We start from the raw sequence: 119,717 nt of genomic DNA, 5'->3' as shown, positions 1-119,717 counted from the left end.
ATTCTTTCCCGCCATGAAGCATACATTTTACTACAGTTGTTACTTGTTTCATTCACTTGGAAGATGGAATTGTGCAACTGAAAGACTCAAATGAGTCATTAGTAAAGAAAATGGCAGATGTAAGTCTCATTTGAAGAGTTCAAATCTGCTTTCCATAACGTCCCACAGCACATCCCTGCCATGTATTGAGACCATCTCCCGATGATAGATCAGAATCGATGATGTCATCATCGGGGGATATTCTCAATACATGGCGGGAATGTGCTGTGAAACGTTGTGGGGCATCCCACAAGGGGGCACAGATCTTAACTCTCATTTGAATGCTTATTGATTTGTTTATATTTTTATACTTGTAGGGGATCTCTCTTTCTCTCCTCTCTCCTCTGTTGAATGTTGATTTAACTTTTACTTGGGGCCCTTAATTAAAATGTAATTGAGGTGTGTTCTTTAGCTGCCATACGCCATACGCCCTAGTCCCTACTAGCATGGAACTAAAGAGAGTCCCACCATATACATAAGAAATAACCGAATGTTTATATCAGCATAATCAAATCATCATCATCTAAGCCCTATCTCAACTACACGGGGCCGGTGCCCACTTCTTTCCGTTCAGTGTTCACACCATGTCCTTTGTTAGTTATGGGCCCTTAAATGAGCAATAACCATAACCAAAACAACCAAATCATATATTTGATAAAAAATGATTAAGACTAGAATTAATTGTGAAAAAGTTACATCCTCTAGAAATTGTATTTCTAGACAAATGATGGTTTGACAAGACCTATTTGAATGATTTGGTTGGTTCAGAACTTCAGATCATCTCTCTAATATAAGACGGGGTATACTGATATTTCCCAAGGTGTGATGCAAGAAGCCAAGAACAAACATGTTGGATCAGCCAAATCATGTGATTTCCATATATATGCCCTCATCATAGTTGCAGGTGAGGGTGCTCACCATGTGTAGATGATCTGGATCCAACATTAAATAGGTGATGGGTCTCACCTAAACAAGTACATGTCTAAAAATTTCAACCATCTGATGCGGGTAGCGGTGGCGAGATCACATTTCTGCTCCACAAGGGGCCGCCCCACAGTACATTCTCGTCATGTATTGGGAACATCTTCCAATGATAGTACTAGTCTCGCTGGTGTCATCATCAAGAGATGTTCTCAATACATGGTGGTATGTGCTGTGGGTCGTTGTGGGGCGACCCCTTGTGGGGTGGAGATGTGAACTCAACAGTGACAATTGGGAAGGTCGGGTTCAACCTAAATTCGGTTTGAACCAATTTAACCCGTTTAAATCCATTAATTTTAGGTTTATATACTCAAAAAATAAAAATTAATTTATTTTTAACAAATAAGTTGGTCATGAAAGCTATTTTTTTCACAAGTGGTGAATGTTTAAATTACATTGCATGCATATTATTTTTACAATGAGAATAAAATGCAATTAATCACTTGAAACCAATTGACTATGTTTGGGTTTCAAGTTTGACTAAACCACTTAGGTTAAAATCAGTCAGACCAACTTTAACAATTGGATTTATTTCTGAGCTAATCACATTAAGAGTGAATGAACTGTTTGGATTTGGATCGGTCTGGTTGGTACAAATCGGACCAATTCAGCATATGACGAGTTGACTTGGACTGGTCCACATTGGGTTGTGTAAAGGTTCAGGACTAAGATGGTCGATTCACACCAGATCAAGGTGGGCAGTCCAGATTGGTCCAATTTATATTGGGTTGCACAGGGTCCTGGATGGAGTCAATCGGTCCAAATTGGGTCAAGGAAACCAGCCCAGGTTGGTCCAGGTTTGGGGATTGGGTCAAACCGTTCTGAATTCAGGTCAGGTTGGACCAGCCTACATGGGGTGATGCAGGACTCGGGCTAGCTGGCCAGCCTGAATTGGGACAACGAGGTCCGGGTCATGTATTCGGTTTAGCTCAGATCAGATCGACCCGTATTGGACTGGGTTCGGGCTGGACTTAATGATTCGAACGGATCAAACTGAGGTGATCAGGTCTATTTAAATTCAAATCATGCTGAATTGAGTCATACCGGTTCGGACTCGAGTTGGGTTGATTTGGATTTATGTCAATTTGAATGAAATATGTTTATTCGAGAAAAAACTAATTTTAGTTAATAATCAATAAAAAAATTAATGCATTAATTATAAATTATTTCACTCAAGTAAAAAAATTAAAGAAAATGACTAAAAAATTCACAACTATACAATTAATGATGACCCAATGATTATCCATAACCCAACTCATTTAAATTGACCCAATCAATCAATTGCCAACCCACCAACTTAATGGGCGGGTTCAACGGGTTGAGTGAGAAATTTCCACCCCTACATGCCACAATTATTTTTGAAATTTTATAGTGGATATCTCATCATTGGCATAGGTTAGAAAATTTCACTTTGTAAATTAATGGAATGATTTCGCTTTTTTTTTTATTTTACATTTTAGGTCTAACAAAACATAAAACCGATTTAATTGTGGAACCCCATTTGTTAATTTAGACACGTGTTAGGAGAAGAGGATGATACCTCACTGTTGGTATGATGAAGGCGCTTTCAATGGAATTCACAATGGCACCCCACGTGCACATCTCAGTGTGTAATTGTCAATGGGAGATGTTCCCAATATATGGGCATGGTTTTCAAAAACGACCCAAAGACCGAACCAATCAGGGGTTCGATTATTGGGTAGAATGGTCTGACCGTTTTGAACTAAACAGTTAGCCTGTTTTAACAATATATATATATATATATATATATATATATATATATATATATATATATATAAAATTAAAAAAATGATCATATTCGAACGATTAACCGCCCGAGTCAACAGTTTGCTAACCAAAATCAATGGTTTTGGACAAATTTCCTGTTTTGAGGAAAACCAAAAACAATAACCTGACCAATTCCCGATTTTTGTAGGGTGCAGATGCTATCTCCCTTCAGTGTAGTATTCCTTGGGCCCTTGGCAACCAACAAACCAACCAACCATTTCGGTGTAGTAAGCCTTGTTAAACCTAGTTAGGACGTGGGTTATTGGGAACATATGGTCTTGGTTTTGAAGAAAAAAAAATCAAATGATAAGCCGATTTATTAAACTTTACCATACCACCCATAGTCCAAAAGAAGAGTAAAAAGAGAAAGCGACTGTGGGTTCTAAAAAGTAAAAACCAATGTTTTCAATCCGTTATTGATTTGGACGGTTGAATCGTTCAAATTGCATGATCAGAAATTTGGGTTCAATTTAGTCAAGACCTATCAGACCGTCAAAATTGTTGACTTAGTCAAGAGCTGTTTGACCTTACCGATTAAGTGCATATATATACATACACGATAATGTGGCATGATCTGAACTGTTCGACTTAAACAGTTAAACCAATGACCTACGACCTGAAGACAAAAATGGTTCAACCTCCAAATAAATTTTTAAAACACTGGTAAAAACACATCATCGCCACCAAATGATGGTGGTTCAGTTGGTAGGATATCTGTTTCGTCTGGGATCAAATCCCGTTGCCACCAGGATTTGTGGGTTAAGGGAGGGGATGGTTGTAGTCCAATGAAGCATAAAAAAAAAAAAAAATCGCCAACCAACCATGCACTAGACACTCAAGAATCCACTTAAAAGAATCCTCTAATATTATCAAGGATCCTCTTATCCTCTAAATATAGAGGGTAGCCCTAACTGTCCCAAGATAAAGAGATTCAAGATTCGGTTGAAGTACCAAACTAATCTAGCAATTAAGGCTCTGTTTGGAAATACAAATACGTACAGTATGAATGTATATAAAATAATATAAAATATAAAGTTTTATAATTTATATATTTACATTTATACTTCTTGAGCCTAGGGCTCAGTTTGGAAAGAATATAGATATATACAATGCAAAACCTTATATTTTGAACTATTTTCTATATGTATTTATTTTATATATATTCGTATTTATACTCCTTCCAAACTTATATTTTGAACTATTTTCTATACTCAGTACATTTAATGGATTGTTCCGGTGAAAGATGCGGCTTCGAATCCCGCTTTCAAAGAAAATAGAGTAATGTATAAATGCTGATTAATAATATGATGTTATTCTATTCTTGAAAAAGATTTCAGGCGTTGATTAATACTACAAAAAAAAAATGAAACTTGCAAAAAAAAAAAAAAAAAGAAAAATCCGTCTAAACGTTTTAATTTGAGCATAAAAAATGCTAAATTGATATTTAAATAGATAAAAATAAAGCACAAAAAGCGAAAAGAAGGAGAAACTATAAAAAAATATTATATATATGAGGGAAGCAGCATTTAATTTAATTAAGTTGGTTGAGTACAGATTAGAGAGCATTCTCAAAGTCAACCAATGCACGGGCAAGCCGCAAATATGAGGATAATTGAGTGCCCTACTTATTGTAGCTAAAACCTACTTTTGATCAGATAAATCCAAGCCTAAGAAACCAAAAGTACGGCTGATGACGGATCAGTTTGGCAGGTTTTGCACACACGTGGCACATGATTGGTGGTAGATTATTGGAGGCAATACAGTGATCATGAATCCACTTGAAAGCAACGTGTCCTGATTTCTTAGGGGACTATGCCGACATGGTGAAAATAGCTTTCATTGAATATAGTGTGTGAACCAGAACTATTGATTAGAGGAGGAGAAGATGAGAGAGAATGACGTTCTATTATCAACTCGTAAAATAAATAGTATGTTGATATCGGTGCCCTACAAAAAAAATGAATGGGGAATATATAACTTCTTGGTTGGCTTGAACCCTTCTTATTATACTGGGGCAATCAAATTATATAGGTAGACGTGGAGTTCGCTATGTGACTGACGTGGTGTTCTATGATTGGATGAATGTCGTATGATATTTCTTGGTGGAGACCCACGTAGTCCTTCTGGTGTCGCCTGTATGCAAATGTAACATTGATTAGTGGCTCGCTTATGTCAACTTCTACTCTATGGGCGAGCCCATAAAGTTGTGGGGTGAGTGGGTCTTGGAAACCTCCGCCAGAAATTGGGTTCCAGTCCATGGGCTGCCTCATATCACCGTCCATTGTGTTATGCCCGCAACAATAGATGAATTCAATAAGGGAAGGAGTTAGGGTTTCCTCGTTTTTATTGTTCTGTTTGGAGAGCCAAACCGCCCAAACACAGTCTATGTAAAATATTTGGCGGAGTAGAGGAAAGAAGGAATAGATAGATGGATAAAAAAGAGAGAGGAGTGAGTTTTAATTGGGGGGGAGAGACAAATGGGTCAGGAGACCCCTGTGGCCACTGTTAGTTACCAGAGGGACAAATATTGACAGAAAAGGTGCAATTGCTTTTCACACTTGGAATTTGAACCATTCTTATCACTCCTGGACTATTTATTAATATAAAGTTAATAATTAATTAGCAGTTAATGATTATTAGTAGTAAAACTACAACTAGGAAGAAAAAGGAAATGTTTAGAAAAAGAGGGAGCTCCCCTGAGGGGCCGACTAGTGACTGCTGAGTGCTGGCTGAGGGTGGAGGGTGGAGGGTGGAAGGTGGGAGTAGGGTGAGCGAGAGATGTGGAGATAGTGATAGAATAGGCCTGGTGCTAATCTCCCCCTCCACCTCCAGGCTCCAGTCAGCAGTCACATACCATTATCCATATATACTCTTGTCGTCGTCTCAGCGCTATTAATGCTGCGTTGCATGGACACAGAGCCTCGTGCAGTTTTGTCCCCCCGTGCATGCCCGTCATGACAACTCCCTAACATGCTCTGGGATGTATGTACGCATACCACTCGTCTTGACTATTGAATATTGGGAATTTGGGATATTGATATTTGATACACGCACCTCACCCCTCCAACCATCCTCTCTTCTTCCTTCACTCTTTTCATACACACGGAAGGGAGACAGTTTTAGCAGCTGCTCTCACCTGGTTTTCATTCTAAAAACAGCAACCGAAACAAAAGAAACGTGGTAACTAGAATACGGATAGCAATTCTCAGTTCGGATTTCCTATTCAGAATCCTATCCATACCTAACCACAGGACATTACAATTCAAAATTACACTTGGAGAACATTTCCTTTACTTATATATTATCATGCATGGAGAGATGTTCCCAATGCATGGTTGTAGTGTCATGGTTAGGAGATCCTGATTATGACATTTTTCCCCTGCTCGTTGGGGGTACTTGGGCTCCTTGACCGGATGGAGTAGGAGATGAGATAAATAGGGATCCCGATCCAAGCCCAATTATTTATAACATTATTTATTTTTAAAATTTCTCTTTTATTTTAAGTAATTTATTTTTCAGAAAATACTATAGTTGTGGAGATTCAGGTCCCCATAGAGAATCCATTTCTGTTAGGGATCAGAAATTGAGGGTAAGTTTTAACCCGCCGAGAATTGGGGCAAGGGATGGGAATTTGTTTCAAAGTTGGGATAAAAATATGATCCTCTCCTTAAACCAACCTGTTGTCATCCTTAAACAAGAAGATGAAAACCCTTTCTTCTATATACTGAAGTTTGAACTATGAAAGGGGGGAGGTTTTAATAATCTCCCACAACAGCGACTGGGATCATTTTTTCGTTTTTTTTTTGGTTCGCTTATACTACATTAGCCTCAAAACTCAGTGGTTGGGGTTTTTCAGCTAATGAGATTTAAAATATATTTTTCGTCAAAAACCATGGATTTAAAATTATTTATTCTTTAAGATCTAGAACAAACTTATATCCATACAAGATACAATATATTCACTTATTATTTTAAAGGCTAATTCTTCTTATAATTATGGTTGATTTAAATTGGATTAATAGTGCATCATTGACTCCTATATTTCATCTCTCTCTCTCTCTTGATAAAAAGAGAAAATTCTGTTCTTCGACCTTCCACACAATTTACATGATGAATTCCACCCGTTTTAAGTCTCAAAAAAGATATAATTGCATATCTTTGTTGCTGTGTTTATAGCAGAATTACAATGAGGTCGGAATACGGCTGTGTAGTGGTTGTAAAACTGTATGCACATGGGTCACAGCAACAATTCAATCTCTCCTTGGGAATTGGCATTCATGGTTAACATGGGGCGCAATGGCTGTTGGGATCCTCTGTGTTTGGGACCAAAAGAGGATTAGGGTTTTTGGCTTTGCATGGGTAAACGTCGAACACGTCAGAAGAACTTGTTTGTAGAGTTGGGGATATGGAGACTTGGAGAGGAGAGGAGAGGAGGTCTAATCTGAAAAAGGTGAGACAGAATATGATGGTTTGATATTAGTCCCATCCAAAGATCTTTATATATTTAGGTTCGTAGTCGTAGTCGTAGGGGGGGGGGTGTGATCGGCAAAAAGAAAAGGAGAGAGGATCATGCAATTGCATGGTTGCACGGTGACACGGCGGTTTGACTTAAGGCAGCAGTACGTAAAAGTGTCAGCTTTACCGAAACTGTCCATCACACAAACCCTTGACAGCGGCATCAATTCATTTACCACACATGCTTCCCTTCCCTTCCCTTCCCTTTCCTTTCCGTAAGAAGATTACAAGAAGAAGAATAAAAAGGGTGAAGGGGATTTCGCAAAGTTATATGTTGCGTTTTTCCAAGCTGGGGTCATAAAAACGGAATAGGTGTCCTACGGCTTCTAGGGCTGTCTGTGCGTTTTCGGATGCTGTCTTCGCCTACGACCAACGATATCATTAGCTCTCTCTCTCTCCCGCCGGCCGCAGCTGCGAACAACTGCGGTTCTCCTTCTTTTCTCTTTCCATCTCTACGTGTGTACCGAATGGCACCACATACTTTTTTTTAATGTTTTCTTTTTATCTACTTTTCTCCTTTGTTTTTTTTCCTATTTCAAGAAAAACATCGACTTAAAACGGGTCGGGTTCAATTGTATCCAAATTCCAAGCCAGAATCCCTGTTAAATGTTAATCTGTTATATGCACCTTAATTAATAATTTCCACGTTTTGTCGGTCCCAGGATTTCATAATTCCACCCATCATGCAATCGACCCAATTTTTTTTAAAAGGAAAATTTAAGCTTAAAATTGCATATAGCCTCTTATTGAACATATCCAATATCTGACTTCTTTTCTGTGTGTGTATATATTTTTAAAGTTGTATATTATCACGTAAACTTAACAGACCATCTCATGCTGATGTTGTAGCAGCTATATCGAATCGTATTGATATGATGTCGGAAATACATGATACCGGAAAGCTTTTACCAATTACAACCCCCTGTATTTTGGTGAAAACTCACCTCATTGATTGGTTAATACTTTTATGATGCCGTGGTTTGATTGTAAGTTTATTCTGTTTCAATTCTTTCTTGCATTAATTATAGTCGAACCCCTTCTTCAAAATGTCTTCATATGGTGAGGTGTTTGAAGAATTTTCTAAATCAATCTCAATCGTAAAACAAAATAAAAAATAAAATTTTCAAAGTTCCATTGAGTGTCAATCAATTTTTCACAAGCTTACCTACAATGGCAGGCAGATCCAAGATCTTTGATTAGTGGGGGCAAATATTATCATAACATCAATTTAATCATAATGTTTGAGTACTTGAAACAAAAGTTTGAGATTAAAATAATTTCATTCTAAACATTAAAAAAATAAATAAATACATCTCATCCCTTTGAAAAAAAATACCACAAAAGTAACAAACCCATTAGTCTCAGTTTGGAAAGAATACAAATATAAATTTGTACAGTGTAAAACCTTGTACTTTGTATTATTTTATATGTATTTGTACTTTATATATTTGAATTTGTACTCTCTCCAAACTGAACCTTAACAACATCAATTTTCTAAAAGAAACAATCATTAAAAAATATATTAGAAAAGTAAAAATATTTTTAGATATCTCATTAATACAAAGAGAAAAAATAATATATTTATAAATAAAAAAATAGATAAAACATTAAACAAATGCAATAGAATACAACCACAATTGTATAAAAACGTAACAAATAAAAACTTATAAGAATAATATTATTCCCAACAAGTTTCAATGAAGGGAAAGAAATAAAGGTGATTAACAAAATAAGAATAACAAATTGAAAATATAAATGATTTCATTTAGGAAAAAAATCCAATAATAAAACAAACAATCTAAATATGCACATAAAATTTTCATTTGCCAAATATATATGAAAATTTCAATTGAAATTTATCACAAACATATTTTGGTTTTTGCTTGATAAAAGCAAAAAAAAAAAAATCTTATAATTTGTAAATGATTTCATAACAAATAGCTTCTAACGTATCAAAGCTAATGCCTATGCCTTGAAACGCTAAAACCCAAATGTAAAACTACAAAAGGGATTACAAAACGAAAAACAAAATGGAATTAAAAAAATCAAATCCAAGATAACCTAGTGTAACTTTTTAGTTTGAATTCTTACCAACAAACAAAGTTGGGATTAAAAAAACATGCAAATCCAATATAATAGAATAAAACTTTTTATTTTGAAGGCTTGTAGCAAACAAAGTCAGGATTGAAAAATGATGAAAAGGAGAAGAACCAAATGGATTGTCTTTTTTCCTAGATTTTTATGACACTTTTAAAGCATATAGTGATCTAAAAACTTTAAAAAAAGAAAGAAAGAAAGAAAGAAAGAAAACAATGTTCCCAACATAGCAATGGTTAGGACAATTTTACTTAAAAAAAAAAAAAAACTAGTATTTGTAACTTGCAAAACATCAAAAGAGAGATCTCTTTAAGTGGGTTTTATACTTCAAGAATGTTAGAATGAATAGACGTATAAGGAAAGGAATCTACTAGGTTTGTTTCCCCGATTTACTCTTCCATAGTCTAGCAATCTACTCTAAGCCTCAACCCTAAATTTAAAAAGAGAATAGATGGTTCCAATAACCCCTTTAGTTTTTAGGCCCCATTCATTTCTCAGTAAGTTACTTACCCGGGTAAATGCAGTTACCTGGGGATAAGTTTTTCTTGGGAAATAGTTACCTGGGTAAGTGCATTTACCCATGTTCTTTTATTTCTCATGTAAATAAGGCAATGACCATTTTAGCCATACAAATCCATAATTAAAAAGGACATTTTTGTACCATTCAAGTGTTGGCAACTTTCCCTAGGTGGGAAAGTAATTTACCCACATAGGAGACCGATATCACTTACCCGCTAAGTGATACCCAGGAAAATAAACTTTCCATAGTCTCCACATAAATCTGAAAAAAGAACGAGAGATTCTTGGTAAATGGGAATCAAAATCCCATTGGCCAACTTTCCCCCTTTCAAAATCCAAAAAAAAAATGTCCCCTTAGGGGTAATGCTTGTCTCGTCATATTGGGAAAAAATAAGGTATAAGAGTCACTTTTATTTCTAATTATTTCAATTTTAGATTTTAATTAAGTCTTGGGACATGGGTGTCATTGTTCAACCCCTTATTCATTACAAAGAGAAAGACCTCCTATTATTTTATTTGAGTGGGAGCAAGTGTGAAAGTTTTTAAAATTTTTCATTACCATATTAAAAAAATTTCAAATCTCAATAGTGGCAATTGCCCACACTATACACATAGGTCAGCCTATACTTACTTGGATTATGTTATCAAACTTCCATATGGATTGATCCCCAAGAGCCAAAGTTGGAGCTATTATAAAGATCTATATTGACAAACCAGAGAAACCAAACAAAGAATGTAAATTGAGATTACCAACCACCTGTTAAAATATTGCCAAAAACCTATGGGAATGTTGTCGGAGCATGCATGGAGAAGCTTTTGTTATCAAGAAGAAGCTTGATTTGTTCTTGTTGTATTTGTCATGGAAGGATCCTTGGTAGTATTTAGAGGGCGTTCTTTTTTTGGATTTTGAGAGGGGGAAGTTGGTCAATGGGGTTTTGATTCCTATTGACCAAGAATCCCATTTTCTTTTTTCAGATTTATGTCGAGACCAATGAAAGTTTATTTTCCTGGGTATCACTTACCTCATAGGTGGATAAATAACTTTTCCACCTAAGGAGAAAGTTGTATACACTTGAATAGGACAAAAAATGCCCCTTTTAATAATGGATTTTTATGGGTAAAATGGTCATTGCATTATTTACATGGGAAATAAAAGAACATGGGTAAATGCACTAACTTGGATAAGTCTTTCCTGGGAAACACTTACTCGGGTAAGTAACTTACCGAAAAGCGAATAGGGCCTTAAGGGTATTTTGGTGAATTCCTATTCTCAGTTTTTGGAACTCTAATGGAAGAGGGGCATTTTCAACTCTTTTTTTAAAGCTACTAGGGAGGATTTTGTTAAGATTCTTAACATAATGGAGGAGGTTATAAGATTGGCAAAAAAACCAGGGAGATGTTTTTTATATTTTACCCTTTCCAATAAGGTGGCTCGGATTTAACCTTTCCAAATAGGAGCATAATGTACTTTTGATTTATTATATTTTCCCTAACTAAAAACTAAAAGAGCTGGGTATCCAATTGGACCCAAATTTAATGGGTTTTAACTCTATGAAACATCAAAATAAACTTTATGCACATCATTGTTGAATTGGATCATTCAGTTCCACAAGTTAAACTCTCATTTTGCCTCAGTCTTTTGTATTAGAGTTCGACTATGATACCAAAAAGGCATGACACCAAACAAACTTGTGAGTTGCAGCCAATCAACTAGTATCATAAAAGTGATAATTAACTAATCAAATGGTTATTTATCAAATTTATGGGAGGGTTTTGATTCATCAAATCCCTCTCTACAAAATAGTTTATTTCCTTTGTAATAACATTGAATTCAATATATTAAGTAGGACCTTAAGTTTGTGAGAATTTCACTTACAATATCTATGGATTTAAGTAACCTTAAGAGAGAGAAACCCAACTTATGTTTTGTGGTCTCTTAATCTCTATTGCATAGCCCAACGTAAGTTTAATGTATCAATACACCCAAATGTATGATAGGGGTGTATCGATGCATTTTATTTTTTAGTTGTTTTTCAAAATTCTATTTTTATACATGTTTTACATTATTTAATAAATAAAAAATGATTTTCTAAAAATGCATTTTAAATAAGTATATTGGAAAACAAAAATTAAAATATGATACGATATGATATGCCAGAGGGGATGGATCTCGATCTCGTTGATTAGAAACTACCCAGGTGAATTTTGATGAATTTTCATTGATTAGTGTTAACTTAGCACATTACCTGATATAGAATCACAAACCATGTAGTTTATTCACACCAAAACTGTCCCAAAAAACTATTTTAATTTTATATAGGATACCTAGTCTCCTAGCACTTGATTATCGGGTTATGTGCTTATATAGTCTAGTTGAGGGGTTATGGGCATGGGGGAGGGGCTCCCAAAAAATTGCCCTATACCATTTGGTTCGTGGGATCGGAAGGCAAAATATGGAATATTCTGGAATATTGCTCCCTTCCCATGTTTGGTTTGTGGGATGTCATTAGATGGGATGGGGAAAAGGTGGGATTATAAATCCCAATCCTTGGGATGTGGAGTCCCACGGTTTTGATGGGAGAAGTAGGGGGATCCATGACCCATAAATAAATTTTTAATTATTTAGTAACATATTAACAACACAATTTAATTTAAATAATTAATAAGTAACTTATAATAAATAATTAATAAAGAAATAATTTAATAATTAATTATTTTTTCATAATAGAATATTAAAATAATTAATTAAGTCATAAGTATTAATATAATAAAAGATAAAAATTAAAAATTAATGTTAATAATTAATTATCTAATTAATATTTAACAATAAAATAATAAATCATAAAAATATTATTAATGAATTTTTAACTAAAAGTTCAATCTTTAATAATTAATGAAGTCACTAATTAATTAATAACTATTTTATAATTAACAAATTAATTAAAATAAATTAAAAGAAATAGTTTGTGAATAATTAATATTAGAATGCTAAAGTTATTAATTAAGTCATGGGTATTAATAGTATTAATAAAATATAGTAATAATAATAATAACTTATAAACTAATAAATTGTGAAATATTAATTAATTAAAATAATTAAATAAATAACTATGTATTTTAAATAATTAATAATAAAATACAAAATGATAAAAAATATTATTAACTAATTAATAATTAATTAAATAGGTAATTAATGAATAAATAAGTAATAATTTTGTTTGTAATCTAATTAATTATTCAATACAATTAGTTAAATAATTAAATATAATTAATAATGAAAATAAAATTATTAAATAATTCATAGTAAATATTAATAAAAAGTTTTAAAATATTAATTCTTAAATAATAATTTCTTAGATAATTATCAAGAATATTTAATTATAAAATCATTTCATTAAATATTAATAATTAATAAAATATAATTAATTAATTAATAAATGTTACTAGGGTTGATGTTCCCACTGTTTTCCCTCTTGCAACGAAATAATAATACATAAAATTTGTTCACCGATCTTCTCTTTCCCATCCCATCCCATCCATCCTTCTCCATAATACCAATATATTTCTAGAAAATACAAACTAAACGCGGCTTAAAGGATAAACGACCCGAATAGACTAACTGCTCCACATAGAAGCAATCGAAATCCGCCCCTACCTTCCGCTTCCGGGCTCCCACGGGCCTTCCCTTCACCGATCCCGTCTCCCTTAAAACCGGGCATTAAATTAGCAACACGGTGGCAAGGTCTGGCTACCATACGGCCTCTCTTGGGGGTGTTTTGAAAAAAAAAAGAAAAGGCGTCATATCAAATCTGTTTGATTGACCCTCGAAACCCAAAACGAGATTGTCATATTTAAGATAGCCTATCATCATTTTCGATGGGGAGGCCTTGTATTTATATTATGTACCTGACACTCAGCGAGAGAGAGAGAGAAAAAGAGAGTCTTAATAACTTACATTCTTTATATTTTCTCCTTTATTATCATTTTATTTAATTGTAGTCGTACTATTTCTGAATACTGACGGTAAGACAAGAAAGGCATTTTCAGAGTCAGACATTCCATTTTCTCATATAAATTTTTGTAAAATAAATCTAATACAAGAAACATTACAATAAAATATTACTTTATTATTAATTTTAGTTTTTTTCCCCCTTTCTCTGTCTGCTCGCCAACACAAGTGTGAAAAGCTGGTTCCTCTTTGATTCTATTTACTCTGAGAGGATCTTCTCCTGTCTTCTCCTGTCTAACAGCTTAACTTTAAGAGAAGTGATGAGGGCACAACTTCTTATTTCCTATTTTCTCATAAAGTGGGCACGCTCTTAATGCCTATGGAAGGTCTGATTATGGCCTTATCGTAGTGAAAATGACCAAAAAAAAAAAAAAAGAGCCATTAATAATCGTCAAATAACTCAAAATATGTGGGCGATTTTGTCTATTAATGCATATATTTGAATATCAGGGATGCGCCACTCTTGTAAACAAATAATTGCTAAAATCATTCAAAAGATTACTTAAAATCAAGCCTCTATTTGTGGACTAGAATGTAATGTCTGTAGTGCAACTATTTAACTTCACACAAGTATAAATACATGGGAGTGCAAATGAGAAAAAAATAGCTTTTACTTTACTTCTAGGCTTAAAATAAAACAAAAAACTGAAATAAAAATAAATTATATGCACTTAATTTATTTGTACCCTCATACTTTTGCACTGATGCAAAATAATAAAATTGCATGACAAACAAGTTAACGAGGCCTTTACTATTATTTTTCATGAGAAGCATTACGACTACTCCAACGAAATGATAATAAATTAATGATATCTATTACATCGATCACAAGGATTTTTCTTTCTTAATCAAGATGATAAAGTTGGTTATGGATGAGTAAAGATACTTAATATGGATTTTGTGATACTTTATTATTCTAATTCTTGGGGGAAGAGGAGAGAAGTGAAATTTTGCTGATACTTTATTTAAAAAAAAAAATACAATGAAAGAACATAGAGAAGACAGGAGGGAAGCATGAAGGCAGTTTTGGAAAGAGGAGAGGAGAGGAGAGAGGTTGTTTGTTGTTACAGAGGAACAGAACAGGATCTATCTGTTAGAGGAATAGTAGACTTTTTCTGGTATCCCTTCCATCTGATCTGATCTGCCTATGAACCCTAACACCTCTTAAAGAGCCTATATGAACCTAGAACAGACAAGTCCATGTGAAGAAAAACCTTGGTTTTCAAACCCATAACCAAAAACTCACACATACAGAAGAATGAAGAATGTAAATACAGGTGTATATATTGCAGGTAAGAATGCTTATTTAATAAATGAAAAACCCCAGAGAAAGAGGGAAAGAAAAGAAGAAATTTAAGAATATAAAAAGAAAGAGCAAGGAACAACTTCTGAGCGCCGCCAGTGTAATCATTCAGAATGATAATCACGCAGGGCAGGCCAGTTCTTCAACTCCCCAAAATACAGTAAGAACTCTTCTCTCCCTCAACTCTGCTCCAAAAATCCTTTTTCTTTATTACAACATGTTGGACGGACCGACGGAGAAGGAAAAATAATTCAATTTTCAAGTGTAAACAAACAGCAAGAAAATCCGGAATTGAAACTAGTAGCTCAAATTTCAATCCACATCAAACAAACTCGCCCACCCGTAAACAGCAAACAACAAATTAACCCTCTTTCCTTCCTTCCCTTTCCCCAGCTTATCTGGGGAATAGTTGAGTGCAATTACTGACCCATATTGCTCTTAGCTGTCACACGCATATTTACATCAAAACAAGGTTGAAATAAGAGTGTTTTAATGTAAAAGAGACTCACCTCGAGAGCAGTGTGGGACGGGGACGATAACAAAGTTAAATCATAACATTGTTTCATGCATGCAATTTCCGGGGATTATTAAAAATAGGGGATTCGAGAGAAATTTAATAAAGGGGAAGTAACTGATAGAAGAAAGAAAGATCATGATCCTCCATATAAACAACGGTTCCTCCACAAGACATCTCACTCGTTAGAAAATACTATTCCTTTTTGAATTTTGTCTAGTAAATATCAGAGTCAGTCACTTCGTATTCCTCAATTTCTCAAAGCCTCTATAAATACACCCCATCACACTTCTTCTCCAGGTGCCAAGTCCTGAGTCCTGACTCAAACCCGCTTCTCTCTCTCTCTCTCTCTCTGACCTTTTCTTTCTGCCCCTCATCTTTTATCTATATCATAACAACAAAAGTCATGGAAGAAGCAATGAGGCAACTTAACGGTCTGACCTACTCGCCGGAACCTGACTCCAAGGACCTCAGCAGCACCGAACAACAAAAGAAATGCAACAACAAAAGGTCCTTGAAGGATGGTGGTGGCGGAGGTGGAACCATGCGATACCGAGGTGTTCGCAGGCGTCCATGGGGTCGATATGCTGCTGAGATAAGAGACCCACAGTCCAAAGAAAGACGTTGGTTGGGTACATTCGACACGGCCGAGGAGGCTGCCTGCGCCTACGACTGCGCTGCTCGTGCCATGCGCGGTCTCAAGGCTCGAACTAACTTTGTCTACCCTAATTCACCCCCTCACTCTTCCACTGGCCATCTGCTCTCTCCGTTTGATTTCTCAAGACCTTCGGCCCCGTCGACGAGGGACTTACCCACCAACAGAAACGTGGTGTGCTCTGATTGGTCGTACTGGTCTAATACTCGAGGAGTCGACGCTTCTGGGTTATCTCAAAGAAACTCTTCTCCTAATATGCACTTCCTTCGTGACTTCCTTACATCGTCTTCCGGTTCTTCTTGCTCGTCCGCTTCACAGTTGCATGATCCCTCAATACCCTACTACGGCTGTCCTCCTTCTGCTCCTTGTTCTTTCTTTTCTGCGACTAATCCTCCCTTTTCTAGTGGTGTTGGCAGTGATTTAATCGAGTTGTCTTTGAAAGGTTCGTCTCCCGGTCTCCTCGCTGTTGAAGATCGTCAGGATTACACTCGGCCTGCGGCTGACACGAAAAACCCAACCGACGACATGGAGTTCTTTCCCTCTGAGTCACCCGATTCTGGGTTATTACAGGAAATTATCAGCGGGTTTTTCCCTAAGCCCAACTCTACCGAATCCCTCTCCTCGTCAAAGATGTCGAATTACAGTCGAGAGTCCTTAGTTGCTCCTGTGTCTGAAATGAGCTTGGATTCATCCTTGGTTGAAAGGGAGATTGAAAATCAACATTTAATGCTATATTTAGATTATCAAAGACAAACCCAGCAGGTTGAGGTTCCTCAGGTTGGTCAGCATTCGCAGCCGACGCCATTCTACAATGAAGCATCAACAAACTTTCCTTTAATGACTGAAGGGACGTTGGAAGACATTATGCAATATCCAGAGTTTTTAGATAATTTTGCTGCTAAGTTGCAACAGAATGCTTGATGTTGGAAGCGTTGGACTGTTTTCTTTTTTCTCTCTCAAGGGTCAACTTGTAACAGCCTTGTTTCATCGTATCCAAGTCAACGGAACGGATGATAGAAAGCTAGAAACGATGCCCTATTTCTAATTTGCATGAAGTTGAGTCGTTTTCTTTTATGTTTTCCGATTGTATCCTTGGGTGCAATTCCTCTCTTTCCCCTTGTGTAGTTTTTGTTTCAAGTAAGGCCATCTCTCATTATGTAGTCACGTCCTGGTCCTGTAAGCTTGTTACTACTAGTCTACTACTATCATCAGTCAAGGCTTTAACTCTCTCTCTATGATAGGTGCTTATCTTTCTCACTCAGAAAATAATGTGACGAATGGAATTTCGCTTCTTTTGAACAGGAAGGAATGCTCATTTGAACGGTGAATAATGAAGCCACGTAGTGCATTTCTATAAACGCTTTTTAACTTGTGATACCCGAAAAACTTGCAGCCAATCAAACTGGTATCATATCATAACAGAGGTGACAAATCAGGAGGTACTCATCAAAATGGATGGAGATGTTTTGATTGATCAAAGCTCTTCCGGTATCTGTGATTTGAATATCACCATCCTTTATTACGTACTGTTCCTTTCAGAGTTTCACATATTAGCTAGTATTCGTCTGTATTTCGCATTCTTAGATAGTTAAAGTACTGTTCATATATATCTATATATTTCTATAGACGTTTCTATTATTTGATGAGTGTAATACATGCATCAGTCACTGGGAGATTCATGTGCGATTGTGAAAGTGAGTAGTTGTGATTTATTATAAACGTATTATTAATAAGTCAAGTTGACCTTGGGCCTCTTGATTTTCTTTTCTTTTATTAATCAAGAGATTCGGAGATGCTGTCTCTTTCCGAGTCTCTCGCAGCAGCATGAACCATGAAGAACGGGTTGCGATATCTTTTTGTTTTTGGGTTCACCATGCAAGGGGTTTCAGCCGACTTGGGAGCCCGAAAAGGTTGTGCATAATTGTCTTCTTTTTACTTGTATCCTCTCTTGGACCATTTTTTTTAATATTATTTTTTTCTATATTAATGACTGCTTCTAATCGTCACCAACAATTAACTTTTATTAGGTTAGAGAGATTGGAGAATAAATTTCATCTACTTTGGCCTTTGGGTGCTGATAATTACTGCTTGATTATTGTCTAATTAACAATTCAGGGACTGTGATAGACATTCTTTGTTGATTATATTATTCATTATACTATAAATGACTGCATGCGGGTACGTAATAGTCGAGGTACGGATGTTTTTACAGAGCCCCTTTTTTACTTTACGTGTGTGGATATATAAAACATTAAATGTTGGAAAAGCAAAGTTAAAGCTTTATTTATTAATGACTATATAATAACACGACCTCAAGTTTATTTATTAAAAAAAATGGTTCTAGCTGGAAGGTTTGGAATTTGATTTTGAGCACTAATGTTTGTACCCTGGGAAAGGGCCGGTGACCCCCAGATTTGTGATTCTTGTAGCTACTCATATATATATATAAAGGAAAAATAAATAATATCGAGCCTTAACCTACTTCGGCATCTAAAAGATTAACTACAAAATTCAATCAACGTATAAATGTGTAATCTAATTACGTATCGCACTGTATCGTGGAACCAATTAAACTATATATACTGCTTTTTCATTTATGTTATAAATCTTTCCTACATTTTAGTTGTTAATGGTCTATGGTTTATTGAAGTTTGCCTCGGCCAAGGTTCAAAGTATTCTTATGTATCATTTTGGGATTCTTTTAATATGTCCCTAGAGTGGGTGTGGGTGTATCGGGGGTTTGATCGATTCAGGGGATGAAGGGATCCAGACCAACTCCTCTAAATCAGTTTTGAAAAAAAAAAAAAAAAACAACCATTTATATTCTGATACACCATATCAATATTTTGAACCTCACCTCCGCCTAACTATAATTTTATTTAGGCTATACTTGTTTCGATAAAAAGTAGTTGCGGTTCTTGACAAATTTTTTGAAATTGTTTAGGCTCAATTTGAAAAGAGATAAATACAAAATGACAGATTTTGCATTTATTCAATTCTTTGTTTCTTTCATTTATTTCCAATAAGCACAGTGAGTTTCGGCAACTCGAATACATGATGGGAGTCATGAAAAAACATACTTGAATGGAAGAATAAAGTTATAAGGGGCCGAACCCAAGTACATTGTTGTTGCTTCATTTTGCAGTTGCATTTGAATCTGCTGTAGATTATTTACAGTTAAAATGATTGATTGCCACCTGTTCTTTGCATAGGTGGTGGTTTTTCATTTAACGCAGTCCACCCTATTAGTTTTTTTTTTGTTATTTATCTTTTAATTTATATAGCTCAAAATTCTAGTTTTGTACATTTTTACTTTCCATCCTATTTTCACTCTTCATCTCTCTTCCCCTAAAACCTGTATTTTTCTGTACGAACTCATCTAAAACAACCGGAATACTTTAATTAAAAGATCCAATCCATCAATTTTGAAGGAAGTCAAAGATCCATATTGATGAACATCCAAGATGCTTATACTTCTAATTGGGCTAATTTGTCTAATTGGATTTTTGATAATCTTGTTTGGAACGTAACCTGAAGATAAACAGCTGTTATACATTAATTTATTGTATGAACACTTTAAATGTAGATATCTACCTTGGGTAAATATTCATTGGATTTTTAGGTTGTTATATACATTTCTTCAACCAAAACAATCTGAAACATTGGTGTGCACATTTATGACAGGTTGCCCAGCCTGGTGGTGTGTGCATGAATTTGTCGACTTCACATCTCCGGTCCATGCAGTGGTTTCTGGTTAATGCAAGTCTACCTCCACACAAATTCTAGAGATAGCTATCATATACAAATAAAAGATCAAAAATTACGGGGGCTGCCTATATATCTTAATTCCAAATAAATCTGTCCTCTCTACCGATTTATTAAGGATGACAGAGAGAACATCAGAGCATATTAAAAAAAGATATGGGGATAAGGGATCTCCTTGCTTCAGATCCCTTTTTTGGCCAAATTTTCTTTTGTGGAACTCCATTTATTAGCACTTGATATGAGATAGTTTGGTCACAAGTCATGACCTAGCTAACCCATTCCTCATTAAATCCCAGTTTCTGCATTGCTTTTTTAAGAAACTCCCATTCAACTCTATCATATGCTTTATTCATATCCAGCTTTATGGCCATTGAGCCATGTTTAGCCTTTGTTTTATTCATGTGGTAATTAAGATATTATCCACAATAGACCTCTGAGGATGATGGCACTTTGATTTCGGGAAATGACTCTGTTAAGTATGGATTTTAGCCTTTTAACCAGAATTTTGAAATTATTTTATAGACCCTATTATGGAGACTGATGGGTTTGAACTGGGCAGATTTTTATTTCTATTTATTTTTTACTTTGGGGATCAGGGTAGTAATATAAGTGGCATTTAGATTCCTAATGAGAACTCCTTTGTTAAAGAAGTTTTTTATTTCCTTGATTACCCCATCCTTCACAATCTCCTAGTAATTCTGAAAGAACAGATTTGGGAAACCATGAGGGCTCAGAGCTTTCTTTGGGGCCATCTGGAACAGAACCTCCTTGATTTCCTCATCAATAATTTCTTTCTAAAGACCTTCATGATCCTCCTCATTGAGTTTCCTTTCCTGGTACTCTATAACTATCTCAATCTCAACAGGGTTGTTTGAAGTGAATATCTGTTGAAAATGGTTAATAATAACCCTACCTACTTTGTCCTGTCCTTCTACCCAGTCTCCATCATTGTTCTTGATTTTCAAAATTCTGTTCCTTACCCTCCTTATGATTGCATTGTGGAAAAAAAATGGTGCTTCTGTTTCCATGATTCAGCTAGTCTAATTATCCTAGATGTCTGAACCCAGTAAATTTCCTCTTTCTTTAGGCCTCGGTTCAGCTCCCATTCTAATTGTTTTACTTTGGGGTAACTAAAGTTAGAACCATATTTTGTTTTCTCCTCAACCAACTGAATGTTGAGACTCTAATTTTTCATGAACTTTGCCAAAATCCTTCCTTGCTCACTTCCTTGGATGTTTCCTCGGATTCATACATCGTCTAGATAAGCACCGCTGATGTGAGCTCTCTAATTACCTCTTCACATCTGTCATGCATCATCCACATCTCTTCAAAAAACATCGCATGTTCCTTTCTTAACTTATTTCTATCTACTATGCATGCCAGCTAAGCTAAGGGCGCATTTTTGACATAAACCAGCCTGAGCCCACCCAAGTTGCATCCCAATTTGTCGGTCAGAAATTTTAGGGCCTGTTTGGTTTGCAGTAGGGATTTGGAAATGGAATCTGAGTATATTATTCTAATTCCGATTCAAATTGTTTGGTTAAACAGAATCAGAATCTTATTTTCATTCCTGATGGAATGGTATTCTTCCATTTGAAGTAATGATCATTCCCTTTTCTCCCCTTAGGTTCGTATTTTCATTCCTGTCTGAACCAAATGGTCTATGGTAATAAACCATTCCAATTCTATTTCCAAGGGATTTTGATTCATATATCGTCTGTGAACCAAAGAAACCCTTAAATTGTGTAAAATTTCTTATTGTTGTGCAAACAGGCCAACTTAGAGTCTTCATAGATGTCTATGTCAGAACCCGATCCATCTATAAATGTACTTTAATAACTTCCGGTTAATTAGGATAGATAGGACTTTAAACCTATATTAACCTTGTGCAATTAATTTGAATGGTAAGAGAAATCATCCATATCCATGTAGTAGTTAATAGGTGGTAGAGGAGGATGCCAAGTCTAACACAGAGGAGAAGTCCTCACCATCTAATCATGCAATTAATGTGAGTAATCAAAATGCGCTACAAATATGTCCCAATAAACTTGAAAGTATTGGCTTATAGGGGAAAAAAATAAAATAAACATGTTTCCATACCGTCCGGATGGCTCCAAGTTCTTTTGGATTTCGCACTAGAATTTGCAACGCCTGGTTAATTGATATCCGACCTTTGGAGGATTGATGGAAATTCTACTCCGATAGTTGTGGGCCTTGTGGAAAGAGGCGATGACAATGAGAAGAGTTATTTACATAGGCCTCTTCGACACCCCTAATCTATCAAAGAATGTATAGTCTTCTTCCAGATAAACCGCATCTCTTTATTGCTAATCTTCTAATTCAAAACCAAAAACTCTAAGGGCCTGTTTAAGAATTAGGGTTTGAATTTGGATTTGGAATGGCCCATTTCAATTCCAATTATTTGATTGAGTGGAATCGGAATCTCATTTCAATTCCTGCTGAATGGCATTTCTCTCATTTGAGGGAGTGGCTATTCCCTTCCCCTCCTTTAAGAATAAAATCTCATTTGATCTGATTCTAATTCCTAACCAAACAAACTATGGGGATAGAGCATGTCCATTTCAATTTTCGAAGAATTTTGATTCAGATTCTGATTCCGATTCTACTGGGCCTAATCCATCACGTGTAATAAATTCATACTGAACCGGGTCGGATTGGATCGATATCCAGTCCATTGACGAACCTATCCTGAATATGGCATGTTATGGGCATCAGGCGTCAACTTTTGCTCAACATTAAGGATCTGTTTGGTTCACAGTTGGAATCAGAATTGAAGTCCTCCAGAATCGGAATTGGAATGCCCATTCTCATTGTTTGTTTGGTTCAGACAAGAATGGAAATGATAATTGAAATCAGTAGAAATGGGATTTCATTCCCAAAGGAGGGGCAGAGAATGGCCGTTCCCTCAAATGAAGAAATGTCATTCCAATAAGAATGGAAATGAGATTCTAATTCCATCAAACCAAACAATTAGAATTAGAATAGTCCATTCTAATTCCGATTGCAAACCCCTATTCCCACGAACCAAACGGGGCCTAAAATTTAAAAGAAGTGGATACGTTGGATTTTCTGAATTGGTCAGGTAATTCAACAAACAATATGCATCTAGAGTTTGCTGTGCAGAAAAGCCATACCGGAGACAATGGGAGTTAGGCCGTATTTTGGTAATGTTCCCTGAGGTAGGTGGACCTTTTGTTGTTTGATGATCTAGCCTTGAAAGTGGCCTCCGTGTCCTGCCAAGTGGGCCTTGAGCGTGGTGGTTGGGGGCCCGCAGAAGGGAGGATGTGGGCTCAACAACCAAGGACCAGGGAGGGGATTAGTGCGCCACGTTGTGACAGATGGCACTGACTGTACGTGAGGTAGGACTTAGGAGGCATATTAATTTCTGTCAAGTAATGAAGGTAGCCAAGCCAATTCATCTCTCAAGCATCAAGCAGGAATAGCATGACTGGATTTTAGATAATAGATTTGCGGAAGCAAGTTGGAAGGAATCCACACCTCACGAGAAACTAAACTCTCTTTAACAAAGTTGATGAAAAAAGCCTCTTTTGATTTCTCTCGTGATTCAGAGAGAAAAAAAAAAGGTACGAAAGATGTGATCGAGTTGGGAGTGGTTGAACTATTACCAAAAGCAACCGACATTGGTGGGTTGTTAATGTTGTTTATTGTCACTCTCGTGAGCGATCGATTGAGAGAGGGGGGGGGGGGGGGGGTGTGGGTGGGGGGGGAGGTGGAGCTGCGGATGTTTAAAAGAGAATTAGTACTGGAATAATGAAGACTCTTGAAGGTAAGGTTGTGACTGCTCTTTCATCTTCATTAACGACGAGCTTCTTTGGGTAAAGCTGTTGCAGGCGATTCAAGGTTCAACTTGAATAAATAGAAACTGCGAGGTATGGAGCTGATTCCATTGAAAAAAGAAAAAGAGTCTTGTTATTAGGAAAACGTTTTTCTAATTATAATTGGACCAATATACATAAAAGAGTTAGTGTTTTTGGTTCTTTACTTCTTTTCCGGGCCTTAGCTAAAGCCTTCTGCAAGTAATTTTACGATGGAAAGGGCTGGACTGGACCAGACCTTGAGGCTTGATGGTTAGTCCTGACTCGGTTAGGATCGCCCATTCTCCTGGCTAAGGCTAAGGTTTTGATCTGGTAAATGGAAACGAAGCTTTTGTTCTTAGATTTCCATATATATATATATATATATAGGGCGGCCTAGATTTGAGCCTAGCCAGATGAAAGGCCCACTGCAGTGCAGCGTTGGTAAACCATCGATCAGGATTTTCCCTTCCGTTCGGATTGTCATTAAAAATAGAATCTTATAGGTTTGTGGATCCTCGTAGGGAGAAAAAAAAAAGGTGGCAATGGAGACGACAAAGGAGGCAGCAGAAGCTAATACGTACACCAGGGGTAGGGGGATGCTGGTTGAGATTCCGTCGGAGACCAGCACGGGGGAGTCGGTAGCAGCAGCACCAACACCCACGGCCGGATTGATGAGACAGTCAAGTGGTGTAAAGATGAACAATTGTCTTTGCTCTCCAACGACACATAACGGTTCATTCCGTTGTCGGCTTCATCGTCAACCCAGTCTCCAACGTACCAAAAGTATAGACTCAGCAACTCTTCAAGAGTTGCCTCACGCTCAGAAGGATACAGTCATACAACCACCAGCACCGAGAGCTCCGTAGAGGCCAGTAATTCGCTATATTAGCAATTTCGCTACTGTTGAGTGTTGACAAACTATTTCTCTTTCCCACTCTCGTGTTTGTGTAATTTGCCTTATCTGGGTGACTTTATCTGTGTAATTTTACCTTATCTTTTGGACATGAACAGTTCTGTTGTGCACCAGAGACACACCTGTCATTACACCACCAGCTTTAGTTAATTTATTAGTCAACAGACATTGTTACCAAGCTTACAAATTTGTGTTGTTCTACTTCTACGCCTTATAAATACACCCCACAGTACAACAGAGAGATCTGGAACGTTATGTCTCACTCTTTAACTATAACAACATCTGGATCTGGAGTCCACACATCACAGATGTCTAGCTAAGGATCAGAAACATTGTGAATATCTGCTCGTAAAACTTGTTATATTGAATACCTTTCGAGTAGGGATGATCATTTCTAACCCAGTCTGGTCCGGCCCATAAATTTTCGGGCTTACTGAGTTACTTTAAAAGCCTTTTTTTTTTTACATAACCAAAGCCTTGTCTTGTGTGGTCCCCGGTCCATTCCATTGTCACCCCTATTTTGCACAGTGAGAAAAAAAAAAAAAAGGATTTTAATTTTGTCGAAGGAGACCATTTATTGTCAGATCAGATTGCACATTTGACATCTATAACTGAACTTGTACTGTTTAAGTCCCATTTGTCACTAATTGATTGGTTAGAAACGGTCACTCACGCTAGCACTTAGTATCCCTTCTTTATGAAACTTACAAGTCCATCGTAGACCACACATCTGGAGTAGATGAGTGCCATAGAAAATATTCCAGATTTGTGGTGTACACTGTACAGTGCCTTTGTAACATTGCTCACATCGTCAGTGATGTGTCGCATTCGCCACTATGATACATTGCACTATTCCCAACTGAGCCAAAGTTGTATGGCACAGCTTACAAAGTACCACTTGTTCCAGTATAGCCATCATGCCTTTTCTGTATCATAGTGGGACTCATTATCCAGAGAAACAAAAAAGAAGAATGCAAACATGGAGACGTTATGACCCTGGCGAACAAGCTAATATTTATAGAGATCACTGAATTCCTGTATGGTCAGTGAACTGGTGAAGGCAGCAAGCTGCAAAACCACCACGGCTCATATCCAGATTGCAGTGTCATTAATGGATGTCCCAAGCATTCAGATTTCAGACAGATATCCATCAGTCATCACAAAAAAGCTAGAGCTAGGTAGATAAAGCATTTATTTATACAGCTTCTGCCTTCAATTAAGCAGAAAACAAGTATTTGTCTCGCAGGGTATTTATTCATAATCAATCTAATAGGTTCCAGCTGTGCAGATAGCATGGCGGACATTTTCCTTTACACATTTGTTATAGAAAAGACTTTTCATGCTTGGGTCCTTAGATTTCTCAGAACCATGGGACCATGGCAATGTCTGATTACAATAAAATAAATAAATAAAGCTTATACAAATCCTGATTTTTCAAACAAATTTGCCAATCCAGTTTATCAGTATGGTTGTTGATTCTTAATATTTTTGCTCTTTCAAAGAAATAATACATCAATCTCACCTTATTTATCACTTATCAGTATGATAATAATTGATTCTTCTAGCAGGCTTGGGGTAATCACTATTGTCCACAAATCAAATGCAAGAACAAGGCCATGATTGAATTTGATATAACAAATGGGATCTTAGTAAGCAATAACCAATGATTAGAGAGAATTGAGGAATTGAATGCAGCTTATAGACATTACGATTTTACATTCAAAATTAACAATTTATGTCCCACATTTGATCATTTACAAATCTGGGGTCCCAGGCAGCTTCACAATTTGAGATACTAGAAGAAATTTTCCTCCCATCTCCTAAACATCTAGCTTCTTATTAGAATAGAATACATCATAGATGCAAAATGATTTGCTTCCTATAATTTTCTTGTGTTGGGCAAGAAAAGAGAAAGGAACAGGAGACATGTGCTCACCTTTCTGCATTACCATTCCCTAACCTTAGAAATAAACAAAATATAATCAATGTCTTTCACCTGCAGCTCTCTTCATTTTGGCCACAACTTACTGAACATTCTCTTGGGTCTAGTTGGAAGGGAGCAGAAAGCCTTAAGCCTAGAGGTCTTGACGATTCCTTCCTGGTGATTGACATTGTCATCCATTTCATTGTCATCTTCATCCAGCTTCATTCTTAGAGTTGACAGCTTTGACTTTGGTAACTTGAGGCCAGAGACACTCCACTCATCATCCACAGGGCTGGTTTCAGTGGTGTGCAATGATCGTAGATGCCTTTGGTCTGGATCATTTTCATGCAGGGTAAGAAGTGCCTTGATGTTTTTAGGGAGTTCAGTCACTTTCCCACCGGCCAAGGTGGTTCTTGCTTGTTCAAAGAATAGAACTTGCACGACAACCCTCAGTGGAAGTAGCTCATTTTGTGCTGCATGCATGCATGCTTCCATGGATAGCTTTTTGCAGTCAAGGATTCGGCACAGGCGTTTACGGTCACTCTTTGTAAGGTCTGGGTGTGCCTGAATGATATGATACAGGAAGCCCAATACAAATGAGTGCATTGCTCCCAACTGTTGTGTTACTAAGTAAATTGTAAATTCAGTACAATATGTAGCAATTATTCTAAGAAAGTAATATATTAGCAAACATGGCACACACAAGCACATCTAGTTACAGGACCACATTATACCTGATTGGATGATTGCAAAGGTGTAGGATGTAACTTTTTCTTTATTTCTCCCCTTTTAGTTCTCCTCATACTCACCAAAAGGACTGGAGATTTACAATCATCCAGTAGGCACATTTTTCTCAGTATTCAGTTTATCAACAGAATTACCACCAGCAAGACTCAGTAACTGTGTGGTTTCATTGAAACAGAGGACTTCTAGCAAATAATAGTTGGGACTTGATACTGAACCCATGACCATGAACCGGGTGGCCTCCAGTTACATGCCTATAGACCTTGGTAATGCTAAACTGGTAGGTCTGCTTAATTGAATTTCTAAAACCCTCCGAAGGCCAAGAGATATATTTTTATCTACTCAGCTAGTCATAGAAAATGAAAATTAATAAAGAATTCTTAGATGCAGATTACCTTGAGGAAAATATCAATAGCTCTGTATAGATCATCATGATCAGGCCTTGCAAAATCTGGTATGGCCTCAGCAAGTTCAATCATCTTGGACAGAGACAGATTCACATCCCGGGCAACCTCCTGAAGATACCTGTCAATGAGTTTCGCCACCTTTAGTTTTGAGCTATGTGATGCTGAAGAAGACCTCCTACTCTCCTGAAACCCAAAATCAATGTTCTCCGCAGATCGTGATCTTCTCCTCTCAAAAACTGCCTTGTCTCTTGGAGGGCTTGTTGGGGGACTCTGTCCTTGCAACATGAACTGCTCCAGTATGGCTATGACTATATCGACATCGTATAATGTGTCACTTGTGTATGACAGAGATGGTATCAGCAGATCACAGACTGTCGCTTCCTCCAACTGGATTCCCACTCTTCTGGCCAGTTCCATTTTTGAAGAAGAGGAAGCACGGAGTATGCTTGCAGCCTTCAAGAGCTTAAGCAAGAAATTGCAAGAAACAGCATCTCTCTCCAATGGAAGTAAGCTTACGATCGATTCCAAAAGCAACCGGTACTTTGTTGTTACCTCTCCCACCGAATCAGGAAAAGAATCAGGAATATCATGCTTACTGGAAGCAATCCCATCTTTAGACATGCTGGGTAGCCATCGAGAAGCATAAATCTGCAATGCCTCGCCTATGAGATTAGACGGTAACTTTCCACCGGATTTAATTGCGGCCATGGTTCTCCAATAGAGGTCTATACCCAATTCTGCAATATCCTCGGCCCACCACCCCTTCGATGCAGGTTTATGTCGCTGGATCTCTGTTCCGTTGCATGAAACATCATCTCTGCATCTCCTGGAGTAGCTGTGCGACAGATTTGCCTTGGAGGGATGGCTTAGGATTTTTAAGGCAATGGCATCTATGGTTCGGTTCGTGATGCCAAGGTCTTCTGACCATAAAGGAAAGGACTTTGTACTCTGTAGTGTTACTAACGAGTCCTTCCACCGACGGAGGATGCAGGAATTGAAGAAAACTTCAAGCTTGTAGATGAGGTTTCCCTTCTCCACATCCTCTGTCATCTGTAGGTATTCAGCAGCACATCTAACAGCTACAATGTTATAGGCACTAAGGGTGATGATAATGCCATAGCAGAACTTGGCACAGATCTCAAAGGCCTCTGCTCCACCCGGGAAGTCTGGCAGTTGGATTATTTGGTTTTGGGAGGATTCAGGAGATTCAGCGCATAGCCGCTGTAGACGCAAGCATTTGGAGAGCAGAGGAAACTGCAATGACTTAAAAAACAACCAAATTACAGGACGAACCACAAAGAATTCAATTCAATTAACCACTGAGTCGAAAGGGGTCATGAATTTTTTACCCTGTGAAGCAAATATCTCGTTTCCTTGACTTGAAGTATGAGATCACTAGAGACTTCTGTTGAGACAGTCCTGCACTTAGGGAAGAAAGGCCTGAAACTCTTGTATCTCTGGAAATTGCTTTCGCTTTTGAAGAAAAAAGAATGTGATGATGTTAATCTGTTCCACTCTTACCTTACGTCCTCAGCGGTAAAGAAGGTATCGGGGCGAGACCCAAGCTTCATGAACTTCATTGCTGGTCTTATTTTCCCTCGTCAGGAACTCCTTAACATGGCCGTTAAATTAGCAATCACAAACTTCACCGAGGCTTCCCTTTCAGTGCTCCTAGTTACTACTTCATACAACTTCCTTGAGGACCAGTTCCTGTATTGAAACCATCCAAATTGATAACAACTCAAGCAGTCCTGCGCTTGCCTTCAGAAAGAAGAAGAAATCAACAATTCCTAGAGGAGATGAATTGAAAAGAAAGGAATGTTGGTAGCTTTCTCATTGTGGGTCTAAGGAGAAGGGAATTCCCACGTTTAAGCATATCAGAGCAGAATTACTCTAAAGATCCAAAACAGAAGTCATGCCATTTCAATCAAACACAGAAGAAAAAAAATTGATAAATTGAAGAATCAGCTACACCTCATCAAAATCAAAATTTTGAAACCAACTCGATCAAGCAACAACAACAACAACAAAAAAAGAGCTTTCAAAAAGCAAAACGAACATGAGTACAATTTTCTACTTGTTTTGGAATCAATTTGTTTTTTTTTTTTTTTAAATAAAAGATTAAAGTATAAAGGAGAAGGGTGAAGTTTATGATTTCGATTCTCACCCTAAAAAAGAAACATCAAGCACTTTGCCGGAATACCAAAGCAGAAAGATGGAAACGTCGCCTATCGTCTCTGCAGCGCGTTTAAAGTTGGAATGAAGTGATGTTTAGAACTACCAGGAAGTGGGAACTGGGAAGTCTCATTCCATACGCGTGCAAAGGAGGTGGGCCGGCGAGTGGGGTGGGGGATTGGGGAATCTCACTCTCACGGACAACGCCTACGTGCTAAACCGGTTCCCACCTCTACTCTTCCTACTGCTTTCTAGTCTTGTTCTCATTTCCCATCAATCCATCATTGATCTTGAAATTTCTTATTTATTCACCCTCAGTTTATTTTAGTCAAACACTAGTTTATTACTTAATCTTTTCTCTTATATAAAAGAGAGAATAGGATATGTGTGTATCACCACACCAAGGAGACTCGGGGTGGATTTCCAAATTCCAAAGTGTCGATCCAGCTGATTCTCATATAAATTGGCCATTCATCAGAATAACTAGTTGTTGGCTGCTTGTTTCATAAACAATTTCTCCCATGTAATTTGTAAAAAGTCATGTTTAGTTTGGGAAAGCAGACGACACATTAATAAATAAGTTTGCCGGGTTCGGGTGTAATTTATATATTTTTTTCACCAAAAAAGTATGGATTATGTATATTTAAGTTTGCATTGGATTCTTCAGTAAATTCCAGCAATGGATTGACATGCCAATCAAATTGATGACAGAGCTATCGAGCTCTAAAGTCCGCCATGTAATCACCAAACCAAACGGTGATGAATCCTTTCTTTTTTTTGCCCGGGTGGGGGGGTATTTATTAGTGAAATATTTTTGGCGTTCAACAATAATAAGCTTATAAATTTATTTAAGGCTCGTTTGTTTTTTGATAAGTTATTTATCTGGATATATAAAGACTTATTCGGATAATGCATTTATCCATATTTTTTAACTTAAACCCCCAATAAAAAGTGAGGGGTTCTAGATTCTAACTTAAACCTAGACCTAGACCTAGTGCCGGGTGCAAATTAGACGTTTACAATTCCTCTGGGCCAAGAAATTGTATGGACAAAGACAAACCGAAACCCACTCTAGACCTAGATCAAAATTATTCAAACTCTCTACAAATGAATTGGATCATGAACCAAAGATGAAGAAGACAATTCCTCTAGGTTAGGCTCCATCAATGTTCCCTGCCGACCAAGGTTTGATGATGTCTCGGCATGATCAATGCCAAGCTTTGCAACTTGCGAGGGCACAGGCGTCAGGTGGTGGCGTTCTTGATATTAAGGAACCAAAGCATATATAGCTATATTATATAAAATTTGTCAGTCTGATGAGTAAAGGCTGAAGGTTGAAGCTCAAGGCCAAATGGGGCGGTTGGACGTATAAAGGGGAAGGGAAGAGGTATGAGGAGTCTGTTGAAGGACTGACCCGTGAAAGTGAGCAATCAACGCCCTGCAGGTGCGGCTACCACTTTTCCATGCCTCGCGACGGGGTGCCACCCGACAACAGACGCTTGAGTGGGACCATCAGGACCGTCCCCCCTTCTCTACATTGATAAGGTGGGACACTTGTTTGAACCTCTCTTTCTCTCTCAACGATAACAGGGCCCCTACAATACCTTGTGGTGTCAGTATCGAATTTCAAAAGCGCCACTCACCAGTGTTACACCTAAAAAGCAATAGTTCACCTGTCTCTCAAGTTTATCCATTTCTCCTCCTGCCCTACGATAAAGTTTGTATATATTACTAATCAAACTCTTTAATCCCACCTACCTCTCTCTCTCTTTCCAGCTATTCCCATATTTTTTACACGTAAAAACCAGTTACCATAATCTACCGCTTCTTTTGTCTAATGTTCATTGACATTATAATTATAAAACTGGAATTACTACAGCTCCTACGCTTTCCTTATAGTTTTCATTCATTTCCAATCTTAATTACATTACAACCATAATAATACTGAAGAACACTGATATTGAATTCACTGAGACTTATTTGCTTTACTTAATTTAGCTAGCTAGAATATGGTTCTTTGTATTTTCATGAACCCGGACATGTCTTACACAGTGTCTGGTTGCAAGGAAAATGGAACAAAAGAAAGGAAAACTTACAAGAAAAATGATGACCTTCCTTGGCTTAGATGACAAGGGAATCCAAAAGAGAAAAGAAACTCAAGACAGCATGAAAAGGCAAAATTTCTTTTTGACCTATTTTTTTTTTTCCTTCCAAAAAGGTAAAAAAAAAAAAATCGAGGAAGCAAAATTGGCCCCGCTATCTGCTATAAGAATTTCTTTATTATAATATTCTTTTATCTCATTTTAATTTGTAACCCAATTAATGTAGCGTTCGATTCACATTCAAATACCACATCAGATGAAATCCAAGAATAATTTCAGTTTTGCTGAACTGTTAGTTTGTTACCTATATGTTGTCTGTCACCAGAAATGTTTTGGATTCATTTTCAAGAAAAACCTGAACTTACCAAACTTGAATCATCTTGTTGGTAACCGTACGTATAAGAACCCATTTAAGTTTCTGTAAAATAGAATCACAGTGAAACCATTTATGTCATGTATATGGCACTCATACTCAAATAGGGCTAGGGCTTTGCTTTATATTTAGCACAATAAAAGTAAAATAAGACTTGAGAGTTAAGTAGTAAACTGAAAACTAAGGTATTAAGCTAAGAATCAGTTTTGACAATGAGGCCAGACCATTGAAGTTGATATCGAAAATGAGAGATCGTCTCACCCACGTGCCGCCTTCGTCATGGGGCTGTCCCTCAGTTTGTTCAAATCCATTACTGATGGGTTTGGAGGCACTCACGTCAAGGTATTAGGTGTACAACATTAATTAGATTTTGAGAGTATTGCAAATGTAGACACAACACCATGGGTTGGGTAAGGTAAGAGGGCTTCAACTACCTACCTTGATATTTCGAAACTGAAAGGGAGATATGTTTGCATTTCCACAAACACCTTGTAAACAAATGTGGGTAAGCTCTATTGCTGCTGCTCGGTGGGTGCGGGGTCGATGTGACCACACATTACATCCTTCAATTTGCTCACAGCCTGTACTGTGTACTTGTGATGCCATTTTGTATATGCACTGTGGGAGTTGGAATTGATTATCTTCCACATCAGCCTGGTATGTATTCCCTATACGTAGTGGATTCTTAGTGAAACCGTTGGTGGTGCAATAATATTATATTATGGATTATCTCAATTCAATTGTTAATCAATTTAGTATTGATTTGCAGATTGCAGAATATCCTCCATAGATGAGTATGGTGGGAAACATCCTACCCTTTCCTCTCCTTTACAGAAAAAAGACGCACTTTTGTCTCTCTGTGTGTGAGAGAGATTCCTTGTTTTCTTTTTCATCCCTTTAATTGATGGGTAAGGATAGTCGGGTGCCTGCTGTCTCAACTCTCAACTACGTACTCAGCATTGGTTTTGCAAACACATAGGATTCAACATTGTATAGCACATGGTGCTACATTTACAGCTCAAGGTGCACATGCATTTTGCGGTACTGATGCTGAGGAAGAGAGAAGGTGCTGGGGGAAATTCCGCCATTTAAATACCCATAGGAAGGGTTACTTTCCAAATATAGTGCATGTTGGACGTTTCCTCCCGGCCAGAACAAAATTGAGGGTTCGTCACTTCGTTGGTAAAGCAATTTGCCTCGGTCTCACCAAACAAACAAAAATAAAGACATTTGCATTGCTAATTTATTATTCTACTTGGCAAAAAAAAATTTACGAGGGTGTGACAATCGGGATTGCAACAAAAGTTTCCAACCACTATTGAGCTGGGGCACTTCCTCGCATTATACAAAATTTTGTTTTTAATGCATTTTTGGCTGTGGCAGTAATGCAGTATCCTTACATTCTTTTTTATTTGGCTTTTAATACATTTTTTTTTTTTGTCTCTCCGATTTGTATTTTTGTATTCGATTTTGCGCCATGCACAAACTCAGCATTTCCATTGTCTTGTTGGTAAACTACAATGGAACTGGACTGGCGGTGAGAAATGAGAGGGCGTCGTTTTCAGCTTTTTCCCCAAATGGACCCACCACCACATAACATAAATATAATGCTAGTTTTATTTATTTATTTATTTTTATCTTGAAGAAAATGAATAAAAAGGCTGTAGGGTACTTGCAAGTTCTTACACCAAGTTGAAGTTGCAGGCACCATCCAACCCCCCATCTGCATTCAAAGAAATTAAAACTAATAAGCTTTCAGTTGCAGTACAAGTCGGCATTTGTTGCTAGTTGCTGATTGAGTCTATGGCTTTACAGCTTACCCTCTGCCCCAGGGGAGTTGCTTTCGATCGCTAGACTGTTGTCAACTGGTGTCGGGGAGTTCTATTGATCCGTGATGTAGACAGACTGCTAACTCCAATTTGGGTGTCTCCATGCTTTTTTAATTTCCTCTTGTTTCTTTTTGTTCTTTTTTTCAAATGCCCATTACATAGCAAGTTAAATGGTGGGGTGGCTTTCTCTTTCCCTTTCCACTTTTGAACAAATAGTTTAAGAAATCAGAGCCTTAAGCTAATCAAGAGAGAGAGAGTGTGTACTGGTTTGATTAGGGAATTATGAATAAGAAAATCATAATAAAAAAATTCCAATTAATATGCTTAAGAGACGATCTCTAAAGAAAATCGGAGTCAAAGAATTCCAATCAAGGAACCCTCAGGGCTTGTTGATGTAAAACATCATCAACATATACAAGTGAAACAGTAGCTACAAAGGATTAGATCCCATCATCCCAATTGTAATGCATCTTAGTCGAAATCTTGAACATGTATAAATGGCATTTTTGAATCTTAATTCGATAGTTAAATGGAAATTAATCAGGCTTAAGGTGTGTGGACAGGTCAATATTTATGTCCACCCTAGGACACCATTAAAAGCATTGATAGGGGTCATGTCCGGTTCAGATACATGGATGACAAAAGTGGTTTCAGACCGGTACACATCTATGACCATAACCACTCACATGTAGAATTTTAACAAAAATCCAATTGAATAACACCAAAACTTAAATTTTATTAAACATGCCTATAAGCTACAATTAATAATGAAAGGGAAGGAAGTGAATTTGCATCTTTTACCGATTGTTCATTGATTCGGACTAGGGCTGGGACCTCATTCATAATGGGTGGGTGAACATGAGCTTAGTATTTCACGAGCTATTTGAGTTTGGTTTGTCAAAAGTTAAGCTCGATTCGGTTTAAATCAAATTTCAAGTCTGATATATAGGCTCATTTGCTAATTAAGCCGAGGTCAAGCTTTTCGAGCACAGTGAAGCTCGATTCGTGAGGCTCATGAGTCTACTATTAAATAAATAATTTTTATTATATATATAATAATATTTTTATTTTTATATATAATAGTAGATAATTTTTATAATTCTTAATTTTTGTCTAAAATATAAAAAATAATTTTATACATATAATTTTTATTTTTCAAAAAAAAACTTGGCTTATAGTCGAGCTCGAACTTGCAAACTATGAACCAAGCCAAGCTCGAGCCTGAGGCTATTCCTGCGAGCTGAGCTCAAATAGCCAAGTATTCGGCTCTGACTCAAATCCACCCCTAGACCCAACTATGTTCAGATCCAAATTTTGTGGAGCCAAACCTACCAATGGAGGTTGAATATTTTACACTTGTATTGCGTCAATGTATTCTTTCTAGGGCAAATTTCTTAAACTGCCCTTACGGTTTAATTAATTGACTAACTCTACTCTTACTGTTTACAAATTGTCTTAAAGTACCCCTATTGTATCTAACAATTGTCATCATCGTTAAGTGCTAGCGAAAAGATATAAAATGTTGAATTTACCCTCCACTATTCCTCAAATTCTCAAAATAAAACCCAACCAATGAAAATTTTGCCTTCCCCTCTTCCCTTCCAAAGACGATTCAATTTCAGGAACTTAAAGAATGTCAGCTAAGGTAGGGAGATTGATTTCTCCCTTACGAGAGAGAGGCATCATAAAGTTTTAGATGATCGGCAAGTCAATGGTGAAATCCAAATCTAAAGCATAACCAATGTCCCAGTCTGAACTCATGTCCCTTGCCAAGCTTATCAATATTATATTAGGCACCTGAACCAATGCTTATGGCATTGTTGTTTGGTTCGCCGACCCCTAGATCAGACATCATCCCCGATGCTCTCGAGACCGGATTTTCTCCTCACACCTGGCGCCTCACACGCACATCCTATCATGCATGGGGAACATCTCTCGTACTTATTAGTTATTATTCACAATAGATGTTCCCAATGCATGATGGATGTGCTTGTGAGGAGCAGATCCTATCACGATGCTATCACTCTAAACAACCCCACCACTTGCCACCACAAATCAGATAAAATCAGTTGTATCATTAAGCATTGATCTTGATGTAGGCGCACATGATAGGCCCTATGGCATGTGTACACATGGCATCCTCAGATGGCGACGCACGGCATAGGGAAGATCACATCCTGGCCGTTTGCTTATAACTAACTCCAAGCAGGTTCAAGTATAAATAAGTGGTGTCACTCCCTAGGTAAGGTATCTTGGCATTTATTGCTCTCAGCTCTCTCACTTTCGGGTGACCTCGTCTGAGCTATCCTACTCAGGCCTCATCCATCCTCTTTTCCACACCCTTGCTAACTTGATCGTCGAAGTCCCTGCCCCTGGGATAACACCTGGGGCCTCTGATATGTTTCTTCCTTCACAGGTCAAACTTATAGGCCCTCGGCTTTACCAGCCCTCGAACTCTTCAACCAACCCTTGTCTCATAAGTAAATTTACATTGTTGCCCTCGTCCCATTCCAAGTAGCAACGGATCTCATATTCAATTTTAACACACACACAAAAAAAAGGGAGAGAGGATTAATACTAGAACATATCGACCACTTGGATCTTTCTAAATCAACATCGGCAAGCTCCATTTTGTGCATATTGACAATGAATGAAACAACTACCAAAAGGATGAAATTCCCAACTTTTACAGTAGTTGTTGGACCCTCGTTGGGATTTGATGTGATTGGTCTGAAAATGCCTCAGATGCAGTAGAATAAGAATCGAATGTCAATGCCAAGCAAACCGACATTCATTTGCAACTATGGTATTGGATGAACCCAACTCCATAGGTAACGCATAAGAATTCTTCCATCCTCAGACAAAACCTAGAACCCGAATATCATGAACCATCTTTTCTTTTATTTCAATTTCCCTTACCTTCCATGAATGTAAATCAAAGAGACAACATGTAAGATGGAAGATGGAAGGAATTGTGACACCAGAAATTTCTCGCCTCGTCCATGAGTGTAAATCATGTTCAAAGGTTTCTCCACAACCCTAATTGTGTTCATGAACTTAAACCTAACATCCTGAACGAAAAAGGAAGAAAAATGGTAAAATGGCTCTAGCAACCCTAGTTTTCTTGGAGATTTGAGACTAATTATTAGGAATTGAAGAATTGCATTACCTGTGTGGGTACGTTATAGTCAACAATGAAAAATCCAGGCTTCTTAACGGCGAGAGGTGGACCATTTAACTTTGAGCCATTAACAAAGGTAGCATCCATCATAAAAGCGTAAAGTTTTACATCTTCGACATTAACAGCTAGAGTTGTTGAGACTGTGCTTTGGATCATATATCCCTTCAAAGAAGCGTTACCATCTTGTGCAGAGAGAGAGAGAGAGAGAGAGAGAGAGAGATGAATGGAATGTGATATAAAGGATATTTTAGGAATTAATTACTAGTCACTTGTGAATGGAGTGTGATAGAAGGTTAATGGTAAGGGAGGTTTTAGGCAATTATCAAAGTAGTAGGAGTAATTTAGGATAATATGTAAATAGTGAGGGTAGAGTTAGCCAATTAGCTAAACCATAAGGATAGTTTAAGAAATTTGCCATCTTTCTATTCATGAGATTGACATGGTCTATTGTGTTTATGAGTGATCATGGGAGTGCAGATCTTCTGCTCACAAGAACTTTGCCCACGTCTACCCACATAACATCGCAGCCACAAATGGAGAATATCTCATCCTCTATATAGCATTATGTATAGGAAGATGTTCCCAATGCACGAAGGTAGTGTGTTGTGAGTAGACGTGGGCAAAGTTCTTGTGGGCAAGAGATCTGGAGTCTGATCATGGGTTGGGTCGGGTTGCGTTTAGCACCTACTTAACATAAAGGGAAAATTCTTGATTAGTACTTTGTACTTTGTGCCTAGTGCCACTTTGGTCTCCAAACTTTAAAATGCAACAATTCAGCACCCGAACTTTCAAAACATGACAATCCAGTACTTGTCATTAATTAGCAGTTAACCTACCATTAAATGACACTTGAAAAGGATACAAATACCCTTCAAGTGTCATTTAATTTTCTTTGTTAACCATCTAAACATTGGCAAAAAAATTAATAGTCCCAAATCCTTGTTTCTTCCATTCAAGAAAGTTGGGGTTAAGTTTGAGTGGGCATTCAAATGACCCCAACTTTGTTGAATAGAAGAAGCAAGGATTTGGGACTATAAATTTTTTTGTCAATATTTGGATAGTTGATAAAGAAAATTAAATAACACTCAAAGGACATTTATATCATTTTAAAATATCACTTAACGGTTGATTAACAACCGGTATTAAATTATCAGGTTTTAAAAGTTCAAATACTAAATGAACGCATTTTAAAGTTTGAGGACCAAAATAACACTAGACCCAAAATATCGGGTAGGAATCGAAAATTTTCCCTAACATAAACTCAGGCTCAGCTGTACAAGGGCTTACATGAAGAGCAAGGAGCCGGGTGTCACGGGGCTAATCGACGGGGCCCCATGCAGCACTCGATGGGATCGAGAAAGCCTACAAATGCAAGCAACAACGCACAAAAAAAAACAAGAATGCACACAAATTAGACAACAGACAACTTGTATTGCATTAATCAGTGGTAAGCACAAGCACATAGTACAGTGTCGAGGGGATCTCGTGCTTAACCTTTACACGCTTATGAGCTCACTTGACTAGTTACCTCCCCTCAAAGAGTACATTAAGCTTTTGGGGGAGTGACAGATTGATACATCAAAATATTGAATATTCATGCTACTGTTTACATAATTGCCATTGGCATACCCCCCTTTACAAAAATAGTACAAGGACCCAACCCAAGACACTTAGATGGCGTGCTGATGGCGCTAATGGTGACTGATCCATCACAATCTCCCCCATTCAATTCAATATTCGTCATCGAAGATTCTTCCTCAGGTACTCGTCCAGCTTCACTGCGAACGGAATGAGGTCTTCTGCATGCTCCCAGTTGTCTTTTTCTGCAGGTCCCTTCCACTTCACCAGGTACTCCCATTCAAATGCTTGGGAGGATTGGGACAACCTATGGTTGAGGATGGAGTCAAGGGACAGTTCTTGGGTGGTTGGTAGGATGGATGTGGGCGTTGGCTTTGATTTCGGGAGGTATCTTGGTTGTTGGCATGGTAGGGTTTGAGTTGGCTTACATGAAAGACAGGGTGTACTTTTAGCCAATGAGGTAGTTTGAGTTTATAGGCTAATGCTCCTACTTTGGCTAGGATTTCACAGGGTTCCTTATATTTTCTTACAAGCCCGGGGTGTATTCTTCGAAAGAACCTAAGGCAATGAGTATGGAGTTTTACTAAGGCCAGGTCACCTACTTGAAAGTTGTTGGGTCGTCTACCCAAATCGGCCCATTTCTTCATTCTTTTGGAGGCTTTCTCTAGTGAGGCTCGTGTGATGTCAAGGCATTCTTTCCATTCCCTGGTGAAAGTGAAGGCTCGAGGGCTTCTCCCTTAATGATCGTTGACGATGCTGTGTGGACATCTTGGTAGTTGGTCAGTGATGACTTCAAAAGGACTCTGATTGGTGGAGGAGGTCTTCTATGTGTTGGCGGAGAACTGTGCAATGTCCAACAATCAAACCCAATTCTTCTTTGTAGCTGATACAAAATGGCAGAAGTACTCTTCAAGGAGGGAGTTCATTCTCTCTATCTGCCCATCTGACTCTGGATGGCTATTGCTGGAGAAGTTCAAGTTCAAACCAAGAAGCTTGAATAACTCTGTCCAGAAAGCACTAGTGAATCTGGGATCCCGATCACTAATAATGTTCTGTGGGATTGCCTAATATTTCACCACGTGCTTGAAGAAAATGTATGATGTGTCTTCAGCTTAAAGGTGCTTTGGTGCTAGGATGAAAGTGGCATACTTGGAAAATTTATCAACAACAACAATAATGGATGCATAGTTTCCCACCTTAGGAAGACCGCTGATGAAGTCCATGAAAATACTCTCCCAAGGTTGTGAGGGCATTGGAAGAGGTTGTAGGAGTCCAAGAGGCTTAGCACGCTCAGGCTTGTCTTACTGGCAAATCAGGCATGTCCTTGTCTATTCTTGAACATCTTGCTCCATATGAGGCCAATAGTAGGCATGTTGCAGAAGTGCCAAGGTACGTTGCCACCCAGGGTGTCCTGCCCATAAGCTGTCGTGACATTCACGTAGGAGAGTCTTCCTTAAGTCTTCAACTCTTGGTACAAATATCCGCCTTCCCTTTGTCAAAAGAAGGCCTTCTTCAACCCAAAATCGCCTAGTCTTGCCCTCACGAGTAGTTGTCAATAAGCTCTGAGCAATGGGGTCCTTTTGAAGTCCTTCCTTAATGCGCTCAATGAGGTCCAGTCTGATCTGGCTTTTAGAGAGACCTTCGCCTGTGGATAATGCTGCAAGCTCGGCCTTCCTGCTAAGTGCATCAGCAACCCTGTTCATCGACCCTGGCTTGTATTCTAGAGTCATGTCAAACTCCACTAAGAAATCTTGCCGTCGAGCTTGCTTAGGGCTCAGCTTCTTCTGTCATTGAAAGTAACTAGTAGCTATGTTGTCAGTCTTGACCATGAACTTTGCCAAGCAGGTAGTGTCGCCATGTGCGGAGGCAGTGGACAATGGTTGTCATCTCCTTCTCTTGCACAGTGTACCTCCTCTCTGTATCATTCAATTTGTGGGTCTCATAGGTGATGGGATGTCCTTCTTTCATCAAGACCCCACCAATGGCAAAGTCAAAGGCATCTGTGTGTAGCTCATACGGCTTGCTTGGGTCAGGCAAGTCGATGAAAGGTTCTGCTGAGACAGCTCTCTTCAAATCATCAAAAGTTGTTTGGCAATATTACTCCAGGTCCACATGCTAGTCTTCTTCAATAAGTTGGTGAGGGCAATGGCTCGTGCTGAGAATCCAGAGATGAATCCTTGATAGTAGTTCACGAGGCCAAGGAAGGAGCGAAGTTCGGTGACCCTGGTGGGAGGTGCCCAATCTTGAATGGCCCTGACTTTAGTTGGATCAATGTTGATTGTGCCTGCTCGAATTATGTGGCCGAGGAAGGCCACCTCTTCCATGGCGAAAGAGAATTTTCTCCTTCTTAACAAATAGGTCGTTGTCTAGCAAGACCTGGAAACAATACGGAGGTGGTCAACATGTTCCTCTAAGGTTCTATTGTAAATTACAATATCATCAATATACACAATAACAAATTGGTGGTAGGGATGAAATATTCTATTCATCAATGTACAAAAGGTGGTTGGAGCATTAGTGAGCCCAAAGGGCGTGACAAGAAACTCAAATGACCCATATTGGGTAACACAAGCTGTTTTGTGTTCATCCCCTTTGGCTATATGCACTTGATAGTACCCCGACCTCAGGTCTAGCTTGGTGAAGTACTTGGCCCTGCTGAGCTGGTCAAAAGGGTCGGCCATCAAAGGTATGGGATATTTGTTTTTGATGGTGAGCTTGTTGAGAGCTCGGTAGTCAATACAGAGCCGAAGAGATCCATCATGCTTCTTCTGAAACAGGGCTGGTGCTCCAAAAGGGGCCTTAGAAGGCTAAATCAACCCAACATCCAACAACTCATTCAACTGCTTTCGTAGCTTGGCCAGCTCGGGAGGAGGCATTCTGTATGGCGGGCGTGCTGGTGGTTTGGTTCCATGCTCCAACTTAATCTTGTGATCAACTTTTCTCATTGGGGGAAGCTTCTTCAGCAATGTGGGAGGCATGACATTCTGGAATTCTTCTAGTGCCATTGTAATTGCTGGCAGGATATGCCCGGTTGGTGGGTCAGGTAGGTCGGAGTCCATCAATGTAGCTAGGTAAGTGGTATCTCCTTTCCGCACTCCATCATTGAGTTGCAATGTTGAAAGCATCTTGGGGATGGACTTGGTCTCTGGCACAACTAGATCCATGCAAGGAGCCTGATCCTCGAATATGCACACTAAGTTGAGGAAGGGCAGGGCACCACCTTTACTTGAGTTAAGAAGTCCATGCCGAGAACAACCTGAAAATCATCCATAGGCACGACTGAGAGGTCTATCATCCCTTCCCAGTCACCAAGTTGCAATACCACCCCATGAGCTACACCATGTATGGGTTTGGCATTAGAGTTCACAGCTTTCAACCATCCAACTTTCTTGGTAGGTGCAAGTTATATTCGGGATGCCTCCTCCATAGAGATAAAGTTGTGTGTAGCACCTGTATCCACCATGGCTCTTGTGGGCTTACCATTCAAGCGAATGTCTACATACATCAGTCCCTTCGGCTTGAACTTCGGTGTTTCATGCGGGCTCGCCTTCTTCTTCATTGCATTGAGTCTTCGTAGAGCCCCCATTCTTGTCTCCTCTGGTTCCTTCTCCTCTTCGCTGTTCTCATCATCACTGAGCTTTGCAAGCAAGGCATTGAGCTTCCCCCGACTAGGACAATCCTTGGTTCAATGTTTTCTCTCACAAATGAAGCATGGTGTTGAAGGTGTTCTCTTCACAAACTGACCGCCTCTATATCCAAAGTCCCCTTCAGGTCTCCTGTAGAACTTAAAAGTTTTGGGTTTATTTGGCCCGGAGTCTCCCTTGGGCCCATAAAAAGGTTTCCTATCACCTCCTATCTTCCCTAGGCCCTGATATGAGTTGGGTTTGGGGCCGTCTTTGATTGGTCACCTGTTGTCTACCAATTGTTCAGCAACGGCCATGGCTGTGGCAAGGTCCTTCACACCTCGTCTCTAGAGTTCAAGCTCGGCCCATTGTTGTAGGCCGTCCATAAAGTTGAAGAGCAAGCCCTTATCTGACATGTCTGTGATCTCGAGTGATAGTGCGAAGAACTCCTTCACATACTCATGCAATGAGCCCGTGTACTTTAGGTTCTTGAGCTTCCGACGGGCTTGGTACTCCACGTTCTCTAGATAGAACTACCGTTTTATCTCGCTCTTGAACACGGACCATGTATCAATGGAGCATAATCCTCGCTCTGCATTGGCACATCTATTATGCCACCATAACATAGCAACATCAGTAAGATACATAACAACAGTACGCACCTTGGCCGCCTCCTCAACGAGTTTGGCGGCGGTGAAATATTGTTCCATTTGCCACAGGAAGTTGTCGAGATCCCGGGCATCGCGGGTCCCTACATATGAGGTAGGCTCGCGGACTTTGATCTTTGGAGGGGCTGGAGCGGTAGGTGCACTGGCTGTACTGGCCATCAGCCTCTTCAGAAGGGTCACCTCACCCTTCAAGTCGTCGAGCTGAATCTGTAGGCCCTTCACCAGGTCTTCTAGTAGGTTGTTTGGCCTTTTGGAGCTGTCACCGGACTGATCCTCCAATCTTTCCACAACCGTTGCTACGGTCTCAAGGTTGAGTTGAAGCTCATCCACACGATCACGAGTTTCACCAACCACTGCTTCACAGCGCATGATGCGCTTGTCCATGGTCGCAAGCTTGTCAACTCACTTGTCATGCTTGCTAGGCTTTGAGTTGATGCCTTTGTCTTTGGGAGAGCTACCTCTAGGCTTGTCCTCATCATAGACCCGTGAGATCCCTTTCTGGATCTCCTCTCGCATATCACACTTCTTCATCGGGCTGGTGTTGTTGCGGGGCACAACCGGGACTCATTGGGCTTGACAGTCGCTAGTGTCAACGAGGCTCTGATACCAACTGTCACGGGGCTAATCGACGGGGCCCCATGCGGCACTCGATGGGATCGAGAAAGCCTACAAATACAAGTAACAACACACAAAAGGAAACAAGAATATACACAAATTAGACAAAAGACAATTTGTATTGCATTAATCAGTGGTAAGCACAAGCACACGGTATAATATCAAGGGGATCTCGTGCTTAACCTTTACACGCTTATGAGCTCACTCGACTACCTACCTCCCTCAAAGAGTACGTTAAACTTTTTGGGGATTGACGGATTGATACATCAAAATACTGAATATTTATACTAATATTTATATGATTGACATTGACATACCCTACTTTACGAAAAAAATAGTATATGAACCCGACCTAAAACACTTGGATGGCGTGATGATGACGTGCTGATGGCGCTAGGGTGGTTGATTCGTCAAACGGGGGCAAAAAGTGATCCGTCTTAATCGTAATTTGCCATTATTACGAGGAGAACAGTAGATAATTTCAATTCCCGGATTTATTAGTTTCGTTTTCTTGTCCTGGTGCGTAATTAGATTCCTGGACAAAAACCCACCAGCCACCACAGCACACTACCAATCATCAAATGCCACGTCATACTTATTTTTCAGATCCACGTGATCCAACTGATGTGGTGTACGGTATTTTATCTAGTATTACGAGTACAACTTCAGAGGACGCGCATAGTACTGTAATTTTGACGAGTGAAAACCGTATAAGGATTGGACGTCAAGCAAAGAAAAGATGAAAGAGAGAAAGGCTGGGGGTGGAGGGACCACCAAAACTACATATTATCAATCAACATATCCCACCGTCAGATGGACCACGTTCTTTATTGGACAGTCAAGGCAGAATTATGTGGCGGAGTCCGGATGTTGGATGTACTGCCCCCGAGACCAAATCAGCCCCTAAGATTGTCCCCACAACATCCCACAGTATATTTCGGCTGTGTATTAGAAACATTTTCTCATGATAATTCTAGAAATACTGATATCACCATCGAAAGATTTGAACTCGCTACCCTCTCTCACATATGACTATTTTTTCGGGAAATTTATAGTTCACTCCACCTCACGGAATTTTGTTATTTTTTTTGAGTTTTATCTACCAACACCTCCCTTTGTTAATGTTCCAATTGAATTTTGATTCATTCTCCTGTTTGTTAATGTTCCAATTGTATAAATTATACTAAAATTTATCGGGGTGGATTGCCTTCTTTCTTTGATATATATTACTAATACAACTATATTCATGAACCGGGTAATCCTGTGGGTTTGTTCAGCCCAGCCCCATCTTTATCAGGTTTCAACAAAGTTTGACGCCCACGGGCTCAGGATCAGATGCACACTTCTTGTAAATAAGCCCGCGCTTGGCCAATACTATAATAGATAGTGGAAATATATTAGTAAAGAGTAATATATATAATAATAATATATATTATTATTTACTAATATTATATTTTTATATATTATTATGAATACTATTTTAGAAACACGTGTTATGCACGTGCGCAAGAAAATATTAACCGTACATGATCTATACTCAAGGCAAGTATTTTCTTTGTATAGTAGTCATATAACAATATATATATATTGTTACCAACACTTGGATGGACAAAATTGTCCATTATTAAAAGGGACAATTTTGTCCCATCCAAGTGCTGGTAACTTCCTTGCAGGTGGAAATGTTATTTACCAATTTGGAGATGGGTAAGTGATTCTCAGAGAAATTAAATTTCATTAACCTCACAAATTTGAAAAAAAAATATCATGAGTTTCTTGGTCAATGGAAACCAAATTTCATTGACCAACTTCCCCCTTCTCAAAATCTAAAAAATGGATGAACCCTTAGAGAAAAAATTCAAGAAATACAAGTCAGGGTATTTTTGTAGGGTGACAAACTTTTAAAACAGTTTTAAATGTTAGGCAACCACTTTTTGCTGAATTCAAATTTGGTCAGTGCAAGCCTGTACTAACACCATTCAAACAACCTCTTGCAACATTTTATTGAGAATATCTCTCCCCATGAAATAAAACACATAAGTATGGAAATATTTTCAATATAAAACTGTAAAAACTGTTTGAATGGGCTTTGCACTGACAGAAGCTGAACTTTTTTTTTTATTGGGTTGGGCAACATTCGGCATAGCCCTTCTATTCCGGCCTACCTTGCCTCTTCTAAGGTCCAAAATGTATGCACTCTAATTTCTGAGTGAGTGAATTCATTCCTTTGTTACCTTCATATATACAGGGCTTTCCCATAATGATTTATTCTAGGAAGTCTGCTTGTCTTTAAAAAAAATATATCTAGGAAGTCCTCCACCAAATGCTTTTAGGCTGTGTTTGGTTGCAATGCAAATTTATTTGCAATAGTACAAATGCATGAGAGTGTAAATGTAAAAAATGCAAATTCTTGTTTAATTTTGTTTTGGATTTCACTTTATTCATCTTCATGTCTTAATTTATTTTCATTTGCACTGCAATCAAATAAAAATAAGCTACAAATTGAAACAAAAATAGATTAGAATTTACACTCAAATGATTTGCACTGTCATGGTTTTGCGTCAGTTTAAATTTATTTGCATTACAACCAAGCACAGCCTTAAGGTTAAGGTTAGAAAGTCCACTTCTTCTTCTTCTTTTGTCAAAATAGTTCACTTTATTAATCAAACGGAAAAGTTACATTGGTGGAATTTTATGAAAGGGCAATTTTGGAGAAAATGGGTTTCTCCACCCCCATTAAGAAAGCTAGTTCATAAGTGCCTCTCAACAGTATATTTTTTTTCTGTTAATTAATGACTTATTTTCATGATAACATCCACCCACTGACACAGGCCACAGGGGTCTTCGGCCAAGAGACCCGATTTCGGCTCTTCTGTTTATCTTGGCAATGCAGGCCCTATCAAGCATGTGGCTCCCTTCTTACAGAGAGATTGAGGTTCGCACATAATGGCCCGAGGCTGTCCAACTTACTCATGGCAGATGAAAGGCAGATATCCAGAATTGTGTCAAAATGAAGCAATTACTGGGTGAGTTCTGTGAGCAATCAGGCCTACGCATTAACTATCAGAAATTTGGAGTGCACATCAATGCTAACACCCACCGGAAACTCCACAAGATCATGGTAAGAATTCTGAGATTCCCTGTAGCAGAAGGAAATTCCAAGTAACTCTGTAGTTTGGGAAGCAACAAGAAGACCTTCACGCTGGCATTCTGGACAGCTCCTTGGATCAGTTGAAAGGCACCAAGTAGTGATCAGTTTTGAGCAAGGCAGGTTCAGAAGTTCTTGTGCAAGAACGGAGGCCGGATCTCTTGAGTTCAACTTCAGGCCTTCCTGGGCCTTGTCATGGGCGAGTTTGGCTTCAGTCAGGGCAAAGCCCATTCGGGCAGTTTTTACTGCTTTACATTGAGAATATCTCCCTACTTGTGTGCTTTATTTCATGGAGAGATATTCCTTATACAAGGTTACAAAAGGCTGTCAGAATGGTGTGGGCATAGATTTGCTCTGATAGAAGCCTATCTCATCATGGACCGGGCCGAGCTAGAGCATGATTCTACCCAGCTGCATTAGTTGTATATTCGTCTGCATGGAATGGATCGTGTGTATTATATATATAACAAGACGGTCCATGTCAACATGCCTCTCCTTAAAAACCTCAAAATAGGTTGCTTTAGTTTTTTTACAATAAAAAAACAAAGATTTCTAAAATCTCATAAACAAAGGAGCACTTGCACGTTTAAAACCAAAGACATTTTTCTACAATCAACCCATATGTTTAAAACCAAATGGATTGGTTTTGCTATAAATAATTGCTTCTGGCATCAAATGGGTCGTTTTGTTTTGTTTTTTTTTTTGCCCTGCATTCAAAAACCAACCAAGATCTATTCCTGTCTCTCTCTACTGTGGTCTCCCAGTTGAACGACCACTGTAGCACAAAATGGGTCAAGATGATGATTGTTTTGGACCGGATTATTAGTATTCCGACCCAGATCTGTTTCCGCATCAACATAATTTTTTACATTATCATTATTGTAATAATAATTATTCTCGCTAATAATAATTATGCTATTATGAGTATTCTTGAAATAACTATAATTCCAGTAATAGTTATGAGTATTATTTAATAATGTTTGGAATATTAATAATTGTTCAACAATTTGTTTTTAAAAATTAGTGTCATTTATTTTTATTTAATATTTGATTTTTTAATGTGATGTATAATTAATTTCTTATTTTAATCATTAATTGTTGAAAATTATAAAAAATTAGTGCAAATTTATCCAAAATTAGTGTAACTTATTGTTATTTTAATATTTAATTTTTATTGTAATTTACTTTTACTTTCTTATTTTTAATCATTATTTGTTGTAATCTAGTATTTAATTTTTATTATAATTTACTGATCTTTTTTATGTTTAATCATTAATTATTGAAAGGTATAATAAATTAGCATAAAATTAACGAAATTTACTGTCATTTATTGTAAATGTCATCAAACTCTTACTTAGGGTTGATCATTTATTACTTAATCCAAACTCAGTTAGACATATAAAATTTTGATCTCAAGCAATTATTTTCTTCTAAGCTAGGTCTAGAGCAAATTTACACCAACCAAACACATAATACAAACAATATGACCATAAATGGATTAAATCTAGATCAGATCCATCTACATCTACATCTGCATTTGATTATGAAATCTATATATTTGCATTCACATCCTATTATTATGTCAGATTTTGGATTAGATTCATATTTAATTCACAACCATCTTATTGTGTTTAAACTTGCATTTAATCCAATTATTAATTGGATGGAAGTGCTATCATCTAAATATAGGATAATTGGATTTGGAGTCAAATCGACTATTAGATTTTTGGAATCTAGTGACAACACTAGCGAACAGGAACCAAGCTAACCCCAAACTAAACCTAGAAGCTACATACATACAAGTAAAAAATTTCATATTAATATATAGATATAATTTTTTATATACATTTATAATAAAGTAAAATTAAATATAAATTTTAATTAACACAGACAATCATGTCATTGTCCCAAGCACAAACAAATATTATTAGGCCTGAAGTGTGGGCCAAGATGGGCAACCTATAAAATTGTTAATACACTATCAAAATTTAGGGTGAGATCTCATATGTTTTTTGGTTCATTAGGCTACATAATGAGGGTAGCCCATCCCCATAGCTCCTTCAAATTCAGCTCAGGTGATTGTCACATTGTTCCAACGAGTTCAACTTAGGGGATTGGGTCAAGTTGAGGACCAACCAAAGCTTAACCTAAAGTTTTAAACCTTGAACTTGAGCTTAGATTAATTTAATTGTGACTAAAAATTAACCTAAAGAAAATCATGACTACAACCTAATTTGATATATTTGCTAATATTTAAGTAACATTTACAAAGAATTATAACTTTTAATCATTAATAAAGTAAAATAAATAGATAAAACATTAACAGATAATATGGAAAAATAATTATTTTATTAAGTAATTAATAAACATTTTATCATTTTTATTAAAAAGTATTAATATAATTAATCCAATTAACTAAATTACTAAATTATTTTATAACAAGTTAATAAAATAAAGATTAATTATTTTAAACATTACATTCTTTCTTTATAATAATTTTTAGGGTAAATTACAAAGACCCCCTGCACTTTGTTTTGCGACAAAGACCCATGGAATGCGTTAAATTACCAAAATACCTCCACTAAACTTTTTCTATTTTGTTTTTTTGCCCTTTTCGTTCTTCAGTTGTTTCTCCACGTTACTCTGTGGCTGAATTTGTGCTTATTGTGTTCTCGAGCAATGTAGGTACTCTAAGATGGAGACATGCTTAACTCCCCTGCCTGTGGTGTCCGACATAAAAGAAATTGCCGGTGGATAGTTGGAATAATGGCCAAACAGATTACATTCAGTCCTGCCTAGAATTAGTAGTGGAAGCCTAGATGGAGTTACAACAGAGACCTCCAGGGAAGATACAGAGCTCTGGAAGAAGAGAGTAGCTCATTACAAGGTTGTCAACAAACAGCTAGCTCAGAAGGGAAGGTACCGCAATTTGCTTGATATGAATGCTCACCTGGGAGGCTTTTCTGCTGCTCTCATCGATGACCCGGTGTGGGTCACGAATGTTGTTCCAACAGAGGCGAAGATCAACACACTTGGAGCAATTTACGAGCGTGGATTGATAGGAACATATCAGGGCTGGTAAGCTCTCTGCTCTATCCCATTTTCCCAGTAATTCAAAGTAAACTCATGAGATGCAAATGGTGATCTTGTTCCCCTGAATTGAAGGTGTGAAGCCATGTCTACATATCCAAGGACATACGATCTCATACATGCCGATTCAGTGCTCACTCTCTACAAGGACAGGTAAAACCTACATCATCACATCGAATGTTTTTTAACATTTGGATGTTTCATCAGTAGTAGTCCTTAATTAATTAGTATTTACAGTCGATGTACTACTACACCGTGGTGGGGTAGGTTAGCAACGTCTACATCTTACTGGAGGCTTCTTAGGCGGATTGCTTCATCTCACCTCTTTGCACCAAAGCGCATTGCAGCTCACGAGCCAGGGCGTTAGATGGACTGCTCTGCCATGTTGAATGGCATAGCCGGGGAGCAGTCTGCTCGTGGTGCCGTGACCTTGTGCAAGCACCTTCAAGCTGCTGCGCTGAACAATATCATGGGAAGTGTATTTGGCAATAGGTACGATGTGGAGCAAGATAGCGAAGAGGTGAGAGAGCTCCGTGAGATGGTGAAGAAAGGGTTTGAGCTCCTGGGCACTTTTAACTGGTCCGATTATCTGCCGTGGCTGAGTTACCTCTACGATCCTTTCCGTATTAACCAACGATGCTCGGCTCTTGTTCCTAGAGTGAGGAAGCTCGTCCGTGGGATCATTGAGGAACACCGACGGCGTGGAAGTGGTAAAGTCTCTGATAACGCCGATTTTGTTAATGTTCTTCTCTCTCTCGACGGTGAAGAGAAGCTAGAAGAAGACGGTTTTTGCAGATGTTTCTTTGCGAGGGGAAAGGGAAAAGGGGAAAGGGGAAAGCGAGAAGAAGAAAGGGGAAGGGGAAGAAGAGAGATCCGGGGAGAGAGAGAGGGAGAAGCAGTGATGTCTACATCTGCATTATTCGTTTATTGTGAGGTTAGATTTCAACGAAAAACTAACGGAAAAGGGTCTTTATCTTACGACAGACCCTATAGTACAGGGGGATGTTTACAATTTACCTTAATTTTTAATTTTCATTGTAATATTGTGCATCGCCCGGGTCCTTAAGAGTAAACTCCATTACAAGAATTATGTATGGATCTTGGGTTGAATAGTGCATACGTAACACGTGGCATTGTTTAAGGTGATGCAAATAGAATTCACAATCGGAGCTCAACGACTACTATATTCCAAAAAAAAAAAAAAAAACTACTATATTCCTCAATCCTCATCGCCGTCGGTTGCGGTTCCATGTTTAGCTTGGCAAGGAAGCCAGTTTGTCTCCTCTCCCCCTGACAGTGCTACGGGTTTTTTCGGGCTCCCACGAACGTTCAGCTCCGGTGCCAAACCTGAGGCTCTACCAACGAGCAACTTGAGTAGTTGAGTGGCGGCTCAGGAAACTTGGTGGCTTCAGGCTTCTAGCGCGGTGGCTAGCCTAGATATGATATTCTCCGCGCGAAAACTGCGGTTTTATGCCCGAGCCTTTTCTAACGGCTCCTGACCAAGTTTCCCGCGCACACTTTTATTCGTATGGTGGAGAAAAGGAAAGTCATATAAATGGTACTCATCATCCATATTCGCTCTCGCTCTCGCTCTCTCTCTCTCTGTGTGGCGGACCTTCTTCCTTCTTCCTCTGTTTTAAGTTAACAACAATGGTCAAGTAAGAGCTAACAAAAAACGCAACATTATCTTTGTATTTAAGCTGTAATCATAGTATTCTTCTGATTTATGTTTATTTTTTCTTCTCTACTCCTGTATGATGTCCATGCTTATAGTGTTTCTTGTTTCAGTAGCTTCTCAAGTCTGTTAAGTGCTCGATTTTTATTTTCTCTGGGCATGCTTTCGATTCATCGATTGTATAACACGTCTAGGATCGTCTTAATTTTTTATTTGAGTCGTTCCTTTGCTTGATTATCTCATTCTCATCTTGAGATGGACCACTTTTTGGGAGAAATGCCATTGTGGAGGAGTATCCGACTTCTTTTCTTTACCTTTGAATGATTACGATTTTGTGTTATGTTCCAATTGTTTTCACTTGAATCAACTCCCTTTTATTCGAGAAGATGCTTAGGATGTATGTATGCTCTACTGCGTACTTTTTGTTTATAACAAAATCCTCCTTACTAACCTCCCCCCTCTCACCCCAAATAATCAAGAGGATGTAATTGCTTCTTTCGTCCTCCATTTTCTAAGAAAAAAATTGAAGCTTCCATTGGGGATGCCTCCTCTAGAACGTATTATAATCTACCTGCTTATCAGGCAGCATATTGGGTTCTTTAGAGACTCATATATTTATTCTTATCAGACTCCGGTTCTTCCATTAGTAATTTGAATTGACAAACCATTAGGGTATCCATGCTAGAACCACTCAAATTGTGTCTAAAATCTCTGATATCTTGATGAGATAAGGAATTCATACATTTGTAGATGGAGCTACTTGGATGCAAAATTACCACATCTCTCGTATCTTCATGATGCAAAAATTACTGTATCTTTCCTACTCCAGTTATGATTTCCTTCGAACCATTTCTTGTACCTAATCATATGTCCTTTGTTGTTTATAGTTGCTAAAGTTTACCAGTTGACTTTTACATCTGTAACTGATATCGTGTCTCTTTTCATGCAAAATCGGCACTGTGTATAAGGATGTTTATTTTAGCAAGCAAACCTCTTGTCAAAATTTTTTAAATTTCTTTAGCTTTAAAAACACTACTTCTGCAGGTCGTGGCTTATCGATGGTAGAGGAATTGCAGCTAAAGTGAAAAATGCCACTCAATTCTCTTCACATCAGGTCAAAGACTTGGGGGCAAATCGACAATGCCCTAACTGCCACCATCACATTGATAACAGTGATGTAAGCTTGAAACTTATTTGTAGTTTGATGGGATTGTCTATTTTTATTTTTGTTAATGTTTAGTATTTTATTTTCATCAGAATATTATTTACCTCTGTGCAATTACTTGTCCACATTGAGTCGTTGCCTAAAGTCGTATTTTATGAAGTTGCACCGGTTATGTTTAAAATTAGATTATGCACATTGGTAGTAGCAAACATTAGACTAGTACTTTGATCAGACTAATTCAATACGAAGACATCAAGTGTAAAGTGAAATCATTATATTTCTTGACAATGTGAATAGATAGAAACTATGCAGACAAATGTTAAACATTTGAGGTTATCTGGTTGCTCACATCAGTGTTCTGTCCACTGGCTAGGTGTAGAATTGCAACACAACTGGGTCAAACCTATGTGGTTTTAGGTCTATACCACAGGTCTCCTTTACTACTACGGTTCCCTGAAACTTCTTGCAAGCCCTATGGGCACAACCCAAATTGAAGCCTACTCAAAAAGGCAATTACTGAAAATCCTGGAAGAAGATATTTGTAATTCTTTTCCTTAAAATGTGTTATATATACAAATTATAGTTTCTATTTTTAGCCTTGCCTATAAGTGCTAATATACCCCTCTTCTGCCACATTTATGAAAGCATTAAGATCTACTCTACAACTTGTTTGCTTGGAGAAGTGAGATTCTTCTTCCTCACTAATGGTGAGACTCCATCCTTCCTATTCTCTTGGTTAGTGGGACTCAAACCAAAGGACTGTAATCTAGTAGTGCAACACTCTTTATGCCAAAAGTAAACAAATAATAAGCAGCTTTCACTTGCATATATTTTGTTGAGCAATTATCTTGTAGCAGGATTATAACGATCTTTTTTTCGGGTAGTCCAGAATACAAGATAATAATGATCTTTGGGATCATATAAATATGTTAATTTGGTTATGTTGTCAATCCTGCCATGCTCGCTATTAATGCTTCTTAAAGTTCTTGTAAATTCTGCAACCTTTGCTGTAAGGCTGTCTTGGAGTTAATGTCTGCCCATGTAACATCTCCTCCAGAAATAAATAAATAAATAAATAAACCATCTAATATTATTATTTCATGTTCATCTGTTATATATTTAAACAGTTAACATGCATGGGAACATATGGGATAGGGTACCAAGAATTATTGGTTAATTTTCTTGAATTTGTGGTTTAAATCTTGAGAATACATAGTAAACTTAAGTCATCTTTCCTTCTTGTTTTCTAGTTTTTCTGATTCTATTTCTGTCAAGTAATTAAAAGCATTCTTGTCCATTCTATATGCCTTGATGTTTCTTCCAAGAAATTAATTTGGAGGTACTAATGGATGCTCACCTCTTGAACACCCTGCAGAAGGAAGTGCATTCACTCTGAAACTAATCATCATGTCTATAATTTCCTATTAAGTAGTGGAGAACAGCACTTAAATTCTCGCAATACTGTTTGCTTGGTGCATGCCATGATAGAAGTCCAAAATTTCTTTTGCCGACCTCTTGTGAATACATGAGGGGGGTTGATGTCTGTGGAGTTCTCCACTGCAAACAAACCACAATGATACTAATTTTCCATTGAACTGCAGAGCCACAGCATGAATGAGTTTGTTTGCCCCCATTCAGCAGATCCCTGATCATAAATGTCAGCTCTTCAAACTTGCCACTGATGGAGCCTAACTTTAGCCAACCATCAATGATAAAATTCTGTCACTTATGCTTTGTTAATCTGAAGAGGAAGGATTTCTAAGTGACTGAAACACTTTTTACTTTTCTCCTTACAAATGTTAAAGCATGTACGCCTCTGGCATACACCTCCCACGCCGTTTAAAATACTGGCTGTGAATTATCCCCCCCAACATGCTTTTTGAGTTTCTCATAAACCATGAGCGATTATATATTTGAAATTTTCTGATCATGTAGAACTTTGTCCTGGAACCGGTGGCTAGAAGCATTGAATGGAAACCATTTATTTATATGTGCACCATTTGTGTATCTTCATCCTGTTTCATGATTAGACTGCCATATGACCTTTTTGTCCCATAGTTATAGCATATATAGAAACACCTTTCTGGATATAATTGAGCAATTCTAATGTTTAGAATGGATATGAATGATCTCATTCTTAGTTTCTTTGTAATTTGCAGGTTTCACTTGAATGGCCAGGCTTGCCTGCTGGTGTAAAGTTTGATCCATCTGATGTAGAACTTTTAGAACATTTGGCAGGAAAAGTTGGAGTTGGAGATTCAGAACCCCATTTGTTCATTGATGAACTCATTCCTACACTTGAGGGAAATGAAGGAATTTATTATACGCATCCTGAAAATCTTCCTGGTGAGGAAACAGATAGATATTGATGAAACCAAGTATTATAGATATCAAATGGAGAAAAGAACTATAAAGATGAATATTAACAAAAATTGTGGCTTTTCTTAACCCTGGGAAAAATAGGTTCTTGACCTTATTGTGTATCTTAAGATCCTTTTTAAATTAAGATAACATGTTGAAAACTGAAGATTTGAAATAGATTTTGCTGCTTCTGTTGAGTTCAGTGAGTGTAATCTTGATGGGTTACCTCAATCCTGATGAGGTCCAATCCCCATTAAGTCTTGATTGAGCCAAAAACAAAATGTTCAAGACAAGGTGATCCATGCACTCTCAAAACTGTCCTATATTCAAGTCCCATCTCAAGTCAATGAATAAATGGTTGGGTTTTTACATCTGGTTTGTAGTCTGAATTTAGAAATCATATTTGGAACATAAAATAGCTTGGTTTAGTTGTTTTTTTCTAGGTGAAGAAGTTCAGTTGACTTATGCATTGGTATCTTGATTCATGTCAAATGATCCATAGTTTTTATTATTATGTTTGGTTTTTCTTCAGGTGCTAAGAAAGATGGAAGTAGTGTTTATTTTTTCCATAGAACAGCCAATGCATATTCAATTGGACATCGCAAGCGCCGCAAGATTCATCATCAATGTAACAAGGGAGAGGAGCATGTCCGCTGGCATAAAACTGGTAAAACCAAACCTGTGGTTGAAAATGGAATGCAGAAGGGCTTTAAGAAGATTATGGTTCTCTATAAAAGTTCAAAGAAGGGGTCAAAGCCTGATAAGTACAATTGGGTGATGCATCAATACCATCTAGGGACTGAAAATGATGAAAAGGAAGGTCAATATGTTGTTTCAAAAATTTTCTACCAACAGAAGAAGCATACTGATAAGAGTGATGCCGAAATAGAGATGGTCCAAGCTAGTCCAAGGACTCCCAAAACAAAGACTCCTGACATACGTCAACCAAGAAAGGGTGCTCTATGTGATGTCATCAATGAAGAGAAAGTACACTCATAACTCATCTTAGCTAGTTATTTACTTTTTTACTTGGCAGAAAAGAAAATCTTGGTGCTGGACAGTCAGACTAAATGGTCAACCAAATGCCCTGCAGTAAATACATCGGAATTGAGTGGCATTAAATTTGGTGGTGCCACATTAGGATCTCCCCGTCTCAAAGTTGACCCAATTGAATGACTAATCATCTCCATCAGTTGATTTTGATCATCAATCAGGTTGACTTAAGCTGTAAGATCCCTGGTGGAATCTAAGCATTTGTTGGTCTTAAGTCCTAACATGTCAAGCTTCCAAAAGCATATTCTGTTGTAATTCTAAAATAAAAGTTGATATATGAATTCTTAATAGAGTTACTCATGCATGGCAGTATATTTGACTAGATGGGCTTCCTCACTGAAATTACTTTATGTGAATTAGGAAACAGAGTTCATTGAAAATGCACCTCAGCCTCCTCTCTCTGCTGTTAGTCTGGATGATGATAGGCTGGATCCTGCATGGTGGGCGGGTGAATCTCAGCCTGTTGAAGACCCAGATCCAAATGCCATGGATGACTTACTGTTGTGCGATGAGATTTTTGATTCTTACACTCCAATAGATAATTCAGTGGGTCTCTCAGATTTAAGTTGTCACAGGAATGATGCACTCACAGATGTCAACACAGCATCTGGGATCCCTAACCTTGATGATGTAGAGATCGGTATAACAGATTTTCAGCTTGCGGTAAGTTTCATCTTCTACTAACCAGTCACCAATCGTGGGCAGTTAACCATCAGAGCAATACGTCTTGATATATATACCTAGGTTTCTGTTTCATCAATCAATTGATCTTGTGAACTTGGTAATTATACCTGGGTGTATGATTGACATTTTTTTTTTGCAGGATCTGCAGTTTGGTTCGCAAGAAAGTATTATGGGTTGGTTAGACCGACTATAGAGAGCGGACACAACCTAAGCTTCAAGACCAGTATGTTAGTATGTTTCTCCCCGCCTGTGCTTGGTGGATTCTCTTTAGAAGGTTATGTCCATGGGTCTTAAAATGTATATTGTATGATGCAATGCCTGCTGCCAGCCTAACATGTTTTATTGGATTTGGTACTTTGCTCATTCTTCTCCATGTCTCTGTTGAATGAAAGCTTTTTAACGCAGAGGGAGGTATTTTTCATCCTCTTTTAATCGTCATCAACATCAAAGGCATGCTAATTAGACGATGTAAAACCCTTGTGTATTCCCTTCTGTGTCTGGTTTGAAAGAAAATTAGAGCAACAGAAAATGGATAGAAAGTTCTCAAGAAATTTTACAAAATTTATTAGCAACTTTCCCTCAAGTTTTTATTTCTCTCTTATTTTCATTCAAATCAATCATATACCTCTTTTTTGGTATTTTTCTTCACCCTGCCCTTTCAAGCATGGTTAAAGTATTGATAAGCTTGACACTAAAAATTCACTATCTTGCACTTAAAAGCATCAATACATTGTTCTTTTAGTTCCAATCAATACCCACCCTAATATTATTTTTTGGACATGAAAAAATTCCCCTAATTCCAGTATTACTAGGTTCAAAAGCCAATACATATGCATTGTGATATTTTAAAACTTGCTTTCAAGATATACAGTTGTATGATTGTATCCCCTACAAATGGAGAAAGGTTTGGCTGGTTGGAAAAGAGAAACAGCTTGGACTGTTCTGAAGCTTTGACACGTTACCCTATTTATTTTTTATTTACTTTCTTAATTAAAAGAATATTGATTGCAATTACTCTTTTACCCCAAACGAGCTTATATAGCTTCAAAGCAGTAGCTTTTTCTTCCAAACAAACAGCCAAACTCATACTCATCCCCTACAAATGAGGGGTAATAAGACCACACAAAACCGGGATTGGAAGGACCCGTGATGAAATTACGCAATGTACCAGATGTGCGATATAGGATGCATTACAAGGGAATAGTGCAATGTGTTATGATTCTTTTAATAATTCTATTAGTTCATATTTTGGCTTTGTTCGCTTTTTGGTAAGTTACTTATTCGGGTAAATGTAGTTACCTGGGTAAGTTTTTTCTGGGAAACACTTATCCTTGTAAGTGCATTTATTCATGTTCTTTTATATCTCATGTAAATGAGGCAATGACCATTTTAGCCATAAAAAATCTATTATTAAAAGGGATATTTTTGTTCTATTCAAGTGTTGTCAACTTTTCCTCAAGGTGGAAAAATTATTTATCCACCCAGTAGATGGGTATCACTTACTTACGTAAGTGGTAAGTGGTACCCAAGAAAATAAATTTTCCGTGATCCCCACATAAATCTGAAAAAAAAAAACATAGGATTCTTGGTCAATGGGAACCAAAATCACATTGAACAGCTTTCTTTACTCTCAAAATCCAAAAAAAGAACCCCCCCTTTGTTAACGTATGTTTTATGTTGAGCTACACAATGTACCAGATGAGGGACATAAATATTACATCTCATATTCTTCTCGAGGAAATGATTTGAAACCTCCCTCCGCTTTGCTGACAATGTCAATGACTTGAGCTTTCAGATGCTTCCAAAATGGCCTCTCCTGTCAAATAACAATCAGAAAATATAAAGTAAATCAAAAAATATAAAGTAATTATCACTCAATAACCTTTAATATTGAGTAACCCGTTCAGCAAAAATGGCCAAAACACCACTAGCCTAGATGGGGGACCTACCGGATGTATCAGCTGTTTTTATAGGTGCCTGAATGTACCAGTTTGAGAGCAAAATAATGCTTGTCTAGGCCCATTTAATGTAGTTTCTAATCAATCTACCTCTTTGTTTGCAATCACATAATTAGAGATGGAAAATGGGCCAGGTTTCTGGAGGGTATTGTAAATTGTAGATTCTATTTGCCTTTCTAAATCTCTTAATCCATACCCTCTCAAAACTTGTAGCAGGTTGGATTTTCAAAACCCAAACCTTCTCATACATGAAATGCAAAACCGTCCTTAACCTTACCCAAATGGTGGGTTGGGTTGGGTCTATAACCGATATCTAATTTCCTATTGTTTCTTATAATATATAAGTAATAAAAAAAGCAAAATAACATGAACAACCATCAAAATTTCCAATTATTTGATTAAAATATATAGAAAATACATAAACTATCAATTGCCCTTCACATAAAATTCAAAATATTATGAAATTCAACACTTGATACATAAGTTCATGTGCCTTCCAATAATATACGGGTCAAGTTTAATCCAATACCATACCCTACCTATACCTGTACAGGTTGTAAAATATCAAAATCCATCCCTGCCCCAAAATCCATTTTTCGGGAAAAAAAACACATGTCAAGGGTACCTGCTAGATAGGATAGAAATTACCATCCCTATGCATGGCAAACCAAATGGCAATTTAGGAGTTCTAATTTATGAAATTGCCACATCAGCAAAAAACAAAAACATGTTCTTGAACTCTCATATTTGGTTTAAAAAGTAAAAAACAAAGTTGTTGTAGAAGAAACAAATTTTGTAAAAATTATATAATTCATGGAACATGATATTAAATAACCGTATGAAAACATATTCTTTAAACTAGAAATTTTGGCTCAATTTGAAAAGAGTACAAATACAAATATGCATAGTACAAATATATACAGAGTACAATGTTTTGCACCTCACATATTTGTATTTATATTCCTTAGACTCAGTTTGAAAGGACTACAAATATAAATATGTATAGTACAAATACATACAAAATACAATGTTTTGCACTCTACATATTTGTATTTGTACTCCTTCCAAACTGAGCCTTAGTTTAGGAATACAAATACAAATAAATACAATACAAATCCATACAAAATAACAAAAAATACATAGTTTTACACTCTACAAATTTGTATCTGTACTCCTTCCAAACTGAGCCTTAAGAATATATGTTTTGGTTTTGAAAAAAAAAAAAAAACATGTAACCAAGTATATGTTTGTTGTTTCTTTTTTTTTTTCAAACCAACTAATTTGTTTTATTTTTTAAAACTTGCAACAAGTAAAACAATTCAGATCAGGGAATACCCCTTAAAGAAGGTACGTGATTTAAAAAAACCTTGTGACAAATGGGATTATTGAAGGTCTTTTAAAAGTTGAAGTTGTAGGACGTCTTTCCTTCTTTTAATATTAATTAGCATCTGTTTATTTACAGCCCAATTTCATTTCATTTTGCACTAGTATAGTAGTATATACTAAAGTTGTAAATGACTAAATGACAAGAATACGAATTCCGGTTCGCTTTTTCTTCAGTTTTTATTTTACTTATCACTGTACTCGATCGAAATACGGTTAAGACAAACCAAACAAAAAATAAAATAAATTTTACATCAATGCAAATGAAGTTACATTGTTGTTGTTGTTTGAAGAATGGGTATCACCCAAGTCAAATCATTAAAATACCTGGACGGTGGAAGAAGCAACACACGGAATTGATGTATCGCCGCTCACGACCGGGCGAAGAATTACAGAGTCCCAATACATTTGAGATGTTCCAACTTCCAATAGCCTACCACCTGTCTCGCATATAAAAAGACTACCGATTTATTAAAATCCTATGCTTGGAAACAGAAAGAGTGGATGGAATTTGTCACATTAGTTGCCAGCGCTCCATTACCAGATTTCATCCATCTTGCTTCTTTTATGCCTCTTTTTTTTTTTTTTTTTGTTCTACTTTTAAACTTTCATCATTTTTCCATGAAGTAGTCAGCAGAAACTCCAGGACCGGGACTAGACCCATCTCCTAATACAAACGCTAGACCTGGAATCTTTTCCAAAATCAATTAGCTAGATTGTTTTACATTAACCAGTATTCTTCTTCCTGCGACGGAAGAAAGGACCACCAAGATCAAACCAGTCCCAGCAGTCCTTCAACTTCAAGGTGTCGCATGAACCTGGTTGGTATGGCAAAACACAAAGACTGCAACTAGTACCGTCTTGAGCACCGGAACAGACATAATAAGTGCAACCAAACGCTGAACTCCAATTGGATTAACAAAATAAACACCCTTGACTTTCAGAATTCAGACGAAGTGGAACCAAATAGTATTAGTAATTTAGTATCTGCGATTTTGTCCTTGCTTTTTTTTTTTTTTACCCATTTCTTATTTCTTTGGTGGGTGGAATGGTGAGTAGACCGCACCCTCAGTCCCTCATGGATCTAACACACAATGTCCCACCTTGAAGTGACCCGTCCGTCGGCGCTCGTCAACCATAAATTCCCAACAAGCCTTCTAAAGAGCAAAGACGCCAGATGGAGATGGTGCCACTTCACAACTCGCCTAGAACCCAGGTACACCCACCCCATCCTTTGCAAGCTTTGGATGAAACTACAAGTCTACAGCTCTACAAGGGGAGAGGTAGGTTCTATTATCCAAGACTCAAGAGGCGGTTGTTTTTACTTGGGAAGCATATGTTTGAGATAATGCTCATATGGAGCTTCTCCCAGTAACATAGTACAATTAGAATACCATTTACTCAAGGTCTGCGGACCGACCTTGGGTGACAGCATAGAATATTACTGAGAATGTAGAATGGGATCAACAAGAATACAGAAATGATGTGTTTTATAATGTGGTTGTCTATGCAGTTGGTTTGATGGTATCTCACTTTAAGTTATCCTGTCTATATTTGGTAGACATACAGCCTGGAGCTAGTGGAGGAGCTCAAGATGGCATGTCTAGTGTAGACATGGCAGAATTAACAACAGAAAACCAGCAGATAAAATCAATTATCTGGTTCAATTCACAAGTTTGCCAAAAATATTGACAACCTCCTTAACAATTTGATTGGCGTGGATAAAGAATTCAATCAGAAATATAGAGGAGATGTCCAAAAGAAATCAGATGGTACAAGAATTAACAAGTTAAATAACAGCAAAAGTTGTAAGAGTATATGAATAAATTAGTCTCAAGGAAACAAAATCGGCGGCAGTAGAAAGCTCAGGAAATGTGACTATTTGTTTCGCATTGGGGAACCAATATATACCAACAAGAGTGTGATACCGAAGCTATCCACAGAGATAAACTGTTCCCCACACTGCAAGCTCCATGTTTGGCAAAAGGATCTGACTCCACCGGGATGAAACCCAACAGCAGAAAAGGAAATATACAAAGCTTCACCCAGTAGATCCAAGAAGTCTCACACTCTCTCTAAAGAATGATCCAAGCTTTGTCCCATATCTGGCATATTCTTAGCAAACCGCAACACAGTCAATAATTGTCCCATTGACCATTCTCAGAGCGCCAAACAAGCTGCATCTCAAACTTTACAAAGCAAACCCAGAAACCTAATGGAGAGGGTAGTTAGCCACTTTCTCTTTTGCAGTTCCCCGGCAGGAGAAATTTGTATTTATCAGCGTTCTCTAGAAGATATGCTGGAAGATGAACTGCAGAAAAAGAGGAAGGAATGGGTCCTAACTTTCCAATGATCTCCTTAAATGTGTACTCCTCCGGAAGCATGTCAAAAAGGTCAGCCCCTTTGCATATTACATCCTGAACCCTTTTGGCATTCAAGTAATGACGGAACCTAACCCGGTCAACATGGCTGTAGGCTTTCATCTTAAATATGAACTCACTTATACGGCGGAAGCAGAAGCTGCAATGCCAACCGGAATCTGCCAAGATATAGTCTGTCTGACGAAAATGAGCATACCTTGTCTTACCCGTCTGGTACCTGTGAACAGAAGCTCTCCAGCTCTTATCATCCACCAGAAACTCAAAAGAGTAGAGGTAATTCTTGAGCCTAAGATGGAGGACAGGGGGGATGTCATCACACCATCTCAAGAGATTGATAGTATGGGCGCTTGGGATCTCATCAACATCAGACATTATCAACAAGTCATCATCGGTTATGCCTGCTATTCTAAGAAGTTGGTCCAATGCTACTCGCTGATAAGCCTCCTCAACAAATGGGTTCTCCCCCTTCTTAAATCTCCCCCCAATAGTCCCATAAGTTAGACGAGGTTCAATGAACTTGAACTGATCTCGGTGGCTTGCAAAAATCAGCGGCTTTGGCAAACCTGTGAAAGTTGAATTTGACTCGAGAAGAACAAACTGTGTGATGTAGGGGTACAATTCCTTCCATCTAATGGTCAGTATATCCACCTCGTTGCTGAAGAGCACAGCATCAAAGACACGCCTCGGGGATTCACGGATTCCCCAGCCGTGAAGCTTGCAGAGGTTCTCCATGGACACATTCTCGTGATAATAGTGGGGGATATCTATGAAGGGTTTGGGTGGAGATTCCCATATTGGCCTTAGAAAATATGAAATCTTCTGCCCATGCAAATAGATAACAAAGATGCATGTCGGAACCATAACAAACAGAAGGAGGAAGGTTTTAAAATCCAACCCTCTCAGCATACATCGGAGTCTTGACATGCTCAATGCTGCGCGAGTTGCATCCTGTATATTGAAGAAGGCATAAGTTTTGTCAGTTACCCAGAAAAAATAACGAATGTAATCATAATCTATCAAAGGAAAACCATCCCATCATAAATTTGAACAAATTTCGGTGATTAAAACTCGGCATTCAATCCATATTTATGCCGCCATTTTTTAGAAAATGTAATTTTTTTTTATTCAAATACCCAGAGTTAAGAGTCTAAAGACCACATGATCGTAGAATCACCTTGAACACGAATCAATTTTAGCCATTTGGTAATCAAACTGAAGGATTAATGCCTGAAAGATTCGATTTTTGCCACGAAAAAATGGCAGGACTTGAAATAATTTCATCTAAAGCATACAGTCCTCCGATCCAGAACCCCAATTCTTAAGTTCCAAAATCCCCCTTCAATACATTGCCCCTTTTCAAGGACATAAATTTTCGGGAAAAAGAAAAGAAAAAAGTCCATGAGATCGTAGCAACAACAATCAACATATAAAATTTGCCAACAGATAATAACGAACAGCTAGGGGTTCAGAAGGAAATGGCCATGGAAGAAGTACATAAGAACACGGATAGAGACCGGAAAGTAATCCGTTTTACATTAATCGAAATTAAACATGGCGAGAAAGAAGATAAAAACCAATAGTAAAGTAAAATGATAGAATAAAAAATAAAAGCAGATCCAATAAGGAAAAAAAGAGAGGAGGAGGACTGGTGGAGATAAAAGGGATGACTAATACCTGCCCACAAACACCTTCACAGATATCGTCCGTTTTTTTGGAGCAATAGTAACCTCCATCAGGCATCATGGCCACTAAATTGAAGAAAAGGATTGGCCTCTGTCGATTTAATCCACACTTTTTTGCCTCCCTTCTCTGTTCGTCTCAGGCTTTATAGGAAATCAGATCAGCTTTCAAATCGGCGATAAGGGTCGAAAACGAACTGTATGTTCCGACCGGAGAAAGTCGAAAACACGGTTATCTTCAGTGAACTTCGGCGATCTTCGGCTGCTCTGCTGGTCTCTGAGAGGTGGAACGGAAAATTATAGCCGTTTGGTGGTTTTTGGCACCTTTACAGATATTCCTCACAACTAATATAGAAAACCCAAAAATAGAGGAAAAGAGAGATATTGAAAAACCCTAGAAATTCTCTCTCTTTTTTATGTTTTTTGATTTGAAAGATGAAAAACTCGGAAATAAACAAAAAAAAGGCTCAAATTGGAAAAGCCAGGCCTGCCCATCTGTAATGGGTGGCAGTTGTAAATATATAAGAAGGCCACTCCCCCACCCAACGAGCCGTTTCTCTTGTTTTCTCTGCCTCTACCCCACCTCGCTTTTAAGCTTCATAAAATATAATTTTACATGCTTTTACCGACATACCCTTCGATAACTTGCCAGTTGAGAAAATTAATGAAGGGCATTTGAGTCATTTTATTACTAGACCTCCCCACGCGCCGATGACTAGTCAAGGACTCAAGCATCTCAAGACATCCGTTGCTTCCTCTGTTTGTACATATTTTACTGCTTGACAACTTCGTGGGCCGTAGACTCCCTCCCTTTCCTCTATACAAATATTGGACCGAGTCCTCCACCTCTCGCCATGGAAACGTGTTTGGTTCAGTGGGCGTTTATTGAGAGATGTTTTATGAGATAAATGTTTGTTAAATAATTATTGTTTTTGTTATCTGGTTGAATCTTTTTGGGGTTCAAAGTAATACGTTGTAAAGTTATTTTACACTCCAATCTTAAAGTATGCCACATAAATATTTCCTTTCAATAAATGTCTAACATTTGGGGGAAATTAGAATTTAAAGTTTCCTCCAATCTTCATGCATGGTTTTCAAAATCGGACCAAATTGGATAGTTGGATCGGAAAAATCGAGAATCACATGTAATTGGTTTTGTTTCACCCTAAAACCTTTTTTTTTGGCTAAAATTATTGATTTGGTCGATGACTCATTGACCCGAATAGTCGAATTGTCGATCCAAACAATAGTTTTTGGTCATTTTTTATATTTTTAGTCAAAACAAGTCGTTTGTTCGAACTGGATGGTCTGACCATCAACTTGGGAACCAGTCCCCATAATGGCTCCTTGTCCAGTCCAATTTTAAAAAACTTGGCCTTATGCACATAAATCAAAGCATTTTTTTGTTTTTTAGTGTTTATTTGATAAATATTGAAACCAAAAAGTTATTTCATGAAGAATAAATATCAACACCTATGTCGCACCGATGTGGTGCCATTTTTCCAATAAATGCCCATGGAATCAAATATTAGCCTAGTTTTTGGGTAAGGATAGCAATTTATACCATATCAAGTGGGTACCCGATTTGTTTGATTTTTTTTTTGTTTAAAATACAGATTTTAGGATATGAATAGACCCATATAGGTATGGGTAAGATACGATATTAGGTTAAATCCGATCTTTACCAACTTGCATATTATTGAAAAATATATGAACTTTATGTATTAGGTGTTGAATTTAATAATACTTTTAAGTTTTATATAAAGGATAATTAAAAAATTATGCATTCTTTTATAAGTTTTAATTAAATAATTAAATTTTTTTATGTTTATTCATATTTTTTATTTATTTATTATTTATAACAAGAATAATGAAAAATTAGATGTAGGTTCTAAACTCAATCTGCCTTACTCTTAAATGTGGGGAGGATAAGGTTGTGAGGGTTTTGCATTTTCATGTACGAAGAGAGTTTAGATTCTAAAATTTTCATGTACAAGGAGATAAAATCTAAAATTTAGAAAACCCACCCTTTGCGTTCCCTAATTTTGAGTGACTAGTAAGCCGGTGCCTCTTCTTAATCAATAATGATAAATCAGTTATATCATAAAAAAGTAATAATTCCTATGATGCATATACATTATTCATATGCTTTTGAATTCTGATTAAGCAGATGGAGAAACAAGGCGAGCATTTGCATATTTCCCCCAAACCCCAAGATTGGGAATGGCAACGGGGAGGGTTTGGGGAAGGGACCATATTTCCCATTCCCGACCTTGATTATGAAATTAATCCCGTTCCCATCCCCAATCCTCGACAGGGATGGATTTCTATGGGGATCTGAACCCTTGAAATGTTTTTAGATAATAGTATTTATTTGTAAAATAAATAAAAAAGTTTAATTATAAATAGAATTTTAAATATATTTTGATTTTTATATATAATATACATAATTGGGGTCGGGACAGGGCAAGGACCTCAATCCCCATTCCCGACCCTGACCCCCATCGGGAATTCCTATTAATCCTCATCCTTATCCTTGCTTCACCAAAACAATCCTCATCTCCAATTCTATTGAGGTGAGAAAAATCGGGTCTCATCGGGGATGGGGAAAATTACCATCCCTAACTAAGGATAGAAATAGCCACATAGATCGTTCATATACCTAACCAAGAGGGCCGTTTATGGTAATCTACACTATCAATTATCAAATAAACGTGTATGGTACTCTACTGTCTACACTGCCTGCCATTGCCAACGCCTATTTGTCAACTGATCAGGATAATTATAATATGATAATTTGGGCCCACAGCACATAGGTACGCGTTTGGAATATGGGCTCCTCCAGTCCAGATTGTCACTAATCAATGAGCGGGGTCAACGCTTGGCTGGAACATAACAAAACCACCTAATGACACATCGGCATATACCATATGATCCTAATCATGGGAATATTCCATCTCTAATTTTAAGGAATACCCAAATAAAAATTAAATTTAAAGAAATACAATAGCCCCTCTTGCTCATTCCAAGTGTGACAATGAATTCAACGGCTAGGAATTTGTCCTTGCTGGTTGATCTTGATAACATACATTCTTTGGGTACGCCCAATTTGTGTTTTACTGCTTACACACGCTCGTGTCGTGCCTATTGTAATATGATATCTGGACTGAGCCTGAGGAGGGGTGGGGCCTCCTAAGTCCTAACAACCTTTGGGCTTTGCTTCACTACTTGAGCCTGTTTTGATTCCAATCAGTTGTCTTGGTATGTAGATCTTGATCATGTGGCTCACTTATTTATTTCCTTGGATGGTATGGAAACAACACATAAACAGTTTTAGGCCGTTGTTGTGAGGTAGATATATAATAGCAAATCCCACCACAATTATTCTATGATTCCAAATTGCGGCGCTGGCCCCAGCTGTATTGTATGCAGTGATGAATTTTTACATTGGAATCGTGAAGTATAGCAAAAAATACATGCATAATCAAGAGAGGGGTGAGCCACCTGTCAAATCTAAAAAGACAACATGTGCGGATGCCTCAAAAAGTAGTCCATGTGTCCATGTGTCCATGCATCCGGCATCACCATCTACAACAGTGCAATTGTGCAGTGCTCTTTGCATTGGCTTCCGTCGAGGCGTCGAGGCAAATCTTGTTATTATGCAAATCGGTCTTCGCATCTAACAAAAACAATGCACAATTACTGAAACAGCCTCCCCTTTATTGCCTTGAATAACCTCCTAACACCTGCCGTCTACTGAGAGAGCACTATTTGTCGTTTGAGAACCCACCCACACTCAACTATAAACATTGTTAAAATATTACATATTTATAGCTCTATTTGGTTTCACGTAAAAGGAAAAACGGAAGAAAATTTGGATTTTTTTTTGGGAAAACAATATTTAACGTGATAATATAGGAAAAATCTATGACATGGAAAAGATATGGTATGAAAAGGATTTTAACCAATCAAAATTGATGGTGCCTGATCTGGTTATTCCTACTTGAAGGCGATCCGAATTTCAAATGGGCGGTGAGCTGGACCGATCCGCAAAGCAATGGATCAGAGAACCTGGGGTAGTAAACCTGATGAGGTCGCTCCGATGCTTAAGTCAATATTTATACTGTGAATGCGAACTGAATGCTTGAGAGCTTGAGTACTAGTGAGTAGAATAATCATGCGTACCTTTGCCTTGAGATTTCAAGTCTTTATATACTTGAGTAGTCATGGGCCTTATGAAAGAGCTTCGAGATCCCCGGGTTGTGAAGATAAGGTTGGTTTCGTTTTTTAAGGAAAGAAGTATGTTGATAAGGTTTATCGTCTACCTCCGATTCAGGCGGAACCGGGTTGAGTTCTTATCGTGATTTCAGGAAATTCGGGATTTGTTGGCTCATCGTGACCTCAAGAGATTCGGGATCTGTTGGAGAGGCCTTTGGAGTCGGTTACATGGTGTTTTCGTTCATCAGCTCTAAGCTAGAACTTCGACTCTTTAGTCCCAAACTGGATTGGGTGTCGAGGTGCCTCTACATCGAGGTGGGTTTTAGGCGAAGGTGGCTAAATACCCGAATTTCGAATGTTACGAATTGGGCTTACCTAGCTGAGTTGTCATCTTTCGATCTGATCGCGCATACGTATCCCCTTCTTGCTAGGTCATGCCAAATCACCCTTCATCAAAAACCCATCCATGAATTTTCATAAATAACATCTGATTTGCTAGTAAATGTATGATTCCAGTTGATTGGTCAGGTATTTTTCCGATATTATATCTTTTTTACCCGAAAATAAATTGTACTCCCACTTGACTATTTGAGTTGAGATTCAAAAGATCAACTTCTATTTGACAAATGACATAAGAATAAATGTTACTTTTCCACAATTGTTAATATCGGCTATTGTGAAAATTAATATTTGTTTTATACAACCCTAAACAATCAAACGAAGTTTTCTTATTAGCAACAAATGAATATTTTATGGGTAGATTATAAAGATTCCGCTATTATCTTCAGAATTTTCATTTGTGACAAAGACCACCCTATACTATGTGGTCATTGGGTCAGACACGAAATGCATTAAATTATCACCTGAACTTTCTTTGTTTTTTTGTCTTCGCCCTTTTCTCTAATATCCTAATTGACCTAAAAATACTCCATTTCCAAAAGAAACTATATAAAATAACAGGAATCATTTTATTGACATAGGAAAAAAACAAGTTTATTTAAATTCTTATTTCATTTCACTGAGATGAATATCTCTTTTTATTTTAAAATATAAAAACCATCCATTCATTTCTCTAATAAATTGAAAAAAAATAAAATCTTAAATTTATATTTATCAAAAAGAAACATCCTCCACTTCATTTAAATATTAAATACAATTAGAAATCTGCAAGGATCTATTAGAACAAACTGAGAGGGCTTCAATATTATATTTAAGAAATTAATTGAAACATAAATCATTCAAATAAATAAGCAAGGGGTAGTTTGGAGATTTTAAAAAAAAAAAAGATGAATGAGAATGTTTTTTTTTTAATTTAACTGATCGAACTCTAACAGAGAGGGGTATTTGATGCAGATATTGTTGCATTTGGTTGCAGTGCAATTTTATTTGCACTAATACAAATGGAAGAATGCTAATTCTGGTTTAATTTTGTTTTGGCTTTTATTTTATTCTGCTTTAGATCTTATCGTATTTCATTTGTATTGTAATCAAACAAAAATAAAATAAAATTGGAAACAAAAATAAATCAGAACTTACACGTAAATCATTTACAGTTTTACACCACCATAGTTTTGCATCGATACAAATAAATTTGCACTGCAACCAAATACTGGGGCTATTCTCACTGACCCCATAATACTGAGGCTATTTGTAATTTACTATATTTTTATAGTCATAGGGATGTACTTTATTAATTCCAAACAGCTTAATAGTTATTAGTTAATGGCGTTGTTATCTGTCGTTGCCCCGGTTGGTTGCTCCTTGGATGATTAAAATTGCTTTTATTTTTACGATAGATTCTGCTTGGTTGTTAATTGTTAATGTTGTAATTTTAATACACGTAAGCGCGTTGAACTTTTCTTAATTTGGGGAAACGACGGACTTCTAGTCACGCATACGTAGAAGAGTCTATTGGACAAGTCTAAGAAAAAAAGAAAAAAAGAAAAACCTATACGTTGACTAAAAAGTGATGACCTTCCACGTGGCAAGTTGACGCTGTCAACAAACCCCAAAAAGAAAAGAAAATTTCTGGTGGGGTGACAGAGCGCAGAGGATGAGGATTGGAGGGGGCGATGAAAGGAGATGTATTCATACCAATGAGAAGGAAGGAGGCCAGATCAAATGGTCCTATCTATCTCCTACCACCTTCGTAGAAGCTTCAATTGTTGGGGAATAGTCTTATTTGTTCTTATTTCTAAGGGCTCGCAAGAAACAAACGAGCTTAGTCTCTACCGAGAGATGGAGAAATGACTTTATTGTTTGTGAGCCGCGGTGCTTCCGTGCTTGTTTAAGCCACAGAGAGGAGTGTACAACAACAAATTGATCATTCATGTCAACGGACCGAAGGAGGGAGGTCATTTTGTTGGACCATTGAGCGAAGTTTGCAGAGAGAAACATGCATCAAGTCTTGATTCAGCTGGCCAGCTACTTCCTTCTTATTTCTCAGCCTGTCCTTTTCCTTAGTACTGGCCTCTGCATTCACTTGGTACGAATAAATAGCTAGCCATCGTTGTCAGTTGAGTCAATGTCTTGTAGATATGGAGGGAGGCATTCAAGTGACTCAGTCTACCTGCCCAAAGGATGAGTTGATGCTCAATTTGTTAATAACATACATTATATCGGTCACCACACCAGCGATAAAGATGCTTAATGAAAGAGATGAAATATATATATATATATATATATATATATATATTTTATGGGCCAACTTAGGCTTTTCTAGATTATCTCAAATTTAATTTTTTTCCATGTAAGATAGATGGGGATAGAATTTAATAAAACGCAAGTCCAAATTGCAATTGGTTTGGTGGTTAACCACAGACACAGAGAACCTGCACATGCAGTTTCATGGGTTTAAATTTTAATCCCACGACCATGGGAGTGATGCCGATTGCCGATCTCCATGACTCAATCTCAACTACCCAGTCTTCGGAAATCAGACAAGATAGACACGTTTTAATTGGTGGGTCCCTCTAAGAGTAAGAGAGGTACATTACGTTTACCTATGGTAAAGGGTCGAGGCTCAGAGTCAGCCGGCCGGTCAGCCCCATGAGTGAAAAACCAACAGATACATATATAGCAGCAAACCGCGTTCCCAACTCAATCTCCATCATTCTGATTCAATGATCCACTCGGCGTTTATATATTCTCTAAAAGTGATTATATATTCATCTCAACTCCACTTCCCAACTTGAATTATCATACGTACCGAGAACTGATGATCAAACACGAAAACTAATTGAAGAGTTCCAAGTCTGTGCACATCTACTATTGTACTTATTATTGGGAAAAGATCGGAAAAAATATTGCATATATAGCTGAATTAGGCTTTCTGAGTTTAATTTGTATGTATGGTTAATTTTAGCAAAGCAAAAGCAGGAGGATTAGGATTATGATTGGATCCACTAAAAAACATTCAAGGGTGGACCGGGCAATTGGGTTGGGTTTGGGTCAAGACACTGTGGGTTGAATTTCGGGTTGGGTCAGCAAATGTTAGACCATAACTTTAAATGTTCGGGTTAGAATTGATTCATGGGTCAATTTGGGTCATTCCTAAAAATAATAAAAATTTTTAAAAATAAAGAAAATAGATGAAAAATGTCAAAATTAAAGGATTTAGCTTTAAAATTCCAAATATAAAATAAAAGAATTTGAACATAAACAATTTAAAAGATGAAAGAGAGAAAGCTTCCAACAATATATGAATAATCCCAATTAAACATAATAATCGGGTCAGTGGGTTGACCCATGTTTTTTTTTTTTTGGATTAGATCGTTTGGGTCATTCTCAAATTCAAGTAGCTAAATATAAGATCCCAACCCTTTTTACTCGACTGAAATTGGATTGAATTGATAAATTGGGTCAACTTTTTGTCAAGTCTATTTAGGGATATACAACTGACTGAATCGTCGAAGACCACGTCGTGCAGGGTCGAAATTCTTCTACTACTTGTCAAATTGGAGGCAAATTTAGCGATTGGATATGGGTGTTCCAACAATTATTCACGTCAACACGCTCATATATGGCTCGCTCTTGTAATCTTGTCTGGTTGTTTTTAATTGGATGATTGGATCAATGAATCCCCACCCAAAACCCAAAGTCTATCAAAAGTCGTCGTTTACAACTTTGAGACTTGAGAGAGAGAGCGGTGTCCAACATGTCGTCTCATTTACATTTATTCATCTATTTAATCATTAAAATTATTAAACTCTTATTTTTAATATTCTTTTTAAAGAGGGTAAAATACAATAAAACCTCCTCTAAATTTTTTCAGTATTCAGACGTCGTTCTAATTCCTTACATGGTTACCCTCCAAACCACAAGGGCTGACGTCGTTCTAATTCCTCACGACCTAAGCAATCTACGCCGAAATCCTGCGACACCATCTGCACCTCAGTTAACTATGGAGTAGTACAACCAGCTTCTCAAATTGCTTTAAGACACAAAGCCCCTTTCTCCTGCTGCCAATTTCACAGGTAACCATTTGAGTCTTTTGTCATCTGGGCTAGACGCATATTGGGTCATTGACACTAAGGCTACGAACCACATGGTCTCAAACCCCACCCTCATTCACAACACTCATCCACCTACTACATCTTCTTGCATTACTTTACCTGATGGAACCTCCACTCCCATCTCCCTCATTGGGACCACACCCCTAAATAATCACATAACACTCACCAATGTTTTTCATGTTCCTTCTTTTAAGTTTAATTTACTGTCTGTCAGCAAAATTACTAATGCCTTGTGACGAAGATGGTGATTGGACCGGGTAAAGAACGGAGTGGACAGTATTACTTCATGTCATGTCAGAACCCAAACTCCCGAACATATCCTTACTTTCTTCTTCTAGCAATTTTGATATTCGGCACTGGCACTTAGGCCACTCCTCTGATGAATGTTTAAATAAAATTAAAACCATTTTTTTACAATTACCTCCCACTCCTACTGTTTCACACCATTGTGAAGTTTCTCCTTTAGCCCAACAAACCCGCACCATTTGAGATTGTTCACTTGACATATGGGGACACTATTCTCGATTTTCTCTCTATTGTCGAAGACTACTCGGTGCACTTGGGTCTTTTTCATGCGTCTCAAATCTGACGTGCATGATTTACTACTTTATTTTCACTCTTTACATTCATACCCAATTTCGCACATCCATTCAAGTCTTCTAAACTGATAATGGCCTCGAATTCTTCTTCAAACCAACTCAAGAGTTCTTTTTTAATTGTTAGACAGTTGTGTATGTCCTTAGCTTCAATCTCATTTGATGTACTTTTGATATTTATTATAAATAAATAAAGTGTATGTTTGATTCATGTTGTGTGGTATGATTCTGTGTAAGAACCTAAAACTGGACACTTAATGAGACTCGTGTTAATTTTAAATGTTTATAGCCATTGGATAAGTCCAGGGAGATTTATCCAGTCAAAGCTGATACTGGTATACCATCAAGTGTTGGGATGGCCTATCTCGGCCACCAGGGTAGGACCCAAGGCACGTGCAATATGTGATTACTCAAATCTTTGAACCAAACCAGATTTTCAGTATTGCCCTAGACCTTAGAGATAGATGGGCAAAACTAAAAAGTTACACCCAACCCCTAGACTTGATTATGATACTTCACTAGATATCGGATTGTGCTGTCTTTGATACGCCAATCAGTGAAATCCTTAGCGGGGATCAAAACCTGGGCATGTTGGGGCAATCTGAGAATTCATCTGAGTGGGTGATCATAGTGACATGATCAGCCCCTTTGTTGGACAAAGGTAATGATCGGGAATGCACTCTCTCTGATGGAAACCAAATTGCCGGCAGTTGATTTCAATCGTTGGAATTTTGTTTTGCAAAATTTATATATGATATATATATATATATATATATATATATATATATATATATATATACAGTTTCAAAATGTTTGCAAATGGTTTTAAATCCCGGGATCCATGTGAGTAGAGAGTGCAGCATTGTTCCTTGTAGCCGAGGGAGAGGTTATCTCTTGTCGGGCAGTGTTTGATCATTATGGGCTGTGTTGGGCCCATAGGGTCCATATGATGGGCTTAGGGGTTCACTGGGCTTCTTAGTGAATTCAGTTAGGCCTTGTAATAAAGCCTGGGTCGAACCCATGTGTCTGATGTGTAAATCAATGCTTGGGTCCCATGCCATACAAAGAAGTCCAACTGGGCAGCAGATTGAAAATTAATTGAGCACTGATTATTTAATGGGCCAAAAGCCCATTTTGAACTAGGCTGATATGATCACCCACTTAAGGGGCGGATCTAAGATTAAGGTTAGCAAAAGGATTGAGCCTTTAACCTAATCCACTCTAGGAGACCAAATTCAAATCAGATTTGGATATGGTGTTCTCTGGATAAGATCAGGAGTTAGCTAACCTAATTTGCATATAGGATTAAGATCATCCCCTATCCAAATGCTGATTTGGATTGGGACAACTCCTAATTAGGAGATTTCTTAATCAAGAAGAAAAGAGGAGAAATCCTAAGAGAGATACAACAGAATTTGAACCTAGGGTTTTTGAGCAAGAAAACATCCTACGAATTGAGATAGGATCTCATACACACTCCAGAGAGAAGAAAAGCAATCTTCGCCATCTTCATCTCAGGAGCTCTCCTCCAGCCGCCGCCATTCTCTAAAAAGATTTGATCTTTGAAGAAAATAAATCAAGAAATTAGTTCTTGATATCAGTTTTGTAGAAAGAACTGAAAAGATTCGATGCTCAGTGTTTCCAGAGGATTCTTGCGAAGGATTCAGTGTGTAGGACGCACTCTGTTGGTTCCGTTCCACATATTGCTGTGTCATCTTCAGCAGTAGCGGATCTTAGTGTCCTCTTTGGGTGTGAACACCAACTTTTGGAGATATTGCTTCTCTGGATCAGCTATAATTCCTCCATTGTCTTTTGGTTCAGATCTGGTTTGATTATGGTTCAAATAGGATCCTTGAATATTGTATTCTAAATTTAGGGAATATGATTCCCAGTTAGAAGAAGATAGGAAAATTTTTGAAATTTTCCCACCCATTCCACAACCTTTTTGGCGTCCATACGATGGATCCTACCATTCTTTCATTAATAACCTTGCGATCATCCATTAATTCAGTTGTGTTTTTACCATTCAACAAAATGGTGTCGTCAAACACAAATACAAGCATCTCCTAAATGTTGCCCGTGCTTTACGATTTCAAGCTCATCTTCCCCTTGCCTTCTAGGGTGAATGCATCCTAACCGCTACCTACTTAATAAACCAAATACCCACCCCGCTAGGAGAACTCCACAGGAGCTTCTTTTTGGTATTGCACCAAATTATACCCATCTTCGTATTTTTGGATACTTGTGCTTCGCTTCTACTAGCCACCTTGTCTCCAATAAATTTGATGATCATGCACGCAAATGAAAAATGTATTTTCATTGGATACCCCAAGGGACAAAAGGCCTACAAACTCTTTGGCCTCCAATCTCACACCATTTTTACCAGCCGCAATGTCATCTTTCATGAAGATGTCTTTCCCTTCTCCTCTTATACAGACACATCTCCCACATCGCTCCCTTCGCTTGTTCCGGATGCCATGACATTCTCAATGGTGCCCCCTGACCCAACTGAACACCTTCACTCATCCACACCTCTCCTCCATGCTATATCACCACCCTCTCCTCCCTCAACAGCCATTTGTGACACCCTAGCTCCTCGACGCTCTCAGAGGCAATGCTTCGCACCTTCCTATTTGAAGGATTACTACTGCTCTGCTAAACACCCCTCCATTGCCGTCCTTGTCACAAGGTACACTTCCCTCCTACCACCATATATCACCATCTCACATGGCATTTCTCACATCACTCTCTCACCACACTGAACCCACTTCGTATTCTCAACTTGTCAATGACCCCAATTGACGTGATGCCATGGCTGCAGAAATCCGTGTCTTGCAAGACAATGGTATATGGACTCTCACTGATTTTCCAGCTGGCAAGAAAGCAATTGGCTATAAATGGATTTACAAAATAAAATACAAGTCAGATGGCACCATCAAACGCTACAAGGCTCGTCTGGTCACCAAGGTCTTCACCCAAGTTGAGGGATTGGACTTTAGGACACTTTTGTGTCAGTTGCTAAAATGGGTATCATGCGACGCTTACTTGCTATTGCAGCCATTAAGAACTAGTCCTTATTTCAACTTGATGTACATAATGCATTTCTTCATGGTGACTTCGACGAAGAGGTTTATATGCAACTCCCTCCCACCTTCAGCAGACAAGGGGAGCACACGGTTTGCCAACTTTGCAAGTCCCTCTATGGTTTAAAATAGGCTTTTTGAAACTGGTTTTCAAAGTTCTCTAATGCACTCCTTGTAGCCGGCTTCTCTCAGTCCAAATCTGATTACACGCTCTTCACAAAGGGCTTTGCTTCTTCCTTCACTACCGTCTTAGTTTATGTTGATGATATCATCGTAGCCGGCAATGATTCTAATGCCATTGCATATCTCAAAGATCTTTTGCACTCCCAATTTCACATCAAAGACCTTGGGCCGTTGAAATATTTTTTGGGTCTTGAGGTTGCTTGAAAATCTTCAGGCATTTTTCTGTCTCAGCGTAAGTATGCCGTTGATATATTATCTAATGTCGGGTACTCAGATTGTCAGCCTTCTGAATTTCCCATGGAGCAGAACATCAAATTACACAAAAACATGCCCACCCTTTGCCGATCCTTCCATTTACCGTCGCTTGGTTCGCCACTTGCAGTATCTCACTATTACTCGACCAGATTTGGTTTACTCTGTTAATTCCCTCAATCAATTCATGAACACTCCACATGAGCTACAATGGAATGTTGCCTTACGTATTTTGCGTTACACAAGTTCACTGTTGGACATGGCATTTTTCTTAGTTCTAGTGGCCCTCTTACTCTTACTATAATTCAGATTGGGGAGGTTGTTCATCTACTAGACGTAGGGATGGCAATTTCCCCCATAAAACTGATGCCCCACCCCGCTCTGAATGGGCAGGTTTTCCCCGACCCTTAACGAGGATAGGGAAAATATCTTTTCCTCGAATCGGGGTTAGTGCGGGGATGGGTTTTGTATATAATTCCCCAAACCCGCCTCGAACCCAAAGGTAAAATTAGTAAAGTATCTCTAGGTTTAATATTGATATTTAAAATATCTCTAAAATTTCCCTAAATTCTTAAAATCCTAGAATTACATAATTCCAGTTTTGAAGTACCCCCAAAGTATTATAATTCAATTCCTAAAATACACAAAAATTCCTATATTATATGTGTAAATTATCCACAAAATAAATAATTTTTAAGAAATTGCCTTGGTGCGGGGAAAATTCGGAGATTACCCGTCCCCGACGGGGAGTGGATCCCCGCCCCGAACCTGCCCCGCCACCGGGATGGGGCCGGGATGAGGCAAAGTATCTTGACTTCGGGGCGGGAACGGGGAGGGGGTGCCCCGCCCCGTTGCCATTCCTAACTAGATGGTTTGTTACCAATTATTGCATCTTTCTTGGCTACAACCCCATCTCTTGGAAGTCCAAGAAATAATCCATTGTTGCATGCTCTTCAGCCGAATCCGAATACCGTGCCATGGCCAGGACATCATGCAAAATACAATGGCTCTCCTTTTTCCTTCATGACCTTGGCCTTTCCTTACAGTCAGTGGTTCTTCATTGTGACAATCAGGCGGCCTTATACATTGCTAACAATCCCGTATTTCATGAGCGCACTAAACATATTGAAATGGATTGTAATTTCATACGGGAACGGATACTATGTGGCTTACTTCGTCCTCAACATATTTCTTCATATCAGTAGATTGTTGATATATTCACCAAACCCTTGGGACGAGAGGCTTTTCATCACTTCCGGTCCAAGTTGGTTCGTACCATCTACTCCCCAACTTGAGGGGGAGTATTACCGATTATTAGAGACTTGCGATAGACTTCATGATAAAGTCCATCGCATGATCCCTACATGCGATGAACTTTATCATGATCTAATTGTTTTATTGTAACTTAAACTATTCTCTTAACCTTTAGTGTCGTACATAAACTCAAACTCAAACTGTTGAGTTTTACTCGGTCTTTATCTGGTCATTTATAAATAAATCAAGGTCCGATCAAATCATTGTCCAACCATTCACTCAAACTATCTGCTATTCAAGTTATCCATATTCACTCAGGTCGATTTGAGTTTTCAGGTTGCGATCTCAGCGATGAATTCTCTCATTCCTTGGGTTGTATCATGCGAAATTCTCTTCACTGCAACTTGAATCCTTGATTTGGGCAGCACCCCTCCTGGGTACGTTCCTCTTCGGTTTAACGTTTTTTGAATCAATCATTGACAAAAGGGTGGTATTTATCCATTTTTTCGAAAATAAAAGAAAGGCTTTTGTTAAAGTGAAATTATAAGAAAGATTTTTGTAATTTACCTAAAAAATATGATTCGATTAGTTGTAAACATTGAATCCCCCTACCTGAAGCCGGCCCATTCCAAAGTCCAACAATCAAATGATTGATGATAGTAGATGGAGCCGCATCGACTTGGATTTTGGCCCAATCCAAAAACAAAAAAAGCAAAAAAGAATTGGCTGAGTAGATCCGGTGGAGATGAGAATGGGGCCTGTCCAACTATTTGTATTTCTTTTGAGAAATGCAATTATTTGGACGAAGACCCACAAGGATCGGAGTTTCGCATTTATCATGTTGTAGGCTTAATTTAACTTAGGCAAAATATATGGGTTTTGAGAACAATAGCTAACAAGTATTAAATAATGCCACTAACACCGTGTCACCGTCCTGCTAACAAAAAACTTCTCACTAAGTCATAAGCATTCATTCAACATTCACGGCAAAATAGTTCTATATTTATATGTTTTTTTTTTTCATTTACAGTTGTGTATTAAGAATATTCTCGTATTTATATGTTTTTTTTTTCATGGAAAAATATTTTCAGTGTAAGGCTGCAAGAAATTGTGGAAAGGGTGTGAACACAGTATTGTGAGTGAATGAATCGATTTCGGAGTCCCCACTGCTATTTTCTTAAATTGGTCGATGTGGTTCATCGATCGAAGCCCGGAAGCAAACCGGCGAATAGTGGTGAGGCCCAAGCAGAAGACTAGCCTGTCCAGTGAGATTTTGAGAATTTCACTGATCATGATGGTCATGGCCCAGACCCATATATACACCAATTTATATACTTTCACAACAGTGATGACAACTGAAAGGTTAAAAATCAAAACTGTCTCGTCTATATGACTTTCCAGCTTTGACATGTCAGCAACATGACCTACCAACCGCATTTTCCATTGTCTAACTATACACGCATATATAGTCAGAGTCTACTTCCCTCTTATATTAACTTGAATGAAACTATGGGCGGATATTGCAATATTAGCCTTGCAATTTTCATAGACCAAAAAGTGTATATCCTCACACCAACCTCAAAACATGTCTTGGCCATTCATCGAAAATATCTCTCATACTCGTATGTATATTTATTAAGATTAAGTATTTTGCAATTCAATACAGAATTCTGAATGACAACCCAGGATTCATCCCCCATATGGTGAGACTAAATAATTCTGATCTGAACTGATTAATCATTCTCCCTATTTATTATTCAGTGGGAGATTTTCTTAGTGGCTGCTGGGTTAGTGTAAGGAGCACTTTATGAGAAGCATATCCCAACTTGTCCCATCATTTATAAATAAATGATTTAATTTTAATTTTAATTTTCAAAGTGCGGAGAGAATAAGTAAGTAAAGTGCTGGCAACAGTGAATGAATGTCAATTGTGGTTAAAGAAGGGTAAAATACAAAACCTCCTTGAAGTTTGTGACAATCATACAAACTTCCCCTAATGTTTTACTTTAGCAAAAACCTCCCCTAAATTTTTAAAGAATTCAACAAAAATCTCTCTTCCATCAATGACAGACAGAAAACATTAAACCGACGAATCAATTTTTCAAAATACCTATTTTATCCTTTTACAAATGATTTTGCATCTATTTTTACTGATACCGCCACACATGGCCACTCATTCTCCTCATCTGTCGATGACACTTCTGTCATCACCATCGAAATCAATGTCCCCTTCACTGGCCACAAGATCGACCCTCCCACCCTCATTGTCGAAACCACCCCAAAGGAACTCAGTTTTTTCAGAGACATGGCCGTCATGCGCCGTATGGAGATCGCTGCGGACTCGTTCTACAAGGCTAAGCTCATCCACAGTTTCTATCATCTCTATGACGATCAAGAAGTCGTCTCCATCGGCATGGAAGCTACCATCAATGAAGAAGGACTGCATCATCACCGCCTACCAGGATCATTGTATTTTCCTCAGTCGGGGTGGGACCCTTCTTGAGTCCTTTGCTGAACTGATGGATCGTCAAGCTGGATGCTCTAAGGGAAAGGGAGGCTCAATGCATTTCTACAAGGACTCTGGATTTTATGGTGGGCATGGAATTGTTGGTGCAGAAGTACTCCAAAGATAATACTATTACGCTCTCTATGTACGATGATGGTGCGGCCAATCGAGGCTAGTTGTTCGAAGCACTCCATATGCTCTTTTGGATCTGCCCACAATTTTGGTCTATGAGAACAACCACTGTAAGTGAATGAGACAAAGAAGTAATACAATTTTACCTTGGTTGAAACTTGGAACTTTTCTTTCATTGGTGGTTCTTATGCCGGCGGCGGTTACTGACCTCCTCACTTTGAGAATCCACAACATCATCAATACAAAGATCATTGTCAAACAAAGCCTGCAGTTCATGCCGGAAAATTGGGCAAGAATTGTGAATTTGCAACCAGGGAACAATGCAGTCGCAATGGTAAACATGCTTACACGACATCTCCCTAACTTCCTCACCAATCTTAAACTCCTTACAAATTGGACTATGTGAATCATCCTTCAAATGGGTCTCTATGATTTTCACTCTCGGCATGGCATCAATGGCTGAAGTAGGTGCTGGAGGCGGACCTGGTCGGTCATTCTAGGTCAATTCCTCAATCAGCTCATTCGGCCTTGGCCCGATAAAGTAATCTCTAGGGTCAACAGCCCGGGGCAACAGATTTTCCGGTGGGGACATGGTTCCGGTTGAACGAGGACAATTAGTGGGTCGGACTATAATCAAACGTTTGGGCCAGTCCCGAACTTCGGCCTCTGGTTCCAATCGAAATTTCCCCTCGAAATCATGAACATGCTAACGCATTGGGGGGTCAAGCATGAGAGACAGGGCTTCCAATAACCGAGCCTTAGGAGAGGAATCGAGACCAGTGAGGTTAAGAACAAACTTGGGTCTGGCCACGCCAAGCTCATGCAGGAATTGGCCAAAATGTCGGGAGAAGAAAATCTTAGATGTGATGGAAGTGGCAACCCTGATTGTTCGTTGGCATGGGTAACATTAGTAAAGATGGTAGCTCCTGATGCCATTGACTCTTACACGAGGAAGGCTTATAGACATAATTGCTAGCTTCCAAATTCAAATGGGATTTTGATTTTTTGTCTGGGGTTATGGATTTGTGTTTATTTGTGGAGAGAACGCAACAAAGAGAGATTAATAGAAACAAGGCATACGTGTATAAAGATTGGAAAGGAAGAGAGAAAGGAATGGCTTTTGGAGTTACAAAAAGCGATTCTCTATTTCCCTCACCGATCTGCCTTGCCGCTTGACCCTCCATCTTCGATCTCCTCCAACCAAAGGAAAGGATGAGTGAAGAACAATGCAAAGCCTTCTGAAAGCCCTTCTGTCGACGTACGGGAGAGGAAAAGAGGATAACATGTCAACAAGGTATTTCAGTAAAAATAGATGCAAATTAATTTGTAAAAGGTAAAATATGTATTTTGAAAATTTGATTCACCGGTTTAACGTTTTTTGACTTTGTCAGACGAAAGGGAGGTTTTTGTCGAATTCTTTAAAAATCTAAGGGAGGTTTTTGCTTGTTAGGGGAAGATTTTGTATTTTACCCTTAAAAAATGGGTAACTTACAAAGACCTCGTTACTATGGCCCACTTCATTTGTGACAAAGATACCTATGAACTTTCACTTTGCCACATATACTTCTTTCTGTTAGAGTTCCATCATTTTAACTTCGAAAAGAATTCTCTTTCAACATTTTAATTTTTTTTTAAATCCCCAAATTACTTTTCTCTTATTTAAATAATTTATAATTCAATTAGTTTTCTAATAGATATAAATTTAAGGTTTCATTTGATCTTTCTTGATTTATTGGAAAAATGAGTGGATAATCTTTATATTTTAAGATGAAGAGAGACATTCATGTCCAGTGAAATGAAAAAAAAAAAAATTAAAGAAACTTATTTTTCTCTCTCAATAAAATGGTTCATGTTATTTTAGTTGTTTCGTTTAAAAAAATTGGAGGTATTTTTGGGTGAATTTGGGTTTAAAGGGTGAGAAAAAGAAAATGAGAAAAGTTTAGACGAATATTTTGCTAATTTAGCACAATTTCCAAATGAATTAATGAATATGATAGAATGGGTTGTTGGTAGTTCCCAATTACCCTTAGCCTTAGTGCGGGACAATCAAATGGGCACTAAATGCGGTTGGCAGCTCATGTATTGCTCAACCTTTTCGAATGATTCAAAACTCTTTTGGTTTTTGCCTTTTTGGCGATACCATTACAGGATTCAATCTATTATATATCGATCTCTTCATGTTTATGAAAGAATTTCTTATAACACATGGCTACATGATTGATTGGCTTACCAATAGTCATTGCAAGAACAAATTCCTTCTCTAAAATGATGGAAGCGATTGTGATCTCTGACCACAATTTCCCTATTGAATACCTTTGATATCAACTTGGTTGCACTGTGGCAATCGGTGCACACTCTAAGGTTCTTAGATATCCTAATCGTAGTTCCAGGTGACGTTCTAATGAGACCAAATGCAATGGCCAACTTCTCGCTGTGGTGAGACACTGACGATTCCTTCTCATCTTCCTCTGCATCTAATCTTGCCTCCGCTGTGTTGGGCACGTAGCCAGCTAATTTGATTCGTGACATTATTCCCTCAATTGCACTATAAATCTCCTTTGAATGTGGATGGGCACTGTCTTCTGCAAAAAACTCATGAATCATTCCATCCAACTCGATCAAGCTACACCCTGGCGTCTTCTTAATCCCCTTCTCCTTCATCTGGCCCCTCACATTTAACGCATCCTCCCACCTCTCAACTGATGCATAAACATTTGACATAAGTATATAATCCCCACTATGTGCAGGGCCCAATGTAACTAGTTGATGAAACGATTTTTCCCCAATTTCAACATTTTTATGTACCCTGCATGAAGCCAATAATGTCCTCCACACAATTGCATTTGGTTCTATTGGCATGTTCTTTATGAACTGATATGCCTCTTCAATCAAACCAGCCCGACCAAGAATGTCAACCATGCAACCATAGTGCTCAATCCTTGGTTCAATGCCAAAATCCCTGCTCATACTGATGAAAAAACTCCGACCCTCTTCCACAAGACCGCCGTGACTGCAAGCAGATAGGACACCAATGAAGGTCACGTCGTTGGGTTGAATCTCTTTTTCCTGCATGACAGAGAAAACTTCTAGGGCCCTTCTCCCTTGTCCATTGCTAGCAAGGCCTTGGATTAGCACCGTCCAGGTCAAGACATTCTTTGAGGGCATCTTCTCAAACACTTCAATTGAGTACTCTACAGACCCACATTTTGCATAGAAATCCATCAGTGCGGTCCCAAGCGTAACGGTGAGCTTCATCCTCTTCCTCTTTATAAAGGAATGAACCCACTTGCCCATTTCCAAGGCTCCCAGGACTGCGCAAGAGGAGAGAACGCTGACCATTGTTACCTCGTTGGGGGCCACATTTTGCCTCTGCATCTCGTGAAACAGACTAAGCGCCTTCTTACATTGGTTAGATTGGCTATAACCGGAGATCATGGCACTCCAAGCAACTACATCCCGTCGAGGCATCTCATCAAACAATTTCCTTGCAGTGTCCACCCGACCACATTTTGCATACATATCTACAAGAGAAGTGATCAAATTGAGACTCCCCTTCAAATTCTTCGCCTCTATATACTCATGAATCCATTCCCCCAATTCCAAATCCCCCAATCTACCGCATGCGGTAAGAACACTAATCAGTGTAACCTCGTCAAATTCAACATCAGACTTGAGCATTATATCAAACAAATTCACGACCTCCTCCCAGTGCCCACTCTTAGTGTACCCTGAGAACATGGCATTCCAAGTAATTATTTCCTTCTCTAACATTCCATCGAACACCCGACGAGCGACTTCAACCTCCCCGCAATTTGCATACATATGTATCAAAGTGTTTTGAACAAACCCATAAGACCCGAGACCGAATTTCGCTATCTGCGCATGGATTTGCTCGCCTTCTTCCAAGGCCCGCAGTCTGGAACAAGCTTTTAAAATGCAAGGAAATGTGTATTTATCGGGTAGGACTCCATCTTCTCTCATTTGCCTGAATAGCATCAATGCATTTTCAGGGAATTGCTTTGATGTAAAACCTCTGATCAAGATGTTGTAAGCAGCGGGGTTGGGTTCATCGATTACACGGAAGATAGAGAGGGCGTAATCCATGCTACCGGGGAGAAGGATGGCGGAAGACTCCAGGAGGTTTTCGGCGACTCGGGGGTTGAAAAGGTAACCGGTTTTGATCACATGGGCGTGGATTTGGTTTAAATCTTTGATGGTTTTGCATTGTTCTAATATCAGGGTCTTAGGGTTGTTGGGAAATGGTGAGACGGTAGCAGCGGTGGTTAGGCTTTTGGCGGAAAACAGAGAAAGAGCAACAGCCATGCTTATTTCCTGTTGGCCGCTGCCTGGGCTGCGGGTGCCCGGTGTGGGAACTATCAGCTAACAATGCTCCTTGATGAGCATAGTGGTTAGTACAGTTGTCAAACTTGCATTCGTCATTATGCCTCATACACCGTACATCAGGAATATTATTTCCTGCCCATGATAACTAACACCCGATCAGAGCATCACACAAAATATAATACTCCTGAAGTTCCTCAGCACTAGTAGTAAGATGTGCGTGCGAGCTCAGTGAGGCGCCCTTTATGAGGAGCAAATCCGGTCTCCACCGCCCTACAGCACCTTTCATGACAAGTATGGAAGATATTCGCAATATACAGTTGGGATGTACTGTAGGGCACCCTCTGTGGAGGCGCAGATATAAACTCGTCTCGGTCCCGGTACTACTGGCACCGGGCCGTCCTCAAAACATTTTCATTTTTCAGAATCTCAGGGCAGTTAAGCTGAATTAATATTGCAAAATTTATACGTTAGCCCATACCTGTTACTGGGCCATGTTAGGCCCAAATGTCATAGTTTAAAATTTATGAATCCAAACCAAACGGCCCAAACCTGATTGATTATATGACTGTGAGAGCGAAAAATGTGCTCCAAGCCAAAATGCAAGAAACTCCCAAGTCTGGAAATCAGAACCGAGGTAATGAAAGCCCCATCCAGATCCTAAGGTCAACGATTGATTGAAAATACTGATCATGCAATGTGATTTTTAATTTAATCCTTCTCTTATCATTTGCACAAAACAATATTTATATGTGAAGCTTAGAAGGCTCCACCGATTCCAGAGCATCACAGTCCAAGGCCTTTAGGAATGTTCTACGGTTCTACCGTAGCTTTTTTTTTTTTTTTTTTGTTAAACTGTTCAACCCTAGCCCCTTAGGTCGTAGCTGGACAAACTAATTTTCTTCCTCTCTTATAACGAGTCATCTATTTCTAAAGATTAAGATTAGTTGCAAAGCCAAAACAAAAGGGAGGAAATGGCCACAGAAAAGATTTCCTTGTGAAGCCAAGCAAAGTTGAACCGAGTCCCAATCCCCTAATTCCCTTAAATCTTTTGAGCTGTATCTGGTTTGAAAGAGAATGTAATGAAAGGAAGGGGGAGAGACTTGTTTGGTTCAAACGGGAATCAAATTTACAATAGGAATAAGTTAGAATAGGATTCTCATTTTCAATGGAGGAGGGAATGATTATTCCTTTAAATGGGGGAATGCCATTCCACCAGAACCCCATTTAAGCTGAAGTAATGATGATTCTCAACAGTCTAGAGGTTTTGAGTATGTACAAAGAGGAAAATATTGAAGAAGTGGAATGGGACTGTCAATTTTTGGTGCAAGTACTTAAAACTAGAAATATGGGTTCAGTTTCGGATGCAAACTTTCTATTTTTAGATATAAAGCTATTGACTAATGATTTAGCTATCTCTTTTGGATATGTAAATAAATCTTGTAATATTGCAGCACACGTGCTTGCTAAGAAAGATCTAGTTGAGTTTGGGTTATTTGTCCAGGATCCACCGGAGTGGATTCAAGATCTAGCGAACTAAGACTTAGCTAAACCTTAACTGGTTTTGTCTTGTATATTGTGACTGCGTTTATTATTAATGATATCAGCTTGCTGATCTTTTACCAAAAAAAAAAATGGACCCTAAGATCAGATCTGCGATTATTGTTTATGGGCAGCAAGATAAATTGGAGGGGAAGAACTCCAATCCTGTAGAAAAGGGACAAATTCCAGTATTCCACCCTGGACACGTCCAATGATGTACTCAACTAAACTGAAATTCGGTCGATCCGCTGAGGAATAACATTGTTCAGGCGCTGGTTTGATAGAAACCACCATGGGGAGGAGATGTTGGTAGAATTGTAGCAAGAGCCATAAAATTACCATCCTGTGTTCTTCTGCTTAAGTGACAGCGATGATTTTAACATTGAAGTCGAAGGAGGTGCTTTATTAGTGTCTAGTGTGAGGGCATGTGTACTGGTAAGAGATAAAGATGTAAACTAATACTATATAATTAATCAAACATATTTGTGTATTTACATGTAATACAAATTGTAATTGAAATATTACTTACATCTGCTGAGCTGGAGAGTTGGTTACAATAATTAACTTTTCTCTATATATATGGTTGTATATCTAAGATGGAATGAACGAGAAAGAAAGAAATCTTTCTCTCAAGTTTTCCCGCTTATTTTCATGCTCTCTGTTTTTTTTCATCTCTGTTATGGTATCAAAACCAAGAGACCTTCAACCTTCGCACAACCTTCTCAGTCTACAATCTTCTTCGACTTCAACTTTCTTCGATCTTTCTTGATCTCTGTTCGTGGAGCAGATCTTTCCTTCTAGCCTTGTCAACCAGAAACAAAACTAGTTTCATGGATGGAACCATTAAAGAACCTGCTTTGGATGATGCTCTTCACAGTGCTTGGATGAGATGCAACAACTTAATTGTTGCATGGCTTCTTCGTTCAATTTCTCCCCCAATAGAATCCACTGTGTTCTATATCAGTTTGGCATCACAGATATGGAAAACCTTGAAGAAGAGATTCTCACAACCAGATGATTCAAAAATTTGCAATTTGTAGTTGTCGTTCAATACAATTGCTCAGGGAACAAGAACTGTTGATGCCTATTTCACTGAATTGACAGGAATATGGGAGAATTAAGGAGCTATCAACCTCTGTCTCACTGCCAGTGTGGAAAATGTAACAAGGACTGTTTCAAGATTTTTTCTGAAGCCAACAAGAAGGATTTGATTATCAGGAGACTTTTAGCCTTGTTGCAAAACAAACTACTGTAAGGGTGTTTCTTGCTTTGACAGCTCATTTTGGTTGGTATCTAGCTCAACTTGACATTAACAATGCTTTCCTATATGGTGATTTGGAGGAAGATGTTTATATGAATCTTCCTTTGGGCTATGCTGTTGATAAACCTCCTCACTGTCTAGCAGAATCCAGACTAGTGTGCAAACTAAATAAATCATTGTATGGTCTTAAATAAGCATCAAGACAATGGAACACTAAATTTTCTGCAGCATTGTTTGAGTATGGTTTTGTTCAATCAAAGGTTGATTACTCTCTGTTTACAAGGTCCACTACTGAAGGATTTATTGCATTATTAGTTTATGTTGATGACATTGCTATAGCTAGTAACTCCACTGCACCCATTGCTGATCTCAAAATGTTCCTTAGCTCTAAGTTTAAACTTGAGGATTTGGGTTCATTGAAGTACTTCTTAGGTCTTGAAATTGCAAGATCTGACAAGGGGATTGTAGTCTGCCAAAGAAAATATGTGTTGGACCTACTGAATGACCATGGGAAATTAGGCCGCAAACCTGTCTCTACCCCCTTTGATCCTAATCATAAGTTGGCCAAGGATAGTGATACTCTTCTTGTTGATTCTTCATATTAAAAACAATTGGTTGGGAAGTTGATTTATGTCACTTTCATTCATCCCGACATCTTTTATGCTATGCAGATTTTATCTCAATACATGGATAAACCTACTAATCTTCACTTACAAGCTGCACATCGTGTGTTGAGATATTTGAAATCTTCCCCTAGAGTTGGCATTTTCTTCTCTACAGGTCTTCTACATAGTTGAGGGCTTTCTCTGACAATGACTGGGCTGGTTGCCCAGATACAAGGAGATCCATTTTTGGCTTCTGTATTTTCTTGGGTGATTCTTTGATCACATGGAAGTCTAAGAAGTAGAATTTGGTGGCACGAAGTTCAACTGAGGCGGAGTATCGCGCTATTGCAGCCACTACTTGTGAATTGATGTGGCTTTCTTCTTTGCTCACTGATTTTCGCATTAGAGTTTCATTACCTATCTCGTTACATTGTGATAATCATTCTGCAATATATCTTTTTCATAATCCTGTGTTTCACGAGCGGAGTAAACACATTGAGGTGGATTGTCATTTTTGTCCGGGATCAAGTTCAAAGTGGTTTCCTACATTTACTATATTTGCCTTCTTCTGATTAGGTGGCAAATGCATTCACCAAGGCTTTGCAACCTTCACATTTTCAACGCTTAATAGGAAAAATGAGCATGCTCAATATCCATATTCATCTTGAGGGGGGGTAATACAAATTCTAATTGAAATATTAGTTACACCTGCTAAGCTGGAGAGTTGGTTACAATAACTAACTTCTCTCTATATATATGGTTGTATATCTAAGATGGAATGAACAAGAAAGAAAGAAATCTTTCTCTCAAGTTTTCCCGCTTATTTTCCTACTCTCTGTTTTTTTTTTTTTTCATCTTTGTTCTATCTATTGCTCCCAATTTTTTAATTGATTATTTATTTTTTTGAAAAACCGATTCTCTGTAGTCAGGATTGTGTTATGAGCAGTTGATGAAAATTTTTTCTTCCGCCTTGTGGCATAAAAAAAAAACAAAAAAAAAAGGAAAGAGAAATACAAATATGTAATGAAGGCTCATTTGAAAGTAGTACAAATACAAATACGTAGAGTGTAAAATCTTATATTTTGTATTATTTTTTATGTATTGGCACTGCACATATTTGTATTTATACTCTTTCCAAACTGAGCTGGTCTGTTTTGTTTGTAGTACAAATTTGAATCATATACAAATTTTGTTACACGTCCAGTTTTGTTTTCATTTGTTTGTAACTATGATTTATATTCATACCTGATACAAAATTTGCACTCTTGTCTCATTTGCACTTATTAATGATGCAAATTTTGCATCCCAAAAACTGATGTAGAATTTGCACTACAACCTTCTTCCTACCTCAATTCTCTTTCATAAAAAGTGGGAACCACATCATGTTACTTCCTATCTCATTCCCAAAATAATCCTCCTACCTCCACTCTCTTTCATATAAAGTGGGAATAACATCAATTTTGCTTTCTATTTTACTTCAACAAATAGTTCAATGTCAAATCTGAAACAAAAGAAAACCACAATTTACATTCACCCTTTTTGCACTCCCATAACATCTATACCAGTGCAAATAAAACTCACACTCCAAACAAACTGAGCCTAAGTATGCAGTCATCATCTTGAATTTGTCAAAAATTAACTCCAAATTATAATCAAAACAACGATCTTATTATAAGCCTTCTTTAACTCGATTAAAAATATGATCCAAATGAATATCAATGTCATGAGCCATATATTTCCGGTTGGCTATATCCTTTAGGGAGTATTCATTTTTTTGGATTTTGAAAGGGGGAAAGTTGGCCAATGGGATTTTGGTTCCTATTAATCAAGAAATCCATGCTCTTTTTTTAGATTTATATGGGGATTAGGCAAAATTTATTTCTGGGTATCACTTACCTTAGCCATCACTCAGGTGGATAAATAACTTTTCCATCTAAAAGAATATTGCTAAGATGGGATAAAAATGCCCTTTTTAATAATGAATTTTTTATGACTAAAACGGCTATTGTTTGATTTACCTGAGAAATAAAAAACATGGATAAATGTATTTATCTGGATATGTAACTTGGCCTCAGTGAAAATAAATTTGGTAAAACTTGCATATATTAAATGTAAAGCCATTTTGGTTTGTTTAATTTAAAATGAAGTTGAATAAGGGCACCATTGAAATTTTAACAGAACTTTCAATATGATGGTGCCAGCTGAGATTCAAAAACCATCTCTTTATTTTAGCTAAACGAGTGATTAATTAGAATCAGCTGAGATTTCAAAAACTCTCTTTATTTTAGCTACCGATATCATGCATGCATAAATTAAGCAGGATTAAGCATGCTGATTTGGCATTTGGGACTAATTCTACCCCACCCCACAAAATAAAACAAAAAAAAAACAGATTTGACATTTGTGCCAGTTCAATTACAAAATTGAACCAGTTCCAGCTATTGCATGTTTTAATTGTAATATTGTCACGTGATCAGTCCAATAATTCTTGAATATTTAATGTAAAGTACATATTTTTCATACCAAATAAGCAATTACGAAAATTTGGAAATCTTCCAGAACTAAAGAAATTACATAATTTCAGGATAAAAAATAATTAGAATCTTGTAGGTACATATAGACAACATCGATCTTGATATCACCTTCAAAATGTAAGTTGGGAATAAAGTCAAAAGGCAATTTCTATGGTGTATGGTACATGAAAAAATCTTTAACAAACCCACTAAAAGACCCCCTTTAAAAGATTCACTACAAGGCTCGGAGAATCTTCTCTTCTTCTATAACTTTATGCAGATAAAAAGATATATTGGAATAAGATGCCTGAAATAATAATTGATAAGATAGAGTCGGCCAGGGATTCCTTCTTATCTGTATATGTATAGTATGTGCTGGGAATACATAATAATATATAAAAAAACACAAAGCATTGAACCAAAAGAAAGAGAGATAGGTCGTGTAAACTATAAAAAGCAGTTAGTTATAAGAAACGCGTAAGGCCCAAAGCAGCTGCGTACGTACACAGAGATAGCAAACAGCAATTAGCAAGCAAAGGCGATATCGAGGTAGGATATCGATCACCGGAATTCATCGATGGACGTCCAAAGCTTTAGCTATGAACGTGAGGTCCTTGGCACTGGCAGGCAATCACAAGACGGCATCTGGTATGGCGGTACGACTACAACCGACTACTACTACAGCTGTGGTGAAAGGATGGCGCCGAGTTCCGGAGTGAAACATGAAATCCCTCGCTACCCCAACGTTCATCTCATATTCAACAAAAACAAGGCTACCCACCACGATCATCATGGAATAAGTGGCTCTGAGGAGCAGCAGGTACTAGAACCAGATGAAGCCAATGAGGGATCGAGAGTTCGGGTGAAAAAGCATGTGCACTTTGAACAAGTAGTTGATGAAGGCAATAAGTCAGCTGGCAACCACAATGTTTACAAGGAGAACATTGATTTTAAAGCTGATGACTTCATCCAGCAGAAGCACAAGAGCTTCTCCCAACTAAGCAAACTCTTGTCCATGAAGGCGCCTTGAGTAATTGAGTTCGTGGAGGCATGCAGACTGCTTCATGCATGCACCCCAGTAAGTACATGCTATGCTCTATATGCCACGTACGCCTATGGCCCTATGATGGCCTACGCAATGTTATGTATGTCCATGGCCAATATGGGTGACGAGATTACTATAATAAACTTCCCCATTTACTAATGAGTCGACTACTGTGTATGCATCTTATATAATATAATGTCAGCTCCAGCTGCTTAAATACATAAATATTTGAGTTGCTTTTTAGTGAACCATACAATCTCAATTAATTAATTCATCAAATTAAATTCTCAACGTAAAAGAATCAATGCCATTAATTGTCCAATGAACTATATATCTAAACCTGGAAAACACATGGAATTAATTAAAACATCACCAGCTAGCTGCTTCAATTCCTTCTGCTGGTTTACTAAACATACAAGTCTTAATTGTAGCCTCGGCCCCTTTCTTGTGTTTGGATTGCAAGAGCGGATTAATTTGATTTTGAATACCACAATAATTCCGCCTTGATTCACTCCATAAAAGGAATGTAATTAATTTGCTACCCTTTTCAGCCTCCCTCCTTCACTCTGAAGTCTGGTTCCAGGCATAGCCAATATAATTATTTATTTGTAAAGGTGAAAAAGAAGAACATAGCAGAGTTTAATTTCCAGTTTACTAAAATACATATAAACAGGAATTCCTGAAAATTTCAACAGATTATTAAGTGGGGAAATCCCATCTCGAAGGGAATCATCCAAGACTCATCCAAAAAAATGAAATTTTGCATACGCCCCTCAGAAGTCAGAGCAGTACGAATTTATTTCTGGAGCCCTAAATATGAAAACCTAGTATATAATAATTTGAATCATGAACCTTGAGGGCTTCAAATTTCAGGCCTGAATTTGTCCATACCCGGCCGGGTGATACGTACTGAAGAAAATCTTAGCCTAAATGAATCCGGAACTCAAGGTATATAATAAGCTGATTAGTGTGTTGCTTCCATGCAAAACCAGCTGGTGAGTGTTGTTTAATCAGGTTTTAATTATATGCAAATCCACCCCATGGGTACAGTTCTTGGGTCTATATATGTAACAAATTAAACGGAACAAAATTTCAGAACAATGACCAAGTGGAAAGATGGTGTGGCGATATTTAGGGCCTATTTGTTTGTTCTAAAGTCTAACATCTGAAAGTGCAATAATTATGTTAAGAGTTATATTGGTATTGGTGAAATTTTCTTTCCTCTAACATATGAATGTAAAGAATGTTGTTCTGAATTCTGAAAATTATCAAATATCTATTTTGACTCTATGAGAGTTTTTGTTTGTCATTTTTGGGGTATCATTACAAAACAAAAATTGTATGATTGCAATTTAAGCCATAAGAGGAAACAAACAACCATTTTTCTCTTGAAATTAAAAAATTCCTCATAAGAGATAAGAGTTAAGAGGAAACGAATAACCAATACTCAACATATATACATATGGAGGTTATTAACTAATAACCAAATTATCTATGGAAGTGGAACCTCTGAATCCAATAACCTGCAAATAAATCCTTCTTGGTGGTTGAGAGTTATTAAAATGGGATGTCTTATATGCATTTGATGATGAGCTGTTTTATATTAGAAAGGGCTGGACTTTGTTACAAGCAAGACAGGGTCTAATATAGGATATATAGTTCTCCAAGCACGGGGTGAACTAGGAAAGCATTGAGGAACCTGATTCGATGATGATATGAGATCTCTAGCTTATTATATTACCCGAGTTCTATTCTGAGAAGAGAACAAAGAATTTTAATTTATAGGGGATCCTTCGTAGACCTATTAAAAAGGCCAAACAGAACTATATATGTTGCTCTGTTTTGCATTTTTTTTTCATGTTTTCTTGATTAATTTCTGGTATATCAGCAATTCAGCATTGCTAATTATATTCTGGATGAAAAAGGCTGAACTAATTGCCGAAATTTTGACGTTATTGAGTCCCGTAATCTTGAGCTTCAACAGCTTGAAAGTAATCAGTTTGATCAACTTGCAATAATTCCAAGGGAATGTCATCTCAGCTGCTGAAAATCCAATTGTATATACTAATTAACCTGTGTGAGCTTATAATGGCTCACAATCCATGACTGGTCTCCTAGACCAGCCGTCCCGCATCGGTCCTAACAATTAATGGTGGAGTGCCGGCCATTTGGAAATCCCAAGTTTTTGCGGCTAACAAGGAAGGAGTATAATCAATAAGTGAATTGAAGTGAATATATGAAAGCAAAATAAAGAATAAATATTCATATATAGCTTAATTTGTACATGATGATAATAACGATGATGGGGCATTATATTGAGCAACCAAACGTGTAAGTGTATTTGTATGTAATAGCTAATACAGGGCAGAGAATCAATATAAAAGCAAAATAAAGAATAAACTCGCTCTAGTATGCTAGCTAGCTACCGCCATCAGGAGAAGATCAATATCTTATCCTTTGGATGCATACGATGAATTATATGAACCCTTTAAAGATGCCCTGTGCCGCCTCATAATCTCTAGAGAACTATAACTTTAATTTTGAGCCAGTTTCAGACGATTGAATTTGACAAAAGGTGAGGGTATTAGATGCTCTCTTATCAACTTGCTGGAATAATAGCTAGATCTAGTAGACTCTGTCTCTCTCTATAAATTATGCACTTCGCCAGGAATTGCAGTATCCCAAGCCAACACAACAAGCCTCTTCTGAGCTCTGATCGGGAATTAGCTAGTAGTTGATCAATCCGCTCTAGGCATCAACAACAAAAATGATGAGGAGGTCTGGTTTTGGAAACGAACAGGTGGAGCAGCAATACGGTGCGCGCAGCAACACCACAGAAGACTATAATGCTCACGTCTCTAAGATGTTGAGGATGCCCAGTGTGATTGATGCCCCGCCCTACCCAAATGTTCAAGGCATCTTCAACAAGAAGCCCTCTCCTGCAGTCAATCAGCAGGAGACTCAACCTGCTGCTAAGGAAGAAGTGGGTCAGGGTTACGTCCAGCAAAGGCGATTTGAACTCTGCAAATGGATGACACTCAAGGCTCGCTGATACTACATATATACACTTGATGCATGCATACCTCTGCTTTTACCCATAACCAACCAGGATCTACGCATGTAATAAGCTTATATATGGGTCTTCTGTGGGCTAAGTTCCCCGCTATCTCATCAATAATGTCATAGTGTGGCTTTATTATATATAAATCATCAGTAATGAATCAGAATGAATGTCTTATAGGCCCTCTAGGCTCTAGCTATATAGCTATATATAATAAACATACGTAGTATATATATATATGCCATAACTAATTAACCAGAATTATTACAAGACATGTATCCATGCATGTTTATGCTATATATATGCTGTGTTCCCAAAACCTCGACATAAATTTATTATGACGATTAATTATTTGGCCATCTAGTTATACAAAAACGTACTGCAGTGAGACAAAGCATTTGATTTGTATCTCCATCTGTATCGTATCAAAATTGATGATCGTCTCGGGGGATATGCAGATGATCAAATCTTCTTGAAGACAACCTGTTAAACAAACTTCTCAAGCTATTTTTGCTTTCTTTACGTTTCCTACTTCCCTGATGATTCGAATCTTCAGGTATACACATCGGGATCGGGTGATCCAACCCCAATACTAGACCTGCTTCTAGCCTCTTTGACAAGGTTACGATCTCGTAGGAATCCCATAAGGACTGCCCAAAATCCCAACTGCTGGGACCGGCCGGACCGACGACGACGGACCCCTGCTTGCGGCATTCCTTGTTCATGGCTGCTTCGAGCTTGAAACGACTGGGCTTGCTCTTGAAATTGTTTCTGTAAGCCTCAAATTCCTTGGTGGCTGTGGCGGTATTGCTGGAGTTGCGGCCATGCCAGGCCTGTGCAACCGCCTTGACTATTTCGAGTTCCTGCTCATGGTCCTTCATTCTCAACTTCTTTCTTCATTGTCTCCCTCTACCCAAAATCCAAATCTTGTTTTTCTTTAGCAGAATGAGAGCCTCACGTTATCCTGTGGAGTGATAATGTCCATGGCATCTTTATCTCTTTACCCACTCCAAAGCTTTTGGGACCCCAAGACAAATGTTGATAAAATGTCGCCTCTCTCTCTCTCTATATATATATATTGAAATACATTCTTTTGTCTCCATATTACGAAGTCAAATGACGGACTTTATTTTATAGTCGTTTTCTTTTTTTCTTTTCAAATCAACGTAAACCCAGATCGCAGAGAAGGCGATGTATCACATATTTGGATGTACAACTTCTACAATTATATATGCATTTTTCAATCTATTCATGGTGAGCACGCCTGGAAGAAACCAAGGGCTGTCGTCTATTGGTCCGGTCTCGTGCACTTAACACTTCCGATAAATTAATAAAAGCCCAATCAGAATTCAGGAATATTGAAATCCATTTTTGAGATGCATTTGTCTTCTATTCCTCCCTTGTTGTGAATGGTGATAGCCTGGTAGCTAGGTGGTTCATATCATACGTCTTGTCATCTGATAGTAAAGGGTAAAGGCACAACCACAACCTTTTTCACATAATACAGTGCCCGTTTGGGAGGGCTGAAGCGCAGGAGCTTCTGAAACAGCTTAGCTAAATGTTCAGCTCAATCCTCCCAAACGGGCACATACCTGTGCTGAGAGCATCTGCACCGGTTTGAGGAATGGATTATCCATACACGGGACATACCCCATTAACAACAGCTCTAATCCAAAGTAAAACCCAAACTTTGCAAGCTTAGGCCAAAATCGATCTCATCCAAAATTTAACACACCTTCGGCTGGATTTAGGCTCAGACCCCGGGGGGATTCATTGGGTTTCTTTAGAATTTTGGCTTGGTTTTAGACTAACAATTTTAGTCCAGCTAGCAGTTCGAGCTGCTTCTTTTTTCTTCTTTTAAAGAATGAATGAGTTTTCCAGAGTGGATTGCTGATCGTTTACTAATTTGTACTGCATGTGGTTGTTTGTTTCTTCCTCTGGCTCCGTCTGGGAAGAATGAAATAATAGAAATGATAATTACAAATGCAAAATATGGTTCATGGAAATGCAAAATTGGTTTAGTTTTGCAATAATGATTTCTGTGCTCTTGTTAAATGATTTTTATCATAAATACCAATCATGAGATTTAATTTGCTCTCATTTTGAATGCAAATATGTCTTAAAATCTGTGTTTAATATTGTTTTCAAGACATAAATGTATTATTACCAAATATAGCAAAACTGGACCACATTGCAAATATGCAACAAGCCATCATTTACAATAATTTCTTAATTACAATAATATGCAAACATGTTTTCCCAAACATGTCTTTAAATGTCTATAATCATTCAAAATGTAAAAAGCCCCCATTCTATACATCAATGCCCGCCCATGAATCGGCATCAATTCTGAGTTGGCATCCACCCCAATTGTACTTTGGGCCTAAAGATCCGTCATTCTCTCTAATTTCTTCAAGAAGAATGCATGCATGATTTAGAGGGTTTTAACTTTTGATTTGGATTCAAATGCTATAACTAGGGGTGGAAATGAACCGAGTTTTTTATGAGTTATTCGAGCTTGACTTGGACCAAGTCGAGCTTCGAGCCGAACTTGAATAAGATACAGCTCAGTTCGTTAAGCTCACGAGCCTAGTCAAGCCTATATGTATTGAGATTATATTTATATGTATATATATATATATATATATATATATGTGTGTGTGTGTGTGTGTGTGTGTGTAATACTTATTATACATATTATACTTATGGAAAGAATATTACTGGTGGGGATACAAATGTATGGTGGCCCCATTCACATTCTAAAGAAAGCAATTGCCAAACCAAAGAGAAAGAGGGAAAAATCAATCGAACAAGCCAAGAAACCCTTTCAGTTTAAACCCTCCCTCTCCCTGCGAGGCTACAACTCTGTGAGATTGTGAGCTACATGTGAGCCTGCGACCCTGCTTCACCCTCAAGCTCTCTCACTCTCAAACTCAATCGAGTCAACGCTCGATGCCGACGGAGCAGCAGTACTCACATCTCTTAGTCAAGTCTCATCTCCCAACCTCTTAGTCTCTCACAGTCGATGTCTGACGGTATTGTTACCTCTTAGTCTCAACCTCTCACATCTCACAGTCTCAGTCTCTCAAATTCTTCTTCTTCTTCTTGATTTTGTGTTTTTCTTTGTCATTTCTACAACTCTGAGAGTTCGAAGTTGGAATGACTGATTAGCTCCCATCGACAACTCTGTAACCAACCATCCTACATTCAAAGGTAACAATCAATTTCAAAACCACAAAGATCACCGCACCGTCCATGCTAACTTGCAGTCTGAACCGTGCGTCTTGCCGTCTTCTACAAATTCATTAAAGCTCGCTCGAATTCGAGCTCGAATAGACTTGTATCGTTGTCAAGCTTGAGCTGAATCAAGATTGAATATATAGTTTTTTCATTCAAGCTGAACTCGAGCTTGTATTTTCAATTCAAATCGAGCTTGAACCTTATAATGTCGAGCTTGTATTTTCAATTCGAATCGAGCTTGAGCCTTATACTATTATACCGGATTGAGTTCGAATACCCAAATATTCAATTGGGCTCGGCTCGAATCCACCCGTAGCTTCAATCCGATCGGTTCCAAGGTAAAACTTGGAACCCACCCACCTTGTAGGAGGAGGTCAAAGGGAAAGAAATTGGCTTTTTGCCTTGTAACCGAAATGGATTACATGCATGACATGTGTTGGTTTTTCCCACCAACCATGGAAATAAATTAGATTTTGTCTTGTAATCACAATAAGCTCTTATCTCTTTGTGTACATGGCATGCTTGTAAAATGTGTTGGAAGTTTCTTTGCTTTGCATGAAATCCTGTGAGAATCAAAATAGGCAACTGGATTTTCTACAAATAAAAACTCTAAACACACTAACATAAAAATTCTACTACATTGAGAGGTGAGAACATTTGTCCATGAATTTAAGTATGCAAGCAGAATTTTTATTTGCAAAATAGAGCTTTTCTTAGGCAACTTTTAGTTATCCATGACCATGACCATTATATTATTGATTGTGAAAAACTCCAGTGCAATGTTGGATATAGGCACTGCCGGGTTGATATATAGTGGCTAACCTAATGGATCCTTATGTGATGAACGTTATTGATTGGCCAGGCCATACGTTCCATTCATGTGGGGTCGTGCATGAAATCCGTCCGGTTCTAACCTATGACCAGGCTATAGGATCCTTTATGCTTGGACCGTTGGACGGTTGGATTAACCTTTTTTGGTAAATTACAAAGACCCCCCTCTATATTGTGGGGTTTGTGACAAAGACCCCCTCCCGTACTTTGTTTTGCGATAAAGAACCCCTTATATTATGATTGTGTGACAAAGACCCCCTTCCGTTAACCTTCCATCCAAAAAGGCCGTTGCAATATTTTTTAATCTCTATACTATCTTTGTAACAACTATTCAAATAATTGGGAGAAAAACATTGTTAATCTTCTCTTCTCTCTCTTTCTCTCTCTCTCTCTCTCTCTCTCTCTCTCCCCCTGCTAACCTTCTACCCCAACTTCGTTTTTCTTCCTTTCTCTCTCTTCTTTGGAGTGTGAAAGTACGATCAGATTAATGGTGTTCACCGCCGGAATTCGCACCGATCAAGATCGAAAGAGTTATTTTGGGGGTTTTCTGTGGGCCGATGGATTGTCTTTTTTTTTATGATCTGGGTTTTATTGTTGAATTTCGTCCTAGATTAATTATTTTCTGTTTTTTTTCTTGACCTAGGTTTCGTAGACCAAGGGGTTTTGAACTTTTGATATTCTTTATCTAGGTCTCTTTTAAGTTTCTTGGATTTTTTGAAGGTGATTGAATCACAATGTTTCTTGTTGTCATTGTTCTTGTAAATAATCAAAATGGGTGGATCAGATGAGAACAATCCTAGTGTCTTAAGGCCAACAAATTTTCAAGGTAATTCCATCATATTTTATTACATTTCTGTTTTTATTTTTCTTTGTTACTATTTTTTTTTCTTTTCGAGTCTAAGAGAGAGCAAACAATTGATTTTTTTTCACTTTTTTGGCTTCCATTTTCTTGTGGTCTTCTGATGGGGGGAGGGAAGTTTGTCCCATAGATCGGACACAACAGGAGGGCTTTGAACACTATCAATTGAAATTTAGTTGGAGGTCCACCTTACCCTTGTGCAATCAACAAGAGAGGCCTAGTAGAGTAATTTCTTAAGCCCTAATCTCAAGTTCCATCTAGGCCTTTCTCCGAATCTAGTTACCATTAATTTGTCTTTTTCCTAGTTTGATCTTTCTAATTTGATATTCTCTGTCTCCTAGAAAACATGCAACCTGTGATAAGAATCTAGTCATTTCCAGTTCATTGACCAATTAAATTACAAGGTCAGGAATTAGTCATTTCTTTGATTCCAATTGGGTTAGAAAGAAAAGTAGCTTCTTCATCACATGTCATTGGTGAATTTCTTATAATTGGCTTTTGATTTTGTTCAATAAATTTGATGCACAGATGGCCAACAAGCAATAGCCTTGCCTCGAGGTACATTCTTAATACGCTAGGAAAACAAAAAGTATGATTCATCATTGTTCTTTTTTTTTTGTTTTGATTAATCATTTTTCTCTGTTTTTGTTTTTTAATTTTAAAGGAGGTTAAGAACCTAATCCCCTCGGTTGTGAATCCAAGTGTTTCGAAAGATTGTACCATCATAGATGTGGATGACTACAAGGGGGGCAATGATTTCCTTGTTCCAATGTTTGTGAAGCACACAGAAGCAATGCTAGAAGAAATTGATCGGATGGTATTTACTACAAACATTATCTCCTTTTGAAATGGGCTTTTGACCATGAAAGATTGAACTTTGACACTATATTATGTTGTAGGAGGAGGTTGAAATGGAAGATATAGAGATTGAGGAGGCCATCATGGATATCGGCGATTGTGATAAGAAGAACCCACTTGTAGTTGTAGGAGGAGGTTGAAATGGAAAATGGCAAGAATAGAGATCATTTCTTGTCTACATGAACACAATGAGGGTTAGCAGGGGGTATGCCCGAATTAGCTGCTGCAACGAGTTGTGGTGGCTGTGGCCGAGAGGAACGGAAAACAGAGGAAAGCAGGAAGAAGAAAGAGGAGGAGAGAAAGGGGAAGGGGAAGAAGAGAGATCGGGGGAAAGAGAGAGAGGAGAGAGAGAAATGTAAAGGAATTTGAGGTAGAGGGGATTAATGTCGCTGCTATTCATGTATCATGAGGTCGGGGAGATAGACAGTGTTTTTCTCCCAATTATCCGAATACTTATTACAAGATAATTTAGGGATTAAAAAATATTACAACGGCCTTTTTAAACTGATGATTAACGGAAGGGGGAAAACAAAGTACAAGGGGGCCTCCTCACCCGGGTGAAGGCGGGAATCGACCCCAAATCTCCGCTACAACCAGCCTGACTGAGCCAGTTCGCACCTTCGGACGGTTGGATTTGGACCAACCGACCAACTATTCGTCTATTCGAGAATCGAGAATGACTACCCCCTTCTTCCTCCCGCTTATTTTTATTTTCAAAAAATGAAAAAGGATGTTCTCTGGTCCCATTTTAGGGTTTGAATTTATTATAGTTCTCGGATCAACTCTAGCTCTACGGAGGAGCTGCTCTCTCTCTCTCTCTCTCTCTCTCTCTCAAATTTCATGCTACAATCTCAATTTCACTGAAGAGCATGAGTTCTCCTATGGAGGTCACTCTGCAAGATGCCAATGAGACGGGGACCTGTAAATCGAATGTCGTTTCTGAGTCAGTTACTTCTTCACTGTTGGTCGACGACAAGGTCCTCGTTTCTGGTACTTCTCAGTTTCACCATATTTTATTTTTTCTTTCATTAAGTTCTTATTTCAAATCCTTCTATTTGGGATTTTCGTGCTGTTGCAGTTGAAGTCTGTTTGAAGCCCTCAAGCACGGCTAGGATTGAAGATGTCCAGGCAGCAGTTGAGAGGTCTGTGTGTGTGTGTGTGTCAAATGTGTTTGTCAATTATTGATTCAAGATGCATGCTTGCAATTTTTTTTTTTTTAACGGATGACCTGGTGAATGATAGATAGAACCGCAAAAAGAGGCTGGAAATTGCTCTATTATGAGAATTCTAAAGAAGTTTTCATCCTTATATTTAGGATGTGTGTCTCCCATAAAAACATTCAAGGAAGATGAAAGACAAAGAAGTTGACTGAGAAAGTTGGAAACTTGAACATAACATAGGAGTTTTAAGTCATCAAAGTTTCTGTGTAACTTTTTCCGTAATTAATGTAGTTTTAGTTCAGGTAAAAACATTCCAACTTTAACGCTACAGTTCTTCACCAGAAACTATTGTTCTATTGGGCAATCTGGAAAGTATCAAGAGGTTACTGGAAATCTTTGCAAGCACACTATTTTTTGATGGGGATGTAGCTTCAATTTTCTCAATCTATTAGGCTTTCTTCTGCCTAATTCTGTATATCTAAAGGCTGTCAAAATCTTTGCAATTTCTTATTAGCTACTTGGCCATTTTTTTGAGCAATTATGCACTGAAATGCTTCTATGGTTAAATGCTTGTTTCTTGAGCTTTTATCAAGTATCAGTATCTCTATTACTTCCATGTACAGTCCTTTAAAAGTTCATCATTGCATTGATGATCAGAATGCTTGAAAAAAGGAGTTTAAGCTATACAGATGGTCCTGTTCCTGTGCCCGATGGCGAACCATTTATCCAAGAAAATGTGCAGAGGATCTGTATTTGTGACACAGGTTTTCATTCATTTACCGGAGTTCTTAATTTTCTTTTCTATTCTTTTAGTTTGTGATATCTAAATTTGTTGGATGTGTAGACGAATCGGTGCAGAACCATGGCATTTTATTGTTCTGGCAAGTGAAACCTGTCGTGCATGTTTTTCAGGTAATTGATTTACTATATGGTGTGATATTACCATTTTTATTTTGCTTTCCCTTTTTCAATTACCACAATGCTTCTGCATTTTGGACAAGCTCTTTGTATTTGTATTACTATTTCTGTACATTGGAGAATCTTTTAAGAGATCAGAATAGACTCCAGTTTATACTTTTTATAGGGAAAATTGCTAATATGATGATGGCCACTTTTGAAACTGCATTGCCAAGCAAGGGAGGCAGACCAAACTGCTTGTCAGTTTTCCCGAGTGAAAAATTTCTACCTCTAAGTCCTCCAAATAACTCGTCTTGTTAAAATATCTTTTTGACTTTATGATGACCATGACTAAGGGGGTGTTTGCTAACCTGGTTACCATGTTGTCAAACACCTCCTAACCTACCTTCCAAAGTTCTAGTTGTATATTATCCATTCTACAATTAAATAAAACGCATGATGGTTTCATCCCTTTATATCCCTCTATTTGTGAAATAGAGAGAAATGTTTTAGTTGAATATGGAGGATGAAGGGGTGCAATTAGTGGTTTGAGGTGTTTGGAAGGCTAAAACAGTTCATATTGATTTGTTTTTCAATCATAACGAATCAAACAATTAAAAAAAATCATGTGATAAAACAAGAGTTTTTTTTTTTTTCATAGAATCAACATGCATTATTGTCTTAAAGTGCAACATCTGCTTCAACTCCATTGGTAAGTGCATTTATTTCTATTGAGAAGGAAACACTAGCACAAGCAACTGCACACAACAACATGGAAAGAGAAAGGATTTTTTAATCATTGTTAGGCTAATTGGGAAAAATATAAAACCATAAGGAAGTTAAAAAGAAAGTGAATGAAGCTAAATGTAGGGATTATAATGAGCTTTATCATAAAGTAGGCACTAAAGATGGAGAAAAAGGAACATATAAACTAGAAAAGTTGCATTGAGAGAAAGGAAAGGTAGAGATTTAAACCATGTTAGGCTGATTAAAGATGAAGATCAAAGAGTCTTGGTAGAAGGTGAGGAAATCAAGCAAAGATGGAAAAACCATTTTGAAAAATTATTAAATAAACAACAAGGAAAATGTGTTAATGGAGGAGAAGCTAGCAATATTAGTAGTGTTAAAAATAATATGTACCTTCATAGAGTTAGATGTACTAAAGTAAAAGTGGCACTAAATAAGGTGAAAAAGGGAAAGGCATTAGGGCCTGATGGGATTCCAATAGAAGCGTGGAATGGTATTGGAGAGATAGGCTTGTTATAACTAACTAAGCTATTTAATAAGATAATAAAAGAAAAAAAAAGATGCCTAATGATAAAAAAATAACAATATGGTTCCTATATTTAAGAACAAAGGTGATATACAAAGTTGTAATAAATATTGGGGGATTAAACTCATGAGCCACACTATGAAGCTTTGGGAGAGAATAATTGAACAAAGATTTGGTTTTATGAAGCCACACTAGAGAACCAATTTGGTTTTATGCCAAGGAGATCGACCATAGAAGCTATATTTGTTTTGGAACAATTGATAGAAAAGTTTAGAGAGAAGAAAAAAAATCTTCATATTGGTGTTAATTGATCTAGAAAAGGCTTTTGATAGAGCTCTTAGAGAGATAATATGGTGGGTCTTGGAAAAGAAAGGTGTTCAAAATAAGTAAATAGACTTAATTAAGGATATGTGTGAGGGGGCAACAACCAATGCTAGAACACTAGTGGGAGAGACTTTAGATTTTACAGTTACGATCAATGTTTTAAAAGGTGTGGGAGGCGTATGCTTGGAGGTGCGCCTCCAGGCGAGGCACTCCCAAAACGCCCTAAGGCGTATGCCATAGGCGTTGACACCTCTGAGGCGTACGACTCTTGCGCTTTTTTCATGAGGCGTGCTAGAGGTGTACGCCTCATGTTCCTCATGCACATCTTATATAAAAAAGATAGAAGAAAAGAAAAAAGAAAAAAAAAAAGGAAAGGAAAAGAAAGGGAAGGAAAAGAAAAAGAAAGAGAAGAAAAAAAAAGAGAAAATAAAAGAAAAAAAAATGAAAGGGAAGGGAAGGGAAGAAAAGATAAGGGGAAGAAAATTGTCTGCTTCAACAAGACCCTCCCTTTCAACTAGTGTTATGCATCTTTATTCTTCCTAATATAAAAGATTTTTATTAAAAATAAAGAAAAAATGAGATCCCTCCTTCCTCTTCATCCTCATCCTAACCCCCCTCCTCTTAAGGAGGCTTACGCCTCACGCCTTTAGGTAGTGGAACACCTCGCGTCACGCCTCTGTGTTTTAAAACATTGGTTACGATGGGTCTTCACCAAGTTTTAGCAATTATCCCTATCTATTTTCATTGATTATAGATGAATTGACTAAACATATTCAGGAAGTTCTATGGTGCATGTTGTTTGCAAATGATATTGTTTTAATTGATGGAACTAATGAAGGATTAAATGCAAAGTTAAGCTTATAGACAAATGCCCTAGAAACAAGATGTTTTAAAATAAGTAGTACTAAAACAAAGCAAGGTTCAAAATATCAATACATATTGTGTCGGGATCTTCTTGACATGCCCCTACAGAGGTGTATCGGGGTTTTGACCGGTTCAAAATAGAAAGGAAAATTCTATAAAACAATTCTATGTTATATGGAGCGAAGTGTTGGATAGTCGAGAAACAACATGTTTAGAAAATGAGTGGTAGAAATGTGAATTCTAAGATGGATGAGTGGAAAACTATAAAGGATAAGGTTAGGAATGAAGCCATCTGTAAAAACCTAGGAGTAGCCCCAATAGGTGATGAAATCAGAGAGAGTAGACTAAGATGGTTTGGTCATGTGCATAGAAGGCCACCAGCAGCTCTAGTTTGAAGAAGTGATTTATTACAAGTGGAAGGGCCTGGAACAGATAGGGGTAGACCAAAAAGGACAGGGGTGGAAGTAGTGAAAAATGATTTAAGCACTATGGATTTAACAGTGTATAGAACAGATTGGCGATACAGGGTTCATGTAGTTAGGTTAATAGGGCATCTATTGGACATTAGATTTTAATTGAGGAAAACTAGCACATAAAACACTATGTTCCCTTTATTGTAATGATCTTTTCAAAAGTAATCATTTTCTGTGTTTTGTATTGATCAGTTCCACATTTTCTAAGTTGCTGGAATTATTTATATCCCTTTAATTGAACTGTTTATTTCATTTGGATTTTTTTTCTATGTTTTATTACATTCAAGTGATTTAATAGCATTTCTTTGAGTTGATAGCTCAGCGAGGAGGGGCCAGGTGAGGAAATAAGTGGTGATGGCCAACTTTCTAGCTTTAATGAATGGATCCTTCCTGCAAAGGAATTTGATGGAATGTGGGAAAGGTTTGTTGATTTACTTACAATTTTCAAATTGTTTGAAGTGGCTATTTCCATTAACCATATTCACTTCTGCAGCTTAATTTATGAAGCTGGTCTCAAGCAGAGGTTGCTGCGATATGCTGCAAGTGCTTTGCTTTTCACTGAGAAAGGTGTTGATCCTTTTCTAGTCTCATGGAACCGGTAAAGAAATTTCTGCGAAGTTCATGCATTCTACATTCTAGCTAAGCTACACTTCTGATTCTGATGTTACATTGTTGAAAAAAGAAAAGTCTTGAATGCGATTACTGATGTATTAGCATGTATTTATATTATTTCTGCTTGTAGTAAGGAGGTTGTTAATTGTCATTTTGCTTATTATGGCCAACAAACTATAGGAATTTACTTGATCTTATCACTAATTACCAATTGAATGAATTGATTGTTACCCTTTAAGTCTATTTGTATGCCAAACTTCATACAAGTAATGTATGTGATGTGATGAAATGGATTGTTCCATGAATATTTGCTTAGCACTTCTCAAATTGGTAGACAAGATTCAATCAGCAAAAAAATTACAATCTACTAAGCTTGTTACTATGTCCTTTGATACTTTCATCTTGGCAACGTGCTTAAGTATCATTACTGATTTCTGATTTGAATATATTTGTAATAGATTTGAATCTAAATGCATGGAAACATGAGGTATGGGGAGTGCCAACCTTGGAGAAAAGAAAATCATAGAAGCCCCTCCAAAATGTGTCCATGAGAGGATTTTCTTTTGTAACCTACCATTCACCTTCTAGATTTAATAATCTAGATACTGCCATAAAAGTTGCATTATTATCTCTCATGTATATAATAATAGTTACTGTACCATTTCTGACTTTTGACATTTGGGTAGAGTTGAGAAGCATGAGTTCTACCAAATTGAAAATTCTCAATACATTATTGTCATAATAATTAAGGCATAGATTTTAGCTTATATTAGTCTCACTACATTAGTAATCACTAATCGGTATTACATAACTATTGCACCAAATTAATTCTTTGGTGACCTTCCTGAACATTTTTTTTTTGTAGTATCATCCTTCTCCATGGTCCCCCAGGGACTGGAAAGACATCTTTATGTAAAGCATTGGCTCAAAAGCTTTCCATATGTTTTAGTTCCAGGTTTGTCAAAATTAATTTAAATGGATTTCACACCTCATTAGGTATACTTTAATTTAGTAGGACATTGTTATTTGATTTTTATCTTTTTTCTTAATTTTTTTATGCTGATCCTGAGCTCAGATATCCACAATGCCAGCTGGTTGAAGTTAATGCACATTCTTTGTTCAGTAAATGGTTTTCTGAAAGTGGCAAACTGGTAAGTGGTCTAACAAATTAAACTTGCCTATATTATGTAATTGTATCTAACATAGGATATCTCGTAGGTTTTAATATGTTAATTTTAGTGTATTGTTCATTGTGTATTTATTTTAGTTTATCAATGTTATGGGAGTAGAATTTAGTTTGGTTTTGGAATTTGCTATTCCCTCATTGACTTATCTTGCAAATTGGCAGGCCTGCATGAGATGTCTGTGCTCCATTTAGCATGGACTGTATTTGATTTCATGTTCATAGGAATTTGTCTTGTTATTATTTCTACTACCACTACATAGCCTTGAGCTATTAAGAAATAGTATGCATCTGTTAGAGCTAGCCGAATAAGGGTAAATTAATCATTTTATTTCTGTTAAGTTATGTGCTTATGTGGCAGTTTTAATAGAGGCTTCCTGTCCCATACTTAAGTGGGGACAGTTTAGTCTTTGTACTACTGATTAGAGGCTAATCCATATTAAGGGTCGATTGATAGGGTTTAGTCTATCAAGTTTGACTGTTCTCTTCATCTTCTTCTTCTTCTTCTCTTCTCCTGGTTCGAACTACTGTAGCTACAGAACAAACATGGTATCAGAACAGGACGTTGCTCTCTAAATCTCCTCACAGATTCGTGACCTCATTTTTTTTTTCTTCTTTTTGGGCTGAAAAAAAATGGAGAACACAGATTCGACCTAGGTCTGAGAACACTTCAGTCCTTCTTTCTCTACGCAGAACTTGACTGTTTTTCAAGTTAAAAAAAACAACTTCAGAAGTGGATGGTCGACTGAAGCTCTCCATCGAAGGTTGGTTACCTCGTTTTTTTGTGTGCTGTTGGTATTTCTGGGTTGAAAGCCTTCAAAATCTGCGGGGATTGATCAGAACCTAGAGAACTAGGTTGTTTGTAGCCTTGGTTCTTGGAAAAAGGTCCAAGAACAGGCTGTGTTTACAGTGGTCGAATGGTGTAAGGGTATGCTTAACCCTTTTATGTTGGTCTGTAGTTGTTTTGAAGCTTTTGTTGGTCACGAGTGACCTGAATTGAATGATAGGTTACTGCAGTGGCAGTAGTTGATATTTTCTTTGGACTTGTAGTGCCCTCTGAAAAGGTCAGACAGATTTGTACCATGTGTGACAGCTATGGTTGTGTGGTGGTGCTTGTGATGCTCAATCTCTATTGAGCTGCTTCAAGAGGGCTTGTATGCGGTCCGTGAGTTGCTGAATTAATGTCAGTGTGATTCATGATTTTGTGAAATCAATAGTGGTGTGAACAAGAACAAAAGTTTGTTCTTCCAATGAAGAAAGTTCAGTCATTATGCAGGAATTATTTTATGTGAAGGGAAAGCAATTATTTTAGATGAGAGTGTCTGCATAAAAATTAAGGTGTCCATAATTGTGAAATGCACATTAATACTTTCAACATGACTTGCTAGACAGAAAAAAAAGCACCCAAGATACCCAAGTCACATTTCAATGGAATTAACAGGAATTGAATTGTTTCTGTAGTGTAAAAATAACATACAAGTAGTAAAGATGTACTTCTGGTCAGTATTGTCAAAGAGTTAACTAGTCAACCAACTAGTCAGTTGAGGGCCAAACCTACTGCATCACTAACTAATTGGCCATGATGCTGTCATCTAGATGGTTAAGAATCGACTAGGTCAACTAGTCTACTAATATCTAGTCAACCAAGTCAACCACAAAACCATTTTAAAGCTTTATTTGTTCACTTGCAAAATAAGACTGTAAACTAAATGTTCAATATCATTCTTTTCTTGCATAATTGTGGTTTTTATTAACTTATTTATTAGATTTCATCAGTATCTTAAATTTAGAACATATCTTCTTAAATTTAGAACATATCTTTTTTCTATTGACCGGTCACCACCTGGGCACCAACTGGTCATTGCATTGACTGGAAAGGCCAAAATGATGAGTCATCACTTACCACATTGATAAAACTGCTTTTGGCATGCTATGAATGACTTGATGCTCCTCATTTATCAAACCTCAGTAGAAAGTAAAAAATAAGGTGGTGGAAATTTTCCATGTAAATCTTAAGTTCAATGAGCAGCTCCTTTGTAAATTCAAACATGATAATCTTTTTTCTCATCTAGAATTTGCAAATTGCAATATTGACATTATCATTGATACATTTAACATACATTTCACAGTCAACTAAAAAGAATACCTGTAACTAGATGGAATATGGCGTTACCATTTACAATTGTACTTTAAGTTTTGTATCTCTATAACAGGTATACAAAGAACTTTTTTACTGTTTTCAAAATTTATCCTATTGTGTACTGCATTGAGCACCAAACAATCAAAGTTCCTTGGGGGTTGGGGATGGAAAGAACCGTTGTTAAATCAGCCTTTACACAACTATTTTTTGTCAATCTGTTCAAACCCGGCCCCAAGTTTCTGATTTCCTCTTGTCAATATTACCCTTAATTTTTTCATAGATTTGTCCCATCTCTGCATTAATGCAGGTCTTTCCCTGCATGGTAACTAAATTGTATTGTTAAATGTTAAACAAAATCTAAATTGTACTATTCAGTGTTAGCTATAATTATCTCGTTTTTTTCATGTTAGGTTGCAAAACTTTTTCAGAAAATTCAAGAAATGGTAGAAGAAGAAAACAACCTGGTATTTGTTTTGATTGGTAAGCTTGTTATTACATAATTTATCATTATACCATCTTTCCTGTCTATTTTTTGCTAATCTGAGTTTTTTCTTCATTAAGCTTGTTAAACAGAATAATGCAACTAGAGATTTGAAATCACAGATGTTATACTTTGAGATGTTATTGGAGCATGTCCCCTAGAAATGGGCAAATGTGAAAACAGATATCATGCTTATGTGAATGACAGGATCATAGGACCACCACCAGAGAGGTTGAATGGGCCTCTGCTGGCATTATTTCATACAAAACCATATTTAAACTTATCATTACCTTTATTGTATTTATTTTCTTGTCTGCTATTTTCCTACGAGTTTTAATTGTTAATTTGCTTCTTTATTTACCTGAACAATCTTATCTTTTTCTCATATCAAAATGTTTTTCTGCAGATGAAGTTGAAAGCCTTGCTGCTGCTAGGAAGGCTGCTTTATCAGGATCTGAACCTTCAGACTCTATTAGGGTACCGTATCTTCACATTTAAGCCAAGTTTGAACATTATTTAGTGCACATAACCTGACAGCTTAGGATGCAACATTTTTGGATAAACAGTATTCTGAGGTATTTTCAGGTAGTCAATGCGCTACTTACTCAGATGGACAAGTTAAAATCCTCACCAAATGTGATCATCCTAACAACATCAAATATAACAGCTGCAATTGGTATGACAGTGATGACTCAAATTTGCAATTTGTATTTATTGCTGCACAGGTGCTGACTAAAAAATGTCTTCTTATGGATATTAATCTATCCATCAGTACCTTAGTTCATTCTGTACTTGTCATAGCGACACCTAAGCAATGACTAGGTAATGTGTTGTTTTCTTGTGATTGTCTTATGCCTCATCTTACTGTTTTTGTATTGGGGGTGTACAATTTTAGGTGAACTGCAACCAAAGTATTTTACGTGTAATGAAATGTATTCATTGTGTTAGAGTTTTCACTTGTAGCCTCATGACTCATTTGTCATAACAAGTCTCTTCTTCTTTATCAATTTCTGTTAACAAAATAAAGCATTATATCTTTCAATGTCAAATCAGGGGCTCAACCCCTTCATTTATTTTTGTTTTTGTTTTTTCCCTTTATTGTATTTCTATGTGATTAATACACACAAAAATATCCTCACCTATTTCTTTGCCAAATTAAATGCTATGCTACTGCATTGGCGTTGAATTCTGATAATCTACATTTGTATGAGTTCAAATTAAATGTCTAACTATTGTTTAGATTGCAGACATTGCTTTTGTTGATCGAGCAGATATCAAGGCATATGTGGGCCCTCCTACTCTTCAAGCACGTTATGAAATATTAAGGTCATGCCTGCAAGAATTAATGCGTACTGGTATCTTATCATGTTCTAAGGTAGATATTACTCCAGATTTTTTTTTTTTTTGTTTTGTTTTAGTTCGGAAGGCCTCCATCCTGGTTCGCATAATAAAATATGAACATTTGCGTTTTTTAGGAACATCTCATTCTCCCTAACTATGTAAGCTTAAGGGATAAGCTGAACATGCCTGAGCAACTGGAACCTTTGGTCCCTCTTGATCTGGCTAAACAATTGCTTGCAGTGGCCGAATTATGCGAGGTAAGACATCGTGATCCTTTATGGTTCAGAAATCATGTGCCTACATGCAATTATGCTATCAAACATGTTTTGTTCTTAGGTGACAATAAGGCCTCCTTGGTCTAAAACTATTACCTTGTAGGACCTGTTAATAGGGATTTGGGACAGAAGATGCCCGTACAATGATTTTTGTCCATAACCCCACAATCCCAAGTGTGGAGTGCCCGTGCCATGGAATGGTTGTTTTCTTCGATGGACAGCCTGTATCCTGTTCCCAAGGAGGGCAGAAACCATCAAGACCAAACAGACATCAGAGTCCATATAAGACCCCGATACCACAAGTGCATCCATTTCATCACATTCCAATACAAGGCTTTAAAAAAGTGCTTACATTTTTTGATGTCTTTTAAAATTAGATCCTGATTACTGTGGATTTGGATTGGTGTTCAGGGATTGAGTGGAAGAGCTTTGAGAAAGCTCCCTTTCTTAGCTCATGCAGCTCTCGCAAACCCATATCATCGTGACCCTAGCAAGTATTTGTGCACATTGACAGAGACTGCCAAGAGAGAGCTGTCGGAGATACCTAGTTGAGCTTTACTGATGCTAAAATGTAACACAGCTGCTCGTTTGTACTTCTGAGAAAAGGTAAAATATATTGGAATTTTAGTGGAAAGAGTGTAAACCAGCATAACCTGTACAGGAAACCTCTTCCAACTCCAACCATTGCAAGAGATGGTTCCAATTGTGACTAATTGGAAAAGTATTAATTTCGTGAGAATTTTAAATTGGAAGCATTGGTTTGGGTTTATACCTTGCAAAGTAAATCGCAATCCCAAAAGCAACAATCACCTAATGGGGATATGGAATTCTCAATACCACCCGTACTTAAATTTTCAGTTGGCATGTTTATTGAAAACATCCTCAAATGTACAATATATGGGTGTCAGGCATTCTATCTTGTTATTCATTGAGCTTGGGCTATGCATGGACAGGGGCTGGGCTGGGCTGGTCTTGGCCCTCATTAAGTAAGGGTATAAATTTATCAATCAAGCAATTAATTCTCTAATATTTCTGTCACTTTCACCGTTGTGAGCTCCTAACATCCAAAGCTGAAGTTGGATTGACCAATTTGCTCGCATTTAGTTTTCAGTATTATTGGGTGCCACAGTAAATGAAGATACCCAGGAGACTGATAATCTCCCTCCACTTGGATAATTTACCCATCAGCAACCAATATTCACCAAGTTACAATCGATTAAAAACTGTCGCTGTAGAAACACTTGCCTTTGTAAATGTGTGGCCTAAAAGAATGCGCAAAAATGTGTGATTACCTGCTCAAGTTTTTACATGGAAAACCGCAGATAAGCGATCTTATCTGGGTAACTATGGGATGATGCATTTATACCAAAGAGTGAACTAATGGTCCGTTTGGTTTCTGAGAAACAGTGGGATGAGAAGGGATGAGATGAGAAAGGAAGAATTTATTTTACCATTTTTTGGTCTATATGTTTGTTTGCTGAGACCTATTATCTTACAGAATATGCTTCTAGTGTTTGGTTGATGAGATGAAAGGATGAAGAAATACTGTAGAACTAGAACAAACCCATGGGTTAGGAACAGAATTGGAACAAATCCATGGCAAAAACTCCAGATTTGGAGCAAATATATGTATCTGGCTAGATCTAGAGTGGCAAAGTTAAACCAGAGATCTAAAGACGAAGGCAATAACCTGTCCTTACCTTCGTTGGAGAAACACACGTCACTGAGAAATGAAACCACTGGAAATGTTACCTTCGCTGGAGAAGATGAAGACAATCGCCTGTCCTTGTTGTTTGAGATCTGAAGACAATAACTGCCGGAAACGAAGACATAACATGTTCTTCATGTCCTTATTATCCTCGCCGGAGAAGATGAAGACAATAATCGCCAGAAACGTTGCCTTTGCCGGAGAAGATGAATACAATAACCTATCCTTGCTGTCTTTGCCGGAGAAGACGAAGACAATAACCATCTGAAACGTTATTTTCACTAAAGATGAAGGATATAAATGGTCAGAATTCGGACCGTTGCAGAGGTGGGAAATGAAAACAGTCCACCCCTCAATAAAATTTCCATACTACTGTCACACGACTTCTGTTTCTCAGTAGAGTCACACTTATTTGGTGAGACCCTACATTCCATATTTTGAGAATGATATTCTCATCCTATCCCATGGCAGCATTTCTCACGAAACAAGCATGTCATGAAGGTCGCACGAGCCAAACAGACCATAAGTGAATTTGAGATCTGCTTTATAGGCTGTATAATCGATCTTTTTGCTCCACATTAGCCATAAAGCGCGCATATAGCCGATAGTCACTCAGTATCTCACTTGCATCTATGGTCGGTGTGGGGCAAATTAATTGTTACCATAGCCAGTAAAACAGCTATTAAATTCAAATAATCCATTCTCTTTATAACATTACTTTGTTTTTTTTTTTTTTTTTTTTTTCTGTTTACTATTTATTTTGATTCACTACTGACCTCTTTCGTTGACTCCTATTTCATGCCTTATTCATATTCATTACAAATCTAGCTTTTTTCAGTTTCCATATAGCAGCATATATATGGGTATCTTAAAATTACCTTTCCAATGTTCTGAGTATAACCATAAACTCTTGATTATATTTCTATTTTAATACGGAAATTTTTATTATATTATCGCTAAAAGGCAGAGCAATAAGTCAACCCAATTTGAACCTAAGTTCCCGCTCGGAGTGGTTGTAGCACCTGTCTGCATTGATTCAACTTTTGACCGTTAACGTCGCCAACATCGTCAGAACTCAGAAGGTCCCTCCCCGGCGCCCCCCCGGAGTGGGAGTGGTGGGGATTCACACGTGACTTGGATGATATGTCATTAACCCAGAAGAAACAATATCCAAGGGTTGGTTTGGATGCCAAACAGAGCAAAGACGATGGAGTCATTAGAGCCCAAAGGTGTTGCTGAATTTTTTACTTTGTTTCCCTAAATGTAAACACCCCATCAGTCACGTCATCAATAATTCCAAAGCCAGTCGGGGTCCACGTGAGTTGTCTTCTAAGCAAAGCAAAGCAAGCTTCGTGAGTTTTCTTTGGGAGTGGTGGTGGCCTCACTCCACGCTCACTGGCACTGGTGGAGTGGTGGGGTGGGGTGGTCGGCCCGGCCGTCCCATTCCAAATGATCTCAAACCCCATTAAACGAGAGTTCACATCTCCGCCTCATAGCAAATTTCTGTCATGTATTGGAATATCTTCAGATGTTTTCGTCATCATCGGGAGATGTTTCCAATACACGGCATGAATGTATTGTGTATTGTGGGGCGGAGATGTGATCTCACTATATCTACATGGGCGCCTCATAGACATATCCACTGTGCATTGTAATCCTTGATTATTATAAGTATGGAAGATATTCCCAATAGAGTAAGATGTGCGTGAGAATGTGAAGTGCCGTGTGCGAGGAGCAGATCTGATCTCGGCCCGACCTTCAATAGTAAAAGTCTGCAACGGACCAACGGTATCTGACTTATGACAGTCTGACTATTTCATTTTGTAAAAATTAACAGAGTGAAAGATGAACCGACGTGTTAGTACGAGTTTCACAACTCACAAGATGGTTCCTCATCCTCGCCTAACATTCTGACAACAAAGACCTTCCACTTCTGCCGTTTGATCAACTCATCATGTGGTCCCTACTTTAAAGTAACAGACAAACTGAGCCAAGGGCCCATTGGTTGCCCAACACCCATTGATTTGAATGAGACAGTGCCATCGACTGTCGACCCACGGCTTTTTGTTGACTATCAATCAAAGGTGAAATGTATCAGTGGCCCACGTTTTTTGCTGCACGGTGCAGCAACGATTTAATTACATATATTTGCGGTTTACGGATGCCCTGTCCCCTTCTACTCCCGATTTAATTACATATATTTTCCAACAATTTTAGTCTGTTATTTCTTGAATAAGTTATTTATTCGGGTAAATGAAGTTATTTGAGTAAGTTTTTTTTTTTTTGGAAAATATTTGACTGGATAAGTGAATTTACTCATATTTTTTTTGTAAATAAAATAATGACTATTTTAGTTATTAAAATCTATTATTAAAAAAGCTATTTTTTTCTTATTCAAGTGTTGGTAATTTTTCCTCTAGATGGGAAAATTATTTATCATACCCCAAAAAATAAACTTTTCTTGATCCACACATAAATATGAAAAAAGAACATGGGATTCTTGGTCAATAGGAATCAAAATTCCATTAACCAATTTTCCCCCTCTTAAAATCCAAAAAAAGAACGCCCCTTTAAGACTATGGCATCTAGTCGCATATCAAGAATATTTCCTGATATGTCTATTAAATTCATGAGAAGATGTTCACAATGTGCAAATGGATACCCGTGTTTTAAAAGAGTGCAAAGTTTTTGCTTTGAGGAGATCCCATCTATTTCTGATAAAAATGTGTACAAGCCATTAGTTAATAAAGTTAATTTGGTGAATAAATTTTATTGTTACAATATTAAAGTTTGTTAGTCAAGTCTAGAGAAACACTTCAATTAAATTGCTTATCAATCTTCCATAGAACAATAAAATGAGAATTTACATGAGGTCCCTGCACATCACATGCACCCCACATCACATACCAACCATTAGAGGTGGCCGAAAGCCAAGCTTCTCACGAGCTACTCGAGCTGGGCTCATGAAAAGCTTGGCTCGACTTGGTTTAAGCCAAACTCGAGCCCAGTGAAGCTCGTCTTGTGAGGCTCACAAGCTTAATTGAGCCTATTATGATAAATAAATATTTTTTTATTACATAATAAATATATATATATATAATAAATAATTTTTATTATATAATAATATTTTATTTTTATGTATAATAATAAATAATTCTTATAATTCTTAATTTTTTGTATGTAGTATAATTTTTATTTTTTAGAAAAGAACTTGGCTTACAATCGATCTTGAATTGAGCTGAGCTTAAACTTGCGAGCTTTGAACCAAGCTGAGTTCAAGCTCAAGCCTACCACTATTTCAGCGAACCAAGCTCGAATAGCCAAGTATTCGACCCGGCTCGAATCCACCCCTACCAACCATGCATTGGAAACATGGGATATGCATAGATAGCAATCCCAATCATGCGACTTCAAACACACTTTGTTATCTATAGACCCATTATGCATGGGGCACTTTTGATCGACCAACCACAATGGGTTATCGGGAACTCAGATTTGCTACCCTCATATATAAGGGTGCAAATTGGGCGGGCTCAATTTTGATTTTTGCCAAAATGGGCCCTGCCCACGCCCATTCCTATTTGCATGAATTCGGATTTATCCCACATAAAGCATGTTTCATACAAACCAACAGTATGATGCAGCAAGAGAATATCTTTCCATGAATGACAACATACAAGTAGGAAAGACTATCCTTCCACACATTCATCCCGATGTGGCTGTAGTGTCTTATGGGTAGGCTTGTAGAATATTGTGTTTTTTTTTTTTTAATTTTTGAGAGCTACTTGCTCCATATAGTGAAACAAACAACAAGGAACAGATTTCAGCTGTTTTCATTTCGTGAAAATGCCTTAATTTCGTCAAGCCTGCAGTACTATTGCATCTATCTCAAAGGAACGACCGCATTTAGGTCGGCAACCCTTATCCATATGCATGCATGTGAGCATTGACAGAGCAAGCAAACTGAACTACTGAAGCAAATCTCTTCATTTCTGTTGAAAATAAGTACTTACTAGACCACAACAATAAGTATTTATTGACATTTGGAAAATAAATCCAAGATAAGTGATTATTGTGAGAATAAACACTTATTTGAGAACTCAAGGTATAAGTGCTTAATTTTTCACCAGATGTATGTTTACGAATACTTATTGGAATAAGAATAAACACTTATTTTGAAATAAGCACTTCCAAGCTTTTACTTGTAACAAGACATATAATAAACACGAAAAAGGGATATGAAAGAAAAAGAAAGCAGAAGGCTTAAAATAAAACAATACTTTACTAAAGTAAAGACCGAACCATGTAAATCGTCACTCTTAAAAATGATTAACACGTACGTAATTCTTTGAGAGGTGCACTGCATGTAAGTGTAAGATGAGAACGTAGGTCAAGAATTCTGGGGCAGTAACATAGCTTTTTTACTTTTTTAGGCGGGCCGGGGTCAAAAAGACGGATGAAGTGATCAGAAGACGATAATTCAAACAAAATACATAAAAGACCCTTTTTAAGAGGGTGCTTTAAAAAGAGTCTCAGCTTTAAGGCTACCTGCTTTCCCTTGGAAAGAAAAACCCAGAACCCACCCCCCTATGTTCTTCACTTTTTTTTTTTTTTTTTTCCTTCTTTCTATTCCTTGTGGAAACAGTACTATGCGTCCTCTACAATATTACAACTGTGTCCCTCCTCCCACACCCACACCAGAACTCATCACATGATCTATTACACCAGTCGCTTGTAGTAATAGCTTCTTCTCTAGCTCTGGCCATGGCTGCCGCTGTTATTTTGCTCCTCAGGGAGCCCTTCTTCAGAGACGTCACCTATTCCCATGAGATGGATAGCTTCTCCAAGGACTTCTTTCTGAAATATGAAGGCTCTTCATCCGGACTCAAATCATGAAAAAAAATTTGATCATCGTTGAGAGGGAAATCAAGTGCTCCTGGTCCGATTGTTCTTCTCTATATATGCTTCTGTTTTCCTTTTCCTTTAAGCTGTCAACAGGTATCATTTATCACGATCCCTCCGTTGTAATCACTCTATCTAGATCCTTAGAAGTTTACAAGTATTGTTTGGGTTGCTATGGCAAGTCTAGCTTCTTTTAACATGATGCAAATAAGGATATAGAAATGCGAGTCATGTCAGTAAGCTGGAATGCCTGGATATATTTCTAATTAATTATTAAAGAATGTAACTTGTCCGACTTGTGTTGATGTAATGGGAGCAGATAATACGAATTACATTCTTTAGGATTATGCTTTCTTCATCCCTTCTTCTTCTTCTTCCTCTTAATTAATTTGTATGTGTATATTAGTATTCTTCTTCCAAACGAGCTTATAACTCCTGAGAGAGAAACCCCCCACAAATG

The 119,717-nt window shown here is 37.8% G+C and overlaps 6 protein-coding genes, 2 long non-coding RNA genes and 2 pseudogenes across 14 annotated transcripts; 4 read left to right on the top strand and 6 right to left on the bottom strand.

Moving 5' to 3' along the window:
- Positions 1-16,171: 16,171 nt before the first annotated feature.
- On the top strand, positions 16,172-17,341 carry LOC148853756 (ethylene-responsive transcription factor ESR1-like). The gene has a single exon (XM_088983449.1). The coding sequence runs from the start codon at positions 16,172-16,174 to the stop codon at positions 17,339-17,341; it is 1,170 nt and encodes a 389-aa protein (XP_088839575.1).
- Positions 17,342-19,953: 2,612 nt separating this feature from the next.
- Positions 19,954-22,652, bottom strand: LOC148853755 (uncharacterized). Its single transcript, XR_016112272.1, has 2 exons — positions 22,286-22,652; positions 19,954-20,212 (listed from the first exon to the last, which is right to left on the bottom strand). It is a non-coding gene; the product is annotated as an uncharacterized LOC148853755 (long non-coding RNA).
- A 975-nt stretch (positions 22,653-23,627) lies between these two features.
- LOC148853754 (uncharacterized) lies at positions 23,628-25,124 on the top strand. The gene is made up of 2 exons (XR_016113267.1): positions 23,628-24,096; positions 24,546-25,124. It is a non-coding gene; the product is annotated as an uncharacterized LOC148853754 (long non-coding RNA).
- Positions 25,125-26,614: 1,490 nt separating this feature from the next.
- LOC148853753 (BTB/POZ domain-containing protein At1g67900-like) lies at positions 26,615-30,764 on the bottom strand. Of its 3 annotated transcripts, none has more exons than XM_088986265.1 (5): positions 30,180-30,764; positions 29,534-29,773; positions 29,362-29,431; positions 28,001-29,266; positions 26,615-27,425 (listed from the first exon to the last, which is right to left on the bottom strand). In XM_088986265.1, the coding sequence occupies exons 2-5, from the start codon at positions 29,590-29,592 to the stop codon at positions 26,946-26,948; spliced, it is 1,875 nt and encodes a 624-aa protein (XP_088842391.1). In that variant the 5' UTR covers positions 29,593-29,773; positions 30,180-30,764; the 3' UTR covers positions 26,615-26,945. The 3 variants fall into 3 exon arrangements, with proteins under 3 accessions (XP_088842391.1, XP_088842393.1, XP_088842392.1); XM_088986267.1 differs by having other exon boundaries at positions 29,534-29,722; positions 30,180-30,641; XM_088986266.1 differs by having other exon boundaries at positions 29,534-29,802; positions 30,180-30,403.
- Positions 30,765-49,917: 19,153 nt separating this feature from the next.
- Positions 49,918-57,733, top strand: LOC148853752 (SUPPRESSOR OF GAMMA RESPONSE 1-like). 2 transcript variants are annotated; one of them, XM_088982363.1, is made up of 7 exons: positions 49,918-50,379; positions 50,467-50,544; positions 53,111-53,243; positions 55,391-55,577; positions 56,125-56,579; positions 57,006-57,308; positions 57,469-57,733. In XM_088982363.1, the coding sequence occupies exons 1-7, from the start codon at positions 50,240-50,242 to the stop codon at positions 57,520-57,522; spliced, it is 1,350 nt and encodes a 449-aa protein (XP_088838489.1). In that variant the 5' UTR covers positions 49,918-50,239; the 3' UTR covers positions 57,523-57,733. The 2 variants fall into 2 exon arrangements, with proteins under 2 accessions (XP_088838489.1, XP_088838490.1); XM_088982364.1 differs by lacking the exons at positions 49,918-50,379; positions 50,467-50,544 and adding an exon at positions 50,735-52,049.
- A 4,582-nt stretch (positions 57,734-62,315) lies between these two features.
- LOC148853751 (uncharacterized) lies at positions 62,316-65,291 on the bottom strand. Its single transcript, XM_088983983.1, has 2 exons — positions 64,726-65,291; positions 62,316-63,999 (listed from the first exon to the last, which is right to left on the bottom strand). The coding sequence occupies exons 1-2, from the start codon at positions 64,792-64,794 to the stop codon at positions 62,899-62,901; spliced, it is 1,170 nt and encodes a 389-aa protein (XP_088840109.1). The 5' UTR covers positions 64,795-65,291; the 3' UTR covers positions 62,316-62,898.
- Positions 65,292-81,408: 16,117 nt separating this feature from the next.
- LOC148853750 (E3 ubiquitin-protein ligase RING1-like) lies at positions 81,409-82,572 on the bottom strand (annotated as a pseudogene). The gene is made up of 2 exons (XR_016112301.1): positions 81,615-82,572; positions 81,409-81,544 (listed from the first exon to the last, which is right to left on the bottom strand). The product of XR_016112301.1 is annotated as an E3 ubiquitin-protein ligase RING1-like (transcript).
- A 976-nt stretch (positions 82,573-83,548) lies between these two features.
- LOC148853749 (pentatricopeptide repeat-containing protein At1g08070, chloroplastic pseudogene) lies at positions 83,549-86,239 on the bottom strand (annotated as a pseudogene). Its single transcript, XR_016112300.1, has one exon. The product of XR_016112300.1 is annotated as a pentatricopeptide repeat-containing protein At1g08070, chloroplastic pseudogene (transcript).
- Positions 86,240-96,261: 10,022 nt separating this feature from the next.
- LOC148853748 (uncharacterized) lies at positions 96,262-96,717 on the bottom strand. Its single transcript, XM_088983442.1, has one exon. It carries the CDS (start codon positions 96,715-96,717, stop codon positions 96,262-96,264), a length of 456 nt encoding a protein of 151 aa, XP_088839568.1.
- Positions 96,718-100,904: 4,187 nt separating this feature from the next.
- On the top strand, positions 100,905-113,416 carry LOC148853747 (pachytene checkpoint-like protein). Of its 2 annotated transcripts, none has more exons than XM_088941386.1 (18): positions 100,905-100,991; positions 101,108-101,170; positions 101,295-101,324; positions 101,431-101,583; positions 101,666-102,601; positions 102,703-102,766; positions 103,442-103,548; positions 103,629-103,696; positions 106,933-107,036; positions 107,109-107,213; positions 108,093-108,182; positions 108,303-108,378; positions 110,961-111,030; positions 111,438-111,508; positions 111,617-111,707; positions 112,279-112,406; positions 112,507-112,629; positions 113,059-113,416. In XM_088941386.1, exons 7-18 carry the CDS (start codon positions 103,443-103,445, stop codon positions 113,197-113,199), a joined length of 1,173 nt encoding a protein of 390 aa, XP_088797512.1. In that variant the 5' UTR covers positions 100,905-100,991; positions 101,108-101,170; positions 101,295-101,324; positions 101,431-101,583; positions 101,666-102,601; positions 102,703-102,766; position 103,442; the 3' UTR covers positions 113,200-113,416. The 2 variants fall into 2 exon arrangements, with proteins under 2 accessions (XP_088797512.1, XP_088797511.1); XM_088941385.1 differs by having other exon boundaries at positions 101,666-102,614.
- Positions 113,417-119,717: the final 6,301 nt, after the last annotated feature.

Source organism: Nelumbo lutea, chromosome 4, assembly GCF_056320005.1.
Source record: "Nelumbo lutea isolate HS-2025 chromosome 4, American lotus-T2T, whole genome shotgun sequence".
In the NCBI taxonomy this organism is placed as follows: Eukaryota; Viridiplantae; Streptophyta; class Magnoliopsida; order Proteales; family Nelumbonaceae; genus Nelumbo; species Nelumbo lutea.
Note: the sequence above shows the minus strand (reverse complement) of the source record. Positions and strands in the feature narration are given on the sequence as shown.

What these genes read in the sequence shown, in the direction of transcription:
- LOC148853756 (XM_088983449.1), top strand. Translation starts at nt 16,172, where the DNA reads ATGGAAGAAGCAATGAGGCAACTTAACGGTCTGACCTACTCGCCGGAA.
- LOC148853753 (XM_088986265.1), bottom strand. Translation starts at nt 29,592, where the DNA reads ATGAAGTTCATGAAGCTTGGGTCTCGCCCCGATACCTTCTTTACCGCT. An exon ending in TTTACCGCTGAGGACGTAAG is followed by an intron (nt 29,432 to 29,533) that starts GTAAGAGTGGAA and finishes CCCTAAGTGCAG; the next exon opens with GACTGTCTCAACAGAAGTCT. An exon ending in CGAGATATTTGCTTCACAGG is followed by an intron (nt 29,267 to 29,361) that starts GTAAAAAATTCA and finishes AAGTCATTGCAG; the next exon opens with TTTCCTCTGCTCTCCAAATG.
- LOC148853752 (XM_088982363.1), top strand. Translation starts at nt 50,240, where the DNA reads ATGAATGCTCACCTGGGAGGCTTTTCTGCTGCTCTCATCGATGACCCG. An exon ending in ATAGGAACATATCAGGGCTG is followed by an intron (nt 50,380 to 50,466) that starts GTAAGCTCTCTG and finishes CCTGAATTGAAG; the next exon opens with GTGTGAAGCCATGTCTACAT. An exon ending in ATGTCATCAATGAAGAGAAA is followed by an intron (nt 56,580 to 57,005) that starts GTACACTCATAA and finishes TATGTGAATTAG; the next exon opens with GAAACAGAGTTCATTGAAAA.
- LOC148853751 (XM_088983983.1), bottom strand. Translation starts at nt 64,794, where the DNA reads ATGATGCCTGATGGAGGTTACTATTGCTCCAAAAAAACGGACGATATC. An exon ending in GTGAAGGTGTTTGTGGGCAG is followed by an intron (nt 64,000 to 64,725) that starts GTATTAGTCATC and finishes TTCAATATACAG; the next exon opens with GATGCAACTCGCGCAGCATT.
- LOC148853748 (XM_088983442.1), bottom strand. Translation starts at nt 96,717, where the DNA reads ATGAAGGACCATGAGCAGGAACTCGAAATAGTCAAGGCGGTTGCACAG.
- LOC148853747 (XM_088941385.1), top strand. Translation starts at nt 102,494, where the DNA reads ATGAGTTCTCCTATGGAGGTCACTCTGCAAGATGCCAATGAGACGGGG. An exon ending in GATCTGTATTTGTGACACAG is followed by an intron (nt 103,549 to 103,628) that starts GTTTTCATTCAT and finishes TTGGATGTGTAG; the next exon opens with ACGAATCGGTGCAGAACCAT. An exon ending in TCCATATGTTTTAGTTCCAG is followed by an intron (nt 108,183 to 108,302) that starts GTTTGTCAAAAT and finishes TCCTGAGCTCAG; the next exon opens with ATATCCACAATGCCAGCTGG.